Genomic DNA, 116,067 nt, shown 5'->3' on the forward strand with positions numbered 1-116,067 from the left:
GACGGACCACGCTACAGAAATAGAAAAAACGCCCAAGGATACGACCAAAACGCGCGACTACCAATGGACGGCCCCGGCGGTGGGGAGAAAGTCCCGGTGGTTTTTCTTATGCTTAACCCAACGTACCGATCCCATTCATTCTAGGTCTGAACCACCGAGTAGGTATCTACCACATCTCGGACGAACAGTTGTGTTTTAAATTGTTTTTTTTTTTTTTTTTGAAAGAGTGTTCTGTGTCAGTCATTGTGGTTATTAATTTGTTTTATTATTAATTTTGTTCAACACGCCCTAGGTGTGTTTCTTTTTTTTGGTTTTATTACAATTGTTTTTTTTTTTTATCGTTTCGAGTACACACGGTTTACAAAACGCCGGTGAAGTGTCCGCACCGTGTACCGTCTCGGCTTTCCAGCTTTTTCAAAATACCGCTAAATTGTATTTTTGTGCGCAAAATCACATAATATTAACGCGTAGTGTTTTGCCCATAACCAACGGACGTGCTGCTTAAGCTCTGGTATACTTAGATTAATAATCATTTGTGTGCTTATAGTATCCTATCCCCGTCCAGAAAACCGGTAGTATTTTTTAAAAAATAATGTTACAATAATCGTAGGCGCAAATATCCGAGGCGGACTCAAGTCTCCAGTAGTATACTATATATGGTATAGTGCTTAATTTTTAAATGAGACTTGGTGCTGTGGGACCCAATCACCCTCCGTTTGCGCCTTATGATTTATTATAAATAAACTTATTTATCTCGGTACCAGTATTTATTATTTTATTCGTTATTCTTTGAGAAAATTATTTTATATTTATCACGATTAGTTATTCGTACTGTTTAATTGTCGGCTCCGTTAGACGTCGCTCGATACCTGTATTTATTATTGTTCGTTACCAACTAACCGGGGCCCATCTCTATAAATAACGCGTGTTTACATTATACTTTCTACTCCAGCTGGAAGTTTATCAAATGTAGGCCGCTGCGTTTCATATTTCATCATTCAAAAGTCTGGAAACCGTCCAACATTTATATTTATACAATATTTTACAGCCAAAAGCTAAATACAGAATCTTCGGCTAAACGACCCGTCTGCCTGTCCTACATTATAGAGGTGTTCGCCATAAACGGTATAAACCTTTAATAATGACAGATTCGTTGGCTCCAATATAATTTTTAATATTTTTTTAAAGGTCTTACTGGTTTGTAAGTGTTATTAAAAAAATAGCTATGGATATTTTTTAGAACACATCAGAGCTTTTATAGTTAATCGAAATGCCAATTGATATCAATTTCTCTTGCTAGTATTTAATTACAAATACTATCACAAAATCCAGTACGCGATAATGAATTAATATTTGTAATTTAATAATAAATTCGAACAATATCTAAATTAAAGGGTTTGTTTTCTTATTAGGTAAATTAAAATTAATATGATGACCGATAACTACAAGTATAAGCTGGTCATAACGGGCGAGCTTGACTATATTTTATTTGGCATTTAACCCTATCGCTTGAAAGTTGAAACAGATGTTTTTAAAACTATATTTACTTTCTTTTGCTAATAGTCCGTGTTAGGAGGGATTATTATGTTCATGGCTTGTCTGAATTTTTATGTAATTTTTTTTAAAGAGCTGAATTTAAGAATTTAACTATATTGTATTACATAATATGTATTTATTGCGTCTGCTTTTTTGTCTTTTACAAACCATTGTCTTAATATATTATTGAAAGATATAATATAATATTATATTATACTAATATAACACGTTAGGGAACTTAGGATTACATTCTAGAATTAATAACTTCTTCGTCATTACAGTTTTTATTACATTTTAGACTTTTAATTACTTTAATTACTTCATAATGAAAATTAAGTTATTAAAAGATATTTTAATTAAATTTATGCAGTATTTAAAATATGCACCAATGAGTAACTTGAGATGAAAATAAACTATATGTTAATCGATATTTCCGTTTTACATATGAGTTGCATACTTTTAAATCAGTTTTGATATCATAAACAATTGTAATTACATTTTGTAATTTACATATGGGTCTTATTTGTACTTCTGAATAAACGGTTCAGATGATATTATTATAATTTTTTAAATCCGTGTTAACATGGACAAGCAAAAAGCTAACCGTGTGAAAACGGTGATGGGTCGCTGATGATCGGACTGGCGTGCGTTTCCGTTCGGTCTATTTCGGTCCACGGTGTCCGACCGGCTGAGCAGTTTGCATTATTTGGCTCAAGATTCGCTTTCTAATTATACACTCAGCTCCAGGCACTTTAAATATGCAATAAAACACTTTTGGTCAGGAGAAAAAAAGTCGTGTGTCACCTAACATTGTGCTTATGGGTTTTTTTCCGTTTTATTTTTAACATTTGCTGAGCGTCCGAAGGATTTGCTGGAGCTTGGACGAAAACGGTCGACGGACAATCAACGAACACAATATTTCTTGACATTTTTAACGTTACGGTCTGTAAAGACATTAAAGCATTATTGAGCTAATTTAAACTTTTAAGTAATTATATTTTTTTAAATAATGTATTAATCTCAAACATAGAACATAACACTACAGAAATGTAGTTAAGCATAAAATAATACAAAGAAAAAAACAATTTATTATATTGTACACAAGTCGCTTATCGTTTTTTTGTAAAAAAGCTCGGCTATTTAACTTATGGTTTTTTTAATTCACAACTATAAATATATAATTTAATATTTTTTTATTTTTTTTAGTCCTGGTAATTCAATAAAAGGTTTTGAACTTATAAATTATCATTCGTTGTCAACCGTCGCTTGTCCAAGTTTCAGCAAGAGCTAAATTGATACTGTATTTTTCCTATCAACTTCACAACGTCTGACCTTCAACATTTTTTTTTAGGTGTGTCGCAAACATCACCATCGAAAAAAGGGTGCGTGACGTTTAGCAGAGCAATCCAATTTGTGTAGATTTTCATTCGTTCATTAAACTACAAGAATGCCGCGTGTAGTTAAACAAGAGGGAGAAGACCCAGATCCGACCCCATACTTGTTCGTGTCTCTCGAACAAAAGAGAATCGATCAGACCAAACCCTACGATGCGAAAAAGGCTTGCTGGGTGCCCAATGAAGAAGATGGTTTCGTTCAGGGAGAAATCCGTGGTACAAAGGGTGAATTGGTTACCGTCGCTTTGCCCGGTGGAGAGGTAAGTCCTTTTTATATTATACTATTACATATATTTACATCTAAAAACAAGTTCAAAGCGAAAACAAAGTTTCCTAAAAGCATTTGGAAGTTAAATATGTTTTCTTTCAACATACGGCTTGAAATTCTGAATTTTTTCTATCTGGGTTTTGATGTCTTTACTTTTTGTTATATTTGTTGGTTTCATTTTTTTTTTTTACCATATTACGATAGTTAATATTTTATGTAAATAATAAAATAAGGTTTGCAGACGGGAGGTAAAGATGTTAAATGAAAAGGTTTAAGTTATGACATTATGAATTAATTAAAGTGTAATAAGTTATATTACTTTTTATCGTTATCGATGATGCACATGATGGATTGTTTATCACCTAACCCACTGATAGACATGTCGATCATTGATTATTTAAGGAAGGTCATACATTAAAATATATTTACATGCTTAAGGGATGTCAAACCAGATGCAGTTGTATAATTTGCTTAACGATCCAAGCTAGAGAATGAATATAATTGTTCATGCTAGATTTGTGTAGGAATTCTATTAAACTTTAAATTGCTTACTTGGTGTGTAAGAGAAAATAAAAGTTTTTGGTGAAATGAAGGAGACTTTTTATAAGATAAACGCTAAATTCAGAAAATTACTGCTACAAAGTTCCTATGCTTTTTGGAAACATAATGTTATCGATAGTGATGAGAATGCGAGAACGAGATTATAAAAAAGATTGTGGCGAGCCTGTGCGTGAGTGTTGAACTTGTTGTAATATAATGTTACGCAACTCCTTTTGGGCCGGTCAGGAAATAACGTTAAAAAAAGAACTCGTGTGCCCGGTGAACCCACCGAAATTCGAAAAAGCCGAAGACATTGCAAACTTGACCTATCTGAACGACGCCGGGGTGTTGCACAACTTGAAGCAGCGATACTACAGCAAATTGATTTACGTGAGTACCTATTACAATAACACTAATTTACATTTTCTATGGCGTATCAGGTGAAAGATTTCAAAAAGGATCAAGTAGGGCAAGTCAACCCGCCGAAGTTCGAAAAATGCGAGGACATGTCTAACTTGACTTATTTGAACGACGCGTCTGTATTGTATAACTTGAAACAAAGATATTATCATAAGCTCATTTACGTAAGTGTTAGGCTGCCGATCCTTAGAGGCCACGTGTTCGATGCTTTGGATTTTCAACCCAGTTTCCGACTTTCCCGTTTATTTTTTACCCATTTCCCGCAACAAACCTTTATCCATAAGCGTTAATAGTTTACAAACATCATAACATGAAGTTCACACTGATATTGTTAAAATAAAATGCAACCAATTCTGTTTTCCTGTTCTTAATTATAAATCATACCAGTTGACTGTATGACTAAATCTTAGTTTTGTTTTTGAAATCCACACTATCCTTGAGCTTTTAATGTTTTGCTTCCACTGTCGGTCAAAAAAGGACAAAAAACCGACTGTAATTGGTGAACCCTGTTCAAGAGAACGACACCTGTATGCTACGACCTAAGTTCATTTTTATGTTTTAATCGATATTATTACAGTTACGTTAGATATTTGAATTGTCTATGTATTTATCATTTGTTGTACTTCATAATTTTATCAAGAATTACATAATACGTACCTATAAAATTACATAATTATTAATTATTATACACAAATAAATCATTCTGAGTTTTTTCTAGTTATTTTGACACTTTAATAGAGTAATAGAATACTCGTGGCCTGTTTAATTTGATAAGTCGTTATTGATTTTTGGTACGAATTGTGTTTGCTTGGTTAAATATTGAAACTTGTACATTTGTATTATGATTAATCATTATACAACTATAATTTTAATTATTATTTATAGACTTACTCCGGTTTGTTCTGCGTTGCTATCAACCCTTACAAAAGATTCCCAGTGTACACTAACCGATGTGCCAAATTATACAGAGGTAAGAGGAGGAATGAAGTCCCCCCTCACATTTTTGCCATTTCTGACGGTGCCTACGTCAACATGCTTACAAGTAAGTTTAATCGTTAATACATATATAGTAAAAGATCAATATATAAATATGAACATTTGAAATAAGTAATATGGTATGTGAAATCTAATCTAATTTGATTATATTTTATTTTAATTGAATTGCAGACAAGGAAAACCAATCTATGTTGATTACGTGAGTATACGATTTGAGATAATTTTTCAAATTTTATTTTTTTCTGACAATAAGATGTATTTTTTAGTGGAGAATCTGGAGCTGGAAAAACTGAAAACACGAAAAAGGTAATTGCGTACTTCGCTACTGTCGGAGCCAGCTCAAAGAAAGAAGAAGAAGCCTCCGGAGCTGTTAAGAAGAAGGTTAGACCGAAAATAGATATCATTCATTTTGTCCGTGGTTTGTATTTACTTGAATTTGTTTCTATTGGAATTAGGGTTCCCTGGAAGATCAAGTCGTACAAACTAACCCGGTATTGGAAGCTTTCGGTAATGCCAAGACAGTCCGTAACGACAACTCATCTCGTTTCGTAAGTCTAAAATCTATTAACAACTAGTCTGACAAAATAATAAAATATTGTACTTTGTTTGTATACAGGGTAAATTCATCCGTATTCATTTCGGGCCTGCGGGAAAATTGGCCGGAGCTGATATTGAAACTTGTGAGTATAATTTTTAAAAAGTTATTATAGTGACGAAACGCCAGAACTAAAAAAATAATGTAATACATTTATACTCAAAAACTTATGCTAAAACAATCGTTTGTACTTACAGACTTATTGGAAAAAGCTCGTGTAATCTCTCAACAATCACTTGAAAGATCTTATCACATCTTCTACCAGATAATGTCCGGCTCAGTGAAAGGCGTCAAAGGTATAATATCGGTTAGGAATAATATTTCCCACAGCTGTGGCAAGTGCGATACAATTTCGTTAATATCGTATATTATGTTGAATACGTTCACATGATTTAGGCTTGAGATAAGGAAAGAAGGAGGGTAGATGGTATTTTACAGAAAAATTCTTAGTTATGGGTAGTAGTTAAGGGTTATGGACTGGCAAATGAAATTGTGGTCAAAAAGTTAATTAACGTTTGTGAACCCAAATAACTAATTAGATGTTAAAAACAGAAATGTGCATGCTGAGTGAAGATATCCACGACTATTACTACGTGTCTCAAGGAAAAACCACCATCCCCGGTATGGATGACGGAGAAGAATTTTCATTGACCGACGTAAGAATTCGAAAATCGGTCTTTTCATGACTTCCAAAGCAATTCTTCCTTTTCCATTTCTCCATATATTCGTACCCCCGCCATATTTGTTGGAAAATTTAGCAAGCTGTAGATGATTTACATAGAATTTTATTTTTATTTGGTTGAAAAATTATGTACATAAATTACCGTAAGCTACAGAGTTCTGGTACAGGCGCAGTCTCTAGTAGTGAGGCGGTAGTACCTATGTAAAAATATATCATACCCAACGTCTAGCACAGTCTTAGATAGTGTGAATTGAATTATATTATGTACAGTGTATATAATCATCCATATGAGTAATATGGGTTATTGTAGATGTAGTTGTGTATTATCAAACGTTTAATATAGAACCCGATTTGAAAACACTACCATAATGTATGCTTTCGACATAAAGGATCTAAATATGAATATTATACATAATATGTATTTTTAAATTGAAATTGAAAATACTCATAACAAACATCACACTTTACGAACTTAGCGTACATTATGGGGAAAACTTAGACCGAAACGTTTACATATCTCAGAAGGCTTACAAGATAAATTCTATTAAGTAATCGTGACTCATAGATTGCAATGCTTACCAAAATCTACTAATGTACTCGATGTTAGACTTCTGAGATTATGTATAATATTTTACTCGTTAAACCCAATGCATGACATATGGGGTTTGTTTTTTTTAACCAGAAATGTGTCTCCTGTCCAACAATGTATCCGAATACCATTTCGTCGCACAAGGAAAGACTAGTATACCTGGTGTTGATGACGGAGAGGAATTCAGAATTACCGATGTAAGTCTCCATCTCACGTCCTACTCTATGTTTCATATGCTATTTTTTTTTTTATATAAAAAAAGTAATCCGTTGTTTCTAATATTATAATTATTTGCTTTTAAATAATACCTATACTGCAAACATATTTAAAAGTTTACTAAAAAAAAGAGCATATGAAACAAACGTCCTTTTGACCGTATCTCCTACAGATGTATCCTATCTTTCTACAGCAAGCGGCTTGATGATTGTTGCTAAAAGATGTACCAATTTATGGCTATTCATTTGCACCTTGTTATTTATTAAAAATTCAAACTTGAGACACCCAAGCACTTTTTCACTACTGTCTACATTACCAATAACTGTATTTCATAAATGTTGTTTAGTCTTTTATCTGAATGATACTGTGATTATAACTAATTAATAAACCTTGCACGCAGAAATGACTTTCTTAAGTAACCGAATCGCTGACTACCATTTCATTAGTCAGGGTAAAACTAGAATACCGGGAATAAATGACGCTGAAGAGTTTGAAATAACTGATGTAAGTGGTTGTCATGAGATGAAAAAAAAAATTAAACAACAACTAATACTTTATAATTATCTTACATATCTTAAACGTAACAGCTAAGCCATTAAAGTGATTATTATTAGGTCTTTCAACTATAGCAGTTGAAACTGAAATATACTATCGAATTTCTAACGACAACAATTAAGTTTTATTATATTAGGTATTTCAATTTTTTATATAATATTTGAATCTAACGTGGCTTTGTATTTTGATAGCTCTGTATCGTAAAATGTAGATGATTGTGTGTTAGCTATGGTGGATAATATGAATTTAATGTATTGTTATACAACTTATTTTTTTAATTTTATTTAAATAGTTTTCTAATTAATTTCTGTTGACCATCACAATAGTATTAATTAATATGAGTTGCGGTATAGAATCCACATTGTATAATACTTACACTAACAAAATGTAGTATTTATTTCGCTATGCTAAAATATAATTGCTTGCTTTGCCAGAAATGTGTATGTTAAGTGACAACATCTATGATTACTACACCGTATCTCAAGGGAAAATCACAATTCCTGGTATGGATGACGGAGAAGAATTTCAGCTTACTGATGTGAGTTAAAAGTATCTCTTTATAAACAAATTAAATAATACAAATATTACAAAGGTACCTGGGAAAATGAATTTATAGAAATTATTTCAAGAATTTTGGAAAGCTTTTTAGCTTAGCTTATTTTAACATTTATGCGCTCTTTTAAATAAATACATGTAATATTACATTTTATTTATAAAAAAATTGTTTTTTTCTATTTTTGGATTGCTCTTTTAAAATTGTATTTTTATTAAGTGAGAATAAGTTGAAATTATATTTCTTATTTTATTTGTTTGAGTGTGAGCTTAAAATTTAATTGTATTTTGCTTTTTGTGCAAGCCTTATACTTGGCTTCATTTTGCTTTTTGACATAAATCCCAATATTTTCCAATTGGTCCTTTTTTTCTATCTTTATACCTATATAAATATATTTTTTTTATATAATATATTACATTTTTATAGTATTTAAACAATTTTTTTTTAAATTTAAGACCATGGAATAATGGCTTAAAAAATCCTCTTATTTTTTATTAAAATTTTTTTATATTTTAAAAATAATTGATTAAACTCTTATTAAAAAAAGAAAATAATTATTTATTTTATTTGATGAAAAAAAAAAACAGCAAGCGTTTGACGTTCTTGGATTTAGCGAAGAAGAGAAAAACGACATTTACAAAATCACCGCTTCTGTTATGCACATGGGTGGAATGAAATTTAAGCAACGCGGTCGTGAAGAACAGGCTGAAGCTGATGGCACTGAGGTGAGACTATGAATGTAATATTAGTTTTATATTTTGCTAACCATTTTTTTGTCTGCTATATATATATAGGAAGGTGCTCGTGTGGCTAAATTATTGGGTATCGATTGTGATGACTTATACAAGAACTTGTTGAAACCAAGGATCAAAGTAGGAAACGAATTCGTAACACAAGGTCGTAACAAGGACCAAGTAAGACAAAGCCGTAAACAGTGTATACTACTATACATCCTATGATGCATATATATATTTACATATTTTGTACATGTTCGTGGTCTAGGTCTCATACTCTGTCGGTGCCATGTCAAAAGGTATGTTTGACAGACTTTTCAAGTTTTTGGTGAAAAAATGTAACGAGACTTTGGACACACAACAAAAACGTCAACACTTTATCGGTGTATTAGATATTGCTGGTTTTGAAATTTTCGACGTGAGTATCTTTAAATTCGGATAATGATATTGATTAAATAATTATACGATTATTTCAAACGTCATACATTAATCTGAATCATTTCCCCAATGTCTAGATTTTCATAAATTACTTTTTTCTACATGTTATTATTAGTTTCTTACAAATTCGTCATTTGGTTTGACTCGTGAGATAATTTGAGTTCACTGAAATTTCGTCTTCAGAAAATAATTTCACTTATGTACTTTATATTCAATTGAGTACACAAGGTGCAATGTATATTATTACTTTATAAAATCCATTTTCGACATATTTCACATAAAACAGATATTTCCAAAATGTATAATACAACTCTTATATTATACATATTAATCAGTAAATAATATTTTTGATGTAATAGATTAAACAATTAAGTATAGAGTTAACTAAATATACATTTTACTTTTCACGATTTCATTTAATCCTCGCAGTACAATGGTTTCGAGCAATTGTGTATTAACTTCACTAACGAGAGACTCCAACAGTTCTTCAATCATCACATGTTTGTGTTAGAACAAGAAGAATATAAAAAAGAGGGTATCAACTGGGCTTTCATTGATTTCGGAATGGATCTGTTAGCTTGTATCGACTTAATTGAAAAGGTACTTCGTAAAACGAAGATGTCGTTTGCAATGATCTGTTTTAGTTTGATTTTCCACCCCTGATTTTCCACTCATTGTTTGATCCGTATTTTTTTCGCCCTAGAGACATAAATTAATGACTCTGGATTAAGTGTAAGGACTGTAGTGGTTTTCACCTTTGGTTTTACCCATTCCTATATGAATAAATATTTATGCATTTGAAAACGAATCGTCCGACGAACATATTATTCATGATTAAATTATTATCCTGAATGTATATCATCTGTTGAGTGTTGATTTGATAAACCCGTTTAAACCTATGTTGTTGCTTCCTAAATAAAGTACAACGGTTTCGAGCAACTTTGTATCAACTTCACCAACGAAAAGCTGCAACAGTTTTTCAATCATCACATGTTTGTACTTGAACAAGAAGAGTACCAACGTGAGGGTATCGAATGGGCTTTTATCGATTTTGGAATGGATTTAGCCGCCTGTATTGAGTTAATTGAAAAGGTAACAGGTTATTTACGCAGGCGGTTGGGTTTTCAGTTGTACAAGTTTTGCCGAGATCGATCCTCCATTTTACCAATGAGGAATCCTTTTTACTATTTAGTTCCCAAACGTGTCATGTGAGACACGTCCTAGTTGTTAATTGTAGTTACAACAGCCATGTAGTAGATGAATAGTTAGTAGTTTTTAGTATTATTTAATTTTGTTTGTTTATGTATCCTATGCATGTTAACTGTACTGCTTGTTTTCCTCTCGTTTGTGCTATATAGTTCAACGGTTTTGAACAACTTTGCATTAACTTCACCAACGAAAAGTTACAACAGTTCTTCAACCATCACATGTTTGTATTAGAACAAGAAGAGTACAAACGTGAAGGTATTGAATGGACTTTTATTGATTTCGGCATGGACTTGCAACAGTGCATCGATTTGATCGAAAAGGTTTGTATGGAAAATCAGTAATGTATAGTTTACAATGTTGTCTAATATTTGTACAATATTATACTACAAAATATGTCGAATCGAGACGTCATCGGTACGTATATACAAAAAAGTGATAGAGAATGGCACATGTATTTTGGTGACCAAAGCGTAGGTATAAAATCGGACCAGAAACTAAGACATACTGGCAAACCGTAGTTAAATACACAAATTGTAGTATTGAATTGCATGGTGTTTTTTCCAGTATTGCACAAAATAAAACTTGATATTTTATTGCTTTGTGTATAAGTGAATTTTTGAGACGTATATATATATGCACATTTTAGTATATTAATTTTCATTTTATGATTTTTTTTTATTTCGTAAAATAAAATAAAGCTATTAAGCTATATGTCCTCAGAATCTTCTTAGATTACAGTATACAATAGTTGGCAATGACCGTTTATTGATTTGATGATCATTTTTCTGAATTTCATAGTAGTTTTTCTGCTATAGGATTCATGGTGGCTTTGAATAATAAATGATTTTCTATAAACGAAGTGGCATTGTCAATTTATAGTATCTAGATTATTCTAATGGAAAAATACATATATTTGCATGTAATTGAGAAAGTTAATTCAACATTTTTTTTTATCACAAAGATGAAAGAGCTGTCAGCTAGCTATACGTAACACAAATGTGCATATTTTATACATCTATTTCTATTAATTTAAAACTAAAAAATGTGTTTTTTAATTTAATTTATTAGCCAATGGGTATCCTCTCTATTCTTGAAGAAGAGTCTATGTTCCCAAAAGCCACGGACAAGACATTCGAGGAAAAATTGACCACCAACCACTTGGGAAAATCGCCCAATTTCAGAAAACCAGCTCCTGCTAAACCCGGTTGCCAACAGGCTCACTTCGCTCTTGCCCATTACGCCGGTGTTGTAAGTAATCCGACATTATCTTCATAGTTTATAAGTATTCGGTTGACAGAATGTAAAAATATTTCTCGGTATTATTCTAGGTATCCTACAACATCACCGGTTGGTTAGAAAAGAACAAGGATCCATTGAACGACACTGTTGTTGATCAATACAAAAAGGGATCTAACAAATTGTTAGTAGAAATTTTTGCTGACCATCCAGGTCAATCTGGCGGTGCTGATGCTGGCGGTGGCAAAGGTAAAATTTCTGATCTCCAATTAAATAACTCCGTTTAAGCATAAACAATTATATTACATGTACACATATTATAAGATACAAAACATTTATCCAGAAAAATATTGAAGAATAATCACCAACAACAAACTATACTTTTAGATTTTATTTTCATTATAAATATGCTTCAGAAGCATATTATTAGAAACAATGAGTGAGGATGACGAAAATGGTTTACTAGTATATTATTACCTAAAAACAAATTTCAATTCAAATTATAATTAATCATATTTTATCTTATATAATATAAAACAGGTGGTAAACGAACGAAGGGTTCAGCTTTTATGACAGTATCAACATTACACAGGGTAATTTTACCAAAAATGTTACACAAATACATTTTCATGTGATATCGTTCAAACTGCTTTGCAAAGTGTCCATATACTACTTTTAATACAATTTAGTTCTACATTTGTAATTTCTGTATTATTGTACCGTCATTTTTAACACTAAAATCATATAAACATACACACATACTCAGAATTTTAAACAGTTATCAAGAAGAATCATAAAACACAATGACTAGAGTTACATATCTAATTTTTATAATCCTTAATATCTATCTATGTATTTAATTTCACCTATGCGATATTTTTACATAAAAACAGGAGGTCGTGGCAAGAAGGGTGGTGGTTTCGCCACTGTGTCATCTTCTTACAAGGTATATTAATCAAACTGTTCGATCACCTATGATTTTTTTTAGTTAAATTTTCATAAAAATGCCGAGTTTGAAAACATCATACCAACGAAATGAGTTGTTTGGTAAAGACACGAAATAAACTCTGCGAATTCGGCATTTTCTTTTTTTGTAGATTTAGATGTGAATATAGGCTAGAGTTTTAAACCCGTTGAATATACCGTTACTGAGATGTATATACTCGGAACTTGTTAAAATGCATTTCGTTATCAATCAAACAAACCCCGTATTGAACGGAATCTGTCGTGTTGATTTTATACCAATTAAATCATACCCACAAACTTTAGAGTAGTGTAGTGATAAACCTTTGTTGTAAGTTAATATCTAATAACTGTCTATTTAAATAATAACATTTGTCTTGCTTATTTTTTAATTCTTAAAAAATAATATTACATATATTTTAAATTTACATAAGTGATTGTTTAATTTTGATTATGTATAAGTTGAGTGTAAACCTTAAACAGCGCTTAGGTATTTTATGTTTTCTAACTTGAAAATCCATTTTTGATGTTCTAACTAACAGCTTTAATTTTTATTGCGTGTTGCACTATTATACAAGAAAGTTCATGTAACTATATATTTATTTAACTTTAACTTAATTTATTGTGATACATTTTAGGAACAATTGAACAATTTGATGACAACTTTGAAGAGCACTCAACCTCATTTCGTGCGTTGTATCATCCCTAATGAATTGAAACAGCCCGGTACGTTTACAATAGATAAGACTAGACTCATAGAAATTTAGATATTTAATATATATTACATATAATAAATAAACAGCTATAGATTATATCAAGCTTTATAAACGATTTGTTTAGGTGTTATTGACTCTCACTTGGTCATGCATCAATTGACCTGTAACGGTGTGCTTGAAGGTATCCGTATTTGCCGTAAAGGTTTCCCTAACAGAATGGTATACCCCGACTTCAAAATGCGGTAAGAATTTTTACTGATTACAAATGTATACAAATTTTTAAAAAATTCATAAAATATTTTGGATTATTCTTTTATTGATTAATGAACAATATACTTAATTTCAACAATATTTCTTAATTATCATACTTAATTTCTAAATACTTAAAATATTTACTGAGGAATGAACACTGTGCTAAATTTAGTTTATTTATTTAATTATTTTATTTGGGAAAAAGATACATGATATTAGCACCAGCAATTATGGCAGCTGAAAGTGACCCTAAGGTAGCAGCAGCCAAATGTCTTGAGGACGTTCAGTTAGACCCGGAGAGTTACCGTATCGGTCATACAAAGGCACGTTCGCTAAAACAAACTTATTCTATTAGAACCTGTCTAAATTTGTTTAGCCATCCTCGAGTGAACCCTTGTATACCCATTACCTATTTCGTATGTAACATCCAAACCCAAACCTTTTATTAACTTTATAGCGTCATTTTACTGATAAGAAGTATAAACGATTGATTGGGATTCAATTATAACTTAAATGTTTTTATGTTTTGCTTAAATTTCCGTTTACATAAAACTTCTAAATAATAGATACAAGATCTTAGCTCCAGCTGCAGTGGAAAAGGAGTCCGACCCGAAGAAATGCGCTGCTGTCATTTTGGAAAACGTTGGGTTGGACCCAGATAAATTCAGGCTTGGGCACACTAAGGCATGTTAAAAAATGGGCATAGGAAACATATTCTGCCTGCTGCGTTTCTTATATTTTTGCGATTTGAGCTTTTTATATTTGCGTATTTAAATGAATTTAAAACGTTTACTATACTCGCTAGAATTTAAATTTTAAATATAAATGCAAAGACATAAATAGATGTAGATACAAAATCATTGTATTAATTTACTTCAATGGCGCTCGTCGATGTTTTACTAATATTAGATTAGACCTAGCATGAGCCATTTTAAAAATTAGTGTTTACATAAAGCATGTAATTAGTATTGCGTAGCCACAAATATTATTCATTCTAATAAGAATGAACGATTACTTATTAGTGTTCTGAGCAATTATATAGACTACAATATATCGATAGACGATATTATAGTTGTTTTTTATTTTATCTTTACAACCAAACTAGAAAAAAACGTTTATCCTTGCTTGTTTTTTGGTTTTTTCATGTTCCACCGCTTACCTAAAAAATCTTGCGTTTTTCACAACTAAAGGTACAAAATACTGTACCCTAAAGGTGTGAAAGACTCAATGTCACCTACGGAAGCTTCCAAAGTGATTCTGGAAGGAATTGAACTTGACCCAGAACAATATCGTTTGGGTCATACTAAGGTATATTTTTTCGGGATAATAATTAACATCACATTCATGTTCTAATTTCATTGGCGTAAAATTAAAGACAATGGCGTAATTTTAAGAGCAACCAATAATGATAGGATATAATGGAAATAAAGCGATGAGCAGTTCAGCATTTAATTTGTTTTTAAATAATTTTTGTTAAGTATAATACATACTGAATGATTGTTTCTTTGAATAATGTGTTTAATTATTGGTTTTCAATGAAGACACTTAATGTTTTCCTTTTTTCTGTCAATCTTGTTTTTCTTATATTTTTTACTATTTTACTTATTTCCATACATTTTTAAAATCATCCCGGTTAATTTGATATAATTTTTATCTTTATATACATCTTTATATATTATACAAATTTGCGACTTTCGGACTTCCATTTTTACTTCTCTATAATCATTGAGTTATACAAAATGTTGCATACTAAATTTGTATAGCTTAAATAATAATGCAGCGTGAATATTATTATTATTTCCATTTTCATTTTGATGAAGACAAATCAATTAAATGTATTAATCAATTATCTTTTGTATTCAAATATATTACTCTTAAATTAAATATTATTATTTTATTATGTCCTAATATAGCTCTATAACATATTTTATTTTTGAATTATTGATGTGCTAGGGGTATTACGCCATTGACAAGAAATAGACTGACTAACTGGTTAGGAAATACTTATGAATTTCACGGACTCTGATTTAGGTCATTGTCAATTAACTTTATTTTTAAAACTATTTATTTTCAACGCATTAATATGGTCATTTCATCATAATAATTTTGCCGTGATCGTTCAATGTTAACTTGTAATTGATTAAAAATTATATTATTACACTAATTGACGACGAATGTAATATCTATTCCAGGAAGAAAGAAAAATGCCTATACATTTTGCTTTGCGTGTATTATATTTAACACGTTTTTACAAAAATCTGTTTTGTTTGAGCTTTTTAACATTAAATACGTGCAATTGTGTTCCTGATATTTAAAGAGCAAATCATATTTTTTAATTGACATAAAACGGAGATGTTTATATTTTTAACCCAAACAATTTAGAGAATATCGCACAACTCTGACGTGTGAAATATCATTACTTATTGTGTTTATCCATGAAATTCGAACCGATGTATGATTAATGATAATCTATAAGAAAATTACAATTAAATAAATTTTACTGCAAAGTTAGAGTGGGTTTATCTATGAATTTCAAAAATTTACAAAAATATATTATGTGAAGAAAAATATACATCGGTTTGGAGTAATTAATTTCTCGATGATATCATATTAGAAGTTTTAGTGCCCAATTTTTAAAGGAAAAACTAAAAAAATAATTTGTTGAACTATATATTTGAAGGGGTAGAAGGGCAGTAGTCCATGTATGATAATTTTAGAGTATAGAAAAAAACAAGTTCGTAAATTCCTCTCTCTTTTACATAAGAACAAAAAAAATCACACATGGTGCTATTTATAACATAAAAAATGTTTTTATTAAAACGATCTATTGACATAAATAAAAAAAATTAATGGCACATCTTTAAAAAAACGATTTGAAAAAAAAATTTGTCATAAATGGACTACTACCGTTCTTCCCCTGTGCCCTTCATTTGCTATTAAATAAATTACATTAAATACTTTGACATACATTGAAGTATATCCACTTGATCTACCGTTTTATGTCTTGTATTTTTAGCCAGAAACATCTGCATTTCGTAGTAAAATTTAAATACTTAAATCTATTAGGTGTTCTTCCGTGCTGGAGTATTAGGTCAGATGGAAGAACTGCGTGACGAACGTCTCAGCAAAATTATTGGATGGTTGCAATCATACATCCGTGGTTATATCTCCAGGAAAGAATTTAAGAAATTACAAGATCAGAGGTTAGTATATAAACGTTTATTGGGCATAACTATTGAACAGTTGTTGTCAAAACTTCGTGAATACTTTTGGTAATTTACCATGCCTCATAAACATCTATTTCTTGATAGATTGGCTTTGTTGGTAATCCAGAGGAGCTTGAGAAAATACATGAAGTTGAGGTCATGGCCATGGTGGAAGATGTGGTCTCGCGTCAAGCCTTTGCTTAACGTGGCTAACATAGAAGAGGATTTGAGGGTAAGTATTTATTACACTGGGAAACCAATAAATACATTTTTTCTGCAGCATAAAATTGTTCTATAGTTATAAGTATACACCTAAATTAAACATATACGAAATGCAGTTCTTTGTTTATAATATCTTATTTTTTGCGATCTACCCTCCATAAGGGTTAAGGGAATTGTATGCGGGCTGTTTTTTTGACGTTTTAGACCAAAAAGCCAGACAACATTTCAACTACTTAGAATGGTCTGATTTCAATTCTGTAAAGATATACGAGATCTTTGGCAACTTTACTAGGTTATGTAGGAAACAGATTGTTGGCTTTTTTCATGTAAACAAATTGGGTTTTGATGGAGGAAAAATTGCAAATTAAATTTATTTAGTTATAAAAATTTCAATTTTAAAAAATTAACTTCTACATTACACATGAAATTAACCAAAGAACTCGTATCTCTTTACAGAATTGAAAATGGACCATCTTATGTAGTCAACATTTTGTCTAGCTTTTTGGTCTAAAATAAACCACAATGGCTTTTACTCATAAAAAAAATTATTGAAACTAAAAATAATACCTTAAAACTTTTACAAATTAACCGGTAAATTAATTATCATGGTCGAAATTTATTAATACCTATTTTTTCATAAATATTGCCTACACAACATTTCTTAAAAACGAATACGCATATATATGTAGTATATGTTGAGTCGACGTATTATATAAGTATATAGTACGAGTGGTAGTCATTTTCTTATGTAAAATTTTAATATAAATGACTAAGTAATATACACATAGGTAATTTTGTAAAGGTATTTTTACAATATATTAAATTATGGTGGTTTAGAAAATGGAGACAAACAAGTATTATTTTCGAGCAAGTGCTAAAAATATTTGTGAAAAAATGAATGATTAATGTTTACAAAAGGTAGAAAGTGTACGATAAATGAGTAAATTATTAGAAGAATTAATTGTAAGATAAATGAGATAAAATAGAAATAGGTAGAGAAAAAAAATATGGAGCTACTTAAATCAAGTAGATAACTATAAAAGAGTATACCAGATACTGTATAAAAGTTACACTACAGGAAAAAAATACAAGAATAGGCTGTGAAGATTTGGGTATGTGAGAGCAAAATATGTGAACTTTGAAGAAGTAAGCGATTGGTGACAAAAAGAGTAGAATAAAAAGTGACGATAGAATGACCATTTCCAATGCTAAATACCTATTTATGTGTCATGTGGTATTAAGCGGAGAAAAAGAAAACGATTTAATGATTTATGGAAACACGTTATTTGAATAAAGACAGTAGTTGAATGGCTTAGCATTTAGAAGATTTAATAGCACCAATTTCCTTTATAAATTTACCAAAAGTAATAGTGTAACATTTATCATAACTCTCTTGCTACTCAGATGCGTTTAAATCACCGTGTTCTATAAATATTTATTTGAACCACTGGTGTTATTTAATCCACGAAATAGCATATGACTAAACTGTATCCAATTTTATAAAAATAGTTCTAATTTTACATTTCTTCTAATACTTTGTTTTTTTTATACAATTTGTAACTTACACCAAAATAATTCGTTTAGCCAACAGCTGTGTTTGTGGATTCTTCAATACAATATTAGATTTTTTTTAAACATCTTATTTATTTTAAACCTTAGTATCAAAATCCATTTACATACTAGTTATACGACTACGTATTATAACATTTAGTAATTAATCATTGTTTAAACAACTATGTGAACACGTAAAAAATAATTTTCTCCTTCATACTATTATTAAAAAAAATCTTGTATTTTATTTATATTTTTATAAATACCACAACCAATGTTGCATTTCTAAATATGCACTCGACATGGCCCCCTCCCAAATGCTCGCGTTACAGTGCACCCACGCAGGGTCTTCCTTTGAGACCTCGAGACGATCACTTAATAACTAGTCTCAACACTCGTGTTCTCGAGTAGTAATCTCTCTGAACAACCGTCACCATGGACCATCTAAATGATTTGGAATTGTCTAAACAGAGATTGGAAGAGGAAGTGGAAAAGATGACTGCTGCCTATGAACGCGAAGAAAAATTACGCAAAGAATTGGAAGCACTCAACAGCAAATTGCTATCTGAGAAGGCAAATCTATTGCAGTCCGTGGAATCCGAAAAAGGAAGTTTGTCCAGCCTCCAGGAAAGAGCAGCCAAATTGGCCGCACAGAAAAGCGACTTGGATTCTCAACTTTCGGTGAGTTTTAAAAAAAAATGTTTTAATCGTATCATAAAAATAACACATAAGTATTTAAAATAAGATTCAATTTTCTATAAATCGGTTGAGTAGGTAAAAATAGATACATTCAAGATATTTTGCATTAGTATGATAATTATAAAATATTATCTTTGTTAGATTTTTCCTTTTTAATATTGGGAAGTTTTGTGTTAAGAAATGTTCTTCATAGAGTATTCATACATCAAATAGTAAAATAAATAGTATGGATTACATAATTATTAAAAAATTACAAGATAAAAGTATTTGAAAATTTAAGTGCCTCCTTAAAAAGCAATGTTTCAGAATTAAAATGTTCAGCTAGGCCCTTTATTATTTTTAGAATAAAAAAGCAAGTTTTACAAAAATCAGTTATAATGTAATACATTGGGGCTTAGATATAAAGCGCATTAAATATACATGAATGTTTAATATATGACATTGTAAGAAAAATAATCTAAAGTTTGTTGCGTTATATTTTAAAAATAAATTCATTTTATTAGTATAATGTTCAAATACACACGTTTCAGCCTTCGGGGCTTCTTTTATAGTTGGTAACTTACCTCGTGTTTTTTTTGCTTCTTGATTGCTGGGACGTTTTATTATATAAGTTTTATGTTGGTGTTTTCGTCGCAATTTCGAAGAAGGGACGTGGTTTCTTAGTTGTTAGGAATAGATGAGTTTGTCGAGTGAGAAATTTTAACACGAAAATGTATGAAACAAAAATGTACGAGCATTAAGTGGCCGGTCATTACCATTTTCGTAATTTTCGTATATATATATATATATATATATATATATATTATATATACATATCATATGTATATATGATATTATGTGATAGCCGAGAGTCGAGACGTTTTAACACATTGCAGGGTATTTTGTATTTCGGATGATTCGTTTATCGGACTATATATTTCCAAGTAACACTGGCAAAGTGAAACAATATCCTGTGATATACGCGGTCGGGTGGTCTATTTTAAAATACGATGAATAATCCAGTTTCAGACGGGCCAGTGATAATTATACAGTATACTGATATATCGTATCTCCTTAGCGGTTTAATGTGCTTTTCATAACAGGTCGAAAAGAATTTCCTGGCACCGAAATGACCAATAAATTTGTGACATGGGGGCGACGATAGCACGTGCCCACACTCCCCATACCTGAAAATAGATCAATATAATACATTTAAATTATGTATGACCTTAAAACATAGTATTTATTACCCGTTATGATATTTAAAAATTTTTAATTTCGAAAAACTTTTAATCATAATATGTAATGTTCAATCTTAACTCGATGACAAAATTATTTCTGTTTTTTATTCTGGTTCTATAAATATCTTGACAATCCAACGTAAATAATGATGTATATTATTGGATATCATTTTAAACATACATTTGGCGTAGCTAGTACTTTTACCACTCGTATATGGTTTTTAACAACTTTCGCGGCTGCTATTATAAATGGTAAATTAATAAATAAATAAAATTTAAAATTAACACATTTATTTATTAATTCGTTTTTATAAATAAATTGGAACCCCGAGTCGATACTATATTGAATAATTAGTAGGGTCATCGTGTACAGTATAAGTTGTTATAAAAAAAAATGTAGTTTAATGTAGCTTTTTAAATAATTTTTTTGAATAAACATAACTAGCAAACGGAAGTGACGCTAAATTTTATTATTAAAAGTCAGCTTTTAAAATGATTGTTTTTTCTATTTTTAAACTTAATTAATACTTGGAAACTTAACAAATACATAGGTATTAATCAATTAGGTTATAACTTATAATAAATGAATAACTATTTATAAACTAAATTAATAATCTATGTAGTCATACCCTACAACGGTGTTTTTTACCATTTTAGTTTCTTTACAACTCTTTTTTTATTTAACACTACGAAAGCTTTTTACTTTGTTTTTTTTTTTTTAATAATATTACTTTTTAATATAATTATTAAATATGTTTCTTTATAAATATAAATATTTAAGTTGTATATTTTTACAATTTAAGTAAACTTATGAAATAATGGAGAAAGCCAATCGTTTTCTTTTAATAACTATATAATATTATGTCCATATATTTTATGTGGACAAAAAACCCAGAACCTTGCATATGGTTGTGCATTATTATATCATCAGACGCACTTAAAATTTAATAAAAATTAATATTAAAAAAAATTACTTTAGGTTAATTACATTAACATGTCAATACATTATTATATACACTAGATTAACGTATATATTTAATTTAATTTATTTTGTTTAATTAAATGTCAAAAAAAAAAATTATGTGTGTCATGGGACACGTGATTGATGTGAAACTTATATCTATTGACACAGCTTTTTTTTCTTCTTCTGATAATTCGATCTATGATAATTGTTATCGATTGAATAATATTGAAGGAAGTGAAAATGAAAGTAAAACGTCTGTATAGATTTTTGTAAATTTTTTTTTCTGCAGTAATAGTAAGCACATTTGTTTGTGTAGTAGCACATGGTTTTAATGGAATAAAAGTGACAATTGGCCTTTGATAATTCAAATATGTCATAAAAGTTATAAATACAATGTTCTCGAGGTATTTTGAGAACACTACATCTAATCAACCACTACCCACCCGCCTGCCTACTCGCCCGTCCACCCAATTACATTTACCATAAGCCATAAAATGTCTAACCGAAGCTTTCGTGAGATATCGGCTATACGCAGACACCTACGAGAGTGATACAATAGCCGACACAATGTTCGATTTCACACCCGTATTAATATGCACCATTACATGTTTCACCAAAATAAATTATTTATTATTAGCTACTCAACTATTGATATTACTTAGACAAACGTCTAAAAAATCTACGAATTATTTTCATATCAATATCATAATTATTTTGGTATGCATGGGCTGTGGAATATATTAACAGTTACTATTCAGCGAGTGTTCATTTATTTAGACTGAACTTGATAGTTTGACAATCAAACAGTGAAAGTTGATTTTTCTAAACTGTTGGCTGCTATAATCATGATTAAAATTCCTATATCTATGTATTCATACAAAGCTAACAATACTAGTTTTTATGGGGTATCGACAAAATTCAAAGCTTTGAGCTAGCCGTGTAGTACAAATTCAAATTTTGTAAAACTGTTTATGAAGTGCTCAATCAATTACAATAATAAAAATAATATTTCGGGGAAAAAATTAATTATATATAATATGTATACTACAGGAAACCCAAGAGAGGTTACAACAGGAGGAAGATGCCCGTAACCAAATTTTCCAACAGAAAAAGAAATTGGAACAAGAAAACGCTGGACTCAAAAAAGATGTCGAAGATCTGGAATTAGCCATTCAAAAATCCGATCAAGATAAGGCTTCCAAGGACCACCAAATCCGCAACTTAAACGACGAGATCGCCCATCAAGACGAACTTATCAACAAGTTGAACAAAGAAAAGAAATTGTCTGGTGAAACTACCCAGAAGACCGCTGAAGAATTACAGGTATGATTTTTTAAATAGGTTTGAAAAATATTGTTTTTTATGTTTAAAATATATGTTTTTCATTTGGATAATCTAGGCGGCCGAAGATAAGATCAATCACCTCAACAAAGTCAAGAACAAGTTGGAACAGACTTTGGATGAACTTGAAGATTCATTAGAGCGTGAAAAGAAATTAAGAGGAGACATAGAAAAGAGCAAGAGGAAGACCGAGGGAGACTTAAAACTCACCCAAGAAGCCGTCTCCGATTTGGAACGCAACAAAAAAGAACTAGAACAAACCATCCAAAGGAAGGACAAGGAATTGGCTTCCCTTACCGCCAAGTTGGAAGACGAACAAGCTTTGGTTGGCAAACAACAAAAACAAATCAAAGAACTTCAAGTAAATACAACTATTTGTTGTCTTAGTTAATTTCATATATTTCCCGCCATGCATAATAATAAATATATAAAATTATTCTTTAGTCGAGAATTGAAGAACTCGAAGAAGAAGTTGAAGCTGAAAGACAAGCCCGAGCCAAGGTAAATCAATTTTGTAGTGTTGAAGGAGTTACAGTGTTTGTAATGTAACATATTTTACAAGTGCGTCATTAAAAAAAACTAATTGGTTTCTTATTGAATTTGAAAGGCTGAGAAACAACGTGCTGACTTGGCGCGTGAATTGGAAGAATTGGGTGAACGCCTTGAAGAAGCAGGTGGTGCAACTTCCGCGCAAATCGAGTTGAACAAGAAACGTGAGGCTGAGATGAGCAAACTCAGACGTGACTTGGAGGAAGCTAACATCCAGCATGAAGCTACCCTAGCTAACTTGCGCAAGAAGCACAACGACGCTGTTGTCGAAATGGGAGATCAGATTGATCAGCTAAACAAACTTAAGACCAAGTACGTTTTTGGATTTTTAATTTTTTTTAAAAATCGATATCATAATTTATATAAAAATAACATTTTTACGTTAGGTATTATTTTTACGAGTTCTCATTTTAGTCAAATAAAAAAATAATTTTTAATATTCACAGGGCTCATAATAGTTTAGTTGTATTAGTCATTGAAAATTTGATAAAAAGGACTATCTTAACGTATATTGGTTAAATAATTGTTCACGTGTTAAAGTATGATTTATCATGTAAATTTTATTAAATTAGGGCTGAGCACCATTCACATTATCTTTCCAACGACTTAAACAATACTAGAGCTGCTGTTGATTTAATGGCTAGAGAAAAGGTAGTTTAATAATGCATTGTTGGTGTTTATATGTCGCATGATTATGTTTTCATCATCATAATAATAAACCCAATACTTAGTAATGGCATGTAAATTTCGTTGGTATAGTGCACAGATGTGTTAAAAGCATTTTACAGAAAACAATTTTAAAAATGTATAATGTATCACATATCTCATAAATTTCCATGACATATTATATAAAAACGATGAATCTCTAACACCCAATACTTGTGTACAATCTGTAGAAGAATATCAGTTATTAATTTTTTTACACGACTAATTCAAAACCTGCGATTATTAGACCAGTACACTATGCCATCGATTTGTTCCTTTAAACCTGTTATTGAGAATTTGTAAGCTCATAATTGTGTTATGTTAAAAAAAAACTATTTCGAATTTGAGGGGTTCACTTATAATAACTACGGAGTACTCAAAGAGTCGTATTCATTATTATTTAATTAAAATATTATAATATAATGTGTTGTTTATCAGAGCTGAGAAGGACAAATGTCAGTTCTTGTGTGAATTGAACGACACACGAGCAAGCTTAGATCACATTTCTAACGAGAAGGTTGGTTAAAAGAAATAGAAAAAAAGTTTTGCTTAAAATAAAAATCAAATTAATAATGAAAAAAGTTGTATTGTTACAACATGCAAAATAATGTAGTATCTCGAGCTATTAATTTACTTTTCTAATTTAAAGCTTTAGGATTTCATACTTAAAATGAGTTTAATAATAAATAAGCAAAATCGCTAAGTAATCAAATTTTGTTTCGAATTTTTTAATCTTAGATGATGCAACAAAAAATATTGGATATTACTGTACTTAGATAATGACAATTTGTATGTATTGTAATGTGTAATAACGATTTTAATTGAAATTTTAACTGGTTAGTGTTTTGGAAATATTGTATTTTGTCAATTTATGTGTTTATTACTAACTTGTGTCATAATTTCCATAGTTGATTGTCTGTGTGTTTTATTGTTTTTTTTTTGTTGTTTAATTCAATACAATTTCTTTATGGTCTCTATTTTATTATATATAATATTGATTATACCATTAGGCTCAAGTAGAAAAGATCGCCAAACAAGTACAACACCAATTAAATGAAACTCAAGGTAAACTTGATGAAACCAACCGTACATTGAATGACTTCGATGCCGCCAAGAAGAAGTTGAGCATTGAAAACTCAGACTTGCTCCGTCAATTGGAAGAAGCCGAATCTCAAGTATCTCAATTGGCTAAGATCAAAATTTCCTTGACAACTCAATTAGAAGATACTAAGAGGTTGGCCGACGAAGAAGGACGGGTATGTGAATTACTTTTTTCGATATTATATGGAAGACAGAAGTGATGGAACATAACGTAATATTTATGTATATTTCTAGGAACGTGCTACTCTCTTGGGTAAATTCAGAAACTTAGAACACGACATCGACAACATTCGTGAACAACTCGAAGAAGAAGCTGAAGCCAAGGCTGACATCCAAAGACAATTGAGCAAAGCTAACGCCGATGTACAATTGTGGCGCACCAAATACGAATCTGAGGGTATTGCTAGAGTTGAAGAATTGGAAGAAGCCAAGTAATTCATTTTTTATTTAAAACATTTAAAATAAACAAACACAAAAATTAAATGTCATTTCGACAAAATACCAAAAAATGATATTTTGGCTTTCGCATTAAAATAATTGTTTTGATTGTAGACGTAAACTGCAAGCTCGTCTTGCTGAGGCTGAAGAGACAATCGAATCTCTTAACCAAAAGGTAATAGCTTTAGAAAAGACCAAACAACGTTTGGCCACTGAAGTCGAAGACTTGCAACTCGAAGTAGATAGAGCAACTGCTATTGCTAATGCTGCCGAAAAGAAGGCTAAGGCTATTGACAAGATCATTGGAGAATGGAAACTCAAGGTCGATGATCTGGCCGCTGAATTAGATGCTAGTCAGAAGGAGTGCAGAAATTACTCTACTGAACTCTTCCGTCTTAAGGGAGCTTACGAAGAAGCTCAAGAACAATTAGAAGGAGTTAGACGCGAAAACAAGAATCTCGCTGGTTTGTATATTTTTAACTAAAAACTTTAATAACGAATGTCATTAATTTTATAAATATAATGTGAAATTATAATTGATTGATAAATAGATGAGGTCAAGGATCTTCTTGACCAGATCGGTGAAGGTGGTAGAAACATCCATGAAATTGAAAAACAACGCAAACGATTAGAAGTTGAAAAAGATGAACTCCAAGCTGCGTTAGAAGAAGCTGAAGCAGCGTTGGAACAAGAAGAAAACAAAGTATTAAGGGCTCAATTGGAACTCTCGCAAGTCAGACAAGAAATTGATAGACGTATCCAAGAAAAAGAAGAAGAATTCGAAAACACAAGGTTCGTTCGTAAAAAAATACATGATATAGAGTTAGCATAGTAGGGTATATATATATATATTAGGGCTCTGTAGTTAGTCAGGCCAGACGACATGTTTAGACGTGTCGTCTGACTAAATCCTGGTGGGTCTTGTCAGGTGGTCGTGCCATCTGACTGCCCGACCTACTGGCTGTCATTATTAGAAAAATGTTTTGACTGTTCACTGTTTTTATCAGGAAAAACCACCAACGTGCTTTGGACTCCATGCAAGCTAGCTTGGAAGCTGAAGCTAAAGGAAAGGCTGAAGCTCTCCGAATGAAGAAGAAGTTGGAGGCTGACATCAACGAGCTTGAAATTGCTTTAGACCATGCCAACAAAGCTAATGCTGAAGCTCAAAAGAACATCAAACGCTACCAACAACAGTTGAAGGATGTCCAAACTGCTCTTGAAGAAGAATCTAGAGCTAGGGAAGACGCCAGGGAACAATTAGGAATTTCCGAGAGAAGAGCAAATGCCTTACAAAATGAGGTAGAAGAGTCCAGAACCTTATTGGAACAAGCCGACCGTGGTAGGAGACAAGTGGAACAAGAATTGGCCGATGCTCACGAACAACTTAACGAACTTTCTGCCCAAGCTACATCCATCTCTGCTGCTAAGAGGAAGTTGGAAGGAGAATTACAAACTTTACACGTAAATAGCTATTTCTATATTCCGCTGGTTGTGATGTAATTATAATTCGATGTTTGATTTTTTTTTTTTTTTCAATATAGTCTGACTTGGATGAACTTTTAAACGAAGCCAAGAACTCAGAGGAGAAGGCTAAGAAAGCAATGGTCGATGCTGCAAGACTCGCCGACGAACTCAGAGCCGAACAAGACCATGCACAGACACAAGAAAAACTCAGGAAAGCACTAGAAACACAAATCAAAGAATTACAAGTGCGTAAATAATTTAAAACGTATTAAATAAAAATGTAGTTGCGTTTTTCTTCTGGTTATTTCGAGTCTAAAACTTCTATTATCTGATAGAATTAGGCCACACGTAACTACAGTATTTTATTGTTGTGACTGTTTTTAGGTGAGGTTAGATGAAGCCGAAAACAATGCGCTTAAAGGAGGAAAGAAAGCCATTCAGAAACTCGAACAGAGAGTACGGGAATTGGAAAATGAATTGGACGGTGAACAACGCAGACACGCTGACGCACAAAAGAACTTGCGCAAATCAGAACGCAGAATTAAGGAGCTCAGTTTCCAAGGCGATGAAGATAGAAAGAACCATGAACGTATGCAAGATTTGGTTGACAAACTGCAACAAAAGATCAAGACATACAAGAGGCAAATTGAAGAAGCAGAAGAAATTGCTGCGCTTAACTTGGCTAAATTCCGTAAGGCCCAACAGGAACTGGAAGAGGCTGAAGAAAGGGCTGATTTAGCTGAACAGGCAATTGCCAAGTTCAGGACAAAGGGTAGATCGGGATCCACTGCAAGAGGCGGAAGTCCAATTGTAAGTATCGCAGTCATTTTATAAATTACCTATTCAATTTACAAACAAATATTCCAATTACAGAATATAAAAACTATAAAAAAATAATGATAAAATTTAGTGATTAAACGTATTGAGATTTATTTCTATGCAACTTAATCAATAATAATGTTTGCATATTTTTCTTCGCGTTTTCTTAATTTTACTTAGTAATAGAAATTATCTAGGTACATTTTTTTAAAATTGATTCTCGAGATGTCATTTAAATGACTTACCGTAAAATGTTTTTAACTACATTTATATAATGGGATCATTGCTATTCCAGCTTCAAAAGCCACGGAAGGTGATGCCAGTGGAGTAAATTCAATTATTGTATCTATTTATTAATTTGTAAGTTGGTTCATTGGTTGACTATTCGTGAATCCAAATAGTTTAGTAGAATGTTTTGTTTTCTTTCCATATTAGTCGCACATAGGTACCGACATTACACGATCCTACATTAACTCGCATTTAGTTGTTTGGAACTCCTAATAATAATAATAATAATGATATACTATATTTAAAGAAATGTCTACTGGATAATTAACTATGTATACAAATTATTACTTAATATACAAATTTAATAAACCGCAATTCATTTTATATACACCATACTTAGAGTAGGCAAGGAATGAAACTTCAAACATTTTTAAGTTAAACGTTTTATTTTGTCTTCCGAGCATGAATGCATTTGGACGCGTCGTGCACTTGACTTAAGCGTATCATATAAATTAGTATTTTATACAGACTTTAGTAGATGTTAGCATGTAAATGTATTGTAATAAAATAGTGCATTTGTTTTTTTTAAACCATAACGCACATGTATGTATTTTAATGTTTATTGTTATTTTCTAGGGACACAGACCGCCCGTTAAACCACAATTCGACGGATTCGCTTTCCCACCTAGATTCGACCTACATCCAGATGGCGATTTCTAAACATAATTTAACTCAATTTGCAATTAAAAAAAAAAAAAAAAAGATATTAAAACATTTTTAATACACTTTTTACTCTACTTAAAATGTACGATTAAACATCACGACATACACAAAACAACAGCACCTATCACTTCTACACTATCATTTTGCGACACACAAGCGGCCTGTCTGTATTTATTAGTGTGTAAAACAATGTTTTATTTATATGAAAAACAATTTTATCATAATGATAATTATGTTATTCAGAACAAATTCTTTTAATTTAAAATTAATTTTAACCCCGTTGTACAATTCGGCTTCTTTAATGTTTCCAATAAAGAAATGCTAATTGTAAACTTAAACCATGTGTTCATTTATTTATACTTTATGTTCAGTACTGCACAAGTGAACCAAGTCCATATTTTTCACATTGTGAGGGTTTTTGGCTCAAATAGGCGTAAAAGTAATATCTTCCAGTGCCACAGTGAGCCAAGGCCTTAGTTAATCTCAATGTCGCAAAATGGTAACGAATATACTGCATCGTATAACAGAGTAGATTATGTAAAAAACATTTAAAAGCCAATTACTGGAGATCAGCTGCGATGGACTTGGTTCACATGTACTCTGGACGTTATTTGTTTATACTGTGTAAGTTCTAAATGTATAAAACGGCGAAAAATTAATTTAAAAACTTCAGCGCCTTTCAAAATTTACCTTTTTATCAACATTGATGAAATTGCGTAGGTTTTAGCTTGTTCATGTAAATAAAATGGAATCACTTAAGGCTTACTTAATTCTACAATAATGGGTTGGATATATAAATCAACGATAAATCATTAGGAATGTATTTGGTTTTTTAGTCTTTAAATATAAATTATGTTTTATTTTCGTTTCTAGGCAAATTAATCACGTCAGCAAAAATACTTTTACCTAGCCCTAGCAATATACTTCTTCTTAAATATTGCTCTCTCCGATTTTACATTAAGTATAAGACCGCTCTTGCGAATGACTATAAACTTTATGGAAAATATATATTTTCTTACACAAATCATTACAAGTTTCAGATATTTTTCAATTACACTTATTGTTTTTCTTCTTAGATAAACCACTTGACACGTTATTTTTTTTTATCGAAACCGCTTTTCTTATCCATCACATCTGTCAGAACATTACTAGAAGACCAAGTTCGTAAAAATATAAGTTTTTTCCATTAAAGGGTTATTGATCGTTTATTTGAACGTTATAAAAATACGGTTAAGTTTCGCATCGCCAAAGAACGGTTAGGTAATACAATTGTTAAAAAAAAAATAGTCAGAAAAAAGGACATGACTGAAATGTGAGTTTTTTATTCCAATTGTATTACATAACTCTCACTTAGTAAAAAATAATATAAATTTTAGGAATTAAATGAGTGGACTTTTCAACTTTTGACCCATCAAAGTATAAAAAACATTCTTTTAGCTTTCATGCGATAGCCGAGCCTTTCATTTTAGTACTTGTAAATACTGTAAACAAGTAAATTTAATGTAAGAATTGCATGATTTCTCTCATCAGTGTACAAGGGGTAACATACTGAAAGAAGAAGACGCTTCGTGTACACCGTTAAGGGTTATTTTTGTTTGTTATAACCTAGAATGTAATATAATATTAAATAAAATATAATATATAAAACAATAATAACCCCATAGTTACCAAAATGTGTTTTGTTTGTCACGTTACAAAAAAAAAGGACAACGCCAATTTGCAACAGATTCTCAGTCATAAGAAATTTGATATAAAAAAAAGTATTTAAATAACTTCTTATAAAAATAAAGTAATAAAAGTAAGTGAATTACATTTTAAAAGACTTGCCCAAAATTCCAAAAACTAGTAATGAAGTATAAGACCGGTAGAGGGCACCACATAATACAAATATTGTACTTGATGATGAATTATTTATTATTTTAATTACAATTGGTCCTAATTAAATACATTTATTAAACACTGTCAGTATTTTAAAATAAATATTATCCTTCTTCAATCTGAATTTCAACGAAAAAATCCCAACTTAAACCAAATTGATGGTATTCATAATTTGTTTTCTATTTCCAAATTTTTAAATCAAATTCCTTATGCTTTTCCAGACGCTTTGAAAATAATTACTATCCTCTTTACTTTGCCTGTTTCAACGGCATCTAATGAGCGTTCCTTCTCTTCACTTGAGCTTGTCAAAAACACATTTAAGACTAACAATGGGCGATGAACGGCTTAAAGATTTAAGATTTAAGTCTAAACGAAGCTATATTAGATAATATGTTTGGCACAATTAGGTACTGGAGATATCCAGTTATCGATTGACATAAAAAGACTTATAATTTATAAATATCTGAGCTCACGGCAGTGTGCCAGGCCAAGTTTCAGCAAGCTAGTGTATCTTTACAAGAACCAATTCGCCCAGTTTTTCTAACCCACATAATATCTCTGTTTCATCTTACAATGAGCTTTTGAAATTTGAAACATAGATTAAGCTAGAGTAGCGTATGGTACTGTAAAAAATTGAGCCCTTAATATTAATTAAGACTTTTCAAAAGGGGAGTATTTCAAAGTTTTCATTTTTGTTACTGACTGACTGACTCACTCATCATCAAAAATTATAAAACACTTCCCGTATAAGTAGATACGTAAAATTTGACACAAGGGATCTTACAGTGTAACTAAAGGGAAAAATCTGAAAGTTGCAATTTTTTCAAAATTAATGTCGCTTTAGGGAGTGTACCTAGTTCTAAATGAAGCATAAAACACATCATTATCAAATGTACTCACTTAGGAGTTACGTGGGTGATAGGAAGGAGATAACTCAGAAGAAAAGAAAAAAGGTTCAGATCCCCTCCCAAAAAAATCAGCCAATCAAAATAGTGGTATCTACATTGCTGTCAAATCTGTTTTAAGCCTCTTTCAGAAAGGTCGTGTTTCTTTCAGAAACTGACCCAAGTGTTAAGCAATACAAATAAAAGATCAGTGTTGCTCATGAAAGTAGAAGTGAAGTGAGGACATGAACTAAAGAAATAGCAGACTTGGCCACAATGTAGATATCACTACTCTGATAACACGTATAAGAACTGCATTCGGTGACTTTTTAAGGGCAGAAAAAATATTCGATCGGAATCTGACAATTTCAATTTTAAACAATAATTACCATTAAAAAAAAAAACCTTAGATCCGAAATGATGGTTGCTAAAAATTGCCTTGTTCAACCAGGGAAAGGAGATAATGAAGATTTAAAAACGAATATTACACCTCAAGTGTTCCCTAATTTTTATAAAATGCTCAAAATTGCTTTAACAATTCCTATTAGCTCTGCTACGAGCGAGAGGAGTTTTTCTGCAATGAGGAAAATAAAATCTTATTTAAGAATATCTATAGAGCAAACCAGATTTAATGAACTTTCAATTTTATATATAGAAAAGGATATCACTCTAAAGCATTAAACTGTGAAAATATTTTAAATACATTTACTACAAAATGTAATAGGATAATAAATTTATAATATTGTTATAGTAATGTATAATTAAATTTCTTGTTGTTGGGGGGGGGGGGCGAAGCCCCCGCGGGTCTGTATGCTATACCTATAACTTAAGCCCCCTAAATATTAAATAGGATCTCCGCCTATGGTTTTGTGTTCAGGCAAAACAAAAAAATAAAAAATTCCTTCTATAAAAACTTGTGTGCGGTAATACGCTAAATATTAAAATATTTTACTGTTCATTCACTCTTCTTAGCAACCTAGAGGTTTACTTAGAAAGTGTTTCCTTTTTTTCGGGTTTTCTTTAAAAAAAAAGTTTGACTAAAGATTTTTGAGAAAATTGCATAATAGCTCTAATCTATAACTGAAAATTAAGGTAGATACGTTCTGTTAAATTTTTTAGACACAAACACAAAAATTAAAATTACATATTTTAAAAACATGTTCCCCTTAACTGACGAGCCCCCACGAGCAAAATAGTTGTAAAACATAAAAAATATGTCAAGGACACGCCGGATCCGTAAACTGTAATTTGTGACGATCCCAACTGTGTTTTACTCGGCACACGAAAAATATCAGTAAAACATACAGACAAATTTCACACATGTTTATAACAATGAAGTTTCATTTTCAGTTTACTTATAGTAAAACACTTGTTGACTACAACCGCGCTGTGCCGAATACCCACATAACAGTACACCGTAGCGGCCGCCGACCTGACGGCGTTGACGTAATCGACAGGCACTTTATAATATGTTTTTGACGGCAAGCATATGAGAAAACGTTGATTCTATTAATATTATACACCCTCATCTCTCTTTTTGCCGGCAAACACCTATCTTTTATATTTATAAGAACATCAGCTCTACCAAATTTTTTTCTTCAGAATTAACATAAAAAAAAAGCTTTACTTTATTTTTAGTGTAAATTAGCAATGTCCAACCAAGTAGATTTATGTTATATTTTGCTTTTGAACTTCTCTATCAGTCGTTCTAATCACAGCGATACTTAATTTTCTTAATAAATACCCGTTGTTACTGATAGGAGCTATTATGAATCATGAATGTGTCAATTTGTTTTTAAGTGTTGAAATAAACTTTAGTGAGACGAGTAGAGAGCAAGACAGTGGACAAAAATGTATAGTGATTACTTAAAGGTTACACGATTTGACTTTTAACAATTTTTTTTTTTTTTGGTGGAAGGCAAATAGGCAATCAAATGAATCAATACAAAAATGGGTCAGCGGGCTATACCTATTTAGCCATTATACTATGTGCTGGTTATGCAACTGGTCGACTCGCGTTCTAAATAAATGGACCGTCGGTGCACTATGTGGAAAACATAGCATCGCGTGTGAGGTTTCGGACACCGGAAGGATTAAAAATTAGAATAATATTACACGGTATTTGAATGTTTAAATAATAATTATTATTTCAAACACAATGCGCCTAAACTTAATGTATAACATGTACACATGATGCATCTCCCAGATCCGTGTGTTCGACTATCGTGCGAGCACACTGTTTGGGATACACAAAGGTCTAAAATATTACACTGTTACATAATATTGTACTACCCTGTTCCCTCGCCCTCTCCCTATCCCTAGAACGTAGTGGGTGCCCGTATCGACGTAGAGCAACGCAAAATCAAAAATGCTCTCGGCCGGGCTAAACGGTTATACCTGGCCGCGGCGAAACGGACGGGACGGGTACGCTATCGAGGTCATGAGTGACGTCAGCGCAAAGGACTCTGACGTCATAGACGTGACGTGGCAAGCGATAACCGGCGTGCCGAGCGACGGGCGAACGTCTCCGCCGGTGCCGCCAGCCCACAATCGCATCGACCCGGGTTTCGACCCGAAAACATCCCCAAATGGCCTACATATCGTTTGATGCGTGCCGACATGTATGTATCTCTCAGACTTATTATTATTATTATGATCCCCAAACCGATTCGAAACACACGAATATGCATAAAAAGAAAATCATCACCGTCGTGTAGCTTAACAGGCCCAATGCTGCCATCATGAGATGGTTTTTTGATTAACTCGCCAAAAAAATCAAATTAAAGTGAGGATATGAACTAAAGAAATAGCAGACTTGGCCACAATGTTGATAGGCTGACTTTTTTGGAATGGGGTCTGGAACATGGCCCTTTTGCACTGTTAGGTTTTTGTTGGAGATAAATCTTTTACGGATAAACACAATCTAGTGTTTTTTACGCAAACCTTCCTAAGAAATACAATGACACATTATGTATAGTATATACCTATATAAAACTGAGGTCGTTTATCCCAAAAGGGCGTAAAAAGTGTAGGTAATTTTGTAAATTGTACATAATACAACCTTATGAAATAAACAGCCTCAATTTTTACCATAACTATCACATACATATGCACGGCATAGTATATTTATTTTACTTAAGTACTTATATTTGATACTATAATATTACATCGACATCAATTATTAGGTTAAATGTTAATAATTTAGTAGGGAGAAATGAGAATAGGGGCAACGTACATATATTGTATTATATTATATAATTTATATTCGCCCAATTATTCAATAAGATTATAAAGTAAAGTAACACGTCATCTTTGTCCATACCTCAATTTACCACAGAATATATTATTATATTATACAACAACATATTTGATACCTGATATTGATTCAAAGGTGCAAATGAGTTAGATTTAGAAAAAAGTGTACCTAATAATTTTCCTCCGAAGGCGGAACCAAAAGAAGAAAATTTGGATATTTTAATATTTAATACGTTTGAAATAGTATATTTAGCCGATATAAGTAGTTTTTGTACTGTATTGTACTTTATATTGTATTTTTGAATAAAGTGAAGTTTAGTTAGGAAAAATATGATGCAAAATCCGACGCCAGAAAACATAGATGAATAATTCAAAACTTAAAACATTAGCAAACAAAGTGATTAGACAACAGAAACGCGCTGTGGGAAAAGTTCTAGAACAGCGGTTCCCAAACTGGGAGGCACGAGGTAAATATCGATATTTTTAGATCAACGATAATTTCAAAAGGTAACGTACTAGTACGAGTATGTGTAATTAATTTATTCATGGGAGGCGCGATTTTTATTTTTAGGAACCGCTGGTCTAGAAAATATCGAAGCATATAAGAAAGAACCGAGCATTTTTTTTCAAGAAATGTATGTCAGTTGAGGAAGGATTCAAAGCGTGTACTAATGACATCACAGATAATAGTGGTTATATAATATCGGAACCTAGCGAGATTGTAAACAAATTTCAATAATATTTTTAAAAAACTTTCAAATAACAAAAATAACTGCATCGGAAGTGACAATAATGAAAAGTACGAAGGATTAGTGTATCATACAGTAGAATCTAAACTTCCGGCACCTAGTATCGAGGAAATTGAAATAATCATAGTCACTAAAAAGTATTGATCTCTAGGGGATGATAATATAAATTCTGAACTACTAAAAATTGCAGGGAAAGAAATATTGATTAACCTACACCGGATTATAACGGATGTATGGAATAGCGGACAAGTTTAAAAATTTAATTTTTTTTTGAAAAAGGGAATTTAACAATATTTAATATATGATCTACAACGATAATAATATATTTTGTAACTATGTACTGGCCAAGATGTCTTGTAAATACATATACATATATTATAATGTTATGGACTAAAGTAAACTTTGAAAGCTCATAGTTTGAGTAACTCGCAAATTCGCGAATAAAATTTCTTTTTCTGAGTAATTGGTTAAGTTTCAAATTCTAAAACCGTGTTTCAAATTGGTTTCAAAATATTGACACTAGTTTGAAAAAGTGGGGTCACAAATTTTACGTACGTTGTATATTATGTCCGTGTGATTGCATTATGCGAAATAATTATTATTTATTAAGAAGGACACCATTAGATACTTTTACATTAAGCCTTGGTGTAATCACGTTATTTTTTTATAGGTACCTACATAATTTAGTAGGTTTAACTTTGCGTATGTGTTACTTAACAATGTACCTATGGCAATTGGAAATTCGACTACCAGTTGATTTTTATTCGCCGCCAGCCCCACTGGCTAAGTAGGTATAGGTAACAGTGTTAGTGCGCCGAACGAGTGCCCTTTTCAGTTGTTTTCACACGAATCCGCTAGGGAGCGTTAGTGGCTCTCCCATCTGATAAGGAGCCGAGGTGCTGTTAACGGGAAAAACTGGCCAGCCGACTGCCGAGGTGCGCGGTCGAAGTGTCGTCAACTTCTGCTGTGCACTACTCTTTGATAGGACGTGTTTTGAACGGGTTCGACTTGAAATTGTAATGAATATTAACAAAAAAAACGAATGTATAAATTAATTAAATTTAACGACTCCGACGATATATGTTAAAAAATATCTTGTACGCGCAATACCAACCAGGGCACTCGTTGATTGTCGGATGGATAACATGATCTGAAAATGGTAAATATCCGGGGTTTCTTTATTGATTTATTTTTCGCTTATAAATTTATATTATTTTACAATGTCACAGTAGTATAATATTATTGTTTTAAAATTACTGTATAATATTCGTCAAGGACGTATTTGAGTTTAGATTAACTCAAAAAACGTATGTTATAGTAAACTATAATATAGTGGCCTATAATCAAACATAATTTTATATAAAGCAGTCTTATAAGCCCGATTACTTTAACATTCATTAGGGATTTAACAAAACTTTGAACATTTAAAATCAATTTGTTTACAGAAGGAAACCAGTAATCGACGTGCTGTGTAATTTGATAGTAGGATGTCATATCCAATTAGCTACTTAACAGTCACCTCTGTAAAAATGTTCTCAATTTATTTCTTGAACCGTCTAATTTTCCTCATAGCTAGAATAAAAAAAAGGCCAAAGTGACACCACCATGTTACTCTTTGTTAATATATAATGATGTTTTCTTTAATTTAATTATTTCTGTCAGTGGGTAACCTACTCTGAATTATCAGTTAAATAAAATACAATTGAACATTTTGTATTACAATGTAATTCATTTTTTTTTCTTATATATTAACAATAATAATTGATCTTTTTGTTTTAGAACAAAAATGTACAAATTTTATGATTTTATTTTCATGTTCCGAATCTGGTTTTAGGCTGTCTCTACTCTCTAGCTTGTCAATTGTTATTTAATATATAAATGAAAATTATTCTGTGACTAGATTTGAGTTCAGGTAAAAAATAAAACAATTAAATAAAGAATTTTGTATGAAAAAAACTAATTGAATCTTTCCCTTTTGGAAAAACATAAGATCATTAATATGTCTTATGGCAGGCCAATGTCTTATAAAAAAAGCTGTGGTTCAAATTTCAAATAACATAATTATTATTATGTTATTATCAATTTTTTACAATATCATGAGCCACCTTTTTCTTTTTTTTTTTCCTTTCCGTGCATTCATTGCATTCTGGGGAGGAACTTGCCTGGTGGGGCGTTACTTGCCCCAATCATGAGCTACCTAAAGTGGCCTAAAATCTTGACAGTACCCTCTTGTCCTGTCCACCACTGAATGAATGGGTTCGACATTTTGTTCTTGGATGTTTCAATAGAACTATTGACTTTTATACTTACCTGCTGCCAAACAATATGTATTTCGACAAGATGTCTCGGGCACGAGACTTATCTCAATTTCACAAAAATCGACTTAACTAGTTATTCCCCAGGACTGTAGATATATTAGATTATTTTTTTGAGATAATTTAAGCAATAGTCGAAATTAAGATTTGGTATTGACCTTTTTAAACCAAATGACAACAATTTCATAGTATAATTAAGTTTTATTTTAATAGTCCAATTAAAAAAATTAATTTTATTTGACACATAATTGTTGTTGGTAATTTGATTCGTTAATAATGCTGCTTAGAAGCGGAACTAAATTAATTAATTGATAATTAACATGATTTCGCATTCAGATAAACTTGAATAAAAAAATTGAACAGTGTTTTATTTTATGGAAATACAATTCATGATGTCCTTCACATTTGAATGGGTTATTTGAGAAATCACTCTTTTCTATTGTAATATTACATGTAGCCAATGAACAAATTATAACAGATCACTATTTTTTTGTTCGCAAGTTAAATTTAATTATTTAAATCTATTAAGTTCTATTTATTTGCTAAAGCCGGTGTAAAATGTATATATTTTTTTGCTACCCAAATATACTCTGTAATGTTTATATTTTATGATCGTAACAAGGTCATGATTCCCTAATGTCAACTATATCTTTATAATCTATGTCCTGAATTTAAAGCAGTGTGTCGATTTAGGAAGCCCAACCAAGTACAAATAATAGAATGAAACCTTATTTGGTATCAGCGCAAATCAGCTAAACACACTTGTCCTTGAGTCATGCATTTCACACTTTTCATATCTTCTATTATTATTTTTTTTAAATAAACTTTTAAAAATAAAATAGTGAGTTGTAACATAAATTGATATGTTGTCAATACTATCAGATTGTTCTAAATGTTTTGGTATAAGTCAAATGAAAAATGGCCGAGTTCCAAATAAGTATTGTTTTTTTTTTTTTTTTGTTATTAGATAACTCAACTAGCGGTTTTCATCTTTCACGACTGCACAATGGATCATTGAAATATTAAGTTATAGAATTTGTTTTTTTAATTTTTGGTGAAAAAAAGTCATTATGTTGATAAAGGAGTATCGTATACCTCTTCCACTAAGTGTTGAGGAGTATCGAATTGCCCAACTGTATATGATAGCAGTGAGTAAAGTTCAACTAAGCTGTATAAATCAACTAACATCATACATTTACTTATTACAAAAATATACTTACATTTTTTTTTTTTTTTAGAAAAAAAGCAGAGAAGAAAGCAAAGGAGCTGGCAGTGGTGTTGAAATCTTAGTTAATGAACCATATGAAGGAGGACCTGGAGGAGATGGTAATGCAGGTCATGGACAGTATACACGTAAAATTTATCATGTTGGAAGCCATTTACCAAGTAAGTGTAATTATTCATCATTTACAGTTTTGTTTAAATATATTTTAATCTGGTATTAAGGATTAATGAATAAATATTTTTTCGTAGGTTGGTTTAAAGGTCTATTACCAAAGTCTGCTTTATCTGTTGAAGAAGAAGCTTGGAATGCATATCCATATACTAAAACCCGATATACGTGTCCATTTGTAGAGAAATTTTCTTTAGAAATTGAAACCTACTATTATCCAGATAATGGATCTTATGATAATGTGTTCAAAATGTCTCCAAGTGAAGTACGGAATGTTTCTGTTGGTATGTATATATTCAAAAATCTCATTAGTATTAGTCATTTAGATGTTTTTAAAATAATTTTTTATAGTTATAAGTTATAACACAATAAGTTTAATTTTATCCGATATCCTTTTACGTTCAGCATACATTAGGACTTCTATTAAAGTAATAGAATTACTGTTTTAATTTTTGTGTCGAGACCATGGATATCTGCTAAATCTATTCAAACTTTAAGATAAGAAACACAGTCAGAGGCCACTCTAATAGACCCCACCACAATAGTGTTTCATCAACTGTGTTTCTTAAGTTGAACATAGTGTAGTAAGCCAATAGATCAGAAATTATACTATGAAAGTACTCCTTTGGAACAATAATTTAAAAATTAACCCCTTTCTATTCAAAACTGAGAAATCACCCTAGGTATATATTTTTTCTATTTCTTAAACATTTTTAGAAAGAGTCTAATTACTAATAACTTGTGTGAGATATTTTTTAAATAGCAATAGTACTAGCAATATACATTGGAAAGATAGTGATTTCATCACTATCAGATATAATAATTCCTACAGTCCTGTGACTGTACCAACCTCATTCTGCTCTCTTCCCACTATACTCCAATCCCACCTTGGTGACTTTTTTTTTTAAATCTAGCATTATATTTTATATAAATTGAATAAAAATAATTTACTTTAAAAATAAATAAAAAATTTAGATTTAATAGATATCGTAAAAGACCAATTATATGGTGCCGACTATATCAAAGAAGAAGACCCATCATGTTATGTCAGTGAAAAAACAGGCCGTGGACCTTTATCAGACAATTGGATTTCTGATTATTGGAATGAATGCCAAGTAATATACTCCAAATTTAAAATAATAATAAAAGTGTATTTTATTAATAAGTTTCTTACGTTTTTAGAACAAAACTATGCCTACAGCTTCTGGTAAATCAATTATGTGTGCATATAAGTTGTGTAAAGTTGAGTTTCGTTATTGGGGTATGCAAACTAAAATCGAAAAATTCATTCATGAAGTTGGTTAGTTATTTATTTGAATACTGAGATTAGCTAATAGCATTAAGTGTTTTTTCTACTAATACAATTAAAATTGTTGTTTTTTTTTTTTGTGTTAAGCATTAAGAAAAACTATGGTTCGAGCACATCGTCAAGCGTGGGCTTGGCAAGACGAATGGGTTAATTTAACTATGGACGATATTCGTCAGATTGAACGACAAACTCAAGAGGCGCTTAAAAGGAAAATGGGAAGTAATAGCAGTGATTCTGAAATGGGTGATGGAACTGAAATTGTAGAAGACACAAAAATTAGTTTGGCTGCAACAATGGGTAGTATAGAAAAAAGTGATCTCGAAATTACTACACCTGTTACATCAAAACGTATGCAAGATGCTACTTTGTATTCTCAAGCACCGTGTGCATCTAGTAGTTCTGAAACAATATCAAGCAATGTTCAACCATCAACGTCAAGCATGTAAATAAACATTTAAATTCTCTCCAAAAGTTAATAATATGATCTCTAAAATGTCTGTAGTTATTATTAATGTCAATTCACAATGCACTGCTGCGACATAAAAAAATTAAATTGCACAAAATATTCAATTTAAGTTAGAGTCACTTGTGGATTAATGGATACGTGACAATTATGTTGTCATCTTCAGTGCTAACAGCTGACTGAGGACACACCAGCATTAAATCTTCCTTATATAATAGCCATAACGCCATATAGGGGGAGGGGGAATGGCGTTATAGCAGACGTATGACTGATCGTTAACTCGTGTTTCTACAAATTTTAATAAGCAATTTTGTAACGGACTTATGTATTACAATAATGAAGTTATTGCACAAAATATGTTTTTATTTAGGCGTATTCCAGTAAAAAAAAGTTGGAGTAGTTCCAAGTCTCAATTACCCTCTCCAGGATCAACTCAAAGTTATGAAACTGCACCTAATTGGAGAATGGAAAGTTTGGTTCGAGACTCTGATTCTGATTTAAGTAATGATGACGAGTTTTTTGATTGTCAAGGTTAATATAGATTTTATTATTCTAAAAATATTTTAATTTTAGTAATTTAGTAAGTCCCTTGTTAAACTTAATCTATTTTATTATTTTATTATTTAAACTCGTTGAAGCTTATATAATCTTAAAGTAACTTAGACATTGTTTTTTTTCTTACAGAAATTCTTCCATCATCTGAAATTGTTTCACTAGCCAAGTGGAGTTCATTAACTATATTAAATGAACAAGAGTTTGATTCATCTAGTTTACCTGAAAAAGATGGTTTGTAAAGTCTACTATATTTATACTGATTGATTATCATTATTATGACGATCAATTATTGATGTATAACCTTTTTTTATTGATATTTTTTGGTTTTGATTGCATGATAGAAGATAGCATATTTTCGCCCACTACAAAAAAACCATCACCTTTTATTCAAAGAGGTCATAGTGTCGATACATGCCCAGGTTCGCCTGTAATCAACAAAGAAACAAATTGTCAAATAAGTGCCCTTTTATTGATAATACATTCTGGTAGTGTGTTAGGTATGTTTTTATTTTTTAATTAAAATGTAAGCTAAGTTAAATGCTAACTTCCATGTTTGTTTTAAAAATAAGATGCGAATTCTGATCTAATGGCAAAAAAATCAGATTTTACTACGTTTAGAGGAGCTTTTGAATCTGTTATGAGGCAGCATTATCCGAATATGATTGGTCGCGTTGCTATGAGACTTATTCCATGTCCATCTATTTGTGCTGAAGGCCTGAGCGTGTTATCAAAGTAATAAAAATTGAAATATTGTTTATATAACTGTTATACTGTATGTATTCATTTTTAGGCTGAGTCCTTATAGCTTTGATGTGTCTCCATCAGGTATGGAATCTACAAACATTACACATGACTCTGTTCCAATTGGCGCTATTCCTATATTGGCTGGATGTTCTCATGACTATTTAGAGATTGTATCCAGTGTTATTCGTATGGCTAATCAAGTTTATCGAGATTTTATTAAATCTAGTGAAGGCTTTGGATTTAACGGTCGGGTTTATATTATAGGTTAGTATATGTTTATTTGTGCTATTTAATGATGCGACAGTTTTTATCTATCATGTAATCAATAATTAATAGTTTGTATTTTAATATTTTTATACATTGCATAGGCGATTCGATGGGTTCAGTAATAGGATATGATGCATTATGTAGAACTTCCCACAATAACAGTAGACACAGCACTCCAGAACACATTATGAAAAAAAATGACATTGGTATTTATATATAATAGCTAATAAAGTTTGATTGAATGATAATGGTGTAAATTTTTTTTTTTTCAAACATAAGATGATTGTACATCAGTTGCCAGTATGGATTCAGCTTTCAAGGTTTTAGTTACTCCACCCTTGAGACGGAAATCGTCTTACAAGTACGTTATTATTCTTTAAAGATTCATCTTGGAAATGCGAATAAATTTTAATTTAATGTTGTACTATTGAATTTACTATTCAGTGACAATGTTTGCTTGGAGTTTGAAGTTAATGAAATGTTTATGTTTGCATCACCTTTATCACTTGTGTTAGCATTTAGAAAAATGTCAGCACATAAGAATGATAAATCTGGTAAGATATATATATATATATATATATACAGTGTTATAAATTCAAAATTGAAAATTTTAGTTATTATCTTATTAATATTTGCAATTATTTATTTAGCATCAATTCGACGTCCTTCTTTACAACAGATATATAACTTATTTCATCCATCTGATCCAATAGCTTCAAGATTAGAACCATTGATCTCTGCTAAATTCTCGATTTTACCACCTGTAAACATTCCACGTTATCAAAAATATCCATTAGGAACCGGACAACCTTATTACTTGCGTAAGCTATCATTAATTATATTTATTCATTTTTTTTATAAATAACTCACAAATAAGTTTAAAATAAATAATGAAGTATATTAAAAATTAAGTAATAATCTTTCAAATAAAGAAAATGTTTAGTGTGTAATTATAATCGTTATTGAAGTAATTTTAATACTATTACTAGTTTTTATAAAAGCAATTAAAATATTATATTTATATTGTTTTTTTATATACATTGCAATTTATCTCATATTTTATTCTTTACTTAGAGGATCAATAAAAGAGCCAAAATAATAGAGAAATCTAAAAATTGAACATTTGAACATTTGGTGTTATTTTGTAGATTTTATAGCATGAACAACACAAATCTTGTTCGACTATACCTCCTTTGACCCCTCTCTTCTTTTAAACTCCCGTTGTCCCTCCTTTATCGTCCTCCTAATTTCCTTCCTTTCCAAAGCTGGATTTCTTATTTAATTGTTTCTTTTTGCATGTTTTATTGTTTTTATAGTCTTGAAAATATTTTTATTAGTAAATGTTGTGTTGTAATATTGTTAAAATAAAGGCACATTAAAAAAAAAAAAAAAAGACAAATCACTATATTTCCTTTTTTTAAATATTTTAAAAACTAAAAATTCACATATTGTACTTGCTACAAGACTCCTTTCTAAGAAAAATGTTCTCACAAATTTATTTTTTGAAAGTTGTTCTTACAGCCTAAATTTTGAGCATTTAACTTTTAAGTTTACTCCACAGTTGTAGAAGTTATGAATTTGTTTGTATAGTGTTGCGCGTAGAACTAAATACTCAAATTTTGTATAAAACTCCGTGCTTAGTTAATTTTATTAAAAATGGGACTTTTTTAAAGTATTTACTTGTTTATAACAAAAAAAAATATGTTATAAACTTTAGAAATAAAATTAAAAACATTTTTTTTTTAGAAAACAGCCTTGTAGATAGTATGTTATGTAAATTTGTTCTTGTTTTATTTTTAAAAATGTCGAAATAAATAAATTTGGCTATTTGTGTTGTGTATGCTGTAAAATATACAAAAGTGTACCAAATTTGCTCAAATTTTACATTTCTCTGTTGTTTTGATCCATCATCGATCCTCCAAGTTTGAAGAAATTAAGAGACATGCCTGATGTGGCGTGAAACTGTGTATGTGTAATTTGTCTTTATATATAAGTATAAATGTATAGTAGAAGCAGTGCAAACAAACCCTCAACTGTTTTCGGAAACAAACCATACTAGACGCACATCTGAAGCTAGTATTTTAAGTACGGTATCTGGAATTGGTGATACATTACCAATTCAAGCAATCAATAAATGTAAGTATTTAATAATTGCTTTTTTTGATATTGTAAACTACTACTGAAGTAGTAATATTTGAATTATTAATTATTATATAGTGACTAAAAAATGGTGGGGATCTAAAAGACTGGATTATGCCTTATATTGTCCTGATGGATTATCCAATTTTCCAACAAATGCATTACCTCATATATTCCATGCTAGTTATTGGGAATCTTCAGACGTCATTGCATTTATTCTAAGACAAGTAGTAGTTTGGAAATGTTGTAAATTAGTTTGCCAATAAATTATAACATCATGTGGTATTTCAGTTTGTGACTTTTGACTACAACAGTTCAGCTGGAAATGAAGAAAAGGAATTAGCTAGCTTTAGTCCAAGTCAACCACGTGAGAAATGGCAACGTAAAACAACTTTCATAAAAATCAAAGTAATTTTTATTTCCTTAAATATAAAATAGTAAAATATATTTTACTATTATGTTTTAATATTAATCAATTTAAATGATACACAGAATTCTACAGCTAGTCATCGAGCTAACGATGTAATTATTCGAGAAGGTTTGCCTCAAACTATAAGTGCTCGTTTTATTTATGGTCCATTTGATATGTTCTCTTTAGCTGGTACACTCAAATTATTCTTTAAACAATTTCTGATACTTAGAAAATATTAATGTCGTGTTTTCTTATTAGGTGAAAAAGTTGATATTCATATCATCAGAGATCCTGGTAGTGGCGAATGGTCCCATTTAACTACAGAAGACTCGGACAAAAATGGACGTGTTGTATATACTATTCCTGAAAATAAATCCCTTGGATTTGGTATTTACCCAGTTAAAATGGTTGTGAGGTAATTGGTGCTTTACATATGTTAATATATTGTAATATAGTTATTGTGTAATAAAACTTATTTACAGAGGGGATCATACCAGTGTTGACTTTTTGTTAGCTGTTGTTCCACCTCAAACTGAAATTGTAGTATTCAGTATAGATGGTTCATTTTCTGCTAGTGTCTCTGTTACTGGTCGTGACCCAAAAGTTAGACCAGGAGCTGTTGATATTGTGAGGTATTATATAATAAGTTTATTCAATTTATTTTTAAAGTAAAGATACTATCATTCACTGATCTTAATTTTTTCATTTTACAATAAAAATGTTAATATTTACTCATTGTTTTATTATTTCAGACATTGGCAAGATTTGGGGTACCTGATTGTTTATATTACAGGAAGACCTGATATGCAACAACAACGTGTTTTATCATGGTTAAGTCAGCATAATTTCCCACATGGACTAGTCTCTTTTGCCGATGGGCTTTCTACAGATTTTCTTGCTCATAAAATTACATATCTTAAAAGTCTTGTTCAGGTATATTTTAAAATATGTTTTTTTTTTTGTAAAAATCAGATAATCACTTAATAATCAATAATTTTTTTTCTAGGATCATAAAATGATTATACATGCTGCTTATGGAAGTAGTAAGGATATTTCTGTGTACAGTGCTCTTGATCTAAAACCCAAACAGATTTTTATTATTGGCAAAGTGGGGCGCAAGCACCATGCTATGGCAACAGTATTATGTGATGGATATGCCGCACATTTATCTGCATTACAATGTCACGGAGGTTCTAGACCAGCACAAGGAAATGCTCGAATGTTATTGACACCAAGAGGACGATTTGGACATAATACGTCTATGAGACGTAGAAGGTATGTTTGACATTTTTGATATATTAGATTTGTGCTTATTTCAATTATCCCGCTTCTAAATAAAAAATATTATAAATAATATAAGAGTTTTAACTCTTAAAAATCATTCAGTTATAATAAAAACACTCGTATTAAATTGTAAACTGCAAAATTTTGTGTAATAAGTAATTATTTTCTATGCAATCAATTTCTATAATAAATATTTTTTAATTTATTACTTGCATAATAATTTTATGTAGGAAGGTTTCAAAATTTGAATTTTAGCAAATTTGTTTTCAAATGATTGTTTTGTTATTAAAAATGGAGTTGCTGATAATGTTATACCATTCAAGTGTATAATAAAATAAGTGTAAAAAAAAAAACTCGGAGAGTTAGATTTTTCTGAGATTACTCTATAAAGTATCGTGAACTTGTCTTAATCAGGTGTCACGAGAAGAGATCTGGCGATGTGCACGGGTCCAATAATTGATGCATACTTGACCGCATATTATGGTGCAAGTAGATGCCAGGTAAACTCAATATTTGTGTGGATCATAAACACTCATCCTCACACTCATCTATACATTTTTTTTACCTCCTAATGTGTTTTTCCTTACACCAATGCTTTAAACAAAAAAATTTAAATGTCTGTAGAAGACCAATATTACACTAAAATTGATATGCATTGAATGTCTTTTAAATTAAGTGGATTTCATAATTCTTCAACCCCATATTTTATAACCCTGTATAATCTATGCTTCTGTACCCTTCTGTGCACTTTAATTCATGATTGAAGTATAAAGATTGTTTACCTATTGTTATGTTACCTACTTAGGTTGCTCTATGTACATTGCATCTATTGTAAATGCATGCAAATAATTACATAAGTCTTTAACTCTCATGTGTATCGTTATCTTAGGTCTGCAAAAAGGACGACGTCATTTCCGATTTGCTCGTTAGCAAGAACCACTAACCGTAACAGGTATGATAATCTTTGATGTTGTTCTTGGTCGTGTTTTCACTGTCATTCTTCAGATGGATCCTGATAATGGCAGTAACATGTCTATGGAATATAGACAATTTGTTTTTTTTTTTTTTTGTGATTTAGATTGTTACTACCTTTGTGAATTATTGTTATTGTGTCTTATAAATTTAGCACATTCCTCTTTCCCGTGATGTCTTTACAGTTTTTTCCATTATTGTTATTGTTTTGTATAGATTTTATTTTGTTAAATTTGTTGAGATCACAATATATCTTACTAATCATTCAAAAAGGCTGTTCGGGGCATATTGATAATGTTCAGTACAAAACAAGATAATTTTTCTTTAAAAACTGTTTTTTAATATGTCGATATTTAATGTGTCAAGTATTAAATTCTAAAATGTTATTTCAACTATTAACCAATTTTATACTCATAAGCTGCTGTAATTTCTAGTCGACTTTTTGATCAAAATATATTTAGATTTGTAGCCAATATGTTTTTGTTTAGATAATTTATCATGTTTTTAAATGGAATATGTTTTGTAAAATGAAAAATATGTGATATTTTTTTATGTTTTCTTCCTTGTAACTAAAATTCATAACAAATGAATCAATTTTTATATAATAAATAGGAATATTATTGTTTTAATGTAAATTAATATAATATTATGATAATAAATGTGACATTCAAATTTGCTGAGGGCTGTATCTCAACTGTACTACACACTTCTAGTTGTTAAGAAACCTACATATATTATGCTATTATTGTTCACTGATGCTATTTTTAATAGACGTGAGTAAAAATGTATATATACACACAAGTGTATACGTTTATATCAAACTGTATAATATGTAGATTTTGCTGGTTTGAGTAAATCACTTATTTACTACATTTTAATTATAAAATATAAAAATATATATTGAAATGTTATTAAATACATAAGTTGTCTAGTATTAGAATAAATTGCTTTATTTATTTAATTGGTACATTTCTAAAAATATTGCATTCCAACAAAATTTTGACTGGGGTGGGGGACTATGCCTACAGATATTAATTTGCTTATGTATTTTCAAAATTATTAAAATAAATATAAATTAATAATTAATAAATAGATTATGTTTAAATTTGTCATCACTTAATATTTATATTTTCTAAGTAAAAAATAAATTCTATCAATATGGTCCCTAAATTCTGAATCTCTAAAAAGGCCACCAAAAAAAAAAAAAAATGTATTTAAATGATCAGGTTCCGAGGCCATTGACGCATTCTCGACTAGCCCTGCTTACCTATAGATATTTATATTACGTATTATGTCAGCTTTACAATTTTTGCAGTATACATAAAAATTTAATTTCCAAGTTGATATTTTTCGAAATTTATTGTTGTATTGTGTATAATAATACATCATTTTCAATATTTCATGCGTTCTTCACTTTATTCAAAACAGCTGACGAAATGTGTGACAAAATGACATTCAGGTTTTTTTAGTAACTAAAAACATCAAAGATAAACACATTAAAAACTATCGCTGGCTTGACACCCAGTTACAAGCGCTCTGTTTGCTGGGCGAGAAATTATCTGATGAAAAGAAGCCACCATCCCTCCTTTCCGGCGACAGACTGACGACTCATAATGGACAGGGAATTCATCTAGAAACCATGATCTCATGATGGCATATAGACGTATCTCAGATCTCTGATGTCAAAACAAATGTTTATTATTGCCTTATACCAAGAGTTATTAAGTTAACTTTATTTTTACTAATAACTATACTTCATAATTTCTGTATTATTAAACATAATAGTATAATGTATTTTATTATTTAGTGTATCAAACTCAAAAATATTATTCCTTCAAATAAAAATCACATGAATAATTATTGTAAATAAAACAATTAATTTTGTTTATCTAATTCTGCTTTAGCTTTATTAATTTCTTCTATGTGCCTTTCTATCTCTTGTTTACGAAAATCAATTTCTTGTTTCAACTTGTTCAACTGATCTTTTTGCTAGAAAACAAATCAATACGCGCTCTTAGGTATTTAACAGAATGTTTTAATTTTGTAAATAAAAAATAACCTTTTTGTAGAAAAATTCTTCTTCAAGACCAGCCTCACGTTTACCCATGACACCTCCTGCATCTCTGATTGATCCTCCACCACCACCTCCTTTGCCAGCACCACTTCCCAAATCACCGAGTCCGCTTGCACATCGATTAAAACTGTAAAATATTTTGATATTTAAATGTAAAATTATACACTTTCCAGTAAAATAAATATTTTAGAAAATTTTAATTTAAAACTTTTCAAATCGTATACCTCATTGTGAATGCATTTAAAGAATACAAACACTTCAAATTTGAACGAATAATTGTATTCATCTTTAGTAATTCTTTAAGACGTAATATGTAGACTATAAATTATATTATATTTCAGGAGCTCTTGCCAAAGTCGGGTAACAAACAACAAACAAATGAACGTCAAACCAATGGTTACTTCAGTTTAGACGAATGGACAAAAATAAACATAAGTACTGTAGAATACTGACAACTAAATAGAAAAATACCAGTTCGAGTAGAACGTAGGTATTGAGTAACAATAGCAGTTTTCCTGTTTAGTGTTTTTTAGTGTTTCAACTAACAATAACATAAGACAATGTTCATTATTCGAACCCAAAATAAATTGGGGGAATTTTCCTTTTATTTTGAATTTTCATAGTTGGGCACTCTGGTTTTCATGGGCACTCTTGGTGGAGTGATTTCGCCGCCTGCCTATTATGGGACACGTTATTTCTTATCAGTGTCCATTCTGATTTATCTAAGAGATAAAGTATTCTTTATCTCGATGCCATAGACCTATTTCTTTATAGATCTATGATGTATTGTCATATATACATGTATATATTTATATATATAGTATTTTATTATTCCACATGTCTTTTCAATTTTTATTCCATGGGAAACCTAACAACTCTATTTATCTCTTTCTAACGATGTTCATTACGCGGCAGTATAGGCGGGGTGTGTGGGAGGCGCATTCCATTTCTTTATAGGTCTACGCTAACAACCGCTTTCCATAAAAGTAAGGTTAGGACTGTAAAGTGTAGACCAGCATGTTTTCTCGTACTTATCAGCTCGCTGCTCGTGTCTCGTGTATTGTTTGACGTATTTAAAATTTATATTTGTAGGTATTTCGTGTTCGAAATAATTTGTGTGACATAAATAATAATATATTTTAAACAATTCGATTAAAAATTTGAAGACACAAGTCATTTTAGGACTGAAGAAACTGTTGCTATATCAGTCGAGGGCATTTGAGAAGTATATCAAGATATTGTAAATTATCAATATAGTTTTTATCATTTTAAAACAATGATCCTTAACTTTGTAGATGCCTGGACCACAAAAGAAAAAAAAACATCACGTTGGAGACACATTTTATAAGAGAAATTACAAAACCAAGTACAGAGCTAGAGACATTGATGAGGTAATTGCATATATTTATAATGTCATTTAAAATTTTTTTTATAATATAATATTATTTACAAACATTATTTTATGTTACTTTGTATTAATCATTCAGCATTCTGTTGTTGGAATGGAAAAAACACCTAAATATAATTGTTTTAATTTAAATATTAAGTTTAATTTGACATTTAGTTCAAATTGTTTTGCTGTTGTTTGTATGTTTAAATAAATATTGTGGTATACTACTAAGTACTTGACTAGAGACGTGAACCTAGATTGTGGTTTTAAAGAAAGTCAGGTAAAAGTTCTAGGAATGAGTATAATATTTAATCTTAATATTCCATTATCGACACGCACTGTTAATATAAATTTAATTTTGATGTTTGTCTTAAGGAATAGTTGTCGAACAAATGTATTAAAAAAAAAAAAAAGAGTAAATATCAAAAGTTTGTATTACAAATTATTGTTTTCTAGGTAGATAATGATTTAAAAAAAGAAAATGCTGATAGATTGTTAAAGCAAGCTCTCGACTTTGATAAACCTGGCGAGGGACAACATTACTGCATTCATTGCGCGTACGTTTTTTAAAATTGTTTATTTTTTTATATAATGTATTCTCATATCTGACTTCATATTTACTTATAATAATATTTTATGCTTATATTATTCAATCAGGCGATATTTTTTGAGTGAACAAGTTCTGAAAGACCATTTTCGTACAAAATTACATAAAAAGCGAATTAAGGAACTTAAACTTGAACCTTACACTATTGAAGAATCTGAACGTGCTGCTGGCTTTGGAAGTTATGTCACACCTAAGGCAAGAATTATATCTACTCAACCAACAAATGTAGAAGAATATAAAGAACCTGAAGAAGTAGATATTTGTTCATTAAATATAGATATTTAATATGATTAAAGTATTTCCTATTACTCTCCGTAATATCGTTAATTTACATAGATTGTATAGTACATCTAAACTGTATATACCATATAATCAAACTTCTGAAACTTATGTTATAGTTGAACCTTTTGTAGATTTAGAGAATCAGTTAAAAAACATAAATGCTTTAAAACACAACGTGAGATTAAGAGGTTTAAACATCAATGTAGAAAATATTCATGAAAAGTGGCCGAGTTTTCAGCATATAAGAAACAATATTGTTAGATTAAATCTTGAAAAACAAAATTTAACAGAGAAATTAAAAACTAAAAAATATAACGAAACTGAAATTAAACAGATAATAGAAAGTAGACGTTCTATTTCAACAGAATTACAGCAACTAAGAGAACAAATATCAGTTTTAGAAAAAGAATTGGTCATTCCTAGTTTAAGTATACCTAATAATTTACATCCGGATTGTCCTGTAGTGGAGACTAGAATTCTACAGCAATATGATGGAAAGTCTAACTTCAATGCAAATAAGTTGAATCATATTGATATTGGAAATGCATTGGGCTGTTTGGATTATAAAAATTCAGTCATGGTCTATCTGATGAATGAGGCAGCTCTGTTTGAAATTGCAACTTTAACTTACTTCAAAGATTCGCTAGAAAGTCTCGATTTTATACCACTTTGTAATTCAGATATGGTTAAGAGTCTTATAATTGAAGGATGTGGGTTAGATTATACAAATCATGATGCAACATTAAAGCTAAGTGAACAAAACCTTCATTTAGTTGGAGGCGCTAGTTTACAATCATTCTGTGCTCTACTTACTAAACAAATCATCGCTGGAAACAAACTACCATTGAAGTTATATGCCTCGGGCCGTTCGTATAAACTGCCCAATAATAGCATAGGGTTATTTTCAACTGTACAAACAAATGCTGTAAATCTGTTAATTGGTTCAGTAGACGAACACCAATCTAAAGATCAGTTTGATAAAATGATATCCATTTATAAAATGTTATATGATGAGATAGGTTTAAATTATCGTATAATATACTTACCCGTTTCAAAGTTAGATAATTGGGAATGTTTGAGAGCTCAAATTGAAGTTTATTCTATAAATAGTCAAGAATACCAACCAGTTGGTACTTTATCACTGTCGGATAGTTATATTAGCAAGCGATTGCGAATGTATTACTCCGGCAAAGATAAAAAAAATAATTTTTTACATATATTAAATGGCAAAATTGTTGACACGAATGTTCTTCTAGGATGTTTGTTAGAATATGATGTCAAACAACTTCATGTTCCTAATTGCATTAAAAAACATATGATTTTGTAAATGACTATGTTTCATATTTGGTACTATTATAATTATAAGATTCCAGTAGAAAATAAATACCAATTTGCCATACATGGCTAGTATGTTTAAGAAAAATAAAGCATTTTGTTATTAAATTGTATTTTTTTTAAAAATGTTATTACTCCTATAGTTATTGCATTAATATTCCTGAAAATTCAACAACATTAAAAATGTTAAGATGTTACATATTGATGTAAATATAAAACTATCTTCTGTTTTTGAGTTATTTTAATAAAATTTAGTTAACATGAGAGGAAAATAATCCATAAAATTAAATATAATAAAAAAAAAAACAGTTGAATTATTGACCATGTAATCCGTACTTTCATAAGAAAACTACCTATAAATAATTTAAAACCTATTCACTAGTATAAATAAAAAATATATAGTCTTTAGTATTGATGAGAATCCAAAAAGATCTTTTTTACAACAAAATTTTAATTACTAATTGAAGGTATTTAAATTCTAATGGCTTTGTTATAAAATGGAAAAGGATTAAAAATATGATCATAAGCATTTTATAAAAATAATGGTTATCAAATAAACTATTATATTCCATTAATAAATTTAAATTTATGATATAAAAAATATTCTTAAATAAATTTGAATTGATCTAATCAAAAGGAGTCTGAACAAATTATTCACAAATATCAACTAAACAAAATACTTTTATGTATGCAAAAAAGAAAAAAAAATGATTCTATATTATATAAGTAAGTATAATGAAAAAAAAAAACTAAACGGATTAAAAAAATGTTTTGGAATAAGGGAAGTGACTCCAACAATGACTTATAACATTTGAGGGTCTTTTAAATTGGCAAAGCCGCTCTTTAATGTTTCTCTGAGTTTAAGGCGTTTTTCATTCACCAACCTTGCACAAACTTTATACATTTCCACTTCTTCTGATGGTATGATTGTTTCATCCATGACGATTGTATTTTTTTCCTGTAAAAAAAAAAAAAAATTGCATATTATATTTAACTTATGTTAGATTTTTATAAAAACTCGTACATATATATATATGTATACAATATTATACATATAAGTGTAACCATTTTTAAGAGAAATTGTATAACTTCAATTTTTTTATAAAAATTCTGACTGGATTCTTATCACTAGAGGGCTCAGGTCATAATACGAATGCAATCTAAAAGATGCATTTTACTTTATCTAGGAAATGATGGTTTCTCTTTGATTCTAGGGAGACTTAGTAACCAAGGGCTATATCATCCAACTTTTGACAAGAAACACATCTGCTGTATATTCAATCTTGTTAGTCCTTATCTATCAGCCTTAATTTGAGGTCTGGGGCATATTGAGAAACATAGCACAGCTTAGTGTGGGAAAAACTACAGTTACCTATGGGGGCGTATAATTATTTGTTTATAATATATTTCCCAAAGTATGTCTGCAACAAACTATGACGTAGACCTATATAGGCGCAGTACTGCTGCCATGCTTGTTCTTCAATATGTGCTCCTAAGTTAACTAAGTAGCATTGTGCTATGTCAATTGTGTCTCGATGTGTACCCAGTTATATATTTGATTTGTTTTATGAATAAATTTATGTTGTGACTTGTGATACATATTATTTAGAAAAAAATTTTGAGTCATGTTAAAAACTACAATTTTTAACATTACCTCTACTATTTACTCAATTAGTATCCATAAAATAAAATAAAAATTACTTACCAATTCTTCTAGTAATAAATGATGAAGTGGTAATGGTTTGCAAGATACTGTACCAACATCCGAATAGCATTTTAATTTGGTTAACTGAGTTTCCCCTAAAAATTATAACAACAACATTAATATTATGTTAATAGGTTTTTATTTTATTTCTCCTTAAACAAAGTGTAATCTACAACCATTGGTGCAGGGCGGCTAGGTATACTCAATACTCTGTAAGTTTTGAGTCGGATGTATTTAATTAATCATGATCAATAAATTTCCTACTTGAAAAAATGTAGGCTTTTTGAATGTTTCTATACTTTAAGACCCCCTAGAATTGCACCAATGTCTACCACTTTTAATAGTATTTATTAATTTTGGAATTCAATATAAAATTCTAACATTTAAGTTGAATATATCAATAATAATAAAAATACATGTGCATTATTTAGACTGATTTACACTGAATGGCAGTATCTAATGTATGATATTAACAATGAATAATATTTATTCAAATTTTTATAATACTAGAGCACATTTTTCATTTAAATATTAAAAAACAAATGCTGGTACAGGTTTCCAATTACCTATAGGTATACTACATTATTTGATTTTAATTGCTATTTTTTGAGTAATTAAATGTTTTAATAATGTAAGTTCAAAATGTAATTGAATGTCAAACTACCTGAATGATTACAAAATCCTTCAGAACAAGCCACATCTGAACCATCTGGCGAACTAGTACTATTACTATGGTTATTATTTTCTGCTGATGCATAACCATAATCCTGTGAGTGATCACAAAGTGAAGGACATGAACTACAGCTACCCGGTAAAAGATCATGGCTGATAGTACTGGATTTACAATCATCACCCAACAAATGATTTTCGTCAATAGAATTTTGATCAGCCATTTCATCATCGTCTTCATTTAAATCATAATCAATTATCTTCTCAGGCTGATGAGATATTTGAGCTGGCAGCTTTTTCACTTTTCTTGAATTCTTTTGGGTGTTTTTGGACTTTTTTTTGCTTCGCTTTTCTTTTTCCCCATTTCCTTTTTTCTTTTTAGATTTCCGTGATCCTTTTGAATTACATTCTATACAATTGCACACTTTAATAGGAGTGGAAACGCTTTTCATTCTATCACCTGACATTTTCAGCTGCTAAAATAATGAACATTAACTACAAGTGACCAAGCTAAAAGTAAACTAAGGTACTTACTTTTCTCACTCTTTCAACCAACTGAATGTTTTCACAAGTACAGTTATCATCCAAATGATCACAAGTTTCATCAGAATCTTCTCTTTCCTAAAATCATAGTTTAAAATAGTTATACACCTAAAAAGTAATATTTTATTTCATATTAAAATAAACAGATAATAAAATACATTAGATTGTACTCCATCATCTTCATCTTCATCGTCAACATAATCAATATCATCTTCTCCATAATCTACTTCTTCGTCTACTTCACATGAACAATCTTCATCAGGGTTAGCCTATTTTAATTGATATTAAAATAATTCAATTGAGTAAGTTTTAACGCATTCATATTAAAATAATTAATTAAAAATGTAAAATTTTAAGTTGCATAATTATAATATTAAATTAAAAATTGCTTACGTCACAACAAGATTTTAGCTCAGAGTCTTGTTTCAATTCTTTTTTTTGTAAACGTTTTTGTTTCCTAAGCCGTTTTCTTTTTTCTGTTTTTTTCTCTTTCTTGGAAAACTCTTCATAAAACTGGTCTAATTTAGTAAACCCTTGTTTAACTTCAATAGCAGTCTTTAAAACAAAATATTGCAAACATTGAAAATCATACAAAAATACTTATTTAAAAATAGGTGGTAAATATATGAACAATTAAAAACATCTGTTTAATTCAGCTGTTACTGAATAAATTGTATTTGTTTAGAACACATTTATAGTGATTGCTGTAAAGCACTTATGTTTATACACAAACTGTCAGCTCATGTATACATTAGTAGAAGCAATAGTGAAGAACTTACAATGTATGTCACACTGAATAGACACTACTTGTATTTTACATCGTTCTTTAATTACCAAGACAGTGGAACTAATTCAATTGTTACATTTTAAGAAATAATTATGTGAGGTCTGTGTTTTGTTAATAAGATTTTTGAATATTAAATTAATTTTAAAAGAAAATAATTGCATATAAAAATATGTAAAAATATAATTACCTCAAATCTTCTGGCTAAACCATCTATAGCTGCTGCAGCTAAGACTTGGCAAGTATATTGTTCTTCTCTAATTCTTAATTGTATTCTGTGTAATCTTTCATACACACAAATACCCAAACACGTTAAAACTTCTTCTTGAGCTATCTCAATAGTTTTGGCATGACGTTCCCTACGGCTAAAGTAACTTAATTATTAATCACATATTTTCTTTAAGATTTAAAAATAATTGATACTTACTTTCCCATAAGTTCAGGTTCAGCACGACTAATTAGTGCTCCAATATAATTTATATCAGTATCTAAATGAACATGCTTATCACCAACACACCTTTTTATACCCAAATATAGCTCTTCTACATAACCTTTTTCTTTACACGGATCTTCCTCTTCAATAAGCAATGAATATGCTTTCATTACTTTAGTGCGACAGTCTCCACAAAATCTATTAAATAGTAAAAAATAGGAATAAAACACAATTTTTAGTTGAAAAATAAAATAATTACCTGTGCTTTCTAAGATAGTTATCTAAAGTACTCAGTAAACTGCTAGACTCTATTAGCACAATTTCATCCCTACATGGATTAGTCATGTGTTTCCAAATGTCTTGCCAACCACTTGCCATTGGTCTGACAAGCCTTTGGGACTCTAGGGAATGGTATACACATCTCCTACTCTTTTTCGATTGCCTTCGACTAGATGCAATTGACGATAGTCGATTACTAAAATACAGTAAATATAAAAATATATTACACTAAATGGTATTAACGTAATATAAGACGGTAATGTGTAATTTACCCATTTGTATTTTGTAGTAAATTATACATGCACCTTTCATCATCGTAATATTCAAATCTTATTGAAATAAAGTAGCTGTTAACCACACAAAGTGGAAATAATGCGTTCTGACCAAGTTTAGCCATAACAACAAATAACTTTTCAGCACTAGAAAATAAAATAAAATAAATTATTATTGTATACATTTTTAAAAAAATAGGTATTTCAAATAATTTTATACATTACAACTATAATGCATTTCATTTTGACAGGCAATAATGTTTAAACATATTTATTAAATGTAATAATGTAAGGTTATGACAAAGATTATAAAAATTATTAACTACAAAGAATACAATTTCTTTTTTTTTTGCTTTACACACTTTGAAGGCGTTTCGCAGGTTCTACTAAGACTCTCCAACGATCCCTGTCATCGGCCTTCTCCATTACTACTGTTTGATCGGTTCTTTTTAGATCATTCTTTACACGGACCATCCACCGCTGGCGCGGTCTTCCCGTGGTCTCTTCCCAGATGGATTATTGGCTAAAACTTTATTGATCAGATTCTGCTTCGCCCATTAAACATGCCCAGCCCATTCCAATCTTTTGGATAATAGAAAACTTTGAATGTTTGGTTTGTTGAACAGTCTTTCTATGTCTGTGTTTTTCCTCCGCTCATACTCCCCATTATCCGGGTTTCGTATAGGTCCATGTATTCTTCTCAGAATCTTTCTCTCGAACCTCAACAGCCGAGGCTTAGTTAGAAGATTCACAACAAAGAAAATGTTTAAGAGGCCGGGTTGTAATTTATACATAAATTAATTTAAAAATAATTTGTAAAAATATTTTATGATTATATAAGAAAATTAATATTAAGGAAATACAGTGAAAAATAGTAAGGACATTTTTACCTTCTGCGACATCCAACACAATCTATACTTTCACTCATGATATCTAATATTTCCTTGATGGACACTTTAAGAACATCTTGAAGCTCACGTTTGGTTAACAATCGGTATTTTTTAACAAAACTCTCCAGGGTTTGTACTTTTAGAGGTGGAACTTGTTTCACATCTTGTACTAAGTCTTCATTACTTAAATCCATTACCAGCTAAAAAAAAAAGGATCAATAAATTACTAAAAATTAAAAATATTATATTAACATATATAGACGTTTATTAGTTTTTAAGTACACAAAGAAGTTAAAAGACGAAGGAAATGTGACATGGAGTAGGTATCCTTAATACAACTGAAGTAGGTTGGAATTTCGAGACAAGTGGGCCATGGTTCCAACTAGCAAGTGTGGCCATCTGTAGACCCGAACAAAGTATCTACGAGGCTTACACAATAATTTTATTAGGACAAATATTTTAAAAAAAAAAGCTTACTGTCAAGTTTTCATCAACTTGCAGTGGCAACTGTCTGTTCTTTAGGCGGTGATCCTTGCCCATTCTCATTACTTCTACTAGATCAGGCATCCTTTCGGTTTGTAACATTTAAAACTGTTAGGACGCAATACTGTTAAATATTATTGACCATATAATACGATATAAATAATATTATCCTGTTATTTGCGAAAAAATGCACTGGGTAATTCGTTCGAAAATGCACACAACACATCCGCCTTTTACGCAAGTAGTGACAGGAGGAAAATCGGGTGAAATCTACGGGGATAATCTACGTAGAGTGTATACAGTGTCCTTGGAAAAACGGGGAAACCAAAATTGTCTAAAAATATTCTCAATCAATTTATACGCTTGTTTAGTATCGTAATGTTTAGAGAGTAACAACAATTTTTAAAATATGATAATTTTAACACAATTAAAGCTTTTGATTGTTTAATATTGTCATTCGTGTTACGAGAAACGGCACATTATTGAATATTTCAATTTGTATCCTCTTTGATAGAAATCCAATCACACACTTTATCACAATATGCCCAGCCCGTATCGTGTTATCAAAAGTTTCTATACCAACATACATTGTGATACTTATTTACAATATTTTCTCATAGCTGATAATAATATGATATAATAAACAGTATAAATATTGCATATTCAATTATCTAAATTAAAATACGCGTATTTTGACTATTTACCACTATTTACTATTGCTCATTGCTGTAAAAGTTAAAACGTAGTGTTGACTGTTGTGAGTAGTTGTCCTCAGTAGAAGTTAGACCAATGTTCTCATTTCTAGTTTGACGTAGTTTAATCTTTAGCTATCAATTTAATTAAACACGATATATTGTTGAGATGGCTGCGTTTGTTCCGGGTTCGTCAACAGAGCCTACATCAGAAATTGAATTAACACTATCTTGCAGGTACCTTATTATATACTTATTATGGTTCTAGTAAATTACATTCATCATTTTTATTTAAAAATTGTATACTAATACTTTTAATTTTATTCATAGACCATTATTAAAAATGTTTGTTTATTGATATTTTTAAAAATCACAAATTTCAGTACACTATTGGCTATGTAAACTTTTGAGTGACTTATAATAATTATAAGTAGGTAAATATGGTGGTATATATTTACTTTACCAGACCAAATTCAATTTTTTCTAATATCTGTAATAAATTGGTTCAATAATTATAATTATAGTTATAAATTATCCTGTGAAAGTTATGGTTGAGCAAGAAAGCAAGTTTACTGTGCATTGAGGAGAAAAGTTCACTTGCTCTTTTTGTTAGTTTTTTTGATAATGCTGTTTTTTTTATCAGAGTTGGGCAAGTTTTGAATAATATAATAAATAGTAGATAATTTGACAAACAAGGTATTTATTCACAATTAATAAATAACTATTTATTTATTGAACAACTTTATTTGTAATTCTACAGAAAAAAGATAATAAATAATTATTGAATGAGTTAAAGAATACATTTATGATAAATCAGGGCCCTCTCTTAATAGGTTACCAACAAAAATATGAGTAATATTTAGGCCAAATATAACAGTTAATAGTCAACAATAAAGAAGATCTTTTAGCTAAATAAAATAAAAATCTGGTAAAAGTGTTAGAATAGAGTAAAAATGCCATAGTCTGTTTCCTATTGCTATCATATTGTATTATTAGCCTAAAAAATAAATCATGAATCACAGTCTTAAGAGTAATGACTCGTAGTGTTATGAATCATATAAAACTTTTTAATTATGAGGACAGTAACTAACTTGGCTTTGCTACCCCAAAATTAAATGTATATTACTGAGTAGAGTTTTATTCTTTATAAATAATATTTAAACCTATATTGGAAATATATTGTCGTATAGAGATAGGTAATGATATTGATTATATTGGTAAAACATATTATAATAATGAGCTCCATCACATAATGACAGCATTAGGCTTTCAAGGCCTGTCAAGCTAAATAATAAATCTTGTAACATTAATTACATAATTCAAAATAAAAAGCAATAAGTTGATTTATTGGAATTTGTACTAATACAAATATACTTTAGATAAATGAGTTGGTGTATTATATATGGAATTCACGTGTAGAAAATAATTTCTAAAGTTTAAAGATACTGTTTTGTATGTTTTGAAATACTTAACAAATTGTATTATAACTAATATTATTTTTGTTTCTTTTAGAAATCTGCTAGACTGTGATGTATTCTCTAAATCTGATCCTATGTGTGTTGTATATTTGAAAACCCCAGAAACATCCAGATGGAGTGAAATATGTCGCACTGAATGTATCCATAACAGTTTGAATCCTGATTTTGTTACCAAAGTATTATAAATTATTATAATTTCATGATAACAAAATAAATGATATACTTTTTTTTTTATAAACAATTTTAAGGTTCATGTATTATACCGCTTTGAGGTTCAGCAAAATATCAAAGTAGAAGTTTATGATGTAGATTCTAAACTAAGTGATCTTCGATCTCAAGATTTCTTGGGGTCATGTGAAACTACTCTTGGTCATGTAATATCTTAAATTTTTTCACCTTATTGGTTGGTCAATTATAATTTACAGTATGTTTCAGATTGTTTCTTCCGTAACAGTTACATTGCCCTTAAAGGGAGCTAAATCTAATAACAGAGGTCAAGTCATTGTAAAAGCTGAAGAACTACCAGCATGTCATGATGAAGTGACTTTACACTTTAGCGGAAAAAACCTGGAAAAAGACGATTGGGTATCCAAGTAAGGATTATTTATTATAATAATTATAGAAAACCCGTTAAACAAATAAACATTGTCTAGAAAAAAACCTAAATAACACTTGTGGTTAAATAATATAAAATAATTAAATATTAAAATAAACCCTTAATCACAAAAATAATTTTCTATAGCGTATACATATTTTGGCAGCAATGTTTCCATCATCAACCCATAACAAACTCAAGAGATGACAGTAACATTGCTGCCGAAATACATGACACTACAGAGAATTATTTTTGTGTTTAGGGGGTTATTTTAATATTTAATTATTTTATGAACAAATATTGGTCCTAAACCAAAAGAATATAAGGGATTTGAAATTTGATCCAAAATATTTTAGCTCTGAAGCGTTAGATCTTCATATATTTACTAACAAACAATTTCTCAAAAACTATAAATTTTAAATATATTTTAGTAGAAGAATTAGTTCTTAGGAAATCTTTATTTTAGTAATAGAATTTTGTATATAAAAAATTCATATAATACTATTCAAAATAATGGAAAAAATAATACTCTGTTGTATTGTATTTTACTTAAATTTTTTTGTACAACTTATGCTACTAATAATACTCAGAGAAACTCGCTTAAGACCTAACCAGACTAGAATTGGTTTAAAAATTTCATAAAAATTGTTATTTTAAGTAGTTTTTTTGTAAATGTATTTGTCCTTTAGGTTTTTTTCCTGGTTAGTAAAGGCTTATCCATTTCTGGAGTTTTTTAAAGTGTGTGAAGATGGCCAGTATCAGTTAGTATATCGAACCGAAGTTGTTAATTGGACCACAAATCCTAGATGGAAACCAATAACCTTACCAGTACGATCTTTTTGTGGCACAGATTTTGATCGAGATATTAAAGTCTGCTGCTACCACTACAAATACAGTGGAAATCATCAATTATTGGGTATATTATAACAGTCAATATGCATGATCAAATTATTTTTTAAGGGTTTAAGCTATAAATTGAAAATGTGTGTTTTAGATTTTTTACCCAAGTTAACTGTTTGGTTGTTTATGTTTTTTCTGACCTTTATCATTTCCATTTGCTCTAATCATGATTTTGTTCTTAATATTTAATAATATAAGTTTTCATTTAATTTATAATTAATCAACCATTCTTTTTGATAATTATTACCTTAACTATATTATCTCTTATTATATCGCTTGTCCAGTGGAAAAATGGCGTAAGTGGAGATTTAATTGTTCTTCAAAAAACGTCATTTAAAATATTGTAGTGTAATAGTAACTGGTAATTACAACAACGAAAAAACTGCTCTCTAGCGGTCAAAAATAGGTATTACACTTATGTCATTGTTTTACTCAATAAAATGAAATTTTATCGTACTGTTTTCGTACTTAAGTCAAAAATTTACACTTACGCCAATGTTCTACCGGAGAAGCGATATTATATCTTTAAGTATGTAGTTATAACATTTAAATAAACGTATATATAAAGCATTTTGTTTTGGTGTTTTTTAGGAGAATTTCATGCTACAATGAATCAATTTCAAAAAGGTCCAGGACCTGAAAATGAACATAAATGTACAAAACCTAAATCAAATGTAAGTTTTTTTAAATTTTAATTATTTAAGGAGCCTGAACGAAAAAAAAAACATAGTGGTTTTTGGGAAAATGTTCAAAAAACACTTGGACAAAAATTTAACTAACATTTATCTTTGTTTATTAAAAATTTAGTTAGCTTCACAGTAAATATAATTTTTAATATATATATATTGGTTTTTAAATATTTAGAAAACTACTGGTACTATTCGCCTAAATCATTTTGAGTTGAAGAAAACATTCACATTTTTAGACTATATAATGAATGGCACTCAAATCAACTGTACATTTGCAATTGATTTTACTGGTAAGACATAAAATATTTAAAATTCAAACTATTTCTATTAAAAAAAAAAATTATATTTGCAGCTTCAAATGGAGATCCAAAAGATTACAATTCATTGCATTACATAAGTAATAGACCTAACCAATATGAACAAGCATTGGCGGCTGTTGGTGAAATTATTAAAGACTACGATAGTGACAAAATGTTTCCAGCATTGGGATTTGGTGCACGTATTCCACCTCATGGCCAAGTTTCTCATGAATTTTTCTTAAATTTACAAGCCAGTGATCCTTACTGTTCTGGCATAGAAGGTAAAAAGGACACTAAAAAATATTATTTATTTCAATAAAATGTATGTGCTTTATACTTATTTTTTATTTTCCAGGAGTTATTAATGCTTATCATCACTGTATAAGGAGCGTTCAGTTATATGGTCCTACAAATTTCAGTCCGGTTATTAACCACGTAGCAAAATTTGCTCAAGCTTATCAAGACGGATCCCAGTATTTCATATTACTCATAATCACAGATGGTGTTATCACAGATATGTTCCACACTAAACAAGTATTTATATATTTTTTAAAAACATATTTTAAGTGTAGGGTAATATTATAGTAATGATTAAGGCACAGCATTTTTATGTGTTGGGGATTTATTGGCTTATTATTGATAAATATTATTTAGGCCATAATTCAAGCATCATCCTTGCCTATGTCAATTATCATAGTGGGGGTAGGTAGTGCAGATTTCTCAGCCATGGAAGAACTTGATGCTGATACTGTGCCATTGGAAGTTAATGGTGTCCGTGCAACCAGAGATATTACTCAGTTTGTGTCATTTAATGATTTTCAAGGATGCGAAAATATATCTCTTGCAAAAGCTAATTTGGCTCGAGAAGTGCTGGCTGAGATACCTAAGCAATTCGTAGGCTACATGAAATCTAAGAATGTTATTCCCCAAAAATCTGTTAAATAATCAAATCTGTTAAATACTACATTCCATTCTTTATTAATTTGAAGATCATGTTTTATATTGTTTTACTCTATTATTTAATTTTTATTTATTTTCTGAATCGTTGTATATGTATAGACATTCTCTACCTACGTTTTTTTATATTGATTTATCAATTTAAAAATTACTATTTCAAAACCATTCTGTTTTATTAGTGTCAAGAATATAATATTTCATGGAATTGTTTTACTGAAAATTTATATGATGGACTAAGAAAACTTTATTGTAACAATTATTTATTGTTAACCCATTAGCCCAGCGTCTTAACTGTAGGACATCAGATTTGATGTCTATGTTAACATTTTTTATTTATATCAACATTGTTCAACTTTATATCAAACTAGAATATTATTATTATATACCATTGGGTTAATGAAAATTTTATCATATTGGGACAATATTATTATTCAACAGAATTTAACAGCGTATTATTATGTATATAGTTATTTAATTAAATTAATATTTGATTATTATTTATTTAATATTTATTAATTTTTAAATGTGTGTTTGTTGTTTATTAATTTTAAAATAATAAGAAAATTATTATTTATTATTTGATAGGCAGATTAAATGCTGCGTGTTTGGCATTTTTGGATAATTTTATGTATAATCAATTGAATGTATTTTGATTATTGGTATAAAATACGTTCATATGAAAAATATTAATCCTATAATACCGAATAGCACAAGCTTGTAACATTAACTATTTTACATTATTATACTAATATTTATCGGATTACAAATTTTATACTTTTTTGATTCATACTGCACATTTTTATTAATTGTAATAATACAATTTTGTTTAAACTATAATACATTATATATTTGTATGAACTGTATGTATTTAAGTATAATCACTTTATTTCTAAACTTTTAATAAATTGCTAAGTGTTTTACGTATAGTATACATAATATATTTCGTGCTATAGGCTATCATCAAAGCATCAACATTGCCACTCTCTATAATCATCGTAGGAGTCGGCAATGCAGATTTTCAATCAATGGAAGAATTAGATGGTGACACAGTTACTTTAGAAGTGAATGGTGTTCGGGCTGCCAGAGATATTGTGCAGTTTGTCCCATTTAAAGACTTTCTACAAATTCAAAATCCAATGAATGCTAAATCGCATTTAGCTCAAGAAGTTTTGGCAGAAATACCTGCGCAGATTGTTGGCTATATGAAAAGTCGTAATATTATTCCTAAAGTGCTACACTAACATTATAATAACTAAATATTATAATAATATTTATTTCAAATTCTTTTCTCAGCTACTGTTTTATCAAGTATTTTTGTCTTATTTATATCTGTTTATTTTTTTTTTTTCGTTATTTATATTTGTCTATGTGCTTTCAAGCTGTACTATCAAGACTGTCTAAAATAATTTATAATAATGTTAAATTTACAATTTTATTTGGCCAAAAGAAGTTTTTTATGGGTTAAACTAGTCACCTAAATCAAATTAATTTATTTTTCTTCATAGCTTATATTTTTTTTTATGATAAGATACATATTGTCGCTACCGCGAGAAAAACTCCCATGTGCAGAAAACATTAAAACGTGTAAAACAATTTATAGTAGGTAATACATAGGTTTTATTTTTATTTTTCATTTATTCTACAATAGAGATACCTAGCACATTGAAGATTTTATCGTATGATAGCTTTTTTTTTCTGTATTCAGGGATACCAAAATCGAAAAATTGGCACATAGGATGTTTTTTCACAGTAACGACAATATATTATGTACATACATATGTATGTGTATTTAATTTTCAATTTATAATGCTCAATAATTTTTAACAATCATGAATCAACCTATTGTATTATTTTAAGTAACAAATGTTATTGTGACCAAATCAATGATGAATTTTTTATGTAATTTTCTTTGAAAATTTATACTAATGAAATCTGTAAGTACAACTAAATACTTTTGTGATAAATATGTACCTTTTAATATGTTATATCATTGCTTAAATTATTTAATAAGAACAATTTCACAATCAAGTTAGTCTTTATTTAAAATATTTTAATACTAAAAAAATTATTAAATATTTATCATATCACTTATTAAAACTATACTTTACCGAAGTGATATTTTTTTATTTGAATCTAGGTGAACTATAATGAAGGTCTTTTGGATTTTTCTACTTGGTTTTCATTTTTCATTTAAATATATTAATTTAAGTAAGTATGTATACTTTTATGTCCACAATACACATTAGTTTAGTGCACAATTCCTTTTTGATAATTTAAAAAAACAAATCTTTATTTTTTAATTTATAATTTAAACTACATATTATAAATTTTTTTACCAAGAAGACTACAGATATCTTTAAATTTTTATAGTCTTAAGGTAGTGTTAGTGTTTTATCATTAATATTACTAATAATAACAGACACAATACATTTGTCTACTTACCTTGTTGGGTTAAAAAAAATATATTTCCTATAATTCAGTTTATACTTTATGAACATTATTAATTATCATATAATTATAATAACCATTTTGAAGATTGTTAAGTTGTCACACTATTGGTATTAAAGTTTAGTGTATATCATTTTAATTGTTGATAATTAATAATTAATTTTAATAAACATTTGAAATAACAGGTTTTATCTTCAAATAAGATTGCAAAAATGTTATTAATATTTTAATCTTTCAATATTCCTATGTTAATATAAAGCCTGACTGCTTTATGAAATTATAACAGTTTAATATTTTAAAATATGGATCTAAACTAGTTTAAAATTGTTGAACAGTTTTAAGATCAGTACTTCAAAAAGTTTTAATTATTGCATTTAAACATTTTATACTATTTTTTTTTTTTTGCATTTATACATTTTCGATTGCTGTTTAAATTTGTTTGTATTTAAAATCGATTAAAAGTTATATCATATTAATGTGTATAATTTATTGATATATCTTTTAAATTGTGTTCTCTACAAATTGAAATAAACACAGTTAAATTTTGGTAGTTTCTTAACAAAACTGTTGTACGATGTAGGGTTATTAGTCCTACGATCAACTCTCCTTACCTTGGAGAGGAGCTCGGAGCCCAGGTTCGCCAAACCCGTAACACAATGAATGTAATGACCTCTTCGATCCCACTATGCTCTGTCCCCATTATGCCCCAACCACACTGTACGTAGGTTTTTTCACTAAATATATCATTTTTTTTTTTTTGAAAATTCAACGTGTACGCTATATCTTGCTGTTATATATTTACAATTATGAACTGTATTTTGGGAGAGGGGAGGTCTAGCGGGAGTAATAAATCAAAATGTTATCTAAAAAATATATATACGCATGTTTATAAGGATATAATCGTTTAAGTTACTTGCAGCATGCTCTGATGGATATATAAATATTAAAAACAAAAAATTTAACTTAAATAAATGTATTCCTACATACATAAAATAAAGATATTTTTAATAGTATATAATTAGCTATAAATCTAAGATAATTTTATAATCCTCATTGGATTGAAACTATTTCTGAGATCTCTCTTTTTTTGGTCTATAACCAAAAATATTACTTCCTACTCGAACGTTTGTGCTTCCACATTCAATCTATAAATAAAAAAATAAATAATACTAAATGAATTAATTGTTTATTAAAACCTAAACAAGAAATGAGGAGAGATAAACTTTTATTATCTAGAAAACACTTAAGCAACTTTTGTGGTTATGTTATATATGTAAAGAAATAAAACAATGAAATATTTAAATAAACCCTTAATCATATAAATATAGTCTATAGCATATTCATATAAGACTGATCCAGACTCAGTCTGTTGTATGCACTGATTACAGTAACATTACTGCCAAAATATGTATACCGTAACGCTATTTTTTTTTTTTTTTGGTTATTGGTTAAATATTTCATTATTATTAACTTTTATAATATTTTATATAATACTCACAGCATGTTCAAAATCATCAGACATTCCCATTGATAACTCAATATTAGACGAGTTCAATTGCAAGTCAAAACTAACTTTGTTTTTACATTCAACCAATGTCTAAAATAAAAAACAAGTCATTAAGACTTATTTAAGTTTTTTAAATATTTGTATTGTATCAATACCAAAAAATCTGGATTTGGTCCTAATGAACAATCATAACCAAATCGTCCAATAGTCATAAGGCCAATAAATTTTAAATTTTCACAATTTTCAATGATATATTTGCATAATTTTACTACGTCATCGGGTAATACTCCATTTTTTTCTAAAAAAAAAAAAAAATATGTAATACATTTTAGTAGGAATTATCTTTAATTTTGTACAAGTTATTTAACATTTTTAACTCGTAACAATAATTATAAGCTTGAGTATTAATAGTATTAAATTAGTATGTCATCAATAGTGATATTTATAGATGACATTTAATTTTTTAATAAAAAAAAAAATATGCATATGGCGTATTGACCGGGAGTGGCTGGCTATGGCTAACTTTATGCCAGTTCGGTCACAGGGGTGCATGGCATTGAGTGGGTCGCCGCTAAAAATCCCGGGTGGTCACCCATCCGGGATCAAGCAGCAACGGACACAGCTTAACCTCAAGTGCCATGCGGCACCTGAGATGTCCACTGCGCCATACCTCCCGGTTAATTTTTTAAAATTTAACTAACATAGTACTGAAATTATTTGGATATCAGCAGCTTGAATATACATAGTATGTTTTATTTTCTATACACAAGTGTATTTAAATTTTTTTTAAAAATAGTCTGATAGGCTGACTTTTTTGGGAGGGGGTCTAAAACTTGGCCCTTTTTCAATGTTAGGTTTTTGTTGGAGATATCATTTCTTTTTGATGGCTTTCACGTTGTGGACGTCGAGTTAATTTTTCACGATTCATTTTAAAAATTGGGAACAGAGAGCTGCGAGTTTGATTCATGCGGCGCCTCGAAGATTTGCTTAATAAAATTTATCTACAATTTAACGCGAGCACGAGAGTGTGTTGGGGGCTCTCGTGTCGTCCTCCTCGCCTCGCCAGCACTCCATTCAGTGTCGGTTTTTTGGCACGAGGCGAGGAGACCGACTAGACTCTCGCGGGCGCATCGCGTCTCGTCAGTATTTCTTATTATTTATTAGTATTATCAGTATTATTTGTCTTGGTTAGGTTAATTACGTATTACCCAACCATACAATATTTTGCCACTTGGTGTAATACATATTTTAAAATGTATCTATACCGGGTGATTGGTTAACTATGGACCACTCAATATCTTAGAAGATATTAGACTTTTTTAATTTTTTTTTTTTTATACTTTTATAGCAATTAGTTGGGACAAATTTTATATATATTTCAAAATTTAAACACCATCCCTTATGCGTTAAAACCATATCAACTTTGGATTTTTAAATGGTAACCCCCAATTTTTTTTTGATGATCCTGTTTATTTTTTTTTAATTTAATTTTAGGCGTAAAAACTAGGTAAATCGATTGAGTAGTTAACGAGCTACACAGTTTTAAAATTAAAGGGAGTGTAAAAAATAAATTAAATATCTTGGAGATGCTAACATATTATGGTGACACTTGACTGCTCTCTGTTATTATTTATTGACTATTAACTTTGACAATAGCTATAGTAGCGTTTAAAAATCGTAACCGTACCAAACACTATTTACTTTAGGTAAATAATTCACCGATAGTAAATAATAATGATAACCGCTATATCGACTGACAAATATACCACTACTACACACTTTTACATTTATTTTGTAAAATAGTAGGTATGTTTAATTTGTTATCAATACCTTGTGAATATTTTTCCAGCATTTAGCAATTATTCGTTTTGGTTAATTTGATACATTTTGTTTATTCATGCGATTTGTACGTTTTACACGATTTGCACGTATACTTAACATATCTATAATTATAATACATTATTTATTAATTATTAGTGATGAATTCTTTATTTAATATTAATTTAATCTAAAATGCCGCTGAGAATGTTAATATTTCTGAAATATGTTATTGTCTTAATCCAAATCTTGATATTATTTTCATGATGGCATAGTTTTGGCATTAGCTATTACAGAATTTATTGACAATTTTCTAGTGGTTTACGATAAGTTTTTATAAGTAATATAGTAAATAAAATTATAAAACACAAAATAGAAAAAAAAAAATGTTAACTATTGGATTAAGTGTAAAAAAGTAAATTGAATGAATATACTTATAAATATTTTTTAACTTAAATATGTAAATGGAGATGGATTTCTTCTAGTGGGAAATCATCAAACAAACTTTACCGCCCTAGGTAACTTCCTATAAATACATCACTATATACAGCAATATGTTGTACCTCTATTATTTACAAGTTAATTATAGATATGTTAATTTTATTTAGTCTTAATTTTTTAATATGATTTAGCAAATAAAAATGTTTATTTGTATCTTATAAGCATATTATTTAACTTGTTACTTGTTTTTTTATTTTACTATTATCATAATAAACATAACATAATATAGTATTTAAATGTTTGTTAGTAATATTATTATTGAATTTTAAGCTTATGACTGTTAAAAAAGCTGTACAAAAACAAAAAAAATTGTACTTCATCATTGTCACTCTAAATTTTTGCTTATACCTCGTACAACGAGAAAAACAACCATTTATTAAATAAGAAACATACTTTTACTGTTCATATGAACACATTAAAATAAGTAAGAATAGTCAATACTATGAAATATATACAGTTTAGGCTTAAGGTGGTAATATAATAAAGAGTTAATAAATAAATACAGCTTTAAATAATTAAAAATACTGAACTAGAAATAGTTAAAATTGACGCGTTACAACTTTAAATTATAAAAATGAAAATTTATTTTAGTGCACAAGTATTGGATGAACGTAGTTCTTATGGAATCCTTTGTTATCTAAACATTTTAATAAACACAATAGATGCCTTATAAAGATGTTGTTTGACATCTTATGTACCTACCATAAACCAGTTCGAACAAATGCTAAAATAGTTTCTGTACATATTAAGTTTAGTTTTTGTTTATTTCTGTATATATTCTGTACATATTATCTATTAACTGTATGTAATACAATATTATACTAAAAAAAACAAAAAATTGAATGTTATTTATTAAAGTTTTTTTAAAAATATTTTCACTAACAGAATTAATAATTTGACTAGTTAAGACACCAGTACAAGTAATACTTATTAAGACCAAGACGCTAAATATTTAAAGTAAAAACCAAGACGCTAAATAACCATAGTAATTGAAAAATTAGAAAAATGAACTTTTTGATTAGTTTTCAAGTAGTCGTATTTTTATAATAATTTGTTCTGTGTTGATATTAATCTACGCTAGTAACGAATCGTTTTGGTAGAACTACGGTATATACTCTATATAAGACCGTGATTAGACCACGGTAACCTATGGTTGAAATTGAAAAAAAAAACTATTTACTAGGGCTCATAATATTGTTTGTTAACAGCAGCTAATGCCTAATATTCAATACGTACAGGTACACCGCACCGCTAGGAACACTACAGAAAAAACAGATAAGAAGACATTACCCATATAATATTATTATAGATTTATTATTAGTTCGTTTTCATTGTGACCGACGACCGTCAACTATTAACTTTAATCTACAACCGTATCGTTAATCAATCTTATTTTGTGAAACGTGAGATCCGGCGATAAACGATTTTTTTCTTTAGTTGTAAAACTTATAAAAGCATCTCATATAAGCTAATATTATAATATTGTAGTACTAAGCTATAACTTTAAAAGTACTTGTCTGATTTAGCTAGTTTTTACGCCTAAAATTAAATTTAAAAAAAATAAACACGATCATCAAAAAAAAATTGGGGGTTACCATTTAAAAATTTAAAGTTGGTATGGTTTTAACGCATAAGGGATGGTGTTAAAATTTTGAAAAATACATTAAATTTGTCCCACCTATTAACTATAATAGTACAAAAAAAAAATAATTAAAAAAGTCTAATATCTTCTAAGATATTGAGTGGTCCGTAGTTAACCAATCACCCGGTATAATTACTTTACTACTTCTGACCTCCTACGACAGAATATAATAATAAAAAATTATATAATTCTTAGTTCACTAATTTGACAAACCTTCTTCTCGACTAGTATTCACTTGGACCATAATTTTCAATGGATTTTTGTTATTCTGTTTTTTCCATGCAACATTAATAGCGTCAGCTAATTTTTCATTATCAACTGTTTCAATAATATCCAAACCAGGAACCGATAATATTTTTGATACTTTGTTCCTTTGAATGTGACCGATAAAATGCCATTTAATATCCGGACATTGTTTTAATATCTAATACAAATTTACAAAATTCAATGCTATATTATGAAAATTGCATTACCAGACATTAATTTAAAAGAAAGCAAACACTACAGCTTAGTTGCCTACTTTATCAAGAAATGTATTAATTATTAAGGTTAATATCATATTATTATAACTACTTATACCATGTGATATCTTAGTCATGAAAAAGACAACTACTCTAAACCGTCTTAGTTTTTATAGAAATCTCCCTATGATATTAGAAATATACAAAAATAGGTATTGAAAGAATAATTTATAAAAATTTAATTATTCATACAAGTTGGCATCGATAATGTTACTTCTTAGCATAGATTAAATGCAGAAAATTCAGATATATTTGATTTAGATAAAAAAAATGTTGCATTTATTATATTATATTATTATCTTTGTTTTATTAAGTAATTTAAAATAATTTATCTCATTCAAGAATAAAATGTTACTTTAAAGGATAGTTTTGGAGGATTAACATATTTAATTTAATAATTAAATTCAGAGTTCTAATGAAAATAATAACTAGCCGATATGGGTGGATGAGAGGTAGACCATAGAGCTATTTTTATCTGCAAGCACTATTCAACCTCACTTGACACCTATCACTTGAAATGCTAATTGCTGAATAAGTATTAATTATCAATAACGGATTATCGACCAGAAATTACTATCATAAAATTAATATGATTTAAGTAAAGTCAATTATATCTCTAGGGACTAGGTTAGTAATAACTTTTGAAAGTTACCTAAAGAACTAATTGTTCAGATATTTATTATGTTGAAAATGACCAAATTTTAAACAAAACCAAAAGTCCACTAATAACAATTAGTTATTTCTGTTAATCAAATTTAAACCAAAGCTTAGACTAAAGTCATTGAGGTAATTTTTAAAAGGGTTTTGACTAATCTAAGGTATTTCTTGGAACAAATAACATTAATAAAAATGTTTTTCCTATTTTATAAATGGTATAATATATTTAAATTATTATCATCATCAGCTTAATGGGCCTTTGAGGCCCAACGCTGCCGTCATGAGATGATGGTTGCTAGATGGAATCGCTGTCAGGGACGGGTTGTTAGTCAGTCGCTGGAGAGGGGAATGGCGACTCCTTTTCACCGACGTTGCTCGACCGGCAAACAAAGTGCCCGTGACAGAGTGTTGAACTGGTGACAGTGAGCGCTAACACACTGCCGCCTTACCCACTCGGCCATTCCTCCTCCTCTATATTTAAATACTATATAAATTATTCAATTTTTAGTTAATTAAAAGTGCATACTTCAACGTCAAAAGATTTAGTTAGTAATTCCTGAACATAATTCTCACCAAAATGTCTTTGGCCTTTTTGATAAATACCAATAATATGTTCTATAGGTTTAGTTTTACTAACAGCAACTAACCGTGGCTCTGGTAAGTTCTGAAAATAAAAATTTATAATTATATAAACTGCCATAACCCCCAAAAGAAATTGTTATTACCTGTGTTCTTTTTTGGGAAACTACTTTTATTTTTTGCTTAACGTCATTCCAACCACTGATCACATTTTCAAGAGAAGTCATTGTACTTATACTACAATTTCTCAAATGTAATGACTCTAAATGCTTAGTTGCAAATAACTGATGATATTTAGATAAAAGCGATTTTATATACATAACAGTGTCATTTCGTACATTTCAATAATTCTTTATTGAGTTCCAAAATTACTTTCCTGTTAAATCAATTAAAGTTTTTATAAAATTAATACATGTACCACAGCATAGACAAGTATACTACCGCATAGACATCACAGATAAGATAAAACTGGATAGGTCGGGTGTGTTATCAATGCATAAATACATATCTGTATATATTATTATATCAATATTATATATATACGTGATTGTCTTAACATATATTATTCTCGCGTGATAAGGTTCTAATTCCCACCAAGATGGCAGAAAGTGGCTGCTTCAATCTTCTCTATTGGTGGCATGTACAGTTAGCAATCTAGTTAAATTATATGTACCCATAGACCTATTAAGATTTCTTTATGGGTCTATGTATATATATATATAGTGCCACAGAATAATTATTCTGTGATAGTACGGTTATCACACTTGGTTATAAGTCCATCCACGCATAATAAAAAAACAAATGTTTTATCGTTAGCCGCATTTTATAAATTTATTGTACGGCCTAAACAAGTAAAAACTAGTCCCAACAGTGAATCTGTATTCCATTACAATACTATATAGGTACATAATATACATAGGCTACACACTTGGTTAAAATAGATAAAATACGAAAATGTCAGTGGCCAGTAGCATTTTCAGCCATTATTAATAATTTTAACCTACAATAATTGTGCATCTTGAAAGAGCTGAAAATACATTTTGAAAATAGTGACGGTATTTAAATAGAATCAAAATTTAAAAAGGCTGATCATTGTGACCGTGACTGAGTTGGGGTAACACGTCGGCGGTGTCTAAAACTCTTAAACGTGCAGCTCGGAAAATTTTTTTTTCACTTCAATTTTTCCTGTAACTCAATTACATGAAACGTTTTTTGAGTTCCTTGAGAATTATGCTATCTATACTGCTGCCACCGAGAGAACGCTACTGCGCAGAAACCAACATGCGTATACTCCGTTCAGAATAAGAACAGGCTTCGGCGGCCGACTTGTGCGCATGGGCGTGGCTTCACTACGAGCAACGGACCTCGAACACTGCCGCCGGTGGGGCTACAGATGAAATATAAAATGGGCGGTGCCTGACCGCCGCCCGACGAAAACTGGTCGGCCGCCGAAGCCTGTTCTTATTCTGAACAGAGTATAGACATGTAGACATTTACAAAACTATAGGTATCCTATAAGGTTAACATTTTTGTTTTGACTTTTTTTATTTAGGTTCGGAGCTAAGATTTTTATTATAATGTATTAATGATGGCCTGCCTCCTGTGTCTATTTTTTATGCAACTTAATATTACAACAAAAAAATGATTGATATGATAACATTGAATGACATAGTAACTACTAGTTTGGTATATAATATTTATACATATACAAATATATATTGCTGCATAATTATTCATAATAAAAATTAATTGTTATACTGGTGCTGCTATTAATAAAATTTCAGTGTTATGTTATAAGGTTACGTAAGATGATAACTTCGTCGTAAAACATTAGAAACAACATATATTTATTGTTGTTGTTTTATTAGTCTGTTATTTCATTAATCATTTTGGATTAATAATTTAAAATTGCATAATATATATATATATATATAACTTTTTGTTACCCCCTATATTTAGAACAAAAAAAAACCGAAAAGTATTCAAAAGTGGATCATTAAATACAATGTGTGCCCTCCTCTGACCAATAATATAGCTAAAACGGAATGTTCTATCTAAAACGAAGAAATAATATCTTACAATAATAGCATGGAAATTACACTAGTGTATTTTTAATTAACAACAACTGTACTTTACACGACCAATTAAAAATGGGTATTTTGTTTTCGTCCCTAATATTGTAAATCACCGATAAGATGACGGCGGATCGTGATATGTACGGATGGTGTACATACCGGTCAAATATTATAACAGTCAACCGCTAACGTTTACTTCGGTCACCTCAAAACTGTTCAACCGACAACCACTGCTATAACCTTTTGGTACGTATCACATTTTCTTAATAATTTTCTAATCGTACCTACTATCTTTACTAACATCAATATTATTAACGTTCGTTTTTAACGTGGCTTTATACGCAATCAACCAAATTTTTTAATCTATGATTATTAATTGTGATACATCTAATTGAATAATTAATTTCAAAAACTACATAAGTGATTTTTTACAATAATGAACTTTTGTAAAAATTGATACTTTTATAAGTAGTTACGTATTGTACGCTAAAAAAAATACATTTTTGGGTTATGAACCTTTAACTCCTTCAGCTAAGCCGCCTCTGGTTATCTACTTATTTAAATTTTTAAAAATTAAATTCAAATACTATAATAATAACTATAATAATTGTATTTTAAAACCTAATTTGTAAAATTAATTATTATTATAATTAATTTGCCATTCCTAGCAAAAGCAACAACAGACAATTATGATTCATGATGATTACATTTTATTGAAGTATTATCAAAAGTAGATTATTTTTAATTATTATGAATATCCCAAATCTTATTAATAAACGAATAAGTCAATGTTTCAATATAATAAAATGTCACGAATTATTAGGTTTATCAAGAATAATTTGATTAATAATTATTAATTTATGATTAATTCATTCATAGATCCACGAAGAATTAATAGAATAATTAAAAAAAAGCCAGTACAGTGGGGTCAGGGCATAGTAGGGACGGAGAGGTCACAGGTCTACAGATTTTATTATAACTGAAAGTGATAAAATCACTTTTAAATAAACGCTTTGATGCGAATCTGTGGATAGATGTTCAAACTAGTGATAGTGGTTTATAAGATATCGTGGGACCAGCAATAATGTACTTAAAATTTAATATTTAGTCTTGTGCAGGGTGGATACGATAAGGGTTGATCGTCTGTCTATAAAAATGTACTGTCATAGTTACCCATATATCGTAATTAACAATATAATGAAAATATTTTCATTGCCTGTTGACTGATTATTCACACACACACATAGCAACCTAGACACTGACTACGGCCAAAGTGTAAATTTACCCTATTTTTGGGGTTTTTCCTTAATAAAAAAAAAATTTGACTACAGATTTTTGAGAAAATTGTATATGTTATAGTTCCATTTTAGATCTACCTTCAGTCTAATTTTCAGATCTAAATCTCTAAAACTTGCTTGAAATAGTGAAATAAAGAAAAAAAATCGATCCCTTCTAAGGGAAAGGGTTTATGATATTTTTTGTGGTTTGTTAATGTTTATCGATAGTACTACGTTTGAAAAACAATTCATATTTTTCGACTGTTTTTAAAAAAGGACCTATTTTTGGACTTATAAACAATGTTATTATTATCTGTAATTAATGGTTATGCACATTTTAACTCATGATGTTTTGAATACATTTCATATTTGTTTTTATTCATGTGTTCAATTATTGCTTAGATAAATTTTTAACTCGTTCTTATTAGATTAATTATTATTATTCTGATATATACCTACATTTTATACATGTTTATTAATTTTATTTTTTATCCAGTATCATTATTACTAAAAATAATAATGATAATAATAATGGTTAGACAAAAAACAGTTTTAATCAGTACCGAACAACTAAGCATAAGCAAGGAGTTTGTTAGTTATTACTAGTTCAAGTAAAAACTTGATACCCCTACACCAAATAATAGTAAATCAGTTTACACGTTTTGATTTAAATTCAATGGTGTATAACATGAACAATTAATATATGTATTTTATTCAACTTTTTTTAGAATTACCCATGCATTTAATTAAATAATTAAATTGAATAAATAATTCGAATTGTTCATTTTATTGGGAAGTATTTTCTTTTGAATAAATTCAAGTGAATTAGAATTGAATTATTCACTTCAATTCATGCCGAATTATTCAAAATTTTGAACATTCGCACACCCCTAATAAATATGGTAAAGTGCAAAATTAGTTTCATTTTTGAAGTAAGTTAATAGTTCTTTATGGTTTATGTTTTTGAAATTACCTATTCAATTGTATTATTATTATTAATTTTTTTTTATAATGATGAACAAGCTGTAGAGTCATTTTGTTTTTAATAACTTTTAAATATAAATTGTCTTAAACGTTTCAAACAAAAATACTTCATCGAAAAAATAGAAACACAACCTTATAAGTAGAAAATGTTTATCTGTAAAGTTAACGTTTTGACGTTAACGTTTTTATAACGGAAAATTGCTAGATCAATTTATCTAAATGAATTTTTTAAGTGATGTACCCAAGACTTTTTACATGCTTTTCTTTAAGAGGCCTCTACACTAGCATTTATTAGACCGCATTTTTCTCTATAACTTAACATTAAGTTAACATTTTTAAACATACATATTACCATTAGAAAGAAGTATTTTGATAATTATTTTTTTTTTTACTTTTATAACGCATATAGGATTTATTTTTGTACAAAAACACATGTTTTTACTTCAAACATACTGTCCTTAAGAACACATCGATTTAAGTTTTTAAAAAACATTTGAATTCCTTACAATATTTTCAAGGCATCGGTCGTGGCACAACTTTAAAATTATTTTCAGTTAATTAATTATTTCAATATAAAAAAAAATGCAATTTTTAACTTTTTTCAACTGAAATAATTAATTAACTGAAAAGAATTTTAAAATTGTGCCACGACCGATGCCTTGAAAATGTTTTAAAGAACTCAAATATTTTACCCTTAACTCGCTAACACTTACATACATACGTTTGTACGGGTATTTTTTAAATCTTGCAAAATTAATTTAACCAATTTCCCGATGTCGTAGAGGGCTGAAACTTGGTACTGACACTCATCTCGAATGACAATACAATATCCTGTAATATTAGGACTCAGACATCCAGGTCGCCGTACACAGGTAGATATAGGGGTCATTTCACTAAAATTTCATGTTTTTTCAAATCTTCCAAAATTAATTTAGTTATCTTGTGGTTTTTCTCTCGAGCGCCAACATAAAAACATGCCTAACATGAAAGCTTTAAATTTTTGATTTTATACTGGATTCTTTTTAATATACTAAAAAACAGGTTTTATAAATTATAATAATTTTATATTTTAAAAATATAGCTCGTCCTAGATTTTTGCCTATCTATTTTTTTTAATGGAGAGAAAAAAAGATTATACTTTTAATATTACCCACAACCATGGCTAGATGATACAGCAATTTATTAAACGCAATAAACAAAAGACTTTTTTACAGAGAATAAAAATGTCCACTAAAAAAAAAATAGATGCCTATCTTAGCTTAGTGAGTTAACAAAAAAAGAAGAAGAATGAAATTAGCAAAATAATAAAAGTATTTTTAATATTCACTTCATAGTAATAATAAGACTGAGTTCAAGGTATTTTTTTGTAAAATAGAGCAAGTTCAAATTTTAAATAATAAACACAAACAGAACCTAGAGGCTAGAACCTAGGTACAGTGATTAAATAGGAAAACAGTGGAATTCAATATAGTATAAACCGTTGAAAAAGTGGTGTAATAAGGACTATAATAATTTGGTGTACCTAATAAGAAGTAGGTAATGTTTATATATGTATAAAATGTTTTTTGGGTGCGATTAAATAATTTTATAAGGCTTGGTTATGTTAGGTCAGGTTGGATAGAAATTTATAAGTGTTATTATTATTTTCAAATCGAAGCTAAGATTATTCAAATTCAACCAATTCATATTATTGTCAAACTTCTATAATCAAGTAATTTCGAGTTCAAGTCGTATTTAAATAGTACAGAACAGCAGAAATCGCACAATTTTTGCTACTACGTTATTTATTATCTAACTCGTGATCGAACGTACTTAACCACAAGTTCAACATACCGCAGCTATCATTGTCTATGACAAATAATATAAATTCTGTGGGTATAATAGATTTCTACACGCGCATATGAAATAAAAGAAATAAAAATACTGTCAATGACATAATTGTAGATAAGCAGATTCATGTTGCTGTTGCGGTGAATAGACACACAATGATAGACACAACAAAAAAATTACCATAAGTATGATTATTATTTTACAATACAATACCTATTTGATTAAGTATTAAAATTAAAATTCTGTAAGAATAATTAGTGTATACTGGTATCGCGGCTAATCCATACAGGTAACTTATTTTACTTTATCCCTTGACAAGTGCGATGAATCTAATCAACATCATGTTTAACTTCGCTCATGCTACAAGTTTCATAATTATGTCGGGTTAGTCAAAAAGTTATAAATCGTTTATATCTTGGAATTCACTTCTTCTACATTAAATTGCACAAATTATGTGGGGTTATAGAAAAATATTAATTTTTGGCAAACTTTGCTGATACCAAAAAAATATGAGTTTTCTTCTAGGTATAAACATGATAATCTCAAAACCTAGAGAAAACTGGTTCTCATATCACTTACAGATATAATGTCGTAGAACTATGTTTATTTTGCTTTCGAATTAATTTGTCGTCGGAAATTTAATATATTCTTCCTTTTTTTTTTTTGCTTATTCCAAGCCATTTAGACTTATCGCCGCTTCCGCTATACCTCGCCACACATCCACACAACAAACAGAAAGGAAACTATTCAATTTTTACATGGGCTCTTATGGGACGAGATAAAATCATGTCCTACATCTTGAATATGATCGAGAAATGGGCATCGCTGATAGATGCATAGATAATAAAATAATGGATAGGCCATTCTGTGACACATCTACCAAACGCTAGCCTAACTTTATCCCAAACTACTATGAAATTAAGGTATTCCCTAACTCGGGGTATCCTACGTTGTCTTGCCCTTGTTTCATCTGACTTCCACATTATGACCTTGTGAACTACTCTGCCCTCCGCTCTCCACACATCTACTTCCAGCTAAGTCACTGGCTTTTTAGAATATCTACTATAATGGGTTAATTGAACATTTTCCTTAGTTCTGTGTTAGTCTGTCATTAATACTTATTACTCTCAGTGCTCCTTTCAGGGCCGTATATTTTTCGTAGTACTTCTCTCTCAAATATTACTATTATCTTTATTTGCCTGCTTTCGTTGATGCTCATGCTGCACACCCATATAGCACGATAGGTCTGACTAAGACTTTTTATAGCCTGATTTTCGTTCTTTTTGAATGAAACTACTAAGTTTTGACTGGAATAGTGTTACTAATGAGAAACAACACTTATTACCAGCTGTTATTCTTTAGTTGATTTCCTCGGTTGTGGCTATTTACCATCTCATTCACGTCTACTTCAAGCTATTTAAAGTTATGCACCCTTTAAATGTCATATCTCTACTACAATTGAATTTTGTTCAATGATGTTGCCTTCGTGACACAATCAGAATAGTTTTGACGTCATTGATGTACAGTCCGATACTTTTCTTTTATCCATTAGCTTATTTGTCATAACTCATAACAAACCCCTCCACTTTGTGTCGTGTAAAAAAAGGCAAATAAAACAAAAGTATTATTTTTGCACTACATTTGGGATATCATATAGTATTAAGCTAAGTAAACCAAAAATATTATCCATTATTGTAATTATTTACTCGGCGAAAAACGTTTCTACACTAAAATTGTACTATTTATTAGGTTAAGTGACACAAAATAATTACAGAAATTCCTTACTGTTAACCTAACAGTTTTATATTCCTGTAAACATGTTGATAATAGATGTCTAATAGGAGAAAAGCCACAGTAATATTTCATTGAAAAATACGTAAGTATACTTGACATGAATGTTCTGTGAACACTTAACATGCAGCACAAGAATAGGGAGAATATTATTTGCGAATATTTAATTTCAATCCGAAGGATTTTTTTTTTATATTTCGAAATATATTCCCGTTATGGTGACCATTTGGTTTCGCATTTTTCATCACGTCCGTGCAATAAATATTAACGGCAACGGCATGCAAAATATAAACTTGTGACTACGTTGACAAAGTTGATGCCCTACATTAAAATATAATACGTTGTCAGTCACCTATAAGATGCGCAATATATTAATCGTATTAGTATAATATATTTTACAGGGCACTGTGTAACCAACATAACGCAAAGTACCTTTGCAGTCATAAACTTAATAGTTTTATTTAGAAATTTGCTTACATATAGTTTGTAATAAAGCGTAGATCATACAATGTTAAACGTTTTACAATTAAAAAAATTATATATTTGCCGTGTAAGTTAGGTATTAAGTTAGTTGATTGACAATAATATACTATGTATATATATAATTGTATATAAAATTATATATATATATATATATATATCAATATATAATTGTTTATTATATTTTTCGTTCTTATAAATTACAAATGAAAACACTCTATTGAGTACATATTATTATGTAGTGGTTTGCGCGTCATGAATATTTTAAAACGATTATCGTCGAGTTTCTAAGGTAAGCAATTACATTTTTTGCGATTTACTTGCATTTCTACATTCCGGGGTTTGGTGCGTTAATTGCTTTTCGGTCATCAAGTGTTAAAACATTGATCGCAGTTGCCTAAAATCTATTCAAAGGTCGTAAAGCGGGCACGGGTAAAATGTAATTTATAAAATATGTTGTGCGTACAATAAAACCTTAACGGACGTAAACGGATTTAATCGCTCAAACGAGCTACGGTTATGGTATCCTAGTCATTAGTATTGCGTTAGTACACCGATTGCAAATGTTAACGACCCTGGAAATAATCACGAATAAATATTGTTCTGAATTCGCCAAGTTCAATGTCACGCGTTTTACTAGCCATACACAATTTATTAAAACCATATAAATTATTAACATCTGCACGGAACGATTTTGGTGAAAAAATAGGAGCATATAAATACGATAGGTGCGCTGACACGGTACGTACATCTTTGGCAGATAGTTCCGGGAAAAAAGTATCACGCACAATATTATTATTATTATTATTATTGTTCTTTATTGTTTTCGCTGACAAGAAATTTTCTGTCTTGACACACACGCGTTACACACACACACTTATATGATACGTAAACGTGAATTTCAAGGACGCTACAATAACTTTGATTTTTAGTTGTGGGTTTGATGTCGGATATAGTTGGATTTTTTCGACTTTAAACGTAACATGCAATTTTTTCGATAAATCGACGACAAAATGATTGTCGTTTTGTTTACGCCTTCTACGGTTTTAGGCGGGTACGAATATTGCAATTTCCCCCGGTTGGACCGTAGAAGGGCATTGGTGTTACAATATTCAAGTCTGGTTTTTTTTTTATATTTATTATTATTTTTTTTTTTTTTTACATTGCCATACAATGTAAATGGTAAAATCGGAACACAACAGCTAGCCGCCGCCGCCGCCGCCACCGCTTCCTGATATGCACGGCCGTGCTTATTGCTCTGCAGTGAATCGATAAGACGTTCACCTAGCCGCGTGAACAAGTAGCCTCCGCGGAAGGTTAACAGAATGGCCTGCAGAATTTACAATAATAATAAACCGACTACAGAAAAAAAAAAAAAAGTATAATAATAAAGTCGCGGCACGCCGCGGACCCGATGTTCAGTTCTGTGTTGACTGCGGTTCGAGAAGGTTGGCAGTTTGCAATTTTCGTACGCCTCAGAATAGCTGGTAGACAAGATTTCTGAAGCGGTTTTCGAGTATTATTATTCAATTCGATCGATCACCAACGGTCCAATTGAGAATATCTTAAGCGAAACCGATAGTCGTCGTCATACTACCACCCCTGTCCCCTTTGGGCTGTACACGCGCATAATTTTCAGGCGACCCGGATTCAAACCGCACGCAGTACGACTTTTATTACAAATAAATTCAGGTAAACAAGTATAAATGTATAAAATATATATTATATATTGCACGTGCTTATAATATTTCATTTTGTTGATAAGCAATCAGTGACGTATTTGGAATGCTTGCAAACTAAAATGTATACACCCCCGCCCAATACCTCATCCAATTATCAAACTTATTCCTCGCGAACTGCATTCAATTAAAAAACAAAATTTTAATTCTGTTCACATCTTTAGTTGATGGATGGCGTTAAGATCTTTCTTTTGTGCTATCTATTTTCCGATAGCATAATTGTAACCTGTAGAGTATTAAAATGTTCAGGTTATAGTTCAAAACATATAAGGGGACACTTCTTTTTTAAATTATTTATGGTTAATTATGCTTGTGAGTCATAATAATTAACTATTTAATATGCCAATTGATCCAACCTCAATGATGTATTGTATCCTACTATTTATTTTAGTAGATATCCTAATAATAACTAAGTAGTATTAGAAATTTTAATGTTTTACCATTGAGTTTTAAATATTTTCACCAAGATGCTACCACGAAGCATATGTGATAACTGATAAGACATAAATAGACATAGACATTGACGTTTAGTTGAGAAGATATTATTTTTACAACGATTACAAGAAATACATATTGTATTTTTATTTTTAGCTTAGATGCTGTGAAGGTATTGCGGTTTTATAATGATGTGTTTTTTTTTGTGTTTGAAGTCACGATAACTTTCTTTCTTGTGACCGATTTACTCAAATAGCATCTCTATCAATCCGTAATCGTATGTCATTGACATTATGCTGGGTCATAAAAGTAAAAAAAAGTCCTTCACCCCTAATACCGAAAAACCACAACAACCAAAAAATTACTTTCAACTTTAATTTGTTATAAATTAACGAAAAACGGTCGGATCTAGTCAACATTTGTATAGGATTTATCCACAAATCGCCTAATATACAATTTTTCATCAACCTCACTGCAGTCACCTGGTTGGCAGTTTTTTGGTAATTTTTATTTTTTAAGACTTATAAGAGCTGAAAATTATAATGAAGGTAGATTTAACCCTATAATATTGAAGAAAAAAAACAGTACAGTAATAAGTTAGAAAAGTAGGGTAAAGAAAAATGATAAATTTGAAAGTGACTGCACTTTTGCGTTTGCAAATAACTAGGTTGTTATGTGTGCGTGAATCAACAGTCAATAGGTATTTGAAAAAGTATTATTTTAAATTGTTAATGACAATATAATATGTAACAGCGGCAACAAAATGTAATAGACAGACTATCAACCCTAATTGTATCCACCCTTATATTCAAATTATAATTTGAAGCACGTTATAGCTTATACAGCTTTTGAAAGTGATTTTATCACTTACCATTATAATAATTTCTGAAGACCTGTGATCTCCATCACCCCACTGTGTTGGCTTTATTTTTTTTTACTAGGTACTTAATTAAATCTACGTAATTTTGGTATCGTATGGGTACAAAAAACGTATAGTTAAACGACTGTCTTTATATTCTTCATACAAATCAAACTTATTTAAATATTATTACTTCTTTATGAATACGCCATAAGCGTATATCATTAACGTACCAGGCTCTCTATTCTCTCTACCCACCCTCTCTTTAATTTTGATTACTGATGCAATAAATAACTATATTCATACATTTATTTGCAATATATATATATTTATTTATTTGTTTTTAAAAGATTGTGTTAATCATACAAGAAATGTTGTATTACATATTTTGATTTCGTACAGTATTACTCATAGTTACTTTGGTAAAAACGGTTATTAACATAACAATGAGTACGAGAAGTTTAATAAATAACGAAAAACCGAACGCAATGTAGGTTATCAAGTACTTTTAAGGGTAAAAATGTATTCTGTAGTAATAAAATATAAATATTTTATCATTTTTTAGACTTCTTGCATTATAAATTACCATAAAAGTTGAAAAAAATGCAAAAAGTGTTGAGAGGGGAGCCGGAATTGAACCCGGTACCACTCACTACTGGGAACCGATCACGCTCGACCGCACCACATATAGTTTTTTTCATAACGCTTTTTCGTAACGCGTTTCCTTTTTTTTGGCTAGGTCCCCTCGCCAACCCGCGATAAATCATTACATTTTTTGACGATGTGAAATTTGTTATGTTTAATTATAATTAATATATATTTAATATATGTGTTGTATTTCGCGTAAATATAAATGTAACGTATTTAATAAAATGTTTTATTTTTAATAATATTTATTTATTTATAATTTATTTCTAGGTATATAATGGAATTAGGCTAACTAAACGCAAACACAACAACATATAATTAATTTACATAAGTATAAATTACAAATATTTAAAAAGAGGTCTACATTAGCATTATACTTCAGTCAATGTAACGGGTTCTTAGTATCGTAAGAAGTAGGATGAAAAAAAAAACAAGAAATAGAGTATGATAGCGAAGTGTGCGCTAACTGTCTTTATAACTAATGATATCCAACAGAGCAGGATAATCAACAATACTGGGGATTTCTCCAAAAAAAAAAAACTGGCCGGCATAAAAACATCTGTCATTATTTAACGACTTAAGAGATCAAGTTGATTTAGGCCATATTCGAATATCTATGTTATAACCCTTCAATACCCATTGTAGCAGTAATGACTTATGACACGTGTTGTTTACATAATTTTATTTTATTAATTATTAGAAATTATTTAACTGGTACCTATAGTTATTAGTTGTTAAAGTTTCACTATTTTTATTTTTTAATCAACCATCGAACATTATAAAGTTTTTAGGGAAGCAGAGACTTTCAGTTCCCTCGCTTCAATAATATTCATATTATCAAAATAATGTACGTCCAAATTTTAATAGATTTGTTAGTATCCAAATTAGTTTAAAACAATTATTACAAAAAGTTTACTAGTTTTAATTCATAAAAAAAAAATGATAAAGTATTTTAAAAACGTTTGTACAACTTAACGTACAGTTTGTACTCTTTTCTATCTGAGAAAAACAATGACAAACTTATTTTTTCCTACCTACGTTTAATTAAGCTTTCATTTATCATAATTAATCTTAAAGTATTTATAATACGTAATTAATACATCGCAAAAAAACAATCAAGTTACATTCAAATTAATATTGTTTTCGTTTATAAATAAACAGCAACACTGTTGGATTTGTATACTATTTAAAAATGTCACAGGGTGCCCCTTCAATACGTATAGGTACCTACTGAAATCGAAGATGATCTTGCATCTTAAATAAAAAGCAATTTTGAATTGTTTAGTTTTTGTTCTTTACATACATTATAATATAATATGTACGTACAATACACTTTAATTTTAGTATCAAGACAATACATGAACGCTTAACACCTTAGTATTTTAATTCTTTTTCTTTGATTTATTCCTTTATCTTAGTCTAACATAGGTATGTGACATATCAATGAAAAAATATAATTCACTTTATTTCTTAAAAACGAAATTTGTTATGAATACAATTATTTCTATGTGGTAATTATTATAATTGTTATTGCCGTCAAAAAGTTTACCTATCTAATAGTTATTGAACATTTTTAACCAATTATTTGCAATTATAATTTAAAAAAAAAAAGTAATTTTGTTGTTTAAAAAATAAAGCCAACACACTATTTTTTTAATGAAACAACTTGTTTGACTACTACAACCAGAATTGATCTTAAATTCCTGGTAATGGTGATTTAAAAAAAAACACTTGTTATAAATTGTTTTTTAACACTTATTACAAATGTGTAACAATTAGTTGTTGTTTAGTGAATTTGAAAGTCATTTATTAATTTCATACTTACACCTAATTCTAAACTAATGATTATTCTAACCTCACTGTTCTTAAATTAATAAAGAATTAATATTTATTAATTCAGGATTCTTTTTATTCCTCAAACAATAAGACTAATTGCTCCAGGACTGCCCCACTTTTAAAAATGATGCGATTTTTTATGGTTCTATATGAAGTAGAATTTATAAATTACTATAATTTATACACTCTTATGATTCAAGGATTGTTTGTCGTTTCAACTTTTTAAATACTATAAATATCCATATTTAAATCATTACAAACATAAGTAGTAAAAACACGAACCTGATAATTTAATGATAATAATACTGAAAATATGAGTTTATCCATATAACATACAGTTTTATTGATTATATAATATTTTCGACGGAGGTTATAAAAAAATAGTTATTCTTGTTTTTATTGTTAGGGTGTAGGTAAGTTCAACGTTGGAGGATGTTTTAAATAAAAACAAAAAGGATTGTAAGTTAGATAGTTAAAGGTAAACGTAATGGAAATAGAAATATGGAAAAGGAGGATTTCACTGTATGACCTCATTTTTATATGGTGAGGAAGAAGAAAATAAGAAAAATGATGCCCAATTTCATAGAACTTATTTATTATTTACTTATTATTAACTGATTAAAAGTTGTCATATATTTTTATATCAAACACCATTATTTATTTAATGAAGGATGGAATAAAATGTTTTAAATATAATTTAACCTTTTAGGTCATTCGATTTCTTTACGATAACTCAAAATTATTACTACTGTCGACATTTTTTATTCATTAAACCTACAATTAAGCTAGTTAGAGTAAGAGTAATTATATTTTGTTGTTTTTTAAGTAGGTTTCTTTCATATACGTAGACTATGATCGTAAAAGACACAGTTATTTTTCATTGTTTAAGTATGGACTGTACATTATGATGCAGGCCTTGATCCCCATTAGTAATCAAGAACAGTGTATTTAATGTATTATGTACTATATTTACATGTGATATATCAGCAATATTATTGTACCAATAAATGTAATATTTACAATTACATAAACAACATTTTATAACACATATTTGAACCATTATTATTTATCAGATTAAATTTATCGCCGGCCTATAATATCTATATAATTATAAAAATGGAAAATGTTTAATATTTACTTAACATCTAAAAAATCAAAAAAAAATCTGTAATAAATAGCCAAAACATCAACATAATACAATAGTTTTATTTTATAAGAAATATTTTAAAAATGAACAAATTAGTCTAGTTATGGGACTATTGAAATACAGATTTAGAAAAAAGGTAAATCCTACTAATTTTAATTCTTGAAGATGTGCAATTAAAAAGATATATAAACAGGAATATTATACCAAAATAATGTACTTAAAAACAATGCTTAAAGAAAAAATTGTTAAAATTGAAAAAATTATGTTTTAATTTTTTTTTTTTTAAATACATAACATGTTATATTTTTATCAAAACCCAATTCACAAAAATGAATATACTACATGTTTTTGTAAAAGTCCGAATTTCTGTGGTCCCCACCCTAATGTAATATACAAATACCAAGGCTATGCTTAATAATAATTTTGGTGAGTTATTTAAATTTTTTAAATCAACTAGTGGTTAAAAAATATTATATCTGGCTTAATTGTAAATGTAATATTTTAATTTCTGAATTGGCTCAAAAAATAAAAATAAATGTATTGAGAAAATATATTATTATGTACTTAAGTATTTCCCTAAGGTTTTCTTTGATTTACAGGGTTAAAGATAATGTAACATATTTCTTTTTGACAAATCGACTTGAGTTAAATTAAAAGTTTTTATTATCGTTATAAACGGCCCTAAATGGTTTTAGAGCAAAATCACTCTTGATAAAAATGAAAGAAAAAAAATGTTGAAGACAATGTAAAGATGTAAAAAATAATAATAAACATATTAAAAAAATAATAGGCCATCTCTAAAATGATATCATCTTTCAATTTTATAAAAGGTGTTTTTGCTTTAAAACAACTATGGACCCAGTAAACGCCTTCTGCGTAACTGTGTTTAAAGTCAGATTTTGTTTATCTGTTGCAATTAAAATAACCATTTCCTCGCCACACTGCAACTGAAGTTCTTGTTTATACTTGTGGTTTTATTCGGGTATTGTAAAAAAAGTGGTATTAGTAATTCTTGATAATAATAATAATATTATATATCAAAAAAATAATAATTGGAAGTTTGACACTGGTATTGAGTCAATTTCAAACATTAAGTATATACTTACTATATAGTACAGCAACACTGATCAACCAACCGTGTATCAAAACAAAAATAAATAATCAATTCGTTACAAGGATTACTCTAAATTACAGTTTAACAATAAAAATATTTTCTCTAATTCACTGAATGCTGTCAATCATATATAATTTTATAAAAGTGGAAATTGTTATTTTTTTCTTTATTAAAAACGTAGGTTTATAAAAAAAATATATCACAAATTATCCTGTCAATAGTTAATAGGGTATATTTTCGGGAAACGTATTTTTTTAATTTTTTTATTGAAATATTAGCTTGGGAAACGTATTATTAGTACCTATTATGTAACATAAAATTCTGAGTGAACACGCCTTGTACAAAGCCAATTTTTGAACAATAAATAATATGAAAGATTATGATAATGATTTGATATATGGTAGTAGATTATAGATATTTAAAAAATCCAACTAAACGTCGACCAAATTATTGGGTGTACAATAGTGTGGTCGTTAATTTCGATTTTAAGGAGCGAAGTATAGAAATAGGTTTGAAATGTCGAAAAAAAAATGCCTTAATTGTTTCAGATTTTTCACTTAAGAATAACAGGTGCCGCACAGGGCCTTAAGATTTGTATTGAAATAACATTGTTATTATTTATTTTCCAATAATTGTTTTATTACAGCGGCTAATTAACTGCAAACAAATTTTTAAATATGAAGAATTGTCGGGAACTGGTGCTGGTACAAACGAGAACGTAGATAAATAACAATCTAATTCATTTACAATCTTGAGGCCCTGTACGGCGGCACCTGTTATTCTTAAGTGAAAAATCTGAAAAATTAGGGCACTTTTTTTTCGATATTTCAAACCTGTTTCTATATTTCGCTCCTCAGAATCGAAATTAACGACCACCACTAATACTTAAAATTTAATCTAAGAAATGAAAAACTAAGAATTTGTTTTTATTTATAGTGTAGATTTGCAAATAAAATGTTAAAAGTTTATTGCCGGTGAGTATAGTGACCATCTAGGAAATAAACGCATACAAGTTGTCATTGAAGGAATGACCTCACTTTATTTATTAATTAACATATTAACCACAACTGATGTATACAGTATACTGTCTACTTGACTTAAAAAATTATCGCTGGGAAGGAATTCTGATATCCTTGGAAGGCAACTCCGATGAAAAATATTGACTACCTGGCACAAGAGACAACTAATACTTTTTGACTCAAAATGTTACGATAAGAAACACCGAGTGTAATTCGGATAGTATTTAGTTGAGTTCAATAAAAATATTGATAGCGTTTATTTAAAAATATATCTGTAATTATCGATGGGCACTATAGACATGTAGCCTTAATACCTATTGCCTTTATGATTATTTCTTACATAATATACATAATTATACTACTTGTCCTTGATTTAATTTTCTATACTCTTAAGTTTGTTCTTATTACCATACTTGGTGCTTATAAGATATAAGAATATGGGGGAAATGGGGTAGATTTGAATGCGGGGGTACATTTGAATAATGCTGATAGAATTGTATTCACTGTGCTGAAAACATCGAAAAGAAAATTAATTGGTTATTGGTCACAGTATTTTATGTATTGAGTTGTGTTATCAGCGAAATCTGACAGCTTATGTGATAAAGCCATAAAAAATGGTATAGACTCAATTTTTTATATTCGTAAGAATTTTTTACTTCATTAATATAGTAAATAGAAAATAATTTATACAGATCCAAAATGTTGTTTTCTATCAATGTAGTATCTACCTAACGTTAATTCATTATAATTATTTTATCGGATATAATACTAAATATTAACAATTATGAAGTGGGGTGGGGTAGATTTTAATTTCGTTCATAAATTACTTAGTTCCTAAGTTTTATGTAAAGTTAAGGTTATAATACAGTTTGAGTTAAGAACCATAACAAAATTAATGAAGTATAATATTGCTTGCTAAGCTGAATGTTAAAAATTGCTTTAATTTAAAGAACAATTAGTTAAGAACCAAATACACATTATGAAATATTAAGTATTCAAATCTAAAGGGGGCATAATCTAAAGTCAAAAGGAACGAAAATTCAAATCGCAGGAGAGGCCAAAACATTGATTAGGGATGGAAACATACTTCAGAAAATATTTCAGTTATGTCATCTGCTTAAGGGCACTTTATTTTAATTTTTGGTTAAGTTTTATTCCTTAAGTATGTAAAATAAAAATTTGGCAATATTTCAAAACGTAAAAGCGTTTTTACTAAAAAAAAAAATTTCGAAAATTACTACCAATAACTTGACCAATTTTCATGATAGGAGAACGATTCTGGACTCAAAATGTTCAGAATTTAGTGCAGAATTTTTGAATAACTCAAAATTGTGACTAAAGATCCTTTTTTTCTTTTTTGCCTCACATATTTTGAACATTTTTAGAAACTTAATTTCAATAGGTACATTTGATATTTTTATTTGTTAATTAATGCAACCCCACTGTGACCGATTATTTGTTAACAGCAAAATATAATATAGAAAAAGTAAATTCTGCAATTTCTATGTGATAGTTCTTTGGTCATCGGAGAAATTATAATAACTAAAAACAATAACTGTTTTGTGAGTTATTATTACTACCTTTAATTGTATTATTTAATTGTTCGGTAAGCACTGTTGGAAAGTAACTTTCTATGTTCAAATGTATATTTATTGAAAACTTAGAAGTTATAATTATATGTGAGTAAATAAAATATAACATTGTGTAACAGACGCTTTTTCGGCTTACGACTGCGAGTTCCTGCTATTAACGAATAGTTAATTCAAAACCATTTATTTTTATAATGAATTGTGTTATTCTTAAATCGTACAATGTGCGTTTATACATTGTCTATATCACAACATAATTGAAAAAATGTTTAAATAATTAAAGATTATTTGTAGGATAAATATATAATTATGTATAAGTAGCATCAATCACGTTTTAAAATTTGGTAGATAATAAGTGGATAAAGTTGTTACCGATCCTGTTAAAAATATCTTATTAGAAGCTTGAAACACAAGAATAACAGAAGCTATTGGCTTAAATAAGCGGATTTCAGGAAAAACATGAGAAATGTCTGTAGTTGCTTTAACTTGTCACGTGTTAGTAACAAAATCATTAGCACGCGTTAATGTGATAGTTATGATTTTGTTTGCATTGAAAAAATATCTAGAACAGTTTCAAGTGTTATGACGACTTATAGTTACTGATAAATTATGCGAGGTCTTAGTGATTGTACTTGAAATAATAAAAATAGTTATGCGAAACAAGTGCAGTAATTCGCTGTTAATTTGAACAAACAAACGATTATACATACCTGTTGATCGATATAATTTTTACATAAGAAAATTATTAACGTACACAAAACAGCGAACAACAAGAATTTATAGAAAAAAAAAGGAGGAGAAGATATTGTTTTATCTCAATTGGCTGCTCATTTATAATAATAAATAGACTAATAGGTAATGTTTATAATTCAGTTATACGGATTTTTTAAATTGATACCGATGTGTTAAAACTGATGAACGAGCTGTAAAATAAGAGGATTAATTATTACAAGTAAGACGTTGAATATTTTTTTTTGCAAGCTGTCTATAAAAAATGCCACAATTCGTATTTAGTTGTAAGCAATAAAAATTAAATACAGTTTAAAATGTTTTCAGTTAAAAAAAAATTGAGTATACCTTTAAAGTTTAAGTAGATATTATTTTTTTTTCCAATTTACCAATCAAAAATAGTATACAATTTAACAAAAATGTTTTTAATTTTATCATTTCTTTTAAGTATTTGTTACATAAAGTAGTAAGTAAAGAACCTAAATAATTTGTGAAATAAATTTTACGTACATACAATTTTGACACTAACATTTTACTCAAAGTTCTGAAGTTTTTAAATTGCAACGTGTTTATGGAAAGCTTAACAAATAACTAAAAAAAAGATTTAAAGTTTCTATTTTTATTTGAACATTAAATTGGTACTGAAATTATTAACGTTCTTAGATTAACCCTATACTAATCTATTTGTAACTAATAACTTAAATGTGAATAAAAATGTATGTATAGTCTATACATTATATAGTTTATACATGAATAGTATAGTAACAAAAGGAAACGTTAAATAAAATAATTACGTTTCTATTTTATTGTTGTTATTAAAATCATTGTTTCGAAATTCAAATTTTAATAGTTTGAAATATAATAAGACTAATGATACCGCCCAGACTACAGACACTCAATTTTACCCTTATAAATTTATTTTAATTAATAAATCTTAAATATAATCGTCGCGTATACAATATAATAATGTATAACAAAAATAGTAAAATAGTAGGTTAGATTAAAGGTTGGGTCCTACTCTTTACTTTTATTGAAATATCAGCTTGAATTCACTATTTATATATGTCTTAGTCGGAGTTCATTTACCATTAGGATTTATAACGGAAGTCAACAAAAGGATCGAAATATCACACTATAGATTTGCAAAGTTAATGTTTTTCTCTCTATTTATAATAAAAATTAACGAGTAAAAATTTAAATAGTTTTATAAACAATTAAAATGTATTGTTTTAGTCCCGTTTTGAACCGAACTATGTAAGTGTTTCACGCATGAATTATAATGACAAAATCTCGAGTATTAAAGAGATTCTAAATTGTTCAAAATTGTGAACGTAATTCGCGTGAGTTGTTATTGTACCTAATGTAGCATTACACAAAATAATACCTAATTTGGGTAGGAATTTTAAACTTTACGTCAAGTTGTAGTGATATGTAAATCAAATTCATTTGATCCTTAAACTTTTAAACAAATTTCAGTAGCATCGATAATTATAAACTCACGCGTTGTAATCATAAAACAACTTTTGACAATCACATTATCATGTCACATTCGAACGGATGTCCTGTATAATTTGTTTTAACGACCACAATGTTTTTTTTTTAGGTTATAAATAAAATGTACATGCGCAGTATGATTTTTCCATAGGTTATTATAAACACACAACTCACAAGTAGCACTAGGTGTATAATATGTTTCACTATGGTTTACTATAAACATGTAATCATTAAAAAGTTTCAGCGTTCATAAACAACATAATTAGAATCGGCTGTACGGTTCGTTGATTCCATTGTTGTGTAGTCAGTAATATCAAAAATATTAAGTACGCCACGTAATATAATATCTGTACCAGGACGTACATTCTGCCTGCACAATATAGTTTAAAATTACCAAAAAGTACAATTTCCAGTCGTTGTGTACTTACTGTGGACTGAGGAAAATAAAATTCAGCAGGTGCATTACATAGCAATAATTACATTATGAGTATATTGTTTTATTATCATCTTATTACAAATCGTAGGTTTATACATTTCTCTCTAATGCTATAACTTTTTATAATAATATATAATATTGATATCCATATTACGCATTTGATACTATTCTATTAGTAAACACGTAATAATAGCGTTACTTAGTAGTTTGACACCAAACCCAACCCAATAATCATTCACGTCTGAAATTGCAAACAGCGAAAATCAAACTTTGACCTAAGAGGTTCTTATAACTGTCTTTACTTTTAAGAATTGATTTTGCGAAGAAATTACAAAACTGTTGCAACACGAGGTGATAAATGATTTTCCTTTGCGTTATTACAATTTCAATACATAATGCGACAGTAATAGAATTAGTATTTTATACTACCTCAAGTTAGAAGTGGCTGATGCAATTTGTTATTCAGGTGTTGGTGTGTCTAACACGTATTGAGAAGTAGGACGAGGCAGTTGAGATTTAATTAATAAGAATAATATATTCTTATAAAAATTGTGTATTCGTGTATTTCTGTTTTATTAAATTGCGATTGTCGATTAAATAACACTTTAACTTTTTGACCTTGTGAATGTCGAGTGATATCATTACTGATAGCGTCACGCGATAACCTCAGTAATTCCCAACTAATTTCGACTGATATAATTATTGTTGTTTCTGGGCAGTTTTAAATATTTTAGGCTTTAAGATTTTTAAAGGAGCCTGCTATGTAAACAATTACATACCGGGTGTATATCTTAAGTAAAAGTGAGCATTCAAAATTTCAATTTTAAAAATGATCTAAAATAATTGTATTTTAAAGGCTCTTTAAGTATTAAACGCTATTCCTTTCTCACATTTTCGCACTCGACCTTATGATACATTTACTTTTGCTCTATTAATATATTTTTGGGTTGTGTAGGTAAGACACGTGCTATAGGTGACATGACATTGACCACCACTAAGTAGTGCGTAGTCACTCATCCGTATCAAGTGGATTGTGGAACGTAGTTTAACCTAAGGTGCCGAATATGGCCTGAAATAACCAATGCTTCTAAAATAAACGTTTTATGTAGACTGTAGTTGGTTCATTGTTGGTATTTGTTATGTAAATGCCACTGTATTTAAAATATACGTGTACTTAGATTTAAAGAAATATCATAAAATAAGATTAAAAAACATTATATTCTAGTAGGTACTTTTATAGATTGCTGAACGTTTTTCAATAGGCACTTAATATTCATTTAGTAATCTTTATTCGTTTTACGCAGATGATTATTGCAAAATCGACTGTTGAACTCGATGGTTTTGTTTTATATTTGAATTGACGTTTATCAGAATAGAGTATACATTAAAATGGATTAAATCTATAACCGCATTTCTATTGGTGGTAATTTGGATAGTTCATTATAATTTATAAGGAAAGAACAACACATCTTTCTAATTAATAATTGGTCAACCTCGAAGGAAACTTCAATAAAAAATAAATTTACATTTGTTTTTCAATAAAAATGATACATTTTTATTTAGATTTCGTATTAAATGATAATTAGTAATTAGTAGTTAGATTACAACCCCAAAAATACAAATAATCGTTCGTCTTTTTGGTTGAAAATGTACTTTGTTTTTTATTAGATAGTTTATATTTTTTATTTGTATTTATTACTGGGTACTTATTAGCTGAGAAATTATTAAAAAATATAATATTTTAATTTAAGACAATTTTGTTGTAATTGTACTTTGATTTGAGTTTTAGCTTCGATGCGTTAGCTAACAATAAGAAGGTATATTAGTTTTACAATGTTTTTTTTTGTGTGTCTGAAGTCACGATAACTTTTTTTTTTCCTGTGGCCCGCTTTACTTGAGTAGCGGCACTCTATTTATCTGTAATCATATACGTATACAATTTTCTCGAAAATCTGTAGTAAAACTTTTATTTCATTAAGGGAAAATGCATTTTGTAAATTTCTAGATTGCTATGTTTGACTGAATAACCAGCCAACGGGTATTGAACATATTTTCATTATTTTTTTTATTACGGTGTATGGGTAACAACGACAATAAATTATTAGGCAGTCGGTCAACCCTAATCGTGTCTATGGTCTAAAATATAACGAATCTAAGTTAACATTTAACATTATCACAAACTTACGGATAAAAAAAGTTCCATATCCCTCAGAAAATGACTGAAAAATTTATTTTTAATCAAAAATTATACTGATATTTATTTTGAATTTATTACTTAAGTTTAGTTAAGAATCAAACTAAAATTACTTATAGATCATAGATAAATAATTCATCAGTTTATAGATTGGAAAGAATACCTTCTCGGCTCTCCATAAAACTCTCAAGTTATTAATAGCACCTATTAGGCATAATTATTTTGATAAGCATCTATTTATTTGTATGTTTAGTATACATGATTTTATAATTTAAAAAAAGGCGCTTATAATACATATCATATAAATAATTTATCGCCCCTTGATTGTAAATACCTAGGTACTTAATATCTTAATTACATTTTTTATAACATTGTAGCAATATTCATTTTTGCTTTAGTATAATAAATAGCTAATAACATTTTCTAAACTATTCGAGTTAAAAATATATATTATAGCATATTATGTGAATGACTTCGAATTTATGTATCTAGTCTTAAAATCGATTATATTCAATTGATTAACCTATAAGTACCTATTGGGCAACTTAAAAATGGCCAATGGTAATGTAAAATACATATAGTAGTAATAAATTATAAATAAGCGTAAATATAGGTAAAAACGTTACAGCTTACTTAAAGCCAAACGGCTAAACATGGAACATGCTTTAACCTGCTGGTTCCTGAACAGTAATTATTTCTGATCTATAATCTCCTTGCGATTTATGACGATAGTATAATATTATATGTTCTGGCTAAAACATTTGCATGACGACGACGACTCGTTATTATTACACGGTGTATAAGAAAAGAGGGACCAGGCCGTGGTCCACTAGGTGTGTGAAGATAGACTATTTTGTGTCGTTTTCGAGCCGGGAGGCCAAGGCTAAACAGCATGTTCCATGCTAAATTAAATTATGTGTTATGTACTGGTTATTTTATGTAACAATTCTAACAAAAATTTTAAATGTCTAACTAGGAATAATGTTATATTAAATTTAGTATATTGATTTATAACTTATTATCAATGTGCGTTAACATGGTTAGTAGGTCCTATGCAATATTTTTTATACAACACGCCATCTAATGCGTGAGTTAGTAATAACTAATAAGTGAGTTATACAAAATACATACTCTGTTCAAAAAAAGAAGCGACCTCGGCGGCTACCTGAAACCGATTTTTTACGTGGCTTTTTATAGTTGCATATAACTTATTAATAAAACATCATTGTAATTTGTACGTTGTGAATTACGAATAAATAATAGCTCCTAAATTTCAATATTGCTAAATACATTTAAAAAAAACTTAATAAACGAATAATTGCCGCGAAAATGTTTTTATCTATTTCGTGGTTTTGTTGCTGATAACACGGTTAAGAAAACTGATAGTCATATTTACAAAAATAATTTTATCACTCTGGACCAGCATATTTTGCTGCTCCTGAGAACTGTAAGTTGATTGCAATAAAGATAAAAAAGGCCGAGATAAGAATTTTACAATTGTTTTACATTATTAAATCGTTTATTTTACAAAATAGATTTTACAATTGCAATTTTTTATTAGTTTTAATTTAAATTAGGACAATGTGCATTATCCGGTCTTGTTGTTTGAAATCACATTTACATGATTGTAATGGTGCATGCAGTATATTGTATTATATTTAATATTATATACAATTTCAACCTGTATCTATACAATACCTGTTAAAATTTTATAATAAATCCAATTTTTGTAAGAGTATGACTTCATTTGAACCTAGTACTAGTAGTTATCAATATGATAACTACGGATCTTCGACTGATGAAGACAGTTCTAAGGTACATTATTGATGAGTTTTATTTTCATTTATTGAAAATCTAAGTGATAATTTAACCTGTATATATTAAAGTATGCAATAATTTATTTTCGAGAAGACTGATCAAAATCATTTTAAAATTACACCTATTTGCACACGTTTATTCGTCTGCCAACATTTTGTAAATATACTACTCCCATGCATTTCCTTTTTATTACTATATTAATCTACAGGTAGTAGTAATAAAAAAATAAAGAGTATAGTCCTTAAGATGAAAAATTAAATGCTTAAAAAGCACAGATCAGCTAACCTGTATAAAATATTATGAGAAAAACTTCATAACAAGTAAATTGAGTACTTCACTAGTTTAAGAATTTGTATAGATTTATTCATAGTCTAGATGCATAAAACTAATATTACAACAATTGTTTTCTTTATCATAGGAAGAGTTCAGTGAAACAAGTCTTCTTGTTAAAATGGCTTCAGAAAAGATTGCTATGAGCCAACAAACGTTGGTTGATAACGAACGATCTCATATTGGAAATCAAAAATGGACTCAGTACTTAGCTGCATTAATAGGTATTTTCTGAAATGTTTTTATTTAGTTATGGAAAATGACTTATTGTTAAACGTGACTAATTATATTTAATGTTTTACAGCTACCATTGGTGGGTTCATCGCAGGTACGACCCTTGGATGGACAGCTCCAGCTGGTCCTATGTTACAAAAAGGTCAATATCCATTCAGTGTTACAAATGAAGATATTGCGTGGATTGGAGCGTTTATGCCCCTCGGTGCAATGCTTGGCTGTCCAGTTACGGCTTGGCTAGTAGATAAATTAGGGCGTAAAAACATGATGTTGATGTTGGTTGCACCATGCCTTATTGGATGGGGAATGATTATTTGGGCTGAATCTGTAAATTTTTTTTATTTATTACCGAGTATTAAAATAATTTTTTTAGACGATTAAACAATCTGTTTAATATTTTAAATAGGTAATGTGGATTTGTATGGGACGACTATTATCAGGTTTTGCCGGTGGTGCATATTCTATAATAGTACCTCTATACACCTCTGAACTTGCTGAAAAAGAAATTAGAGGAACTTTAGGAACTTATTTCCAATTGCAAATTGTTTCGGGCATTTTATTCACTTATATTGTTGGAAGTTACGTAAGTTTATTAAATTCAGGTATATTATTTTCGTGTAAAATATTAATTTATTGAACTCCATTACAGTTAAATGTGTTTGGACTGTCCATTGCCTGTGCTGTAATTCCAGTTATATATGTTTGTTTGATGATTTTGATGCCAGAAACACCAATCTTCCATTTGATGAAAGGAAACGTAGATAAAGCTCGTCTATCTTTGAGATACTTCCGTGGCCCATATGGCTTAGTTGACCAAGAACTCTCTAACATGCAGGATTCACTAGCTAAGGTACTAATGTTTGTTTGTTTATTCATTTACATTTAGTATATATACTATTCATGAATTTTTGGGTTAATAGACTGAAAGAGAAAGAGTTCCAATTATGGAAGCATTCCAAACAACACCAGCTAAACGTGGTTTGTTCATTGGTCTTGGAGTGATGCTTTTACAACAGTTTACTGGTTGCAATGCTGTTATTTTCTACGCTACATTTATTTTCAATGTAATAATACAATATATTATAAATTATAATACAATTTTCTGTAAACTTTATTTAACCACAATGATTTTGTTACAGGAAGCTGGAAGTGCAATGCCTCCGAACACATCTACAATTATAGTTGGCATTATGTCTGTATTAGCTACTTATGTTTCTACTCTTATTGTTGATAGACTGGGAAGGAAAATATTGCTTCTATGTTCAGCTATAATGATGGGTATTTGTACCGCACTAATCGGCGTCTTCTTTTATCTAAAAGACTTCAACTACGATGTATCTTCGATTGGGTTTATTCCATTAGTTTCTTTGTGTGTATTCATTGTCCTATTTTCCCTTGGTTTTGGCCCTATCCCATGGATGTTAATTGGAGAAATATTTCCGGCACAAATTAAAGGTATAATACTATGTTATAAACTATTTATTATTTAAAGCCGTATAATACACTTATGAGCCAAACTGTTCGAGAACCCATCCAATTTTGGTTTGATTCACGTTAGGTTCGTGTCAAAAAACCTGTTCGGAAATGGATTCTTGCAAGCGGTTCGGCTCGCAAGTGTATACGTGGCTCAATTATTGTACTGTATGTACAATTCAAATTTATTGTATAATTACCATTTCTATTTCAGGTACCGCATGTTCAGTTGCCTGTTTATTTAACTGGTTCTTTGCCTTCCTCGTTACTAAGTTCTTTTCATCATTGGTCGCCACAATTCATATTTACAACACATTCTGGCTGTTCACATTATTCAGTATTTTTGGTGTATTCTTTGTAATCACATTTGTCCCAGAAACTAAAGGAAGGACAATGGACGAAATTCAAGAAATGCTTGGTGCTAGTAATGATCTTTCGCCTGCAAACCAAGCCAATTCAACTACTACCAAAGAAAAATACTAAATTTTGCTCTGTTCACTTTCCAAATTAGATTCAGTTTTGATTGCGGAATATTGCATCAGTATTAATCAATTACTGTTACCTTGCAAAATTAATTGTTTATTACATCTGTTAAAAGATGCTTTTACTGTTTTTTTAAAAAATAATTATTTATGTTGTGATGTCTACATGTTTTATTTGAGAAAAAAATCACAATACAAAAATTAACTGTAGTTATGGAAAGAACTATATTAATCAGTACATTACAATATAGCTGTGATGTTTTTACTTATACAGAAAGGCAATCCAAATAATTTATTCCTAGGCCTCTCAATGTTGTTATAAATTATATATGGTCTAGTCCTAATAATAATCAAATATTCTTCATTAATTATTTGTATCATGACATTTTATCATTATATATTATTTATGAGCATTTTTTCCATTCCAAATGATTAAATAATTGATATCATATTTATGTTTGGTTTAATATAATTTTAACTCTTAGAATGTTGTATATAACTATGTACTTTACACATAGTTGTGTATTTACCTATATTAGGATATTTGAATCTGTGATACTTAAATATTTTGTGAGCTAAATGTATGTAACCAGATGAATTATGAATGTCTAAACTTAAATGCAATATTAGTTAGTAATTATTTAAGATATATAATTTTTTAATTTGATAATTTATTATATGAATAAAATCATAACCTATTCTAAAAAAAATAATTGTGTTGCTATTTCTTAATGATTTAGTGGATAACTAGAAACTAAAGCGCCCAGGGGCAGTGCTCCCCTGCACTCACGGTAAGTACACCCCTGTAGTGATTATTATTTTACTTAAAGTATTAGGAAATAATTGATTACACTTTTTACTAGGTCTTGATTAAAAGAAATATTAAGTTAAATATTTTTTTACATTATTTAAATTTATCAAATTATGATGTCAAACACAACTTAATACTTTTCTCACTTTCTTGAAACGGATGACAAGACAAACTATAAATAATAGGGCGTGTCAACCAAGTCAGTAAATAATATTTATCCTGCGATACCTACAATTTTAAACATTAAAAATGTCTGCGCATTTTTTTTTTTAGTCCAGAAAAATTTTTCAAAAAATTGTAAAAATCATGCAAAGAAACTTTATAATCTGAACATATTGATTATTTATAATCAATTGAAATACTAAATATATCTAAATAATAATTATATCAATGAATATATGTATAATACAAAAGTAATTATGGGTGCAGGCGGGTGGCGTAGTGAGATAAGGCGGTAGTATATCGACACACGGTCGTCGGTTTCTAATTTCGGCCACTAGCGGTTTATTCTTCCGGGGATCAATTGTTGGGGGGGAGGGGAGGGAGAAATGACAACCTACACTTCTCTCTGGGGTCAACTTGTTTGGTAGCGTTAGGTCGGCAGCCAGCTATAAGCCTAAAAATGTCAAATCTAAACCGTCTAAGCCCCGATTGGTGGGAATAACGGACGTTAAACGTAAGAGGAGATACCAGTAATTATGGAAACATATTGGTTCCAATATGAAAATACCAAAAAATAAGTATAATACGGTAAATTTATTTTTAAAGTTACAGCTTAGTTTTTTTATCGAGTTGAAAAGATAAAAAAAAATATTAATAAGTTTAATTTGAGTTAACACATTTTCTATAACAAAAAACAACTTTGTCTATCAAAATAAATAAATATAGTTTTTTTTTTAATTTTTATACTTATAAACTAGTTTTAGTAACAATTAATAACATTAATTTATTATTTGTACAGAAATGATTGAATTAATTGTGATAATCACAGAAAACTCAAAAACTACTATCTACAACTTACAATGCTGCAGTATTGCAAATTACAAAAAATCAAACTTACACTAAATTAGTAAATTACTCTTAAAAATATTATTAGACATTTAATAGTTTTTTATTTTATAAATTTAGTAACTAGTAAATAAAATAAAGATTTTTTTTCATCTCAACACTTATTTAAACAATACAATAGGATATAAAATGAATTGTAACAGTCTTTTAACACATTTGACAAATTCGTCATCAAATGATTTTTGTTCACTATTGCTTATTGCTGGCACATTTGAACAAGCTAAACATCCAATTGCAGAAACATCAACGCAAGGGCGATTAGCTACAAGTACACCATCTTTGTTACCAATAAGGCGACCAGAAAACCATACGTGATCGAGCTCTTTCAAGCTCTTGGTGGCATTATCCATTATATGATCTTGACTATTGGTTATCAGTATTACTGTGTCACCACTGGTACCCCACACACCATTGTTGCTCATTTCTACTTCAATTTCATAAGTATACCTATTCCACTTAGATAAATGGCACGAATCTGATAATTTAGAGCTTTCATTGCAGCCCAAATTGTCAGTACATGTTGGAAAACGTTCACCCAACAAACAGGTTAAAGGCTTCGCTATAATCTAAATTTAAAAAAATTGAATAACATATTAAAATGATAAATAGTATGTAGAAAAGATTAAATATATTAAATTACCGTTGGGAAAAAACTCAAAACAGCTAATAGCGGATTGTATATTGAAACAACTTTACTGCTTTTGATGAAGCCATCCCATTGTACGCTAGCGTCAATCAGTTGTGAGCACTTGATGTCATTTAATACTGCTGTACCTTCAGATTTTACGTTGTTATCTTTAAGACAATATTCAGTGTAGTCATGAAATGTTAAATGATGTTTAGTTGGCGGTTCAAGCCATTGCTGTATCCGTTCATAGTTGTTAAATGCACATACTATAATACCTCCTAAAACTACAAATACCTACAAAATATAATAATAAATTAATAATTTAAACATTAATATTTATATTTACATAAACAAAATAAAATGTAGTCTGAAAATAAATATTTTTAAAACCTACTTCTTTACTTTATTAATCTTATATACAAAATAAATATGAACACATTAAAAAAAATTTATTTATTTCCATTCATAGATTTATATTAAAAAAGTGCTTTTTACCTTAAGCACATACACCTATAATATAAGGAAAATAACTATTAAAATACTGATAGTAAACACAAAAAAATTCTTTTGATAAAGTTGGCCACACACTTTGTTTAATTAAGGGTATTCCTACGCCTTGTGGCAAGGTGTTCTTTTTATCATTTTTTTTTTTTTTTAATATTAAATTTTGGTTACCTAATAAATTAAATTCATATGTTTTCATTCTAAAATTACTTATACCTATTTTTCATTATTATATTATTGATTTTGATTCATTGATTAATATAATATAGTGACTTGTTATTCATTTTGTTTATTAAGTTACATTAAATAGTTCAACTATAAAATTGTGTATGATCATTCTATCATATCACCGATTAAGAGGTTTCCTTTGTGAGTTTAATTAATCCTTAATGTAAATACATTTTTACTGCAATGTTTTTTTAGGTCAATTTATTGAACTTATTTTAATTAAATTATTAATATATGACTAAAAAATTGAGCTGTAAAAATGAACAAATTACACATATTTTAAAATAACTATTAATGTAACAAACTTTAAATAAAAATATTTAAAATAAAAATAAGGACTATACAGATTTATATAATTATTTTTAAGAACCTGTAAATAAGTGTAGAATTTTTCGGTGCGTAATCCTTTTCGCTTTGCATATTGTATAACAATATGCAAAATCCACATAACGAGTAAAATAATAGGCAATTGAATAATCTGATATATAGTTTCAAAATTGTTTCCAATAGTGACAAAAGGTAGGCACAATCCAGTTATAGGGAACAATACAAACATGCAGACCAAAGCCAATGTGGTACGAACCAATCCGTACCAAGTTGATTCTAAAATATGTACATGTATTTAAAATTAATTGCACAAAATATATATGTCATATTATCACAGACCTTGTGATGCAACTAGAGCTATTTGCCACCAAGACAATGTCATGCAATGAGGTATTAAGTCTGTATATATTCCACGCCAGTTGTTACGAGCTGCCATTTTTATCATAATCGCTGGCATTATTAAATAAAATAATGCTCGAAAATTTAAACAAAATTCAACGCCATTTCCTAAAAAAATGAACAGATAAATAAATGTTTTTATGTACTCCCATTTAATTCAATACTAACCAATAACATATGATGCAAACGTAGGCACATGTAAATTAAGAAATCTCCAGCCTTTGCTCACTACTGCGTCAGTTTCGTAAGGATATTTGGCCAAAACATTAACACAAAATGACAAAACGGCAATAAAGTCAAAATTTTTTGTTTCCCCTAACTTTGGACCGCATAACTATACAAAAATATTACATGAATAGTAATTAATCACTGTTTTCTTTAATTTATTAACATATAACAGATAATACTTGCCGAAAAAGAGTACAATGTATAAAAAGTCAAGCAGGATGATATAACTGTTAATTCAGATTGAAACATAATATTCGTGTCTATTGCAGTTTTCATAAACAAATGAATACCCAATGACGCAAAAAAAAATACATAAGGCTTAAGCGTATTCATTAAATGTTGATACTCGGCTTCTTGAGCACTTAAGCAACCGCCACTATAGGTAATAAACAAATTTGACCATTGACGGAAACGTCCGTAATCCCTTTTTGCGCATAATGCACACACTGTGGCTGCAACCATCGCAAATAACGATCCATAATACAAAAAATACGGTATTGCTGCAAAAATTCCATCCCAACCCAATACAAAACAAAATAATGTTAGCAACAAGGTTGGAGCATGAAAATATGACAGCGGATTAAATGGCAGTTTGGTAAAACGTTTGTTCAGTCTTTCTTGCAAACAGAGATTGTAAGAGCGTATGATATAGACAGGTTGAAGAAAAAGATCACAAGTAGTGGTTATGGTATTTTTGTTTTCTTCAATGGTAAGTAACTTTTGCACAAGTGGCATTTGTCCACGCGAAAAATCTTTAGCAGCATTAATAAGTACATCTTCAGTTAGTTTCTCACCGGATTCTTTTATTCTCGATTTCCAATCTGTATTAAAGAGAAATATCTTCAGTCACAAGTAAGAATACATTTCAAATGTTTTAAAAATAATTAACAAATTATTAATATAAATTATATATTATTTAGTTAATTTACTTAACCAATAAATTGCTAAGCGGCACTGCATGCCTCATTTTTTTACATAAGGGTTAATATAATAAAATATATTTATTTGTCTAACAAATATCAATATCTTTAATTTTTTTAAATATAGGTACATTTTGTATATTATAAAGACAAGCTTTAAGCGGATTTGGAAAAGTATGTTAAAATTATTTTAAACTAGTAAAATTCTATTAAAGAACAAATACATGAAGAACAACTATTAAGGCATTTTATGTAATAAGAATAAGTGCATACCCTAAAATTAGAAATTATTCATTAAATTGTTTTATTATTACTATTAAACATTTTATTGTGGTAAATTAAATACACAAAGTAGAATATTATTATGTCAAAATTTAAATTTTGGAATTTTGAAATATCAATACCTCAAATTTTTCATCTCTAACTTTTTTTGTTCCTTTTGATAATTTCATTACACTTAATGATTTTTACTCAAGAACTGGAATAAAAATGACTTGTTTTATTACTATCCTAAATTGTTCGAAAACATGTGTACTTCATGTTTACAGTTCTAGGCACGACTAGTTTGAATATCAGGCACAATATAATTTGTTTACGCTTTAAGCAGCCCCTTTATGCACAATAATATTGTGTAAAAATATAATCAAGAAATAAAACTTTTTTGGAATTGTATTACACAATTCTTCAATAACTAGCTTTTTTACACAGACGTACACAAATATTAATCATATAGTTAAAATCAATGAATGATACAAAGTTTACTCTCATAATAAATATACCTAATATTTTATTATTAAGTAATAATTAGGTAATTTCTTATTAAGTCTCTTGGTTCTTTATGCAGTTCTACACTTAAGACTATTTAAATTTTTTACACATTCACTTTTATCGCTAATAACACATAAATTAAACAACTATGTTTAAAGGCGGGATCCCACAGCACGTTATGCGGCTCGTAGTGCAGTATAGGCTTGGTATAAAGAACACGTTATGGGATCGAGTAAGTTGCGGCGCCAAAGGAACCACGCAAAGCGCCATGGGATCCACTTTAAAATGTATAGAACTGAAACTATTAATAAAACACACAATTATTACCATGACGAGTTGATTTTATAGAATTGGAGTCATTTAATTTTATAAGATCTGATCCGGAAGCCTTATTACAGCACGCATGATTTATTTCATCTTTTAATTGATCACTAGTGATAAAGTCTTCTCCTGCCGACATACTGAGGAGATAAGGAAAAATTACTAATAATTTAAACATTGAAAGGCTATTGAAATACTCTATTTAGTATGATATTACGATACAAAATATTTAGTTATACCTGTCAAATATTTCATGGGCAGTTTTTTGTATAATCTTATCCTCTTGAGATGTTTCCAAACAAACTTTAACATCCAACCAATTATGTTCATTAATACCTTCAACATAATAGTAAAAAAAAAGTGTCAAAGAAATTTTAACATTTTATTAGTACAGAGTACTAACATTGGTACTAAAAATAATTTGTTAGCTTCGAGGTTTTTAACTATTGATTTTATTAACAAAGAATTAAACTAATCATTTTTTATTCATAGTTTTTTTCCCTTCAAACATAGCTTAAGAGGACGTAGTACAGACAATTTTCCAAAGTTAAAACATAACTACGCAGAATGCGTTTTACACGCTTCATGATGATTACTTTAGATATAAGCCCCTTAGCCTTTACACATGCATATTTTTGGTCAAAAACACTCATTTTACTTTAAATGGTCTGTTCCTAAGAATACTTTGATTTAAGTTTCTAAAAAAACCTTGTGAATTCATCATAACATTTTCAAGGCATCGACTGAGGCATAATTTTAAAATTATTTTCAGTTAATTATTTCAATGTAAAAAAACGGCAATTTTTAACTTTTTTTAACTGAAATGATAAATTTAAAAAAAGTAATTTTTAAATTATGCCACAGTCGAAGCTTTGAAAATGTTAAATGTTTTTTCAAAACTTAAATTGGAGTATTCTTAGAAACAGTATCTGTATGTTTAAAGTAGAAACATATGTTTTTGTACTAAAATAGATTATATATGCATTTAAAAAAATGAAAAAAAAAATCAATTACCAAAATATATAATCTAAAATATATGTATGTTTAAAAATTTTAGCCTAATATTACGTTTTAGCAAAAATTGCCTATAAAATGCACCTTAATACTAGTGTAGAGGCCCCTTAAAAGCAAAAATACCTATAACAAAAACAATAGAAGACAAGAACTAAACTAATAATTACACATAACAGTTTAAGCTTTAAATTAAGATTTTGCAAAAAATTGCCTTCATCTTTTTCCCACTAATTATAATATTAAAACTATAGTAACAGTAATAATAGTATGTAAATATATGAGATCATGTTAAAAACTACCAAGAAAAAATAGGTTTTTACATTATTCAACAATTCTCTCCTTCTCTTAAGAGGACATGATATTATCTAACTCCTTAATAAATATCACTATTTTTTCTTTGTAGTTTTTAACATGATCTAATAAACATATTATTACTACTGTTATTATGGTTTTAATATTATACATAATTAGTGGGAAAAAAAACATTATGGAAACATAATGGATGAGCAAGTTTAAGATGTACTACGCTAGTTTTTCATTGAAGTATTACAGTACTTTAAACAATGGTTATAAAATGAAATAGTATAATGTAAACTTAATTAATTAACCATTTTTTATTAATTTATTAACTTACTTACCTTTTCCAGTCTCCAAGCATTCTTTTAGCAACTCAGTAGCTTCTGTATGACCTTGTGATGAAGCTTTGATTAACCAATAAACACCTAAACTGGCATTTTCTTCTTGATCTTTTTCATCTTCTACAATTAATATTTATTCATTATAAATTGAAGTTTTTATATTTTATACTTAGAGGAACAAAATAGACTGTTTTTTTAATTTCACAAAAATTATTTTAAGAACATACTTTTATAAATTTGTAAGGACACCATTAAAAAGTAGACTAGGTTAGAGTTTTGCACTCTTCATTTCCCTTACTCCATAAAATGTATTTTTTAATCAGTATACTTCATTGGTTATGTAATTGGAATACAAGATAAATGAGTAATAAAAATAGGAATGCTGATGGAGGATAAATGTTTAAGTGTCTGAAAAATCCCCTTTTTTAAATTGTAATTATTAACTCAGACTCAAAGATAGACTAGAGAGAGACTATTAGACTCAGAGGATAACTCAATAACTGGCAAGCGTGTGTTAGTTATAAAACATTGTCTTGAATGGAGAGCAAACTGGGATGTGCAACGCTACCATAATAGAAGGCACAGCAAGAAAAAAAAAAGGATGTTAGTATACTTAATACATTAAAAGAAACCAAATAAAATAACCAAAATTGTGTGATAATCTATTTTGATGTGTCTAAATTGACTTGCAAAAGTTTCTGGTGAATTTTGTAAATTCCTGTTGCACTCGGGTACTAGGATAACTTATATGAAAACATTTTTTAGACTACTCAAATAAATTTCAATTTTTCATATTCTAGATATTCCTAAATGATTATTAAATGCACATTGACCAATTGCCTGCTAAGAGTGGATAAAAATTTTCTAATTGTTAAAATAAATGGTACATATTGACATTTGATCACTAGCGTAGACCGCCATCTATGTTAAACAACACAAATTTAAAAAATGTCTAGCCCCCCAATTGAAAAAAAATTATCTTTCAGTACCCCTCACCACAATTCTCATTGAGCAACTGTTTTGCTAAGTCAACCTGGGAATCTGGCCAGCCGTCTTCTGCTAAATAGCTCCCAAAGCGGTTGTACCGATTTTGTGTTCGATCTGTAATTCATAAAAATATTCAGTACTAAAACAATATAAACACGTAAGTGTTGATGAATTTACTGTATAAATGTATTTAAAATTACTTAGTAAAGTCCACTGTTTTCTTCGGGTAGATTTTCGGCCAATAATTGGATCAGCCATATTATTCTGCTCCAGTTTGTCGCTCAATGCGTTAAAATATTTATATATTATCTTTCTATTGAAACGTAACGGCAAGTTCAAAAGTTATTGCAAACATACACTTGCATACATTTTTACTTGCATGTATCATAATATTCAAAATCCAAACATGTAGGTATACAGGGTAAAAGTGAAATAATTATCCTCGTGTAGCCTGAAGGTATAGCTGATAAAAAGAAGCGAAATTCTTATCACTATTATTTAACCGAACTGACAAGTGACGACCGAGAACCGTCACCCGAGTATGATAATAGCATTTGCACAATGGAGCGCTGGTCACTGGTGCGGTATTTGAATAACGTATGCGAGTGTGAATAATAAAAATAGCCCTATAGAATTTTAAGTATAAAATTTTTATTTAACATCAGTTCCACGCTAGAAGCCAAAAAATACTGGGTTTCGTATCTTCAAAAATGTTGGCAGCTGACCATTTAATTTTGATAAATAATAATACACCCATATGGCATATTATAATGCTGTACCTACTCTTTATTGTTGGCAAATTTAAATTGTCATTGATTATAAAAATAATATATATGAAAAATAACGTAGATAGTTTTTATTATGTAAAAATCGATCATTTTCATTCTCCAAATCCTCATTGAAACACAAATCGCAAATAGTTTAAGAGGGCGTCGCACCGGTGATTTTCAGTGATAAAAACATGTTTAAGCAGACTGAAAATAACTCGCTTAATTTTGGTTTTAGAGTAAAAGCACCCATTATAAAATTAAAAGAGAACAATATTCCGGAAGGCAAGACGGTGCGTTTTTAAAAAAAAAAAATGATTTTTTGAAAAGTTACTGTCATTTAAAAATGTTAAAATAGTCGTTATTTCTAAACTATGTATTGAGCGTTATACTTGGAATAATGAAAAAAACGCACCGTCTTGCCCTCCGGAATATTGATCTCTTTTAATTTCATAATGGGTGCTTTTACTCTAAAACCAAAATTAAGCGAGTTATTTTCAGTCTGCTTAAACATATAGAGATGAAAAAACATTTTTAAATCGCTTTCAAGGATTGCTTTGATAATCCAAAAAATAAATTAACTACCAAAATAGAATCCTAGTTATTAAACTAATAACTACACGTCACAGTTTAATCTTTAAATTAAGATTTTGTAAAAAAATTGCTTATACTTTACTCCTTAAAAATGGGCGTTGCGACGCCCTCTTAATAATTTGGAAAAATCAAAAAAGTTATAGTTAAATTATGTTTTACCTGTTCGATAAACCAACTGATAATTCTATCCTACGATGCACCCATACCCTGAGTTAACCATTAAAATCAACACCACTTTTAGCCTGCTCTTTGATACACATCACAAGGTATTTTGTTTTTTTCATTAACACGCTTATATTAGCTTCACTTGTATGTATGTTTGTTTATATGTAACTATGTAACTAAAAGAGATAGGCAACCGAACGTACATACGTGTATTCATTGTGGTTTACCTGAAGTTTTCAAGTAATAGAGACACGTATGTACTAGAATTAAAAAAACACGTTTTTAAAGCACATCGAACTAAAAAGTGGAAAATAAATATAGTTTAAAAAAACTAAAAAACACGCTAAAAAATAAATAGTATTATTGTGAAAAAAGTGTGGGGCGCTTTTCAAGAACTGATATATGTAGCACCCCACGCTTTTTTCACAATAATACTATTTATTTTTTATTAATTGATTTCTATATTGAAAATTGTTTTCTACTTTTTAGTTTATTTTACTATTTAAGCGTGTTTTTTAGTTTTTTTAATTTCTATTCGCATTATTCAAATGACAGGTCAACGTCAACCGTTAATGCAGTTATTTAACTGTAGATTTGTGGCGTTTTATTAGACCTTGATTAAACGTCAAATTCGCAGTACATACCGCGTTTATTTCTTAAACATATTAACTTGGCTTTTAAAAATGAAAGGCTTTATTTAAACTAAGGAGATAAACAGTAATGAAGACATTATATTAGTCATTATACGTTTAATCGGCAGACCTCTTTATAACGCAATCACAGCTAATTACCGGGACCATATTATTATAACACGTTTTCTGTGCAACTCGCAGAGATAATTAAGTACTGCCGAACACGCACGTGAATTAAACGCGTTTTGTACACACCCGACCGTAAGTACGGTTACTTCCGTAATCGACAAAACGCACAGGAGTCATGGATTTTACGGAGAATCGGTGTTAAAGATCAATAATTGATCGATTCTATTATGTATTACAATAATACCATTACAGGGCGATTCACTAACTATTAATAATCAGCCAAAAGTTTTAAAGATTCACTTATGATTTTTGTAAAAATAGTTTTACACGTACCTACTGGGCGTAGATGACAACTTTTCAATATTTTTTATATAAATATTTACCCGTCAAACTAATTTTATTTATTAAGTTAATTATTTTACTAGAAAAATAAATGGCTTATTAAAATGAAAAATGATTCAGTGTTTAAAGTAAAACCAAGTTTAAGAAAATAATTGGAAAATTAAGAAAAAAAATGAGATTACTGAAAAATAAAATTCAAGGAAAACACATTCAATAAATACATTTTTGAAATTTAATGTTTATCTAATAAATTTTTTCTGATTGTTTTTACAATGATGTATTTTTATTCATTTTTTTTTTTGTGTCTGGACCCACGATATCTCGTAAACCGCTGAACCGATTTCTTTGAGTAGTAACTCTATAGATCAGAAATCATACCTAGAAAGTACATTAAAGCCAACAATTTAAAAAAGTCACACCTTCCTTATCAAAATTGAGAAAAACATCCAAAAAATGTACAAATTTTTCAACTGAAAATTACGATGCTCTATAACTTTTTTCGAAAAGTTAAAATTTATACGAATTGTTTTTTAAACATAGTACTATCGATAAACATTAACAAACCAAAAAAATATCATAAACCCTTTCCCTTAAAAGGGATAGAATTTTTTTCTTTATTTCACTTTTTCAAGCAAAGTTTTAGAGATTTAGATCTGAAAATTAGACCAAAGGTAGATCTAAAATGGAACTATAACGTGTACAATTTTTTCAAAAATCTACAGTCAAATTTTTTTTTTATTAAGGATAGACATCAAAAATAGGGTAAATTTACACTTTGGCCGCAGTCAGTTTCTAGGTTGCTATGTGTAAGTGAATCAACAGTCAACAGGTAATGCAAATATTTTCATTATATTGTTAATTACGATATATAAGTAACTATGACAGTACATTTTTATAGACAGACGATCAACCCTTATCGTATCCACCCTGCACAAGACTAAATATTAAATTTTAAGTACATTATTGCTGGTCCCACGATATCTTCTAAGCCGCTGAATGGAACTATAACTGGTTTGAACATACTATCCACAGATTCTCATCGAAGCGTTTATTTAAAAGTGATTTTATCACTTTCAGTTATAATAAAATCTGTAGACCTGTGACCTCTCCTTCCCCACTATGTCCCGACTCCACTGTACTGGCCTTTTTTACTACAACTACTACTACTTAATTATTGTTACCTCGCATTTTGGGGTTTAGTTTTCACAATTAATCATAGGAGATGTAAAATCGAGGTTTTCTCCTGTGCTATGTAAAATTATTGTATTTATTCGTATAAGCATATGTCCTTAAAATAATAAGTGGTCGATCACTAATTTTACACAAATTCTTGGGTAACACAAACATTTAAATGGCTTAACTTTTGTACATTGTGGTTGAAAATTTTTAACAAAGGTCCCATTTAATAATTCGTACAGCATGTAAGTGTAGGTTAATAATTTTGTAAAACTTGCCGACCAATCATACACTTGTTATAGACAATATAAATATAACTATGATAGTACGTTAAATACTATGAGATTTAATTACACTTAAGACTTAATTTTAGAATTTTTATTGACATTTTAGGTGACAAGTTTTAAGTAAAAAAATTTAAATTTGGTCCCTTATAGTTTCAAACTTGACGGAAACTGAAGTGTGCGCGCGTTTATGTGTAAATAAGTAAATCCACGTGTACACACTCTGTGTAATGTTTGTTATTGAAGTTACGATTTTATCACTGTTTGAATACGGCCGGAGCGGGCAGACCGTTTTTTCAAACCCCGTTAAAAAAACAATTCCCATTTACTCCTTTAATTGATTAAATTAGCGGT

At 29.3% G+C, this 116,067-nt stretch overlaps 10 protein-coding genes across 46 annotated transcripts; 6 read left to right on the forward strand and 4 right to left on the reverse strand.

Annotated features, from left to right (window-relative positions):
- The first annotated feature begins 304 nt into the window (after positions 1–304).
- Positions 305–29,460, forward strand: LOC126838217 (myosin heavy chain, muscle). 29 transcript variants are annotated; one of them, XM_050572458.1, is made up of 37 exons: positions 308–511; positions 2,888–3,190; positions 4,179–4,322; positions 5,044–5,200; positions 5,326–5,353; positions 5,421–5,535; positions 5,610–5,702; positions 5,771–5,834; positions 5,947–6,045; positions 8,226–8,329; positions 8,932–9,069; positions 9,139–9,258; positions 9,347–9,496; positions 9,946–10,116; positions 11,794–11,973; positions 12,054–12,210; positions 12,855–12,907; positions 13,563–13,650; positions 13,765–13,882; positions 14,098–14,215; positions 16,959–17,095; positions 17,204–17,330; positions 19,343–19,552; positions 22,805–23,077; positions 23,154–23,456; positions 23,540–23,596; positions 23,703–23,956; positions 24,217–24,295; positions 25,360–25,605; positions 25,685–25,881; positions 26,003–26,352; positions 26,440–26,680; positions 26,896–27,349; positions 27,430–27,597; positions 27,737–28,162; positions 28,467–28,531; positions 29,036–29,460. In XM_050572458.1, exons 2-36 carry the CDS (start codon positions 2,984–2,986, stop codon positions 28,500–28,502), a joined length of 5,862 nt encoding a protein of 1,953 aa, XP_050428415.1. In that variant the 5' UTR covers positions 308–511; positions 2,888–2,983; the 3' UTR covers positions 28,503–28,531; positions 29,036–29,460. The 29 variants fall into 29 exon arrangements, with proteins under 29 accessions (XP_050428408.1, XP_050428407.1, XP_050428405.1 ...); XM_050572451.1 differs by lacking the exons at positions 8,226–8,329; positions 9,946–10,116; positions 14,098–14,215; positions 24,217–24,295; positions 28,467–28,531 and adding exons at positions 6,302–6,405; positions 10,438–10,608; positions 14,459–14,576; positions 24,788–24,866 and having other exon boundaries at positions 305–511; XM_050572450.1 differs by lacking the exons at positions 8,226–8,329; positions 9,946–10,116; positions 14,098–14,215; positions 24,217–24,295; positions 28,467–28,531 and adding exons at positions 6,302–6,405; positions 10,875–11,045; positions 14,459–14,576; positions 24,788–24,866 and having other exon boundaries at positions 305–511.
- A 7,335-nt stretch (positions 29,461–36,795) lies between these two features.
- LOC126839250 (protein retinal degeneration B) lies at positions 36,796–48,613 on the forward strand. Of its 2 annotated transcripts, XM_050574436.1 has the most exons (26): positions 36,796–37,047; positions 39,171–39,351; positions 39,442–39,589; positions 39,677–39,880; positions 40,572–40,711; positions 40,779–40,896; positions 40,993–41,347; positions 41,739–41,899; positions 42,053–42,154; positions 42,265–42,420; positions 42,493–42,655; positions 42,714–42,931; positions 43,036–43,140; positions 43,214–43,295; positions 43,379–43,488; positions 43,585–43,755; positions 44,942–45,070; positions 45,152–45,300; positions 45,365–45,481; positions 45,566–45,674; positions 45,744–45,900; positions 45,968–46,117; positions 46,238–46,418; positions 46,492–46,760; positions 47,184–47,269; positions 47,659–48,613. In XM_050574436.1, exons 2-25 carry the CDS (start codon positions 39,274–39,276, stop codon positions 47,227–47,229), a joined length of 3,618 nt encoding a protein of 1,205 aa, XP_050430393.1. In that variant the 5' UTR covers positions 36,796–37,047; positions 39,171–39,273; the 3' UTR covers positions 47,230–47,269; positions 47,659–48,613. The 2 variants fall into 2 exon arrangements, with proteins under 2 accessions (XP_050430393.1, XP_050430392.1); XM_050574435.1 differs by lacking the exon at positions 47,184–47,269 and having other exon boundaries at positions 47,659–48,612.
- Positions 48,614–49,502: 889 nt separating this feature from the next.
- Positions 49,503–50,374, reverse strand: LOC126839254 (ATPase inhibitor, mitochondrial). Its single transcript, XM_050574440.1, has 3 exons — positions 50,040–50,374; positions 49,801–49,942; positions 49,503–49,730 (listed from the first exon to the last, which is right to left on the reverse strand). Exons 1-3 carry the CDS (start codon positions 50,099–50,101, stop codon positions 49,617–49,619), a joined length of 318 nt encoding a protein of 105 aa, XP_050430397.1. The 5' UTR covers positions 50,102–50,374; the 3' UTR covers positions 49,503–49,616.
- A 418-nt stretch (positions 50,375–50,792) lies between these two features.
- LOC126839252 (zinc finger protein 593) lies at positions 50,793–52,120 on the forward strand. Of its 2 annotated transcripts, none has more exons than XM_050574439.1 (4): positions 50,793–51,055; positions 51,111–51,206; positions 51,662–51,762; positions 51,863–52,120. In XM_050574439.1, the coding sequence occupies exons 2-4, from the start codon at positions 51,111–51,113 to the stop codon at positions 52,095–52,097; spliced, it is 432 nt and encodes a 143-aa protein (XP_050430396.1). In that variant the 5' UTR covers positions 50,793–51,055; the 3' UTR covers positions 52,098–52,120. The 2 variants fall into 2 exon arrangements, with proteins under 2 accessions (XP_050430396.1, XP_050430395.1); XM_050574438.1 differs by having other exon boundaries at positions 50,795–51,040.
- On the forward strand, positions 52,099–53,537 carry LOC126839251 (uncharacterized). Its single transcript, XM_050574437.1, has one exon. It carries the CDS (start codon positions 52,099–52,101, stop codon positions 53,419–53,421), a length of 1,323 nt encoding a protein of 440 aa, XP_050430394.1. The 3' UTR covers positions 53,422–53,537.
- A 437-nt stretch (positions 53,538–53,974) lies between these two features.
- LOC126838840 (gametogenetin-binding protein 2-like) lies at positions 53,975–59,872 on the reverse strand. Of its 3 annotated transcripts, none has more exons than XM_050573586.1 (12): positions 59,482–59,872; positions 59,005–59,204; positions 58,115–58,261; positions 57,823–58,038; positions 57,558–57,761; positions 57,321–57,495; positions 56,740–56,901; positions 56,505–56,615; positions 56,338–56,424; positions 55,799–56,276; positions 55,135–55,229; positions 53,975–54,387 (listed from the first exon to the last, which is right to left on the reverse strand). In XM_050573586.1, the coding sequence occupies exons 1-12, from the start codon at positions 59,587–59,589 to the stop codon at positions 54,232–54,234; spliced, it is 2,139 nt and encodes a 712-aa protein (XP_050429543.1). In that variant the 5' UTR covers positions 59,590–59,872; the 3' UTR covers positions 53,975–54,231. The 3 variants fall into 3 exon arrangements, with proteins under 3 accessions (XP_050429543.1, XP_050429542.1, XP_050429544.1); XM_050573585.1 differs by having other exon boundaries at positions 55,799–56,279; XM_050573587.1 differs by lacking the exons at positions 59,005–59,204; positions 59,482–59,872 and adding an exon at positions 58,477–58,954 and having other exon boundaries at positions 55,799–56,279.
- A 231-nt stretch (positions 59,873–60,103) lies between these two features.
- Positions 60,104–67,057, forward strand: LOC126838869 (copine-8-like). 2 transcript variants are annotated; one of them, XM_050573634.1, is made up of 10 exons: positions 60,104–60,416; positions 61,692–61,833; positions 61,906–62,031; positions 62,093–62,250; positions 62,942–63,168; positions 63,744–63,826; positions 64,017–64,131; positions 64,194–64,421; positions 64,496–64,674; positions 66,051–67,057. In XM_050573634.1, exons 1-10 carry the CDS (start codon positions 60,349–60,351, stop codon positions 66,336–66,338), a joined length of 1,614 nt encoding a protein of 537 aa, XP_050429591.1. In that variant the 5' UTR covers positions 60,104–60,348; the 3' UTR covers positions 66,339–67,057. The 2 variants fall into 2 exon arrangements, with proteins under 2 accessions (XP_050429591.1, XP_050429590.1); XM_050573633.1 differs by lacking the exon at positions 66,051–67,057 and adding an exon at positions 64,795–65,567 and having other exon boundaries at positions 60,105–60,416.
- A 1,365-nt stretch (positions 67,058–68,422) lies between these two features.
- LOC126839430 (pyridoxal phosphate homeostasis protein) lies at positions 68,423–75,227 on the reverse strand. Its single transcript, XM_050574774.1, has 6 exons — positions 74,917–75,227; positions 74,718–74,855; positions 73,227–73,437; positions 69,208–69,350; positions 69,044–69,142; positions 68,423–68,690 (listed from the first exon to the last, which is right to left on the reverse strand). Exons 1-6 carry the CDS (start codon positions 75,088–75,090, stop codon positions 68,610–68,612), a joined length of 846 nt encoding a protein of 281 aa, XP_050430731.1. The 5' UTR covers positions 75,091–75,227; the 3' UTR covers positions 68,423–68,609.
- Positions 75,228–76,992: 1,765 nt separating this feature from the next.
- Positions 76,993–103,227, forward strand: LOC126839429 (facilitated trehalose transporter Tret1-like). 4 transcript variants are annotated; one of them, XM_050574773.1, is made up of 8 exons: positions 76,993–77,091; positions 100,683–100,818; positions 100,899–101,155; positions 101,235–101,411; positions 101,478–101,678; positions 101,749–101,892; positions 101,968–102,283; positions 102,516–103,227. In XM_050574773.1, the coding sequence occupies exons 2-8, from the start codon at positions 100,716–100,718 to the stop codon at positions 102,782–102,784; spliced, it is 1,467 nt and encodes a 488-aa protein (XP_050430730.1). In that variant the 5' UTR covers positions 76,993–77,091; positions 100,683–100,715; the 3' UTR covers positions 102,785–103,227. The 4 variants fall into 4 exon arrangements, with proteins under 4 accessions (XP_050430730.1, XP_050430729.1, XP_050430728.1 ...); XM_050574772.1 differs by lacking the exon at positions 76,993–77,091 and adding an exon at positions 84,631–84,899; XM_050574771.1 differs by lacking the exon at positions 76,993–77,091 and adding an exon at positions 94,417–94,545 and having other exon boundaries at positions 102,516–103,226.
- A 1,359-nt stretch (positions 103,228–104,586) lies between these two features.
- Positions 104,587–112,513, reverse strand: LOC126838891 (wolframin). The gene is made up of 11 exons (XM_050573668.1): positions 111,825–112,513; positions 111,634–111,738; positions 110,638–110,757; positions 109,225–109,321; positions 108,992–109,125; positions 107,160–107,797; positions 106,917–107,082; positions 106,689–106,856; positions 106,393–106,625; positions 105,303–105,584; positions 104,587–105,228 (listed from the first exon to the last, which is right to left on the reverse strand). The coding sequence occupies exons 1-11, from the start codon at positions 111,880–111,882 to the stop codon at positions 104,764–104,766; spliced, it is 2,466 nt and encodes an 821-aa protein (XP_050429625.1). The 5' UTR covers positions 111,883–112,513; the 3' UTR covers positions 104,587–104,763.
- Positions 112,514–116,067: the final 3,554 nt, after the last annotated feature.

This window comes from Adelges cooleyi, unplaced genomic scaffold (genome assembly GCF_023614345.1).
Source record: "Adelges cooleyi isolate 19-005CV unplaced genomic scaffold, UGA_ACOO_1.1 ACOO_flye_CR_arks_rails_tigmint_CR_PRNA_30, whole genome shotgun sequence".
Taxonomy (NCBI): Eukaryota; Metazoa; Arthropoda; class Insecta; order Hemiptera; family Adelgidae; genus Adelges; species Adelges cooleyi.

What these genes read in the sequence shown, in the direction of transcription:
- LOC126838217 (XM_050572451.1), top strand. Translation starts at nt 2,984, where the DNA reads ATGCCGCGTGTAGTTAAACAAGAGGGAGAAGACCCAGATCCGACCCCA. An exon ending in GAAGAATTGGAAGAAGCCAA is followed by an intron (nt 25,882 to 26,002) that starts GTAATTCATTTT and finishes TTTTGATTGTAG; the next exon opens with ACGTAAACTGCAAGCTCGTC. An exon ending in GAGAATTACAAACTTTACAC is followed by an intron (nt 27,350 to 27,429) that starts GTAAATAGCTAT and finishes TTTTCAATATAG; the next exon opens with TCTGACTTGGATGAACTTTT.
- LOC126839250 (XM_050574435.1), top strand. Translation starts at nt 39,274, where the DNA reads ATGTTGATAAAGGAGTATCGTATACCTCTTCCACTAAGTGTTGAGGAG. An exon ending in TAGTTTACCTGAAAAAGATG is followed by an intron (nt 42,155 to 42,264) that starts GTTTGTAAAGTC and finishes ATTGCATGATAG; the next exon opens with AAGATAGCATATTTTCGCCC. An exon ending in TGATATGTTCTCTTTAGCTG is followed by an intron (nt 45,675 to 45,743) that starts GTACACTCAAAT and finishes TTTTCTTATTAG; the next exon opens with GTGAAAAAGTTGATATTCAT.
- LOC126839254 (XM_050574440.1), bottom strand. Translation starts at nt 50,101, where the DNA reads ATGAATACAATTATTCGTTCAAATTTGAAGTGTTTGTATTCTTTAAAT. An exon ending in TTAAATGCATTCACAATGAG is followed by an intron (nt 49,943 to 50,039) that starts GTATACGATTTG and finishes AATATTTTACAG; the next exon opens with TTTTAATCGATGTGCAAGCG. An exon ending in AAGAATTTTTCTACAAAAAG is followed by an intron (nt 49,731 to 49,800) that starts GTTATTTTTTAT and finishes TTTGTTTTCTAG; the next exon opens with CAAAAAGATCAGTTGAACAA.
- LOC126839252 (XM_050574439.1), top strand. Translation starts at nt 51,111, where the DNA reads ATGCCTGGACCACAAAAGAAAAAAAAACATCACGTTGGAGACACATTT. An exon ending in GAGCTAGAGACATTGATGAG is followed by an intron (nt 51,207 to 51,661) that starts GTAATTGCATAT and finishes ATTGTTTTCTAG; the next exon opens with GTAGATAATGATTTAAAAAA. An exon ending in CATTACTGCATTCATTGCGC is followed by an intron (nt 51,763 to 51,862) that starts GTACGTTTTTTA and finishes TTATTCAATCAG; the next exon opens with GCGATATTTTTTGAGTGAAC.
- LOC126839251 (XM_050574437.1), top strand. Translation starts at nt 52,099, where the DNA reads ATGATTAAAGTATTTCCTATTACTCTCCGTAATATCGTTAATTTACAT.
- LOC126838840 (XM_050573585.1), bottom strand. Translation starts at nt 59,589, where the DNA reads ATGTTACAAACCGAAAGGATGCCTGATCTAGTAGAAGTAATGAGAATG. An exon ending in TTACTACAAAATACAAATGG is followed by an intron (nt 58,039 to 58,114) that starts GTAAATTACACA and finishes ACTGTATTTTAG; the next exon opens with TAATCGACTATCGTCAATTG. An exon ending in TGGTTGAAAGAGTGAGAAAA is followed by an intron (nt 56,280 to 56,337) that starts GTAAGTACCTTA and finishes TCATTATTTTAG; the next exon opens with CAGCTGAAAATGTCAGGTGA.
- LOC126838869 (XM_050573633.1), top strand. Translation starts at nt 60,349, where the DNA reads ATGGCTGCGTTTGTTCCGGGTTCGTCAACAGAGCCTACATCAGAAATT. An exon ending in GTACAAAACCTAAATCAAAT is followed by an intron (nt 63,827 to 64,016) that starts GTAAGTTTTTTT and finishes TTAAATATTTAG; the next exon opens with AAAACTACTGGTACTATTCG. An exon ending in TTACTGTTCTGGCATAGAAG is followed by an intron (nt 64,422 to 64,495) that starts GTAAAAAGGACA and finishes TTTATTTTCCAG; the next exon opens with GAGTTATTAATGCTTATCAT.
- LOC126839430 (XM_050574774.1), bottom strand. Translation starts at nt 75,090, where the DNA reads ATGTATATAAAATCGCTTTTATCTAAATATCATCAGTTATTTGCAACT. An exon ending in CTAAATCTTTTGACGTTGAA is followed by an intron (nt 73,438 to 74,717) that starts GTATGCACTTTT and finishes AATTTGTATTAG; the next exon opens with ATATTAAAACAATGTCCGGA. An exon ending in GACCAAATCCAGATTTTTTG is followed by an intron (nt 69,143 to 69,207) that starts GTATTGATACAA and finishes TTTTTATTTTAG; the next exon opens with ACATTGGTTGAATGTAAAAA.
- LOC126839429 (XM_050574770.1), top strand. Translation starts at nt 100,184, where the DNA reads ATGACTTCATTTGAACCTAGTACTAGTAGTTATCAATATGATAACTAC. An exon ending in CTGATGAAGACAGTTCTAAG is followed by an intron (nt 100,262 to 100,682) that starts GTACATTATTGA and finishes TCTTTATCATAG; the next exon opens with GAAGAGTTCAGTGAAACAAG. An exon ending in GTACTTAGCTGCATTAATAG is followed by an intron (nt 100,819 to 100,898) that starts GTATTTTCTGAA and finishes AATGTTTTACAG; the next exon opens with CTACCATTGGTGGGTTCATC.
- LOC126838891 (XM_050573668.1), bottom strand. Translation starts at nt 111,882, where the DNA reads ATGGCTGATCCAATTATTGGCCGAAAATCTACCCGAAGAAAACAGTGG. An exon ending in GCCCATGAAATATTTGACAG is followed by an intron (nt 109,126 to 109,224) that starts GTATAACTAAAT and finishes TTATCTCCTCAG; the next exon opens with TATGTCGGCAGGAGAAGACT. An exon ending in TATAAAATCAACTCGTCATG is followed by an intron (nt 107,798 to 108,991) that starts GTAATAATTGTG and finishes TCTTTAATACAG; the next exon opens with ATTGGAAATCGAGAATAAAA.